At 38.7% G+C, this 132,510-nt stretch overlaps 9 protein-coding genes, 1 long non-coding RNA gene, 2 other non-coding genes and 5 pseudogenes across 14 annotated transcripts; 6 read left to right on the top strand and 11 right to left on the bottom strand.

Moving 5' to 3' along the window:
• Positions 1–12,283: 12,283 nt before the first annotated feature.
• Positions 12,284–16,424, top strand: LOC147931019 (uncharacterized; annotated as a pseudogene).
• LOC147931020 (small nucleolar RNA R71) lies at positions 12,650–12,756 on the bottom strand. The gene has a single exon (XR_015576706.1). It is a non-coding gene; the product is annotated as a small nucleolar RNA R71 (small nucleolar RNA).
• A 7,659-nt stretch (positions 16,425–24,083) lies between the features above and the next one.
• LOC104732561 (uncharacterized) lies at positions 24,084–25,851 on the bottom strand. 3 transcript variants are annotated; one of them, XR_015573855.1, is made up of 2 exons: positions 25,169–25,851; positions 24,084–24,360 (listed from the first exon to the last, which is right to left on the bottom strand). It is a non-coding gene; the product is annotated as an uncharacterized LOC104732561 (long non-coding RNA). The 3 variants fall into 3 exon arrangements; XR_758881.3 differs by having other exon boundaries at positions 24,084–25,047; positions 25,169–25,839; XR_015573856.1 differs by having other exon boundaries at positions 24,084–24,355; positions 25,169–25,800.
• A 2,430-nt stretch (positions 25,852–28,281) lies between these two features.
• LOC109127987 (uncharacterized) lies at positions 28,282–29,472 on the top strand. Its single transcript, XM_019233641.2, has 2 exons — positions 28,282–29,146; positions 29,438–29,472. The coding sequence occupies exons 1-2, from the start codon at positions 28,282–28,284 to the stop codon at positions 29,470–29,472; spliced, it is 900 nt and encodes a 299-aa protein (XP_019089186.2).
• A 4,759-nt stretch (positions 29,473–34,231) lies between these two features.
• Positions 34,232–41,006, top strand: LOC104733804 (jacalin-related lectin 41-like). Its single transcript, XM_010453352.3, has 5 exons — positions 34,232–34,333; positions 39,061–39,184; positions 39,410–39,838; positions 39,968–40,441; positions 40,578–41,006. Exons 1-5 carry the CDS (start codon positions 34,245–34,247, stop codon positions 40,827–40,829), a joined length of 1,368 nt encoding a protein of 455 aa, XP_010451654.2. The 5' UTR covers positions 34,232–34,244; the 3' UTR covers positions 40,830–41,006.
• A 375-nt stretch (positions 41,007–41,381) lies between these two features.
• On the top strand, positions 41,382–41,812 carry LOC147931021 (uncharacterized). The gene is made up of 2 exons (XM_087477140.1): positions 41,382–41,393; positions 41,441–41,812. The coding sequence occupies exons 1-2, from the start codon at positions 41,382–41,384 to the stop codon at positions 41,810–41,812; spliced, it is 384 nt and encodes a 127-aa protein (XP_087333266.1).
• A 275-nt stretch (positions 41,813–42,087) lies between these two features.
• LOC104732562 (receptor-like cytosolic serine/threonine-protein kinase RBK2) lies at positions 42,088–45,070 on the bottom strand. Its single transcript, XM_019233427.2, has 7 exons — positions 44,051–45,070; positions 43,596–43,847; positions 43,350–43,504; positions 43,179–43,258; positions 42,951–43,086; positions 42,632–42,781; positions 42,088–42,555 (listed from the first exon to the last, which is right to left on the bottom strand). Exons 1-7 carry the CDS (start codon positions 44,385–44,387, stop codon positions 42,448–42,450), a joined length of 1,218 nt encoding a protein of 405 aa, XP_019088972.2. The 5' UTR covers positions 44,388–45,070; the 3' UTR covers positions 42,088–42,447.
• Positions 45,071–49,234: 4,164 nt separating this feature from the next.
• Positions 49,235–51,383, bottom strand: LOC147931022 (uncharacterized). The gene is made up of 7 exons (XM_087477141.1): positions 51,308–51,383; positions 50,749–50,829; positions 50,601–50,657; positions 50,437–50,496; positions 49,850–50,106; positions 49,459–49,752; positions 49,235–49,384 (listed from the first exon to the last, which is right to left on the bottom strand). The coding sequence occupies exons 1-7, from the start codon at positions 51,381–51,383 to the stop codon at positions 49,235–49,237; spliced, it is 975 nt and encodes a 324-aa protein (XP_087333267.1).
• A 1,849-nt stretch (positions 51,384–53,232) lies between these two features.
• On the bottom strand, positions 53,233–53,339 carry LOC147931023 (small nucleolar RNA R71). The gene has a single exon (XR_015576925.1). It is a non-coding gene; the product is annotated as a small nucleolar RNA R71 (small nucleolar RNA).
• Positions 53,340–61,095: 7,756 nt separating this feature from the next.
• On the bottom strand, positions 61,096–63,676 carry LOC104733805 (serine acetyltransferase 3, mitochondrial pseudogene; annotated as a pseudogene).
• Positions 63,648–65,068, bottom strand: LOC104733806 (polyubiquitin 4-like). The gene has a single exon (XM_087476697.1). It carries the CDS (start codon positions 65,063–65,065, stop codon positions 63,686–63,688), a length of 1,380 nt encoding a protein of 459 aa, XP_087332823.1. The 5' UTR covers positions 65,066–65,068; the 3' UTR covers positions 63,648–63,685.
• A 769-nt stretch (positions 65,069–65,837) lies between these two features.
• Positions 65,838–70,534, bottom strand: LOC104732564 (DNA polymerase alpha-associated DNA helicase A-like). Its single transcript, XM_010452128.3, has 7 exons — positions 69,410–70,534; positions 69,001–69,309; positions 68,590–68,873; positions 67,393–68,424; positions 66,979–67,147; positions 66,662–66,819; positions 65,838–66,365 (listed from the first exon to the last, which is right to left on the bottom strand). The coding sequence occupies exons 1-7, from the start codon at positions 70,164–70,166 to the stop codon at positions 66,123–66,125; spliced, it is 2,952 nt and encodes a 983-aa protein (XP_010450430.2). The 5' UTR covers positions 70,167–70,534; the 3' UTR covers positions 65,838–66,122.
• A 9,010-nt stretch (positions 70,535–79,544) lies between these two features.
• On the top strand, positions 79,545–82,467 carry LOC147931024 (uncharacterized; annotated as a pseudogene).
• A 417-nt stretch (positions 82,468–82,884) lies between these two features.
• Positions 82,885–84,709, bottom strand: LOC147931025 (uncharacterized). The gene is made up of 7 exons (XM_087477143.1): positions 84,675–84,709; positions 84,067–84,238; positions 83,717–83,981; positions 83,430–83,523; positions 83,206–83,348; positions 83,042–83,126; positions 82,885–82,954 (listed from the first exon to the last, which is right to left on the bottom strand). Exons 1-7 carry the CDS (start codon positions 84,707–84,709, stop codon positions 82,885–82,887), a joined length of 864 nt encoding a protein of 287 aa, XP_087333269.1.
• A 15,941-nt stretch (positions 84,710–100,650) lies between these two features.
• Positions 100,651–105,452, bottom strand: LOC109126442 (uncharacterized; annotated as a pseudogene).
• Positions 105,453–108,509: 3,057 nt separating this feature from the next.
• LOC147931026 (small nucleolar RNA R71) lies at positions 108,510–108,610 on the top strand (annotated as a pseudogene).
• A 6,501-nt stretch (positions 108,611–115,111) lies between these two features.
• LOC147931027 (uncharacterized) lies at positions 115,112–115,602 on the bottom strand. Its single transcript, XM_087477144.1, has 2 exons — positions 115,468–115,602; positions 115,112–115,381 (listed from the first exon to the last, which is right to left on the bottom strand). Exons 1-2 carry the CDS (start codon positions 115,600–115,602, stop codon positions 115,112–115,114), a joined length of 405 nt encoding a protein of 134 aa, XP_087333270.1.
• Between the last annotated feature and the right edge of the window lie 16,908 nt (positions 115,603–132,510).

Here is a 132,510-nt window from a genome sequence, read left to right on the forward strand (position 1 = left end):
CCTAACAACAATCAATAACCGCGGATAACCAAATAAAACAATTCCATTAATCCAATAAAATTCCAACATAAATAATCCAATAACCAATAACACCATAATCCAAACAAGGAAATAACCAAAAGCTAACATCCTACAATGTTCCAATGACTTAATCTAGCAACCTAACAACAACTAGACCACAATCAATCAAGCCTCTAGAACATCCCTTCATCATCGCCTTGATTCCACGATCACACTTTGCCTTTACCTGCACATCACAAACAACAATTGAGATGCGTAAGTATTATCATAAATACTTAGTGAGGCCGTCCTCCCATCTACTGGGTTATACACACAAGCATATGAGACTCCCAAGTCAACAAACAACAATAACACAATCAATACATCAAACCAGGAAAATAAGACTCGGCAGGTACTAGTGTCGACCGATGCTCAATCGGTGTCGACCGATGCTACAGAAACTGATGCCGACCGATGCTGGAATGGTGCCGATCGATGCTACTCGAGACGGTGCCGATCGATGTTCCACAAAAGTGGTAACGATCGATGCCTCTTCTGCAGACACGATCTGCGCGAAACTCAGCGACGAACTCTGATTCCAGTCAACACAGAATCGACTCCAAACACGTCTAACCATCTCGGAATTCACTAGAAATCACAAATACAATGTACCCAAGCAAGCAAACACCACAAATAACAAGGAATCACACAAAAACAAAGGAGATCTCATGCTTGGATCAACCATGGTCAAGCACTCACCTCAAGAACAGGAAGATTGAATTGAGAAACGTGGAAAACAACAACCCCAGAAGCTCCCCCTTCGTTTCCAGCAACAGCTAACACTTCTACTACCTCAGATCTCTCCAAAATCTCCAAGAACAAGCCCAGAAAATCTCAAGAACGTTTCTCTCTCTTTTCTCTCTTTCTATCACTAAGCGGCGACCAAATAACTTCCCAAAAACCCTTAAACTCGTCCTTAGACGCTTATAACACGATTTAGGGATTTAATTGAACCAAACCGAACCAATTCGGCAATTTATCAAACCGGCCGAACCCAGAAATTAGTTGTGTCGATCGATGCCACTAGGGTGTCGATCGACACTCCTTTCAAAACCACAAAATCCAGTTCACGGATGTTACAATTCTCCCCCACCAATATGGATTCGTCCCCGAATCCCGCAATACCGTCCAACTGCCAAGGACCTCCGTGCCACCGTCAGCACGGCCCGCACGTCCCCAGACCGGACTAAACACCATCAGCCAAGGTTTCCCGTGCCACTGTCGCAACAGCCCGCACACCTCCGACTGACCCTCGAGGTCTCCCTCTAGCCAATATACTCGCATCATAAACACTATTTGCTCACAACTCAGTGCTTCCCCCGTCCGTGGTCGCAACCAACGAATCATGCTGGCTCGCTATCAGGCCAACCGCCTTAAGCTACAACATCCAGGAAGTCACTCACACAGACTCCCCCCGCTCTCGGGTCGCAACCCTCGAGACATACCGGCTCACTGCCGAGCCTCGGCTCACAGCTACGGTATCTTCCGGCTAGATCTACCTCAACATTTCCACAAAACTTTCCCTTTTTAGAAACTTTCTATTTATGGAAACCTTCCTTTTGTGGAAACTTTCTATTTATGGAACTTTCCAAAAATAGAAACCCGAGCTATTTCTCTTTTCCCATGACAACAACAGTCAAACATAAAGAAAAATACTCATCTTATTAATCTCAAAAATGTCATAATCGTTACAATCTCAACGAAATTACATCAGAAAAAGCAAAAATACAACAACCAGAGCCATCATCCTCAAACCACGGACCACAACTCGGACCCGGCTAGACAAGCTCAAGTCGCGGTCTGCTTCTCAAACCACTTCTTAAACCTTGCCTTCATCCTCGCCTCGGGCTCCCAAGTCTGCTCCTCTACTCCGTCACAGTCCCACAGGACTCTCATCAAAGGAATCTTCTTCTTCCGAAGTTCCTTGACTCTCCTCTCGAGCACCCTCACTGGTCTCGCCTCTAAAGTCATGTTAGGCTAAAGATCCTCAGGAATCTTAGCCAACAACTGATCACCCTCGTGAAGACACTTCCTCAGCATCGACACATGAAATACCTTGTGGAACGCACGCATAACCTCAGGCAACTCCAACCGGTATGCCACTGGTCCCACCCGCTCAACCACTCTGAACGGACCCATGTACCTCGGACTCAACTTAGTCTCTGTCAATGACCTGTTCGGACCCCGCAACATGGCCATCTTGAGGTACACTCTATCACCAACCTGAAACTCAAGATCCTTTCTCCTCTTATCAGCATAGCTCTTCTGCCGATCCTGAGCCTCCTTCATGTTCAGCCTCAAAACCCGAATCTTCTCCGAGGTCTCCTGAACAAAATCTACACCAAATATGCTCCTCTCCCCCACCTGAGTCCAACATAATGGTGTACGACACGGCCTCCCATACAGGGCCTCATAAGGAGCCATCCCAATACTAGCCTGGTAGCTGTTGTTATAAGCAAACTCCACCAAGCTCAAGTGATCTGCCCAATGACCACCCCAATCCAGCACACACATCCTCAATAAATCCTCCAAAATCTGGATCGTCCTCTCTGACTGACCGTTAGTCTGAGGATGATAGGCTGTACTCATATGCACCTTCGTGCCCATCTCCGCCTGAAATGCCTTCCAGAACACCAAGGTGAACTTGGAATCTCTATCAGACACAATACTAGCAGGCACACCGTGCAATCTGACTATCTCCCTCACGTACTTCTTGGCCAAAACTGCTGCTCCATCAGTTTTCTTGATGGCCAGAAAATGCGCAGACTTAGTCAAACGGTCCACAATGACCCAAAATAGCATCAAACGTCCTCGACATAGGCAACCCTACCACGAAGTCCATCGTGATCAAATCCCACTTCCACTCCGGAATGGGTAAACTCTGTAATAAACCACCAGGAACCTGATGCTCCGCCTTCACCAGCTGGCAAGTATCACACTTCGCCACCCAGTCAGCTACGTCCTTCTTCATCCCGACCCGGTGATAATACCGCTTGAGGTCACGGTACATCTTGGTCGCTCCTGGATGAATAGAGAACTTGCTCGAATGAGCCTCTCTCAGTATCTCCTGCCTCAAATCCTCACCCTTGGGCACACAGATCCGACCATGCACAAGGATAGTACCATTAGCAGAAACCTGATACTCTGCACCCGCAGCCTTAGAGGCATTCACCAGCCCCTCATCGCTCTCCTGAGCTAACCTCACTCTGCTCAACAAATCTGCTCTATCAACTGCCTCCAAACCCAAAGGTTCCTGTGAGATAGCACACAAACTCAAAGCACTAATCTCACCTACCAACACCTCCATATCCTGCTCCTGAGCCGAAGCCACCCGCTTCCGACTCAAGGCATCTGCAACCAGATTAGCTTTACCAGAATGGTAAGCTATGTCCAAATCATAATCCGCTACTAACTCCATCCAACACCTCTGCCTCAAATTCAGCTCAGGCTGAGTAAAAATGTACTTCAGACTCTTGTGATCTGTAAATACCTGTACCTTCCCACCATACAGATAGGATCTCCAAATCTTAAGAGCAAAGATCACTGCTGCCATCTCCAAATCATGGGTAGGATAATTAGCTTCATGCTTCCCCAACTGCCGCGAAGCATAGGCTATAACCTTCCCCTGCTGCATAAGTACACAACCCAACCCCACTCTAGAAGCATCTGTATACACAGCATAAGGCTCATCCTGCTCAGGCAGTGCTAACACCGGCGTGGTAGTCAACATCTGCTTGAGACTTGCAAAACTTGCCTAACACTCTTGTGACCACACAAACGGGACATCCTTCCCTGTAAGCTTAGTCATCGGCTGAGCCATACTCGCAAAACCCCGAACAAACCTCCTGTAGTAACCTGCTAACCCCAGGAAACTCCGAATCTCAGTGGCACTCTGCGGCCTCGGCCACTCCCTGATAGACTGAATCTTCTCTGCATCCACTGAAAATCCCTCAGCTGAAATAATATGACCCAAGAACCCCATCTCACGCTGCCAGAAACTGCAGTTACTCAGCTTAGCAAACAACTTCTGCTCCCGCAGCTTCTCCAACACTGCTCTCAAATGTACTGCATGCTCCTCAAGACTCTTAGAATATACCAGGATGTCGTCGATGAAAATTATGACTGACACGTCCAGAAACTCCTGAACACGCTGTTCATCAATCTCATAAACGCAGCTGGCGCATTTGTCAACCCAAACGGCATCACCACAAACTCGTAGTGCCCATATCTCGTCCTAAAGGCCGTCTTCCTCACATCTGCCTCATGTATAGGAATCTGATGATATCCTGATGCCAAGTCGATCTTGGAGAACCAAGTAGCACCCCTCAACTGATCCAACAACTCATCAATCCTCGGGAGAGGGTACTTGTTCTTCACAGTAACTCGGTTCAAACCCCGATAGTCAATACACAACCGAAAACTCCCATCCTTCTTCTTAACAAACAGCACCGGAGCTCCCCACAGTGAACAACTAGGACGGATAAAACCCTTGCCCAACAAATCCTCCAGCTGTTTCTTCAGCTCTGCCATCTCTGCTGGAGCCATCCTGTAAGGAGCCTTGGATAACGGCATTGTCCCCGGTTCCAGCTCAATAGTAAAAGGATCCGACCGAGATGGTGGTAATCCCTACAATGACTGGAACACATCCTCAAAGTCTTCCACAACCGGAATACCGCTAATCGTAGACTTCCCCACTGACTCTGGCATAGATATAGTAACCAGATAGGCCTCACGGCCCTTCTCGACCATCTTCCCTGCCTGAACGGCTGAGATCACGAGAGTCCCCGAAGTCGGTCTAATACCCTGAAAAACCAACTTCCCTCCTGGACGCTCAAACTCCACTCTACCCCGATAGCAATCCAAATGCACCTTATACCGATGCAACCAATCCATACCAAGAATAACATCATACAACTCCACTGGACTGATAAGCAAATCCGCTGGCCACGACTCTCCTGCGATCTGAATATCAACTCCTCCAGCTCGTCCAATAACCCTCAGGAACTTGCCTCCCGCAACTCTGACAACTCCTGAACGCTCTCCGGAATCCCCTCTGATCCCCGCACTCTCGGCACACTCCGGAGTAATGAAGCTATGAGAAGCTCCATAATCAAACATAACATGGGACTTAAACCCGCCCACCAACAAGGTCCCTACACAAACCTCATGTGTTGAGAACCTAACACTTGACCACAAACAAAAACAAATATAATCTGAACTATTGAATTGACTAAGTTCGAATCTCATAAGTTATACCTGTGATCGCTCCTGCACTAGTGCCACCGGGCTCCTGAATTGAGTACACCTGTGACGTCGGCTCGATCCAACCCACCGGCTGCACACCGTGCTGCACACCCTGCTGCACCCCTGGCGGAGCTCCAGCCTGCAACACTGCTACTGCCCTCTGCTGCAACTTGGGACAACGAGGCTTGATGTGCCCCGTCTCTCTGCATTAGTAACACACTCGAGTATCTATCCGCTGCTCCGTCACCGCCCGCTGCTCTGTCACTGCCCGCTGCTCACCCCTCTTTGGACAGCTAGTCACCTTGTGGTCCCTGCTACCACACCCAAAGCATTTCGCACCCCCGTGCCTCGATCTCTGCATAACATCAAACTTCCTCTTCTGCCCCTGCGCAGGCTTGCCGCTCTTGCTAGGAACAGAAAGCGGCTGAGACTGCTGTGGCTGCACCGAAGAACTGACCACAACCACCTGTGACCTCAAGTCATCCTCTATCCCAGCTGCAACCTCAACCAACTCTGCTCTCGTAGCATAGCTCCTCACTCTGCACCGAGTCCTCAAATCATCCCGCAGAGCCAACAAAAACCTCCGCACCTGAGCCGACTCTGGCTCCCATGCCCTGCCTTCATACCCCACTAGCCGACTGAACTCTGCATCCAGCTCCCGCACTGTACGGTCCCCCTGAGTCAAACCCAAGAACCGTGCCTCCATACGATCAAGAGCCTCCTGAGGAAAATACTTGGAGTTAAACTCCCCCACAAAATCTCCCCAAGACATACCCCGCTGCACTCTCCGTGCTGTCACCGACCTCCACCACACACGAGCATCTCCTGACAAGTAAAACACTGCCAGATCCACCCTGTACCGGTCGGGACACCTAAGCGAAAGGAAAATATCCTCCATCCGCTCTCTCCACTCATCCGCTACACTCGGATCGGTACTTCCTGAGAAATACCCTGCTCTCACATGCCGCAGCTGCTCCATCATCCGCACATACTGAGCATCCACTACCTCGGCCCCCGGCTGCACACCTGCCTGCAAACCCGCCACAGGCTGCACCGCTGGACCCTGCCCACCACCCACTGGCGGCACTACCGGATCCTGCCCACCAACCACTGGCGGCACTACTGGATCCTGCCCACCAACCACTGGCGGCACAACTGCTGGAAGTCGCTGCAAAACCTGAGCTAGCAAGTCCATCAAGACATCCTCCCTGCCTGGAGCACCTCCCGCTGCAATCCCCACACCCGAGGCAACACCGTGTCCGACACCGGGCCCATCCGCCCTGCCGTCACCCAAACCAGCCTGGTCTCCAGACACACTAGGATGAACCTGGGACTCCACCACCTCCTCACTGGCCATGCTCTGGGTCACACTCACACTGGCCTCAGGAACCTATTGCATCGACCGATGCACCTATTGCATCGACCGATGCACCCCTAAACCGGGAATTCGGTTTGCGGATGTTACAATATATTTAATATATTAGAAAATGAAACAACCCTTCCCGTTTTTTTTTTTATACCTTAAATTACTAGTGGTCCCATACCCACTAACATCCTAACAACAATCAATAACAGCGGATAACCAAATAAAACAATTCCATTAATCCAATAAAATTCCAACATAAATAATCCAATAACCAATAACACCATAATCCGAACAAGGAAATAACCAAAAGCTAACATCCTACAATGTTCCAATGACTTAATCTAGCAACCTAACAACAGCTAGACCACAATCAATCAAGCCTCTAGAACATCCCTTCATCATCGCCTTGATTCCACGATCACACTTTGCCTTTACCTGCACATCATAAACAACAATTGAGATGCGTAAGTATTATCATAAATACTTAGTGAGGCCGTCCTCCCATCTACTGGGTTATACACACAAGCATATGAGACTCCCAAGTCAACAAACAACAATAACACAATCAATACATCAAACCAGGAAAATAAGACTCGGCAGGTACTAGTGTCGACCGATGCTCAATCGGTGTCGACCGATGCTACAGAAACTGATGCCGACCGATGCTGGAATGGTGCCGATCGATGCTACTCGAGACGGTGCCGATCGATGCTCCACAAAAGTGGTATCGATCGATGCCTCTTCTGCAGACACGATCTGCGCGAAACTCAGCGACGAACTCTGATTCCAATCAACACAGAATCGACTCCAAACACGTCTAACCATCTCGGAATTCACTAGAAATCACAAATACAATGTACCCAAGCAAGCAAACACCACAAATAACAAGGAATCACACAAAAACAAAGGAGATCTCATGCTTAGATCAACCATGGTCAAGCACTCACCTCAAGAACAGGAAGATTGAATTGAGAAACATGGAAAACAACACCCCCAGAAGCTCCCCCTTCGTTTCCAGCAACAGCTAACAATTCTACTGCCTCAGATCTCTCCAAAATCTCCAAGAACAAGCCCAGAAAATCTCAAGAACGTTTCTCTCTCTTTTCTCTCTTTCTTTCACTAAGCGGCGACCAAATAACTTCCCAAAAACCCTTAAACTCGTCCTTAGACGCTTATAACACGATTTAGGGATTTAATTGAACCAAACCGAACCAATTCGGCAATTAATCAAACCGGCCGAACCCAGAAATTAGTGGTGTCGATCGATGCCACTAGGGTGTCGATCGACACTCCTTTCAAAATCACAAAATCCGGTTCGCGGATGTTACAGAAAAAAAAATTATTGAAATGCATGTGTAACCCACGCGGATCTCACGAATTCAAGCACGATGGATGCAAAGACATTTTGCGACTCAAAATATTTAAACCCGTTGCAGGATGTCTTAACGGACGGGTTTGACTGGGTTAGCAATTTTATTTAAATTATCCGATTCATGAAATTTTAGTTTTTTGTGATTTTTATCTGATTTGATAGTTCAAGGTTTTGATAAAATTTAACGATCCTAATTCGGTTCACTAACTATCCAAATTCGTCATCATGTCAATCTAAAATTTATGGTGATACGATTACTATTTTAAATTTTCATTAACTTGATGAATTCAAACCAATATAAATTTGTATTATAAATATTATACTAAATAAATAGATTTATAAATATAATATCTCAAATAAAAAGTTCACTCTGTACAACAGCACGGGTTATTACCTAGTAATAATTAATACCAAATTGGTTTGTTAGATGCAACGAAGCTGATATCTTGTGTTTTTGTTGAGTTTTAAGCTTTGTTCTTACATGGTTTTGTTGCATAATCTTGTCATTCTAGGTTGTTTTAGGAGCATTTGCATTTAGTTTGTTATCTTTCAGGTTCTTGGAGTGATCTCTACACATTTGGAGCATTTGGGCTCATTTTAATGCAAAGAAGAGTGGAGATGGAAAGGTGAAGGTGCGAAGACACGCGCGGCCATCCCACTCGGTCAAGGGCTCCCTGATAAAAGCCACGCGACTTCCCCACCCGGCCAAAGTTCAACCGATGGAGTTCGAGTGTGCTAAGGTGCGAAGACACACGCGGCCACCACACGCGGCCAAACCTAGACCGATCGAAGACACGCGGCCAAGCCATGGCCGATGGAGTTCAGATGACCAAGGCGCGAAGACACACTCGGCCAGGCGACGCGGCCAAACCTAGACCGATTGAAGACACGCGGCCACACCACTCGGCCAAGCCATGGCCGATGGAGTTCACACCAAGCTTGTTTTATTTTTTGACCCGGGTTTGACCCAGTTTTTTTTGGGTTGACCTAGATTCTCTTCTACTCTCCTATAAATACTCTAAACCTATTAAGGAGAGGGATCCTATCTTATCTTATCTATTGTTTTAGCAGCCACTTAGGGTTCTTAAGCTTGTTTACTCTAGGTCTATTGAATCTTTGGTTGATTTCCCAGTTTTTAATAGCATTTTCTCTTTCAAATCTCTTCATCTACAAGCTTTTATTATGATTTCACAAAGACAAACCTCTTTCCTTTGTGTGATCATGGTGATTAGTGAGTAGATCTTTTAAGAACTTTGGGCTTGGTAGATTAGGGAGATAGATGGTTGATCTTTGATGTCTAGGGTTTATCTTCTGCATTTGCTATCTTGATTAGTGATAATATTGCTAGATAGCCTTGATCAAGCTTAAATCTAGACTTTAGGATTTCCATGCCCATAAGGTGTTTGATGAAATTCTTGAACCAAACTTTTTAAGAGCTTTGCATTCCTAGCCAATGGAAATTGATGATTAGGGTGCTTAGTGGTATTTGAACTTGTTCTTAATGCATGCTTGTCTTGTGATTACCTTTGGAAATTGTTGATTATCACTTGATTAGCTTAGGATCTCTATCATGGAAATGAATTGATTTGCATAAGTGTTCTAGCCATAGGATTGTTCTTGATTGTTACTTAGACATCTAGGATTGATTAGCTATCTCCCAAGTCAATTACCTTGCCCAAGGTTCTCTTGTTAATTCTTGATTGTCAGTATATTTGCTATTTGAGTTTGTTGCCTTGAGTTTGCATTGTCTTGTTTTCTTTATTTGAGTGATTTTGATTAGTTAAGTAGTGTCCTAAGAACCTTTTACTTGATTAAGAATAGATTAAGCATTTTGTGTATTCTTGGTGTGTTGGTTGATTGCAAATTGTGGATTGATAAATAATTGATACTGAAAGTTACTACATCAATTTGGCGCCGTTTCCGTTTGCATTCTTATTGACCATTAGGATTTCATCTTTGCTTGAGACTATTCATTTACTTTATATTATTTATTGCTTGGGTTGCATTGGTGGTTTGTCTTTGATTTTCAGGGTGTATGAACTTGAGGAGCCACGGCCTAGCCAACTTGTTTCCGCCTGTGGACGACATTCACTTACTTGAACGAGAGAACCGCCGTTTAGCCCGCGTCTCCTGGCCGCGTGTGCGTTCGCACCAAAAATCAACAATTCGTGTTGATTCTCACTCGGCTTTATTTTGACCGCGTGTCATGGCTGCTCGTCCTCACGCGGGGATGTTTTGCCCGCGTCTCCAGGCCGCGTGTACGTTCGCACCAAAAATCAACAATTCGTGTTGATTCTCTCTTGGCTTCATTTTGACCGTGTGTCGTGGCCGCTCGTCCTCACGCGGGGATGTTTTGCCCGCGTCTCCAGGCCGCGTGTACCTTCGCACTTTAAACCAGTTGGCTAACGCGGGCACAGCTGAGCCGATGGCTATGGCCGATGATCCTCACGCGGTGATGGTTTGGCCATGTCTTATGACCGGTTGTAGTATAGTGGTAACTATTCCTGCCTGTCACGCGGGTGACCCGGGTTCGATCCCCGGCAACGGCGCCAAATTGATGTAGTAACTTTCAGTATCAATTATTTATCAATCCACAATCCACAAATTGATGTAGTAACTTTCAGTATCAATTATTTATCAATCCACAATTGATACTGAAAGTTACTACATCAATTTGGCGCCGTTGCCGGGGATCGAACCCGGGTCACCCGCGTGACAGGCGGGAATAGTTACCACTATACTACAACCGGTCATAAGACACGGCCAAACCATCACCGTGTGAGGATCATCGGCCATAGCCATCGGCTCAGCTGTGCCCGCGTTAGCCAACTGGTTTAAAGTGCGAAGGTACACGCGGCCTAGAGACGCGGGCAAAACATCCCCGCGTGAGGACGAGCGGCCACGACACACGGTCAAAATGAAGCCGAGAGAGAATCAACACGAATTGTTGATTTTTGGTGCGAACGTACACGCGGCCTGGAGACGCGGGCAAAACATCCCCGCGTAAGGACGAGCAGCCATGACACGCGGTCAAAATAAAGCCGACTGAGAATCAACACGAATTGTTGATTTTTGGTGCGAACGCACACGCGGCCAGGAGACGCGGGCTAAACGGCGGTTCTCTCGTTCAAGTAAGTGAATGTCGTCCACAGGCGGAAACAAGTTGGCTAGGCCGTGGCTCCTCAAGTTCATACACCCTGAAAATCAAAGACAAACCACCAATGCAACCCAAGCAATAAATAATATAAAGTAAATGAATAGTCTCAAGCAAAGATGAAATCCTAATGGTCAATAAGAATGCAAACGGAAACGGCGCCAAATTGATGTAGTAACTTTCAGTATCAATTATTTATCAATCCACAATTTGCAATCAACCAACACACCAAGAATACACAAAATGCTTAATCTATTCTTAATCAAGTAAAAGGTTCTTATGACACTACTTAACTAATCAAAATCACTCAAATAAAGAAAACAAGACAATGCAAACTCAAGGCAACAAACTCAAATAGCAAATATACTGACAATCAAGAATTAACAAGAGAACCTTGGGCAAGGTAATTGACTTGGGAGATAGCTAATCAATCCTAGATGTCTAAGTAACAATCAAGAACAATCCTATGGCTAGAACACTTATGCAAATCAATTCATTTCCATGATAGAGATCCTAAGCTAATCAAGTGATAATCAACAATTTCCAAAGGTAATCACAAGACAAGCATGCATTAAGAACAAGTTCAAATACCACTAAGCACCCTAATCATCAATTTCCATTGGCTAGGAATGCAAAGCTCTTAAAAAGTTTGGTTCAGGAATTTCATCAAACACCTTATGGGCATGGAAATCCTAAAGTCTAGATTTAAGCTTGATCAAGGCTATCTAGCAATATTATCACTAATCAAGATAGGAAATGCATAAGATAAACCCTAGACATCAAAGATGCCCGTTTGCATTCTTATTGACCATTAGGATTTCATCTTTGCTTGAGACTATTCATTTACTTTACATTTTTTGTTGCTTGGGTTGCATTGGTGGTTTGTCTTTGATTTTCAGGGTGTATGAACTTGAGGAGCCACGGCCTAGCCAACTTGTTTCCGCCTGTGGACGACATTCACTTACTTGAACGAGAGAACCGCCGTTTAGCCTGCCAACCCATGGACAACGACCCTCCTCCAGCCGCTGCTCATAATGGAAATGAGCAGCCCAACCAAAACCAAGCTCCTATCCATCCTCCAAGACAACCTCGAGTCATTGGAGCCTTTGATCAGCCGAACATTCATGGGAACCGCCAAGGAATCAGAGCACTCGCTGTTGAGAACAACAACTACGAAATCAACTCTAGCCTTATCAACATGGTGCCAAGCTCAAAGTTCCATGGTCTGCCAATGGAGGACCCTCTTGATCACTTGGATCAGTTTGATATGATGTGTGGGACAGTTAAAATCAATGGTATCTCAGACGATGCATTCAAACTCCGCCTCTTTCCGTTTTCTCTTGGAGATAGAGCTAGGACATGGGAGAAGAACCTACCAGTGTGATCCATTACTTCGTGGGATCAATGCAAGAGAGCCTTCCTCTCCAAGTTCTTCTCCACTACAAGAACAGCAAGGTTGAGAAATGAGATATCAAGCTTTGCACAAAAGGGAAATGAGAGTTTTTGTGAAGCATGGGAGAGATTCAAGGGCTATACTATGCAATGTCCTCATCATGGTTTCTCCAAGGAGTCTCTTCTTAGCACATTGTACAGAGGAGTGCTACCAAAGATAAGAATGTTGCTTGACACAGCAAGTAATGGAAACTTCCTTGGTCAAGATGTTGATGTTGGTATGACTTTGGTGGAGAATCTTGCTCAAAGTGATGGTAACTATGGGGAGGATTATGATAGAACTCCAAGAGACCACTCTGACATGAATGAGCATCACCGCAAGGAGATCAAAGCATTGAATGAGAAGATGGATAAGATGATTCTTGCCACTCAAAAGCCAGTCCATTTTGTAACCGAAAGTGATGTGTATCAAGGATATCAAGAGGGAATGGAAGCTTGTGTTGAGGGACAAGAAGAGGTCAACTATGTGGGTGGACAAGGGTATAACAAGTTCAATCCCAATTACCGCAACCATCCTAACCTCTCTTACCGCAGCACCAATGTGGAGAACCCACAAGATCAGTCTTATCCACCACAAAAACCACCTGGTTTTCCTTCTCAACCCAATTATCAACAAAAGCCTCAAGGGAATTACCAAGCAAAGCCTCAAAGCTATTCCCAACCTCAACAACAAATGCATGCACCACAGCCTCAAGGTCAAGTAGATGACACAAATGCTCTACTTAGACAACTCCTAGAAGGACAAGGGAGATGAGCCATTGAACTTGCTACACAAATGAAGGCCATACACCACAAGGTTGACAATGTATATGGTGAGTTGAATGCTAAGTTTGAAAGGTTGCAAAATCAAGTCCAAGGACAAGCTTCCTCATCCTCTACTAGACAAATGGGTTCCTTACCGGGAAAACCAGAACCAAACCCAAAGGAGGTTGTCAACGCCATAATGTTGAGGAGTGGCAAGCAACTACCAACAAATGAGCTCAATAGGGACATTGAGCCTAAAGGAGGGGAGGTAGTGGTTGAGATTGATGATGAAGATGAGCTGATATTGAAGGATTTGGGTAAAGATAAAGAAGCTGAAGGAGTTGTGGTTGACAAAGGGAAGAGTAAAGTGGTTGAGGAGCCTAAGCAAGACAAGACCATTGATGAAATTTCCAAGAAAAGTAAAGGTGTTGCCAAAGAAACTCTGTTTGTGCCTCCACCCTATGAACCAAGGCTGCCATTTCCTGGAAGGTTCAAGAAGCAACAAGTGGACAAGTATAGAGACATGTTTGATGCACAAATGAAGGATGTTGCTATCACAATGCCTATCATTGACGCATTCTTGTTGAACCCCTCTTACAGCAAGTTCCTCAAGGATGCAGTTTTGAAGAAGAAGAAAGCTCTGCAAGGAATGGTTATCTTGACTCATGAGTGCAGTGCTATTATTCAAAACAAGGTAGTAGCAAAGAAGCTTGAAGATCCTGGTAGCTTCACTCTCCCTTGCACATTTGGACCTCTATCTTTTAGCCATTGTTTATGTGATATGGGGTCTAGTGTGAGCTTGATGCCTCTGTCAGTTGCAAAAAGATTGAGTTTCAGTCATTACAAGCAGTGTATGATCACCCTAGTTCTTGCTGATAGATCAATTAGAATCCCTGTTGGAGTGCTTGAAGATCTACCAGTGATGATTGGACATTTTGAGATCCCAACTGACTTTGTTGTTCTTGAAATGGATGAAGAACCAAAGGATCCACTCATCTTGGGGAGACCATTCCTAAGGACTGCTGGAACAATGATTGATGTGAAAGGTGGGAAGATACAGTTGAATTTGGGAAAGGAAGCTTTGACTTTTGACATCAACCAGGTGATGAGGAAGCCTACAATTGGTGGACAAGTGTTCTACATTGAGAAGATGGAAGCTTTGGCTGATGAGCTTTTGGAGGAATTGGCTATAGAAGATGAGCTCCAAAGCACCTTGACAGTTAAACAAGGAGAGTTTGGGTTACTAAAGGAGAATAGTGAAGGATATGAAAAGATTCTTGACTCTCACAAGCCTTCTAAAGATGGTGGTAGCTTCCTTGAGTTGAAAGAGCAAGTGGTGTGTTCAGTTGAGGTAAATTCAAATGAGGATTGGAGTGAGCTTAAGGCACCCAAGATTGAACTCAAACCACTCCCTAAGGGGCTAAGGTATGCTTTCCTAGGTAAAAACTCTACTTACCCTGTCATTATCAATGAGAAGCTTAGTGAACATGAAACTGTTACTCTTCTAGGTGAATTGAAAAAGTTTAGGAGAGCTATTGGTTATTCACTTGATGACATAAAAGGGATTTCTGAAACTCTCTGCATGCATAGGATTCATTTAGATGATGAATCAATGACTTCCATTGAACCACAAAGAAGGTTAAACCCTAACTTAAGAGATATGGTGAGGAAAGAGATTCTTAAACTCCTTGATGCTGGTATCATATATCCCATATCGGATAGTACATGGGTTTCTCCTGTACATGTGGTACCAAAGAAAGGAGGAGTTACAGTTGTTAAGAATGATAAAGATGAGTTGATTCCTACAAGAACTATAACTGGTCATAGAATGTGTATAGATTATAGGAGACTCAATGCTGCATCTAGGAAAGATCATTTTGCTTTACCATTCATTGATCAAATGCTAGAGAGGCTTGCTAGTCATACTCATTATTGTTTTCTTGATGGTTATTCTGGTTTCTTTCAAATCCCCATACATCCAAATGATCAAGAAAAAACTACTTTCACATGTCCTTATGGCACTTTTGCTTATAGAAGGATGCCATTTGGATTGTGTAATGCTCCAGCTACATTCCAAAGATGCATGATGTCAATTTTCTCTGATCTAATTGAGGATGTTGTGGAGGTTTTCATGGATGACTTCTCCGTCTATGGAGATTCTTTTTCTGGTTGTCTTTCTAATTTGTGCAGGGTCTTAAGAAGGTGTGAGGAAACAAATTTGGTCTTGAATTGGGAGAAATGTCACTTCATGGTGAAGGAATGAATTGTTTTGGGTCATAAGATCTCTGAGAAAGGCATTGAGGTTGATAGAGCTAAGATTGATATGATGACCAATCTAGCACCTCCAAATTCGGTCAAGGGAATAAGAAGTTTTTTAGGCCATGCTGGGTTCTATAGGAGGTTCATTAAAGACTTCTCAAAGATTGCTAGGCCTCTTACAAGGATGTTGTGTAAGGAAGTTGAGTTTAAGTTCAATGAGGAGTGTCTTCAAGCTTTCAAGAAGATAAAGGAAGAGTTGATTAGTGCTCCAATAGTTCAAGCCCCAGATTGGAATTTGCCATTTGAAATCATGTGTGATGCTAGTGACTATGCAGTTGGAGCTGTGCTTGGTCAAAGAAAAGATAAGAAGCTTCATGTTATATACTATGCAAGTAGAACCTTGGATGAAGCTCAAGTCAAGTATGCTACAACAGAAAAAGAGCTCCTAGCTATTGTCTTTGCATTTGAGAAGTTTAGGCAATACTTGGTGGGTTCAAAAGTGGTTGTTCACACTGATCATGCAGCATTGAAATATCTCTTAGCAAAGAAGGATGCTAAACCAAGGCTGTTGAGATGGATATTGCTACTTCAAGAGTTTGATTTGGAGATTAAAGACAAGAAGGGCATTGAGAATGGAGTAGCTGATCATCTATCAAGATTAAGGATTGACAATGAGATTCCAATCAATGATGCACTTCCTGAAGAGCAGATCATGGCAATTCAACTCCTTGACAAGACTAATGAGACCTGGAAAAAGCTTGGAGAAGTCATGAAGTTGGAAGAGAATGGTCCTTGGTATGCTGATTATGTTAACTACCTTGCTTGTGGGATTGAGCCACCAAATTTGGTTGGTTATGATAGAAAAAAGTTCTTCAAAGACATCAAAAACTACTATTGGGATGCACCATACCTCTACACTCTTTGTAAAGACAATATTTATAGGAGATGTGTTGCCAAGGAGGAGATAGAAGGGTTAGTAGAACTATGTCATGGAGCAGCCTATGGAGGTCACTTTGCTACATTCAAGACAATCACAAAGATTCTTCAAGCTGGTTTGTGGTGGCCTACTATGTTCAAAGACACACAAGAGATCATTTCCAAGTGTGATTCATGTCAAAGAAGAGGCAATATCAGCAGGAGAAATGAAATGCCACAAACTCCTATTTTAGAGGTGGAAGTGTTTGATGTATGGGGAATTGACTTCATGGGACCATTTCCTTCTTCCTATGGTAACAATTACATACTTGTGGCTGTTGATTATGTGTCTAAATGGGTGGAAGCCATAGCTAGTCCTACCAATGATGCAAAGGTCGTGTTGAAGTTGTTCAAGACAATCATTTTTCCAAGGTTTGGTATTCCAAGAGTGGTCATTAGTGATGGAGGGAAACACTTTATCAACAAGGTCTTTGAGAGTCTTCTCAAGAGGCATGGAGTGAAGCATAAGGTTGCTACACCTTATCATCCCCAAACTAGTGGTCCGGTTGAGATTTCAAACAGAGAAATCAAGTCTATTCTTGAGAAAACAGTTGGTATCACAAGGAAGGATTGGGCAAAGAAGCTGGATGATGCTCTTTGGGCATATAGAACTGCCTACAAGACACCAATTGGAACAACTCCATTCAACATTCTATATGGAAAGTCTTGTCATCTGCCAGTTGAGTTAGAATATAAGGCAATGTGGGCAGTCAAGCTTCTTAACTTTGATATCAAGAGTGCTTATGAGAAACGCTTGGTACAATTGAATGAGTTAGAGAAAATCCGCCTTGATGCCTATGAGAGTTCAAAGATCTACAAGGAGAGCACAAAAGCATTCCATGACAAGAGAATTCTTCCAAGGGTTTTCAAGGAAGGAGATTTGGTGTTGCTGTTCAATTCCCGCTTGAAGCTATTCCCGGGAAAGCTAAAGTCCCGCTGGTCTGGACCATTCAAGATCAAGGAAGTTAGACCTTATGGAGCCTTTGTGCTGCTGAACAAGGCTGGAAAAGAGTTTGTGGTTAATGGACAGAGGTTGAAGCACTACTTGGCAAATGATTTTATTGAGGAGGGAACAACTGTCTCTCTCTCAGAACCTCAAGACGCCTAAGCGGTGCGGTAACGTCAAGCTAAGAGACGTAAAACAAGCGCACTTGGGAGGCATTCCTATGGTATCCTTTTGTACATATCTTTTACATTTCTTTTAGTTTGTGTGTTTAAAGTTTTGTGTTTTTGAGTATTGAGCATTGGAAAGTTTGGGAGACTTGTGTGAACTTGGTGTTGAACAGATAGAGTAAGCGGCCAATTTCAACCGGTCAGGAGACGCGGGTAAAGCGACCCCGCGTGAGAATCATCGGCTAAGGCCATCGGCCCAAGGCTGACCGATTGAGCCTACCAAGGTAAGTCTTCTTTCTCCTTTTCGATTTAATTCGGTTCAATCCTAGTAAACCGATTTGATCCTGGCCGGTTTGATCCTTCTTTCAACCTCCTAAAACCCGAATTCTTCTTCTCTCTTCTCACTTTGTCGATTTCAAACTGCTAAAAACCTTTAGAACACTAAAATCTTTGTATCCCTATCATCTCTCAATCGTTTTCAAAGATTTTTGGTGTGTTAGTTTCGGGTTTTAAAGCTCTTTTAATTGTTTCTGACCTCAACTCCTAGTTCTGCTTCACTACTCATCGGTTGCAAGGTAAAGCACTCTATTTCTCCTTTTCCCTCATTCAAGTTTAAATCCAATATGTGCTAGAATCGACCAGCCTGTTATTTATGCCTTGATTTAGGGTTGTTTAACTTGATATTGATGTTAGCAGGTTCCAATTTCGTTTGAATTCCTATGTGTGGTGTTTAATTTTGAAAATCTTGATATATGAGCATTTAGGGTTCTTGAGAAATTGTTAGAATAAAATTTTTTGGGGAAATTTAAGTTTTATTGTTTCTTTACCTTGTCTATTGCTCAATTAATCTTTCTGGAAGAGACTAGTATTTTTGATGGTCATTTGACAATTTTTAGGTGATTTTATCGCAATTTAAAATTTTTGAAGAGGTAATTTTTGAGTTTGTTTGTGAAGTTTTTGTCAAAGTTAGTTCACTTTTGCACCTTGGTTTAAGTATTGTTGATTTGTCTCTTATATACTAAGCACTTGTTAGCTGTGGATTCAAATTGTGGCTCCTAGTGAGCCTTACTAATATTTTTCAAGTGTTTTTGTATATTTGCTAGAAAAAATGGCTAGAACCAACTTGAACCCTGGAGACAAACAAACTAAGACAAAGGAGCCAGTAGAAAGGGTTGTTGAGAAGAAAAAGAAAAAGGCAGCTCCATCTAAATCTTCACTTGTTACTCAAAAAGCTTCAGCAAGCAAGAAGAAAAATAAGGAGCCTGTGATTGAGGATAATGATTCAGAGGAAAGGGGTATGAGTGAGACAGACTCTGACCTTCCACTACCTCCAGCTGTTAAGGAAAAGCAGAGCAAGAAACTTGAGAAGAAGCCCACCTACTCCCAACTGATGCAGCGCCTTAAGCAAATTAAGTTTGCTCCAACTAGATACCCAGATCATGAGTTCCTTCACAATGCTGGCCTCCTTGAAGACATGCAGACTATCTTCACAACTTTGGGATTAGGACAGTTCTTCAATATGGCCTTTCCCACCTATGTTGAGCCAACAAGAGAGTTCCTTGCATCCTTGTCAGTGACTTATTATGAGGATGAGATGGTGGGAGAAGCTAATGATCTTGGGCATTTTGAGTTTAAGGTTCAAGGGAAGCACTACAAGATGACTTTTGGAGAGTTAGGGGCTATTTATGGGTTTCCACCAGGGACAAGGTTGGAATACAACATCAACCCAAGGGAGTTCCGTTCTTTTTGGCAAGATATTGGAGTGGGAAAGTACAAACATGGTCAGCTCAAGAACTCAAGCATCCAGCATCCTACAGTGAGATATGCTCACAAGGTTCTCTCTCACACTCTTTTTGCAAGAAGAGAGGCTGGAGGTGTTCAGGCAAATGAACTTGGTTGTCTTCTAGCAGGGCTACAACCTTTCATAAGGACCTATGAAGGAGGGAACCAGCCATTTTCCAATGCCGAAAACACATGTGTTGCTGCTGTCTTCCTCCATCAAATGCTCCATTACCAAAGTTGGATTTGGACAACAAGTGATAAGACACCAACTCTAAGTATGGGTGGTCTTGTCACCCCCATCTTACAAGCAAAGGGGGTTAAGTTAGGAGAATTTGACCATGATATTGCAAGGCTTGATCCAGTCTACCTCAAGAAGACAACTTATTTGGATGGCCAAACAGAGAAGGGGTTCTATGTCTACTATGGGTACATTTTCTCAAGCTTTAGGAAGAAGAGGCTCATGCTCCCTCAAAAGGATGTCACATCTCTCTATGCCATGTTTGGAATATGCTGCCAAATACAAGATGACTTCCTCTACTCCTTTAAAGATGATGGGCCAGTGATTCCAACAACAACTTCAAACAGGGAGAGAAGTCAAGCTGAGGATGATCAACAAGAAGCTCCTCCTAGTCCAGTCTATGGTAGTGCTAGGTATGCCTTCCAACCATTTGAAGATGCCACTACAAGCAGGTCTCTTAGAGCAGCACACAGCCACATCCATCTTTTCCAGCGTTTGGCTACCTGGCAAGGAAAAAACATCAAGAAGTTGGTGAAGGGAATGAAGAGTATTCACAAAAGATTGAAGAATGTGGAAGCAAAACTAGCCATTGCAAGTCCCTCCAATCCAAACCCTGAGGTTGTTGTGGACTCAAGAGAAGAACAAGAAGATGAAGTTGAGGATGAAATGGAGAGACACTCATTCCATGGTGAACCTAGTAATGCCATTAGTTTCTATGACCCACCAAGAGCTTCAGCTTATGAGAGGAGACAAAGAAGGAAAAGAAGAGCAGAGAAATCTCCAACACCATGCACTAGCAACTCCTCTTACTCTCTTGACTTCTCCATGAACTAGAGGTACACTCCAAGTCCTTGTACATAGAGTCCTTTACTTATTTTCAATTTTTATTTTTGTCTTGTTAGTCTCTTTCTCAGCTTTCCTCACACAGAGACTGTGTGATTTAAGTTTGGGGGAGAGACTAACCATCTAACATTGTGTTTTATTTTGATTTTCATTCTTCTTAGTGTCATGCATTTGTTAATAGCTATGTTTTGAGAAAAATCAAAAAAAAATTTAAAAATTTAAAAAAAAAAGAAACAAAAAAAAAAAATGCATTTAGCTTTGCATACTCATTGTTATGTTTAGGATTGAGTCTAGAAGCATTTAGTATGCATTTGCATTGGGGATGATGATGGAATTGCCTTGTAAAAGTTGAGTCTTAGGATTGAACCCAAAGCCCTCATTTATAGTTCATTGGTGCTTGTTTAATCATTGGGAAAAAATGAAGAATCTAGGCTTAGAAGCATTGTGTCACTTGAAAGCATTTTCATCTAGTGTAAAGCTTGCTTGATAATTGTTACATCTCTATATTATTTGGACTTTAATTTGATCTTAAAATCATCTTGCATATGGACTATGAATGCTTGTTCATGGAACTTTCATTTGGGTTAACTATCTCTTTTTGCCACCCTATTTCATTTAACCCAATCTCTTGCCACACCTTTGAACCCCAGCCTTTTCTTTCAAGCCTTGTATTGATTTGTTGAGTGAGGCCTCTTCTTGATAATGCTATAGGATGTGAAATCTTGAGAGTATTGAGAATGACAAAGAACTGGCTCCTTTTTTAGCTAGGCTTGGAATCTTTGTAGCTAGCTAATAGGACTGGTTTTGAAAGAAATAGGTGGTTACAATGTTGATTTGGGTTCAAGTTTGGGAACAAGAGAGAATAAGAAAGGAAATAAAGGTTTACTTGGTCTAAGAAAGAAAAATCTCTAAGGTTAAGTTAATTATAAGCTTTAAGTCTCAAAGAAAAGGGATAGAAAGTATTGTTATAGTCTCCTAGAATCAAAATGAAAAGAGTAAAAGAAAATCAAACAAGATTGGGAGTATGGCAAAGAATGAATAAGAAAGAAAAGGAGCTTGTGTTTAAAGCAGGAACAGCCTTAGAGATACAATAAAAATAAACGAATAAGACCATAAGTAAAGAAGAAAAAGGGGTTAAGTTGAATAAGGTTGAGTTTTTGGGTTTGAAAAGAAGATAAGAAAGATGAGAAAAGGAGTAGAAAAGCTTTTAGGTGGGTAGAACATCAAGAGCTAAGCTTTGTATGCCCAAATTATTCTCAGTCTTAGATAGATTTCATAACTGTCTAGCATTCCTCTTTGTTTGAGAGTTAACCACCTAAAAACACCATTTCCAACCACTTTATAAACAGCCTTTCCCTTAAACCAATTGAGCTTGATTTATTTTCCATTTGCAAGATCACACCAAACACTTTAATGAATGTGAAAGAGATGTTCAATAAGATTGCAAGTCTTTGCCAATAGATAGAAGATGAACTATAGTGGTGCATTGTGTTGAGCATAGAAAAATATTTGTCAGGACTTTGATTGATCTTAGCACCATTGAACTGCATCTAAGGACTTTGGTTTGAATCCTTTATCTCATGCCTTTAGGTACTGAATCCCATTTTTAAACTTCTCTCTCTTACTTATTGTTTGGTTCTTGCTTGAGGACCAGCAAGAGATAAGTTTGGGGGAGTTGATATCTTGTGTTTTTGTTGAGTTTTAAGCTTTGTTCTTACATGGTTTTGTTGCATAATCTTGTCATTCTAGGTTGTTTTAGGAGCATTTTCATTTAGTTTGTTATCTTTCAGGTTCTTGGAGTGATCTCTACACATTTGGAGCATTTGGGCTCGTTTTAATGCAAAGAAGAGTGGAGATGGAAAGGTGAAGGTGCAAAGACACACGCGGCCATCCCACTCGGTCAAGGGCTCCTCGATCAAAGCCACGCGACTTCCCCACCCGGCCAAAGTTCAACCGATGGAGTTCGAGTGTGCTAAGGTGCGAAGACACACGCGGCCACCACACGCGGCCAAACCTAGACCGATCGAAGACACGCGGCTACCACACGCGGCCAAGCCATGGCCGATGGAGTTCAGATGACCAAGGCGCGAAGACACACTCGGCCAGGCAACGCGGCCAAACCTAGACCGATCGAAGACACGCGGCCACACCACTCGGCCAAGCCATGGCCGATGGAGTTCACACCAAGCTTGTTTTATTTTTTGACCTGGGTTTGACCCAGTTTGTTTTGGGTTGACCTAGATTCTCTTCTACTCTCCTATAAATTCTCTAAGCTTATTAAGGAGAGGGATCCTATCTTATCTTATCTATTGTTTTAGCAGCCACTTAGGGTTCTTAAGCTTGTTTACTCTAGGTCTATTGAATCTTTGGTTGGTTTCCCAGTTTTTAATAGCATTTTATCTTTCAAATCTCTTAATCTACAAGCTTTATTATGATTTCACAAAGACAAACCTCTTTCCTTTGTGTGATCATGGTGATTAGTGAGTAGATCTTTTAAGAACTTTGTGCTTGGTAGATTAGGGAGATAGATGGTTGATCTTTGATGTCTAGGGTTTATCTTATGCATTTGCTATCTTGATTAGTGATAATATTGCTAGATAGCCTTGATCAAGCTTAAATCTAGACTTTAGGATTTCCATGCCCATAAGGTGTTTGATGAAATTCCTGAACCAAACTTTTTAAGAGCTTTGCATTCCTAGCCAATGGAAATTGATGATTAGGGTGCTTAGTGGTATTTTAACTTGTTCTTAATGCATGCTTGTCTTGTGATTACCTTTGGAAATTGTTGATTATCACTTGATTAGCTTAGGATCTCTATCATGGAAATGAATTGATTTGCATAAGTGTTCTAGCCATAGGATTGTTCTTGATTGTTACTTAGCCATCTAGGATTGATTAGCTATCTCCCAAGTCAATTACCTTGCCCAAGGTTCTCTTGTTAATTCTTGATTTTCAGTATATTTGCTATTTGAGTTTGTTGCCTTGAGTTTGCATTGTCTTGTTTTCTTTATTTGAGTGATTTTGATTAGTTAAGTAGTGTCATAAGAACCTTTTACTTGATTAAGAATAGATTAAGCATTTTGTGTATTCTTGGTGTGTTGGTTGATTGCAAATTGTGGATTGATAAATAATTGATACTGAAAGTTACTACATCAGAAGCAACTCTTTAAAATTTGTTCAAAAAGATCTATAGTTTTAAATTTGGGGCAATTGTCTAATTGGGCCTTTGTCCCACAAAAAATTTGACATTGAGCATTTTTGTCCATGCTTCTAGATTTAGGCTTTTCTTTGACAAAAAATGACTGTTGTATCCTTGGTGTAGATGCACGGGATTTTGCTTTGAAAATCGTTCATTGTGTCGACCATTTTGGTTGGTCACTGTTTTTAATTTATGCTAATTGAAGATGTGGCTTATGGTTCAAATTTGGAATCTTTTCAAACAGGACACGGTCTAGTGAGTTGTAATTAGATGGCTGCCATGTTAAGCAAAGAGCAATATGTGTGTTTTGCATTGATAAGACGATAAAACGAGTGTTTACAACAACCAAAATTCTCGACAATTTATCCCAAATATCAATGACAGACACAACAAAATAAAACACACATAGCTCTACTTCATTCCCAAAACCAAAACTTTCTCTCAACCTTTTCCATTCCCAAGATCAGCCAGAACTCCGACAATATCAAAAGCTTCTTGCAGATCAGTTGCAGAGTTTATTTCGTCGAGCAACAATATCAATTCCTTGGAGAAACCTACCCTTTCATTTCAAACACACAGGAATTAATAAAATAATTATACCTTAAGGATTGTAACTAAGGGAACCCAAGGACCAAATGAAACACATGTATTAAAGAAAAAATTATACCCTAAGGATTGTGACTAGGGAACCCAAGGACCAAATGAAACACATGTATTAAGGAAAAAACTAGACCTTAAGGATTATAACTAGGGAACCCAAGGACCAAATGAAACACATGTATTAAGAAAAAAACTATACCCTAAGGACAATTACCAAAGGAACCCAAGAAATAAATGAAACTCGCTCTAAATAGAACACTAAACCCTAAGGTTATACAACTGAAAGAACCCAAACACCAAATGAAACAATAAAATAGACTTGAAGGACTACATGTATATGTGAGCCTAAACACAAATTACACAATCGAATGAACAACATATGCAGCATATAGACGACAAAAATCTTCCAGAACAAGCAAATAAGTAAACCCTATGGTCAAGAAGCATATGAAACCATAACGTATCCTATAGGGCAGGTGAAGCAATAGTAAACGGTAATAACAAGATAAGAGATAAAGCCAAGTAAAGTTAACATAACCTTCAGCAAGAACAACAAATGGAACCCGATCAGAACTATCACAGATCCAATGAGGCAATGACAGCATAAGAGAGGAATCCATGGACAATAAGCATAAATTTGAGTTGTCTATTTAACAAACAGATGACAACTAGTAAGGAGACATATCAAAATCAAAAGGACAAATAATACGCATCTGGCTAAGAGAGAGTAAATTAGAAGAATTAGAGATCTAGTTGAAGGCTTATACCTGATGACAGTGAAGTACTATGTTGGATCTAAGATCCCTCCGAACGACACCACGAACCAACCCTACCGGTTCGAATCTGTTATAACCGTGGTTGAGCACGGTCGTGACGAGCTGAAATCATGGCGTGTCTTCGTCAAATTTATCCTTCGTCGGATTTGAAATCGGCTATTCAGACTGCGGGTGATGTCACTCAGATGCAAGCTCGTGTTGAGTCGTTGGGACTCAGTTTGGAGTTGCGCCAACTACTGAAGTCCAACCTACCTATGCCGGAAACGGCTCGAAAATCCTTGAGTTGCAAGTGAAACTATTTGAAGACTTGGAATAGCAGACCCGATTGAAGTTCTGGTATGATGATATTGGTAGATTCTAGAGATTGTGGACTTCAAATCTACCGATTTAGACAACCAAGCAGATGAGATACATCACTGAATCAGAAAGCGGATATGAGGAAGTTAGAAAGAGGTTACAATTTTATTTTCTGCTAATTTCATATAAGAAGCGTCATCAATGTCGGAAGGAGGAAGCAAAGAGAAAAAGAAAAAAAAAAACTAAAACAATTATAATTGGGCTGCAATTTTAGAGGATTAATTATGTAATTTAGCAACATAAAAAATGCTAATTCCATGAGCACAGACAGAAAAGCCGAATCAGACAATACTCTTGGGATTAAATGTTTATCTCGTAAATTTCTCTTTAATTTTCTACGTGTAGATATTTTTTCTTTTTCCCAATTTATCCTTCATAATATTTATTATTTTAAAATAACGTCACTTGTGTAAATTTTAAGAAAGCAAAGTTACAATTATCATTTTACTATTCTTTTCAATATGTGTGAAAACCCTAGAAAATAAACTAAGTAACATAAAGAATAGGAAATAGGTGTTTGTTAATGCAAACAAGAATATGGATGTAAAAGACCAAAAAATCAAATGCAAAGAAATAAATAAACCATACATTGCACATTAGGAAATTTTTAAGAGGTTCATGGATTTTTTTAATTGAAATATTAAAATTCTTACATATATTTTTTCTTGATTCGAAATATATTTTTTTGTAATAAAACTTAAAATATTAATTAATAAAATATTTAATTGGGATTGGACTGTTTTCTATGTGATTAGTTGTCAAAGATAAAAAAAAATACTATACTGCAAATTGTGCTAAAACGACTATTTATCCTTATTTATTACTTACTGTTATAAATTTATAATCAATGCATGCCTATAACGTTTTTTTCTAAGACAAACTATTGTAATTTCCAGATCTACTCTTTTTTGTTTGACTTACAAATGAAAGACTACTGTTCCTATATATTTATTCTTTTACTAGATTTGTTTTTCCAACTAAATTTTACTATTTAATAATGGATATTTTTAGATTAAAAAAGAGTTTTGTAGTATCCAACATGGCCGAGGATAATGGATTCTTTAAATTCATCATATATATATATATATATTTTTTTGTCAAAGATTCATCATATATATATGACATGTACGTATGTACATTTTTCATCTATAATCGTTCTGTCATCCTTTTATATATTCGCATTATACTGTTAATTTTTTTTTTTGGACAAATATATTGTTAATTAAGTAGTACTAGACTACTAGCTTTATGTTCTACAGTTGATTTTTTTTCATGAACATACTAAACCTTATAATCCGATATATAAATCCTCGACAATTGGAAATAAACCCTCTATACCAGTGTTTCACTGCTTATCACGTTTATAAACCATCTTCTATTACTACACCGGTTTGCAACGATACGTCTTTTGTTTATCGCAAAACCCATAAACTACTTATAAGTTATAAGACTCGCTGAACTCTTCTTCTATAACCAGCCCTATCATTAATTACTCATTAGATCATAAAAAATTGTTCATTCACTATCAAAAATAATTATTAGAATTTAAAGTAGCCATTTTTTGTTTATTATTGTCATGTTTATAGCAGATTTGTGAGTAAGTATAGAAAGATATTTATAGGTGGAGCACTGTATTTTTTTCAAGGGATTTTGCGACGATTATTTATGTTCAAATGGCTATAATAAAGATCATACAAATAATTTCTTTTTTTACAAAATATTGAATTACTTTATTTTTGTCGGAAAATAATTTGAAATTTCTGATTTCAACAAACATATTAATCATTGGAAATTTCCAACTAATTTAGTAGAATAGTATTTTTGGAAATTTGTTAGAAATTCATTGGACAGTTAACATTTTTGATACGTCTGACTGAAATTTAAATGCTTTACAAGATCGTTGCAAGAGGGGAAACATTAATTATCTAAAAAGTATTAAAACTGCGAATAAAAATGCTCTTTCAGCGCTTGCACGTTTTCATATAACTCGTAATAAAAGAGTTTTGATGTATTCGAAATTAAAATGGCATTATATCTACTACGTACGGTAGATGATCTACCACGAAGAAAAATAAAAAGAATAACTTAGGATAATTGATTATCAAAAAAAAAAACATAGGATAATTACAAGAGGGAGTAATTTATTGAGAGGGTTTAGGACTGAAATGTAATTAGTATATTCTTATGTATTATTTGGGTAATTAATATCTTTGTATTAGGGCATACCAGTATTGTGTATATAAGGCTATGCCTTACAATTTAATAAGACAGAAAACCTTTATACAACTCTAGGTTTTGTCATGGTATCAGAGCATAACCTATATTTTTAGGTCTACGATTCTTGCCTCTGTTTTCTTATAGCCATACTCTGTTTTTCCTTCTGTTCTTCTTCTCTTCCTTGACCTTAGTATTATCGATCATTCTGTCGTAATACTCTCTATATCTCTCTCTAAGCTATGTCTGACGAAGATTCTGCTGTAAAGAAATCTGGTTCTCTCATCACTTCAGGTTCAAACACACGAACTGAGATGACACGTCGAAGGATTGATCCGTATGATCTATCTTCCGGTGATAATCCAGGGTCGGTGATCTCGCAACCCCAGTTGCGTGGACCTAACTATGATGAATGGGCGATGAATCTTCGACTTGCGTTGAGAGCTAGGAAGAAATTCGGTTTTGCGGACGGTACTATCCCAAAACCTGATGAAGGTTCTGATGATCTTGAGGATTGGTGGGCTAATAACGCCATGGTAGTGTCTTGGATTCGGCTTATTGTCGCTCCAGATTTGAGTAGCTCACTTTCTCATCATGAAGTTGCTTGTGACTTGTGGACGCACATACAAAAGCGTTTCTCAGTCAAGAATGGCCAACATGTCCAACGACTTAAGACGGAGCTGGCGAATTGTCAGCAAAAAGGATTTGCTGTAGAGGCTTACTATGGGAAACTTACAAAGTTATGGACTACTCTGGCTGATTTTCAACGCGCAAAGACGGTGGAAGAGATTGCACGTGAACGAGAAGAAGACAAACTACACCAGTTTTTAATGGGGCTTGATGAAGCGGTATTTGGGGCAGTCAAGTCCTCTCTATTGTCACGTGATCCTCTCCCTTCTCTTGATGAAGCTTACCAAGTTGTTACTCAAGACGAAGAGTCCAAGCGGGCGAGTCGTCTACTGGAGGAACGTAACGAAGGTGTTAGTTTTGCTGTTCAAGCTTCTTCTCGGTCTAAACCATCACCACAGTTGCGAGATCCGTCCGCTATATGCACTGTTTGTGGTCGAACAGGTCACTTAGCTGCAAACTGTTTTCGTAAACTTGGTTATCCATATTGGTGGGGTGATCGACCACGTTCTAAGCTTCTGAACACTCTGATGGGTTCTTCAAGTGGATCCACAAGTGATCGTCGCCAACCGTCTGCTCCGTCTTCTCAACCGAATCATGGTGCGACTGCACAAGCTAACCAGATGGTTACCACGACACCAGTTTTTACTGCAAACTCGGTGGTTACGGATGCTGATCGGATTGGTATTAGCGGACTGAGCGAGTTGGAGTGGACCAGTTTGAAGCGTATGCTCAATGAACGAAACACCGGTGTTAGTGATCGTCTTTCCGGTACGTTTTTTTCTTGAATCTTGGGTTATTGATACAGGAGCTTCAAATCATATGACTGGTAGTATTGAGTTTCTTCAAGATGTTTGTGACATGGCTCCCGTGTTTATCAAGTTACTGGATGGTCGGTTTACGATGGCAAATAAACAAGGGAAAGTTTATCTTTGTTCACATATTCAGTTGCAAACTGTGTTCTTTGTGGATGGTTTACATTGTCATCTTATATCAGTTTCTCAGTTGACTAGAGATAGGGGATGTATCTTCCAGTTGTCTGATAAGCTTTGTGTTGTTTAGGACCGCATCACTCAGACGCTGATTGGGACCGGTGAACTGTTGAATGGACTCTATTTCTTTCGTGGATTGGCAACAGCGGTGATGGCTCAAGCATTGGACAAGCACTCTCTGGATGTTTGGCATTGTCGTTTGGGACACCCCTCTTCGAAAGCTATGGAGATGCTGAAATTCAAGGATTCTGTTCGTAGTAGTAGTTTTGATTCCAAGTTGTGTGACGTTTATATTCGTTCCAAGCAAACACGAGATCATTTTCCTCTAAGCATTAATAAAACTTCAGCAGTTTTTGAGTTAGTCCATTGTGATTTGTGGGGTCCTTATCGTACAACTTCGATTTGTGGTTCTCGATTATTCTTAACGATTGTTGATGATTTCTCTCGGGCTGTGTGGATTTATTTGCTGCCAAATAAATCGCAAACTGCTATTACACTTTGCAATTTTATTTATTTGGTTGAAAGACAATTTGAAAGCAAAGTAAAGACAATTCGAAGTGATAATGGTTCTGAATTTTTAAGCCTTGGAGTTTTCTTCCGGGAAAAAGGTATCATTCATGAGACCTCCTGTGTTGGTACTCCGCAACAGAATGGGCGTGTCGAACGGAAACATCGACATATTCTTAACGTTGCTCGTGCACTGCGTTTTCAAGCTAGCTTGCCCGTTGAATTTTGGAGTTTTTGTGCTCTAACCGCAGGTTACTTGATTAATCGGACTCCTACTACGATTCTTGGTGGCAAGACACCATTTGAGGTTCTCTATAATCGACCTCCTCCTTTGAATCATTTGAGGATATTTGGTTGTTTGTGCTATGTACATAATCAACGTCGTGATGGGGATAAATTTGCTTCCCGCAGTAATCGATCGGTTTTTCTTGGTTATCCATATGGTAAGAAGGGTTGGAGAGTTTATGATATCGAGAGTGGTGTTGTTTCTACCTCTCGAGATGTTGTGTTCGTGGAAACAGAATTTCCTCTCACCAAGGAAATCACGAGTGAGGTTCCTTCATCTCCGGACTCTGTTTTTGCTCTGATATGTTCTCATGATGATGATGATGAGTTCATTCTTCCACCACAACTTACTACTGCTCCGATTGTTGATCCGTCCCCTCCGGTATCTTCTCAACAACTGGTTGAGATTACACCTACTCTTCAGCAAACTTCATCAGCTTCTACCGTTCCCTTACCATCACTCCCTACTGTTCCGGGTGTGCTTTCTGGTTCGTCTCCTGCTCTTGTGTCTGGCTCATCGGATGATGAGTCCGCATCGGATTCTAATGATAATGGTGATAATGAGCCTGATAGTCCACAGGGCAAGGGATGTCGACAAAAGTTCCGGTCCACGAGACTTACCGACTATGTTACCAACACTACTCATGTTGAGTCCGATGGTGATTTTGTTGAATCTTCTTGGTTTTGAAGGTTATGTTGATTGTTCTCGCTTCTCGGATCATCACCGAGCTTTTCTCGCTGCTATCACTGCGGGTAAGATCCCTTGTACATATGATGAGGCTGTTCTTGATGAGAAATGGCGAGGTGCTGTTGGTGGAGAGATTGATGCTCTTGAGGAAGCTGGAACTTGGACTACTGGTCCTTTGCCAAAAGGTAAGAAAGCTCTTGGTTGTAAATGGGTATTTACTTTGAAATACCGGTCCAATGGTTCCTTGGAACGTTATAAGGCAAGGCTTGTGGTTCTTGGGAATAAACAAACTGAAGGACTTGATTACAAGGAGACATTTGCTCCGGTGTGTAAAATGGTCACTGTCCGGTCTTTCTTACAAGTTTCTGTGTCACGAGACTGGGAAGTGCATCAAATGGATGTTCATAATGCTTTCCTTCATGGAGATCTAGAGGAAGAAGTTTACATGCAGTTGCCACCCGGGTTTCGAACAGCTGATAAGAATCCTGTTTGTCGCTTGCATAAGTCATTGTACGGTTTAAAACAAGCCCCGCGATGTTGGTTCGCCAAGCTGAATACTGCTCTCCATGACTATGGTTTTACTCAGTCTCGCTCGGATTATTCTTTGTTTACTCTCACGGATACTAATGGTGATCTTCGTCTTCATGTTCTAGTTTATGTCGATGATCTTATTATCTCCAGGAATACGCTAGCTCTTATTCAAGAATTTAAAGACTATTTGAGTTCTTGTTTTTGCATGAAGGACCTTGGCATATTGAAATATTTTTTGGGTATCGAAGTGGCTCGTAGTCCGTCTGGCATGTATTTTTGTCAACGGAAATATGTCCTGGATATTATTTCCGAAACGGGTCTTCTTGGTGCTAAGCCGGTCTCTCATCTGCTTGAACAGAATCATCGTTTGGGTTTGGCTACGGGTGAGTTTCTCTCAAATCCTTCTCAATATCGGCGTTTGGTTGGTCGTCTCATTTATCTCGGAGTTACACGCCCTGAACCCTCCTATGCTATTCATATTCTATCTCAATTTATGCATGCTCCTCGGACGGATCATTGGGATGCTGCTGTTAGGGTTGTTCATTATCTCAAAGGCAATCCTAGTCAGGGTATACTTCTTCGCGCCAACACTGCATTGACTCTTACTGCGTGGTGTGATGCTGATTATGATGGATGTCCTCTTTCGCGTCGTTCTCTTACCGCTTGGTTCATCCAGCTTGGAGGTTCTCCTCTTTCTTGGAAAACACGCAAACAGGATGTGGTGTCTCGTTCCTCGACTGAGTCTGAATATCGGGCTATGGCTGATACGGTGAGTGAACTCTTGTGGTTGCGCGGGTTACTTACGACTCTTGGTGTTGATTGTTCAGCTGCTATTCCTCTTCATTGTGACAACCAATCGGCGATATACATCAGTACCAATCCAGTCTTCCACGAACGGACTAAACATATTGAAACAGATTGTCATTTCATTCGGGATGAGATAGTTCGTGGTGTCATTGTTCCTGTTCATGTTTCTACGGGTTTGCAACTTGCGGATATTTTCACGAAGGCTCTTGGCCAGAAAGAGTTTGAAGTTTTCATTCGTAATCTGGGTATTTGTGATCTCCATACTCCAGACTAAGGGGGGTATTGAGAGGGTTTAGGATATGTAATTAGTATATCCTTATGTATTATTTGGGTAATTAATATCTTTGTATTAGGGCATACCAGTATTGTGTATATAAGGCTATGCCTTACAATCTTAATAAGACAGAAAACCTTTATACAACTCTAGGTTTTGTCATAATTATTAAAATTTATTCATAACTATAATTAATATAAATTAATGCTTATAAAATCTTTACAAGAGGGAGTAAATTAATTAATAAAAGAAGTATTAAAAATGCGAATAAAAATGCCCTTTCACCGCCTGCACGTTATCGTGAGATCATTAAAAAGTCGATGTATCCCCCTTTTAATAAAAGGGAAGTACACAACTTAAGTTTTGTAGACTTTATAAAAAATATAAATGGTTACAAATGCATACTAATAGGTTATATATAAGATATACATTAACCATATACTCTTCATAAGATAACTCTTTATATATAGATAATAAATAATAAATCCATAAATCATGGAGTATATAGATAATAAATAATAAATCCATAAATCGTGGAGCAAATATATCATGAAGATCACAACATAGTTATTTCAAATGATCTTCTTTTTAATAAAAGAAAAATACATAACATAGTTTATATTATTTATATTATAATATAAAATAAAGAGAAGTACACAATATAGTTTATATTATAGTGATTAAATTATATTATTTAATTTAAAATTATAATCGCGGAGTTATTTCAAATGATCTCCTTTTTAATAAAAAGAAGTACAGAATATAGTTTTTGTAGACTTTATATTTTTAATTAATTATAAATGATTACAAATATGTTATAGATAGGTTATAGATTAATTCATATATTAATGGTTACACCTAAATATTGGGTGCAACCTTAATTGGAGATATTCCAAATTGATAATTGATATATTAATGGTAATAAATAAAATCATGGATCTTTCAAACTGTATTTTCAGAAGATTTTAGTCATATATCAAGTTGTTTCCAAAGATCGTTAAACACAATATTAGAAATTTACTTTCCACAGATTTTATTGATAAACCATAACGTTCAATAAAAATTAGGACCATGAGTTTTGTTTTTATATTATAATTTTAAGACTTACAAACTCAAGCACGAGTTAAATTTTTATATACTCTAGCACGGAAGCTGCTGGACACACTCTAACACGGATTAATAATTTTATATACTCTAACACGGGTTAAAATTAACAATATAAGACTTACATAATACATTTACATTTCATGAATAATATTTACAATAAAAATTATTTGCATAAGTTGCATCCAAATATAATATACAATTACATATATAATATTTTTAAAATAATAAAATGTATTTCAATCGGTGCTGTAGCACGGGTCCAAATCTAGTTTCAAATTATTATGGCATTGGCTACTACGAGGAAACAAGAAAATACTAATAATTTATGGCATCGTGTACCACGAGGAAACAAGAAAATGACTCACCAGATCGTAATTAGTAGGATAACTCCTCGTTTGTAGCTTCTCGTTTGTAATTAAAATAAATATAAAACTGTGTATAAAAGGGGCACCTTCACTATCATCATCACTCCACAAAGCCACATTGGTTCATCGTAACCGCATCATAAGAGGTAATAGTTATAACTTATACATACATAGTATTAGTACTAGTAGTTAAAATTGTTTAATTTAAACCTAAGTACGAGATGCTTATATACTTTGTTTCTAAAAATGCGTAATGATTTAAATTAATTATTGATTATAAGAAAAAATATCTCTAGATTTGAATTGCAACGCGATGGCCCTATTGGTGAAAGCTAAAGGTGGAAATGGAGGGAATGAATGGGATGATGGATTTGATTATGAGGGTGTAACGAAGATACTATTGTAAGCAAAGTAGTTTAAGAACACAAGAATTAAAAGAATCACTCTCTTTTATTGATCTTTAGGAAACTCTTTCAAAACCTAAAGCTTATTTTTGTTCTCTCTAAAACTTATAAGTTATGCCACACATTGGCATCTCCTTATATAGAGAACTTAAACACCAAATCCTATTCCTTTTAGTATATATCTAGATAACTCCTAAATATAACTTGTCATTATCCTAATCCTTTAGAAACCACAACTTGGTAGGATTAGGATTCCTTATGACTCAAGCTTTCTTCAAGCTTAAGTCAACAATCTCCCCTCTAAGCTTGAAGTCAATCTCCTCTAAGTCTTGAACTCCAATTAGCTCCCTCATTTCTTTGAATTTAATTCTCCCCAATGCCTTAGTCAGAATATCAGCCTTCTGTTCTTGTCCAGGGACATGTTCCACCTCTATTTGACCATTTTCAACACACTCTCTTATAAAGTGATACCTTGTGTGAATATGTTTGCTCCTACCGTGAAAAACAGGGTTCTTTGTTAAGGCAATTGCAGACTTGTTGTCCACTCTGATCGTGACCTTCTCTCTTGATATACCAGTGACTTCTTCGAGTAAGTCTTGAAGCCATATGGCCTGCCGAGCTGCCTCTGTTCCGACCATGAATTCGGCCTCACAAAATGACAGCGCCACAGTATCTTGCTTCTGCGAACACCACGAGATTGGGCTTCCTCCAAGATAGAAGATGTGACCAGTGGTGCTTCTTCTGTCGTCTGGATCCACATTGTGGCTACTGTCACTGTAGCCTATCAACCTTGGCACCGTTGTAGCAGACCGTTTGAAAACAAGACCAAAGTTTATAGTACCCTGCAGATATCGTAACACCTGTTTCATCGCAGCACCATGAGAGACTTTGGGATTCTGCATATACCTGCTAAGCACTCCTACACAATATGTTAAGTCTGGTCGTGTGTGGAGCAGGTAGCGAAGACATCCGACATTCTTTCTAAAGCTTGTGGCATCGATATCCTCTTCCTCCTCTGCTTTTGCTAACTTCAAGCCAGGTTCCATAGGCGTAAGAGTTCGGTTGCATTCTTGCATTCCTGCTTGCTCTAAGATCTTCTTAGCATACCGTTGTTGTGTTAATACGATTCCACCCTCAAATTGTCGAACTTCAATTCCCAAGTAGTATGTTAACCTTCCCAGATCGCTCATATCAAACTTGGTTGCCATTTCTTGCTTGAACTCAATGATAACACGAACACTTGTTCCTGAGACAAACAGATCGTCTACATATACTGCAACAATGAGTAGGTTCCCTTTTACTTCCTTGCGATAGACTGATGGCTCTTTAGAACATTTCTTGAACTGCATCTCTACAAGAATTTGGTTTAACTTGTTGTTCCACGCCCTCGGAGCCTGCCTTAATCCATACAAAGCCTTATTTAGTTTATAAACCTTGTCTTCACTTCCCTAACCTCAAAACCTTCTGGCTGTGTGACATAAACGGTTTCTTTCAGCTCACCATGTATGAACGCAGTCTTAACATCTAGGTGATGAATCTCCCAACCGTTAGTTGCTGCAAGATTAAGTAACAACCGTATGGTCTCAATCCTAGCTACTGGAGCAAAGACCTCGTCAAAGTCGACCCCGTACTGTTGAACATAACCTTTGGCCACCAACCGTGCTTTGTATTTGTTGATAGTCCCATCCGAGTTTCGCTTGAGTTTAAATATCCATTTCACACCTATAGGTTTAACTCCAGCTGGTAGGTTTACAAGATTCCACACTTGATTTTTCTTGATTGACAGAAGCTCATCTTCACACGCACATATCCATTCCTTAACATCCTTTGCTTCGAAGTAATTTCTAGGCTCGTTATTTAAACACATGAGTAGAAATTCTCCTTCTTCTTCAGCCAACAGAACATAATCCTGCAGGTACTTCGGTTTTATTGTCTCTCTTGATGATCGTCTTAGTGCAGGTTGTTCTTGACTCGTAGCTTCTTGATCAGCATCAAGGGAACTTTCAGAGAGTCTATCATCGTTTTCTTCATTGATCTCTTGAACACGATCTTCAGTACGACCTGCATCAGATTCTTCTTCATCTTCTTGTTGAATCCCTCGATTCCCAAAAACTCCAAACACGACACTAAAGCTTCCACTCTGTTCTGTAGCTTGACTGTTAGTGTTCCAATTCCACCCCTTTGTTTCATCAAACACTACATCCCTGCTCACAATTATTCTTCGAGTCTGTGGTTCTAGCAGTCTATAGGCCTTAGAACCAGGTTCTGTCCCGAGATGAACTGTAGTCCGAGACCTATCATCTAGTTTGCGGAGATGAGGTTTGTCTACCTTAGCGTATCCGATGCAGCCAAATACTCGGAGGTGGTCAATGTTTGGTTTCTTGTTTCGTAAAGCCTCGTATGGTGTCTTATTATCTAGAGATCTTGTTCCTATCCGATTCAACAAGTAGGTTGAATGTCTGATGGCCTCATCCCATAAATAGTTTGGAACCTGCATGTGCTTCATGATGCTTCTCGTCATCTCTAGTAATGTCCTATTCCTTCTTTCCACAACCCCGTTCTGTTGTGGAGTGTATGGTGCGGTAAGGTGCCTTTTGATCCCGAAGTCTTCACAGAACAGATTGAACTCCTGCGACACAAACTCTCCCCCTCTGTCTGTCCTGAAAGTCTGTATCTTTACCCCTGTTTCTTGTTCTACAACTTGCTTAAATCTCTTAAATTTTTCAAACGCTTCACCCTTTTCTTTGAGTAGAATTGTCCACATATATCTCGAGTGATCATCTATGAGGACAAATATGTATTTGTTTCCAGCAGCGGTGTTAGGCGAGATAGGTCCGCATAAATCACTGTGAATGAGTTCCAACACTGTGTCTGCTCTGTATGAAGTGGCTTTTGGGAACACCCTGCGTGTTTGTTTACCAAGCAGACATGATGAGCATACTTTAGAGTTAACTGTGAACCGTGGTAATCCCTGAGTGAGTTTGTTCTGCATCATTGTCTTCAGTGCTTCAGAGTGTAAGTGTCCCAACCTAGCATGCCACCTACTGAAATCACTTATGGTTTTGGAGACCAAACATGTAGTGTTTTTGATTCCCATGATTACCTTGTACAGCCTGTTGTTGGACCTTACAGACTTGACAAGTAATTTTCCTTGTCGGTCATGCATTGTTAAAGTTCTCCTCGCAGTCTAATATCACACCCTGCTTCTGCTGCTTGACCGAGACTGATGATGTTACTTTTAAGGTCTGGAATAAAGTACACATCTAACATCCGTCTTGGTTCTCCATTGATGTCAATGAACGATATTGCTCCTTTCCCTTTGATGTCGATTCTGGAATCATCACCGAAACGTACCTTTCCTGTGATGGTCTCATCAATTGAATCGAAGTATCTCTTATCACCCGTCATGTGGTTACTAGCACCATTGTCAAGATACCACACATTCTCTCCACTTGTTTTAGTTTCGAATTTGCTTGGTTTACAGTGTTTCTCATTCAAGTACACAACTTCGTGTAACATAAGGGCGTCAGCATCTTGAGTATCGGTGTTATTATCCGGTTCTTGTACTTCCTGCAGTTTCAACAGACGATCAGGGCAGCTTGAGGCGTAATGACCGATCTTGTCACAGCGAAAACACATAATCTTCGAGAGATCTCTTCCTCCATTAGATCTTCCACGACCTCTTCCTCTAAAACCGAAACGTCCTCCTCGTCCTCTGTTCCTAGAATCTCCACTGTAGTCACGGTTTTGGTAAGCTTCCATGTTTGAGTACAGTAACTTGCTTGGATCCTCTTGTTCTGTTTCCTCCTCAAAGATTCTCTCTTCGTATGCCTTCATTCGACCGATAATGTCCTCAAAGCTGGTCTTGTTAAGATCAAGGACTTGTTCTAATGATGCTACGATATGAATATACTTTGACCGAGGAAGACACTTGAGAAATTTTTTCACGATATTGGATTCCTCAATACTTTCTCCAAGTGCTGCAGCTTTTGAAGATATCTCAGATAATTTTCCGGCGAGATCATCAACTTTATCTGTCTCCTTCATCCTAAGTCGGTCAAATTCAGACATTAAGGTCTGCAACCTAGCTTCCTTGACTCGCTCAGCTCCAACGTGCCTTGCCTGAATTGCGTCCCACACCTTTTTTGCAGTGTCTAGTTCCCCAACTTGCAGGATGAGTGCTTCCGGAATTGATTGAAACAACAGAGCTGTCGCCATGTTATTCATATCAGCATCATCCCCTGGAGCCTCGATGATTGGCCAGACTTTGTGTATTTTAAGAAGGATCCGCATCTTCATGGACCAGACCGTGTAGTTTGTGGAATTCAACATTGGACACTTGAGAGAGGAAGAGGATCCTCCTCCATCAACAGGTTTCGAAGTCTCAACGATCTCTCCCATAGGTTTGATATCTCCCATCGCTCTAATACCAATTATTGTAAGCAAAGTAGTTTAAGAACACAAGAATTAAAAGAATCACTCTCTTTTATTGATTTTTAGGAAACTCTCTCGAAACCTAAAGCTTATTCTTGTTCTCTCTAAAACTTATAAGTTATGCCACACATTGGCATCTCCTTATATAGAGAACTTAAACACCAAATCCTATTCCTTTTAGTATATATCTAGATAACTCCTAAATATAACTTGTCATTATCCTAATCCTTTAGAAACCACAACTTGGTAGGATTAGGATTCCTTATGACTCAAGCTTTCTTCAAGCTTAAGTCAACAGATACATGTACGAGCTGGTTCTGATGGCATTCAGTACATCAAGTTTGACTATGTCAAGGCCGGAAAAACAATTTCTGGACCAATCCATGGTGTCTCTGGTCTTGGTATGACACAAACGGTATGTATTGTGTCTGAACTTAATTTATATATCTTAACTAAGAATGTGGTAGTCTAGTGGTTAGCACTTGGAGTTGGTTCCACTATGTCCTAGTTTGATTTTACTTTGGGAGGAGCCGAGGAGGGGTATTTCGAAAAAGAGATCAATTAAGGTCTAGGTCCAAACTTGGAGGTTAAACAGAAAAAACTTTATAAATCATAATTTTTGGTGTTTTTTCTTTGGCAGCTTGAGATTAACCATTTGCAAAAGGAATATCTGGTATCCGTTGAGGGTTACTACGACAAAACTACGGGAGTGATTCAATCAATCCAATTCAAAACTAACGAGCAAACTTCTGATTTGATGGGGTTCAACAAGGGTACTAAGTTTTCACCAGGTTCCATGAGGAGAAAAATCATTGGGTTCCATGGCTTTTCTGACAAGAATGTGCACTCTCTTGGAGCATATTTCATCAGGATTCCTGCAACCAAATCGGCTATGCAAGGTGGTCAAACCACGGGGAGAAGTTATGATCATGGTGGTGACTATGATGGCATAAGAAAAGTGTACGTTACACATGATGGCACTTCAATAAGGAATATGAGGGTGGACTATGACAAAGGCGGTCAAGTGGAATGCTATGAGTACGGTGACAAGATCGGATTAGGAGATGAGGTTATTCTAATTTCCAAAGCTCTAATTATATATTGGTTTACTATTGATATGTTAATTTGTTTAAACATGCACAAATCTCTTATTATATCAAGATTTCCTGAACCTTTTTAATTGTTGTTATTATTACAGTATCTCCGAATGAAATTATCCACGATTACGGTGAATTATCCATACGAATGTATCTTATCCGTAGAAGGAAGCTACGCAAACACCCAACCTTACGGATGTATTGTCCTTAGGTCTTTCAAAACATCAAATGGGAGAACCTTAGTAGTGGGAACAGTGGCTGGTACCAAGTTCTCCCTGCAGAGCGAAGGCAATGCTATTGTTGGATTCCATGGACGGGTAGGTTCTTGTGTTGATAGTATCGGGGCATATTACGCTCCCTTTACTCCCTCTCCTCCTCCTACAGAGAAACTAGAGGGACAAGGTGGTGCTGGAGGAGAGTCTTGGGACGATGGTGCTTTCCAAAATGTGAGGAAGGTATACATAGGACAAGGCGAGTATGGTATCGTCTCTGTTAAGTTCGAGTACGAGAACGACACTGGTGAGGTGGTTGTTGGAGGTGAACATGGAAAGACGACTTTGCTTGGATACGAAGAGGTGATGATTACTCCTTAATTAATTTACTTGTTTTTGTTTAAAATTATACTATATATATAGATAAAGTTCTTGAGTTATATATATTTCTCCTAATCTCAAAAACAATTAAGTTTAATTAATATTTTACACTTCATAGTTTGAGCTGGATTATCCAAGTGAATACATCACGTCAGTAGAGGCTTGCCACGACAAGGTTATGGGAGCTGAAACAGGAGTTATAACGATGGTTAGGTTCAAGACAAACAAACGCACCTCTCCACCCTTTGGACTTGAAGCTGGTGTCAACTTTGTCCTCAAGAAGGAAGGTCACAAGATCAATGGGTTCCATGGAAAATCTAGTACTATACTTCATCAGATTGGGGTTCATGTCGTTCCCATCACTGAGTGACCATCCACAGCTACCTTCATTATCGATTGAACAATCCTCTGTCAAAGTTTGGTTTTTGTTGCTTTTATATATAAATCTGTATTAATTATTCTCCTCGTCTGCTTGTTGTTTGTGTTCCATATTATGCATCGTTAACCTATTTCACTTTTCAGATAATAATAAGACAATCATGTCATCCATGTCGTTGTTGAAAATTTTATAATTAATATTACTATAATTCATATACTGTCCTACAAAAAAACATAATGAAATCCCTATTATATTTTCGACACAAATCTTGGTAGAAAAAAATTTCTACTTTGAAAAATAGAGATGGTAAAAAAATCTAGAAATTTTTCCATACAAAGTCAGTAGAAATTTGAAAAGAGTTCGGTTGGGAAAAAAAAAAAAAGGAAAAAACCAATTAGTACGTTAGGAATTCTGTAGGGAAAAAACCAATTAGTACGTTAGGGAATTCTGTAATAAAAAAACTTCGAAAACGAGTTTGTAAAATGAAAGCCATGAACCACTTTTAAGAGCTCATAAAATAAATCTTCAACGGTTGGGTTTACCATGGATTGTTTGGTCAATCTGGAAAGACAGAAATAAAAAAAGTTTTTCAAGGTTTTCAGGCAGAGCCTATTGAGGTTTTTAATCAGGCGGCTTTTGAAAAATTGTTATGGGAGGAGGCTAAATCTTATCATGCGGTTCCCTTAGATCCTCTACCTCTGGAGACTCGGGTTTCAGTCTCCCGATGTCAGGTTGATGGATCTTGGAAGATTTCAGATCCTTTGGAAGGCTTAGGATGGTGGTTTGGTAGCAGTGAAGATACTACGTTGTTACTAGGAGCACGTAGTCAGCGACGTGGCCCCTCACCTTTACATTCGGAGTTACAGGCGCTGATTTGGGCGATGAAATCCCTTTTGGAGTCAGGTGTTGATTGTCAGATTTTTGAGTCGGATTATGCTGAGTTGGTGGCGATGGTGCATTGTCCTGATGAATGATCAGCTTTCTCCAATTTGTTGGATAGGTTCAGTTTGCTTCGTTCATCCTTCCCGTCTTTCACGCTCTCGAAGATCCCGCGCACATCCAATGTATGGGCAGATTGTCTCGCCGTTGTTCAAGATTTTTATTTACTGCAACTTCTTTTGTAAACTCTTATCCTCCAGTTTGGGCTACCAACTTTGAAGTTATTTTTTAATTTAATGTTTGGTTGATAAAAAAAAAAAAAAATCTTCAACAATAAAAAAAAAAAAAATTATTAGTCCCACTAATGTGATTTAAACATTATAAATACATCATTTTATTGAATGCTCTGTTTGTCTGTCCTCCCCTCCTAGGGAGACTTGTACTTTTTAACTGGGATATGGCCTTTGCTTTTGAATACATGTAATGTATAGATCTCTAATAAATTACACAAAATTCACAACGAATACTAATTATACGCGATACCACAGCCATTAACATCTTACTGTTGACGAGAGATCCATGATACTTATTTATCACCAACAAAAGTGATAAGAGGCTTAGTGATCTCTTTCCTCTAGTTTCTTTCCCCTTTGTTGTGCTTGAAGATATCTATTTTTTTTCTTTATAGCAAAAAATACTTTACACGTGGGAGAGCTTCGTAGATTTTTTACTAAACTCTCTTGCCAGTTTCATCTCTGAAAGCTTTCCTATAAAAGGGAACTTTGCATTTCATGATGCACTTGAGATCGTTCAAGTTTCCTTTGAGGATCTCAACAACCTAATGAAGACAAAATATATCATAACCAATGTGGTTTCTTACTTGTTCAACAAGAAAATTGGGCCAGGTTAGATACCTGACTCATCCCTGGCCTCTCTATTGATGATTGTTGGATTGATAATGCAGCAGCCAAAAGTACAAGTTTTATCTGCCTCCACTCGTACTCACCCGCCAGTGATGGATCTATTAGCTCTCTAATTTTGTTCTTCTTCATCAATGGTTTTGCCTAAGAAACAAAAAGGGAAGGAACTAAGAACAAATGTGCAATTTCAACCCGGCCATGGTGGCACAGTTTGCTTTAACCATGCTAGCTTGCGTGAAACTATTTCTCAAGGGTTTGCTCATCCCGACATTAGTCAGGTGCTTTTGTCTGAAAAATAAAAGGAAGAACTTACCCATAGAACAAGACTTTGCTTGGAGTAATCAAGAGCTCGTCGTCCAGTAACTAGTTCCAGTAAAAGTACACCCAAGGCGAATACATCAGTCTTTTCATCTACTATCCCGTGTGTTAAGTACTCCGGAGCAAGATATCTGAAACAAAGGACACAAAATCTATCTCTAAGACCTCCTTGCTAAAAACCAATATCCAAGAAAGAAAGAATATGCTTAAAGCCTAGACTCACCCGAATGTACCCTCAAACTTTGAAACAATATGGTGTGTCCAGTGTTCAGGTAGCCACTTCGCAAGGCCAAAGTCACATATCTATAACCCCAAGACATTTTCATTACAAGGAAATAATTAAAAGTGTATGTTTTTACTGTCAGAACATCATTTAGGGTAATAGGTATCATACCTGAGGTGAAAAATCATGTGTGAGAAGAATGTTTGCCGCTTTAATATCTCTATGTATAATTCTCCTGTGGCATCCTTTATGAAGATACACTAGTCCCTCTGCAATTCCCAATGCTATCTTGTACCTAATGCTCCATTTCATCTTCTCCTTGGAACCTATAATATCATTAAACAATTGATAAATACAATAACAATTAAGAATGTAAGTAATTAGAGAGAAAGAAGGTAATTAAAAAAGAGGACATACTATAAAGCATTGAAGCTAAGCTGCCATGAGGTGATAACTCAAGAACAAGATGCATTCCTCCTTCGACCCCATAGCCTAAAAGCTTAGCTATATTTGGATGGTTAACATGTGCCATTATACCCATCTCCGTTAGAAAATCCACAACGATCTCTTCGCTATTTCCTCGCATCAGCCGTTTTATCGCTACCATTTGTCCATTTGGTAACGTCCCCTTGTAAACTTCAGCATAACCCCCTTTCCCAATTAGATTTTCTGCTCACAAAATATTTCAACAAAATTAAATGAAAAATTTTCCACCTATCCTTAACAACACATTCATGACCCAAATTTACTTCAAAACAAACAAAATTCACCTAAAATGGATTGCTAATGTTTACAGTCCAAAATTGGATTCAGAATACGAACTGCAACAAAAACATTCAAACCTATGGAGACAAATGAGATTTGGTACGAACCTAAAGCGAAATTGTTTGTAGCAGACTTGAGGTCAGAGAAGGTGAAGATTCTTCTAGGAGAGTGTAGAAGAAAGTGAGAATCATTGGAGCCAAATCTGAAACTCTCCCTCATGCTATTGCATCTTCTCAAAGAGCTCTGGATAACGCCATTGTTGTGAAACGGAATCTTGAGATTTTCAAGAGACTTCTTGGATCTGCTTCTGAGAAGCTGAACCATCTTGCGGAAACGAGAAGAAGAAGAAGGGTTCTTTACCGTCTCCGAGGAGCTACCAAACTCTTCCGTTCTGAAGAACTCTTCGAGAACTCCGCTCGGTGAAGAAGAATCTGGAACTTTCATTGCAATGCTCTGAAGAAGAAGAAAGACAAAACTGGTTTGAATTTGGACAGACACATTTTAGCATCTAATTTTGAACTTGAAGCGGCGCATTTTTTTTTAATTTTCCGCGAAAAAAGGTAAAATTATTAATTCTTCCTTTTCCCCTTTCTAATTAAAAAATTCTTTTTTTGTTGTTGTTGTTGTTGTAAAAGACATAGAAATTTTGCAAGCAAAGTTAAGCAAAAAACATCAAAGGAGAGAGAAGAATGTCCGAAGCGATAGTGAATGTTTAAGGCAACAACCGTAGCTAGTGCACCGACAAATGTTTATTCGTTTATGAAACTATTTTCTATAAACCATTTTTGGTAAGGAAGTGACACAAGTACACATTGTGCATGAGAAATTAAACAACATATCTCTTGTTTATTATATTCAAAAAAAATGATGGACAATATCTAAGAAACACATATTTTAGAGAAAGGAAAATGTCCGAACATTAACCAATTCAAAAATGTTTTTTACTCATATCAAACCAATTTTATTTCGATCATTGAATTAATATCAAATGTAGCCAAGAACTGATGAAGAGTAACCAAGAAATAAATTATTAAGAAAATAAAAAATTCAATTCGACATAAAAAGAAGATGATGAGGAAGAAAATAAGAAAAGCAGAAAAAACATCTTAAATTAGAAAATATACCATGAAAGAAGAGAAACTAAGTATGTCTGAAACTCAATATATTCTGCTGGATGAAGTGAGCTAGAGAGAGTTAATTGTGGAGAGTGGAGACTATCACTTCAGGTGTGATAAACCATCGCTTTCTTAATTACCAAAATATATAGGACAGTCAAATTAATGTCTGTCCTCTTTCAATGATCACGATGAAAGAAATAGGAAGAAATAGAACTTGAAATAGGCAAGAAAATAAATAAATTACGATATGTGAATTAGATATATATTTTACAGGAGACCTGAAAATTAAACTTAAAGAAAAAAAAATCTTCTGTGTTAGAAGGATTTGCACTTGCAAAAACAAGAAAAAAATAATTTAGTTTTTATAACACTTTTTATATTGACGTTTTTTCCTTCTAATGTGCAATGCACTTAGAAAAACTATTTTAGTGGTATTTTAGTAATATTAAATTATGATATTTTTAGAATAAAAACTTATTTTAGTGGTATTTATGATAATTGCCCCTTAGAAAATCCTTATATAATATTGACGAAATTATAAAACGTTTGAAACACTTTAAACCAATCCTCCTAATAGAGTCAAAATGAGAAATTTTTTTTATGGGTACACTTTGGTAAATATGAAAAAGCCATGAATGATAAATTATATCTTTGAATTAGAGTGTTCTCCTCAAGACACGTTAGTAATTTACCCAAGAGAATGTTAAGGTTTGTATCTAATTCCATGAAAGAATTGACAAAATTTTATGATGGTTAACCAAAAGAGTGCAAATGCTATTTCCAATCAATAATTTATCAATCGGGTAGATAAAATCTTAGAAAGGTGGTGATTGAACTAGATGTTTGGGCTGAATTTCACAAAACTTCAAGTTGGTGCAAATAATCTATTAGAACTCCAAAAGAATCGGTTAGATATCTCGTCACTCCATATTGGACTAGACACTATATGCTTTTACTTTATAGACAATGCATTGTCGTATTAGACACGTACATGTATGGATATAGATAATGATGAGGCTATCGTAGATCCACCAATCTCCTAATAAGTAGTATAAATTACTTATAACGTATCTACCAAACTGCATTCATTTTAGAGTAATTAATGGATTTTTCTTCCAGGAGAAGTTACATTAATATAAGACTAAACAATCATTTGATTGTCATTAGTTGTTGTTACGTCTTACGTGGTACAAATAATACCGAAGCATACTTTACGAGCAAATCAAGGCATAATTATTATGACCATCACTTGTTAATCGTTTTTTTTTTTTGTTTGCTTTCTTGTTTCTTTTCAGTACGATCGACTTACATTTTCAATAATTTACTAAGCTATTGGTTACGAAATCTTGAAATTTATGTGGAGATTCAAATCAAACCAAGACATTGTAGTTAGCTTAAAATACTAGTATATTTTTTTTCTTTCTTTATAGTTTCTATATCAACTTAGAAATACGATAATTTTCACCAAGTTTGGATGGTTAACGACTTAACGTGAACTTTTAATTTATATACTAGGTGTCGTTTTATAGGGTCACGAACTCAGTTCTAATAAGTTATTTCCTCTCATTTGGTTTTTGTTTTTTCTCGTACAAGCTTGTTTTCCTCTAATACATATTTTTGCATATCAAATTGATAAATATATAAAAATACTGGATATAATTTCAACAGTGTTACCACTTACCAATGGCCCCCTCTGGTCAGTGATTCATCAATATGTCTTCCTACTGCAAAGTTTTATTTTGTGAATTAAACTTTGAACTTTTTTTTTTTTAACAAAGATTTGATTTCATTTTTTCATAAAGCCTAGCATAGAGAAAATGATTCATAGATCCAAAGTTTTAAAGTACAACATAAACACTACAACACAAATGCGTATTGATAGCACCACAAAACGCTATTATATGCATAAGATAGTGTTTCCCTAAACGCGTGTCGCTGCTATCTTAGACCCCCATCTAATATAGCGTTAATTTCCGTGCTATCTTTAAACCAGTAAATGATAGCACTAATATAAGATGCTATAATATTATTTATGGTAGCGTCTATTATGTGTCATGTTATGGATTATTATTGCAATGCTTTTGTGCAATTATAAATTGGATGATAACTATTTTTTACCGCTATTTTATAGTTTATATTAGCGTGAGTATTGCGCTATAATAATGTTAGTAGTACGCTTTTATAATTTAATTATATAATATTATTACTAATTAATATTTATATTCTATAGCAAATTGTAGAAATAATTCATACATAATACTTAAAATATTTTAACAAACACAAGTTCAAACTCTTAGATAAACTTAAAAACCATGATATTCATAATTAAGTCAATAGGGAGAGAAGGAGAGTAAAAACTAGGAAAGTTTCAGATGACTTCAATCATGTGAGCACATAACAACTCTGTTCTCCGGCCATGCAATAGAAGTACCCAGCGCCTCTTCCATTGTCTCGATTTCAGATATTGTTCTCCACACTACTGCATTGTTGATCTTCACAACATCTACCCAAACTCGAACTGCATTTGGATCCAAGGGTACGAAGTGGACAGTGTGGTATGGATCATTTGAAGCCCATCGTCCTTCAGCAACAACCCTGTTACTTCCGCTAATATCCATAAGCTTGCATTTCTCATTATCTTTTGACGACATTCCGCTGCGGAGTAGAGAAATAACCAACCAATACAACTTAACATTTCAGAGTTTCAACATTGGAATATAGATAACCAAGGAATATCAAACAACAGTTCAATGAAATATTGATAGAGTTCAAGGAAATTACCTTTGATTTTCAGAGAGGAGATTGTGGAGGTTGTTTAGTTTCCTTTACAGGAGCTTTTCGAGTTGGTTGAGATGTTTGAGTAGCAATTGGTCCAACTGTAGAAGTCTTTGGAGTTTCTGGATATTTCTCAAGAGAAGGCGATGGACCTGATGACGACTTATTCATGGAAGTACTCTTGGCAGGAGACTTTCAACCTTGTGGAAATTTATGAGTAGATGCTTTTGTGTGTGTTTCATTCACCACTCTGTTGGCAGGCCAAGCTACGAAAGCATGTAACGTCTTCTCCATGTTTGTCATGTCCGGTGTAGACCTCCATAGAAATGCATGAGTTGATAGTACCACATCCACATAAATTTTCACAGCAACTGGTCCGATGGGAATACCATTAACCATAGCTTGAGGGTCTCTCGACTGCCAACGGCCTTCAGCAACAGGATTGTCACCTGTAACCCAATCCATCAGAGTGCATCTGTTCTTCGAACTTACATATGGGCTATGTGAAACACAAAAACATTAACAACCCAGTCTCAAAGGCAAAAAAAACCATTATCAATAAACTAATACCATTCTCATTACCATCAAAAATTCAAAGATAAGTCAAAATAATGAAATAGTTAAGAAACCATTACCTTTGGCACAGCCTTGTCGTCACTGACCTTTTCATCTCCATCAACACAACTATCTGCCTCCCACGCAATAATATGACCAACAGCCTCCTCCATAATTTTTATGTTTGTTGTAGGTCTCCAAAGAAATGCATCTGGGATGATGGCAGATTCCATTAACACTTTCACAGTGTTAGGTCCTAATGGAATTTCATTCACATACTCCTCAGTATCAGTCGAAAGAAGACGGCCCTCAGTGACAGTTTCCTCAGTTCCAGTCCAATCAACCAAGAGACACTTAGGTGGTACTGATTTGTTAACACTCTACGAAATGGAAATAGTACTTATTCATTTGATTGAGTATTTAAAGGGAACAAAGAAGAGATATTAGTGACTTACTCTTGGAGCTGAGGTTTCACCTTGCTCATCTTCTCCCTATTACAAAATGGTAGTGTAAATGTTAAATAAATATTTTATCTTACTCAAATCAGAAGTTAATCATAATAAGATATTTGTGATAAATGCTTACCGGGTTATTCATTCTCAGTATAATTTCCTCTAACTCTTGAACCTTCTTTTGTAAGTGAGCTTGGTTGTCTTGCATTTGATTCATATATTCAGACTTGTCTTGCATTAACCGACTTGGATTATCAGGTCCTAATATTTGAGTGAGTGTATCGTTCTTACCTAGAGTTGATGTTGATGCGGAAGGAGCGCCACTATCAACATCCTTTGCTGTTCTCTGAACAACAATAATATAAATTCGTAAATGTAATCTTAACCGACTTTATATAACTGAAAGAAATTGAAAGCAAACTTCTACACTTACTATCTTTTCAGCAGCCTGGTTATTAACCGGAGTCCCATCTTTTTTTGTTTGTGACTTGACCCACACTTTCAGCCTTGTTACTTGATTGGGTTCAAATGAGCTCTTTTTCTATAAAAAAAAATAGAATCAACCATATACCATTCATTTATAAATCACAATAGAATAAAAAGAATTATACTTACCATTTCTTCAATCAGTCGAACCATTCCGTTACGGCTAACAGTGTGAGGAATCTGTTTCTGCCGTCTCTCCTTGTATGAATCACTCAGAGCCTTAAAAGCTGAGCTAGTTTTATGGTTGACAAATTTACGCCACTCTTCTGGGTGAATGTTCTTCGGTTTCAGCTGCATCATATCCTTCATGGTCTTGGCCTTCCTAATCTGTGTTACTACACGTGATTTGGAAGCTCTCCAAAGACATCCCATTTGCCTGAACACAACAGTCTTTTGATACTCCTCATCTAATTCAAATATTGCCTGCATTTAGTAACCATATAAAAAACCATTGTTAGAATCTTTAGATAAAAACTTAGAATATTTAGCAAACGCAAACACATTTTGAAGAAACATTAACCTGAATAGATTTCCAGAGGACTGTTTTGATGTTTTCGCCAACCTTTCTCCAATCATCGATTATTATAGCAACATGTTCCCTTACCAATGGACCCAGGTATGATGACAGCTTCACTGAACCTGGTCCACATGGTTCACCAAATTCAGTGAAATCAACTGGTTCTCGTCTAGCTGGATCCCTGGCTATATGTTTCATCCTAGTAGGTCCACACCTTCTCTTAGATGGAGGCTGCACCTCTCTCATATGCAGGATCAGCTCTATATTTGAAGTAGTATGAAAGCAAACTAACATAAACACATCTTATATAATCCAAGAGCACCCAGTTAAACACAACCTACATATTGATACTCCATACCTTCGAAGATGAACCCATGCCTTGTCCAACATTTTATGTTTAAACCTTATGAAAAGGTTTAACATGTTTATTAAACTCACAGCCAAAAGCAATCAAACAAGCACACAAGAAGAACATCTTAATCGCATAGACATAACAATCGTAACAAACAGAAGAATAACAACTTAAACTCAAAGCCACAAGCAGTTAAACAAACACACAAGAACAAATGCCTCAACGAGATGATTCTTACCTCTACAAACAAATGCCTCAACGAGATGATTCTCTTTGTTATAGATCCTCTTCGTTATCCCTTTATTGAAAACATATACAAATTTAGTAAGTAAAAATGAGACCAACTCAAGGAGATGGAAAATCTAATCGAGGTATATATTGGTGAAATCTGTACCTTCTGACTTGCTGCACAGTGAACCCTAATCTGAACGGCGGAGCAGATAACTGAAGCCTTCGAACCTTGAAATCAGATACAAATTAAGTAAGTACAAAAGAAAATAACAGAAGCTGAATGAAAAGCTAATCGATTTATCGAAGACTGAACCCTAACTTGAACGGCGGAGATGACGAGTGAAGCCGTCGAAGGTCGAGGTTATCGCCGGCGACAAGTTCGTGACGAAATGAATTGGATCTGTCGGAGAAATCGAAGAGACAGAGAGATGAGAGATGTCAGAGACAACAAAGAGTGTCGTGTTTTTTTTTTTTCAGATCTGATTTTTCTTTCTAGCAAAAAAAAAAAAAAAACTATCTTTTATCACTAACTAAGGCACTCAAATCTGCCAAATATTACTAAGTATTGGCGCCTATAGTGGCATAGCAGAATTTTGGGCTCCAAAACTTAATTTTGGTTTCCCGCATAGTGAAAATACGGTTTAGCACTAACTTAATGATGTAATATAGTATCCCAACAAAGCTAACCATCTATAATAACAGTATCCTAAATCTTGCTATCCTCCTGTGCTATCAATACGCATTTGTGTTGTAGTGAAAGAAAGGGCATTCACCAATGCCAAAAAAATAGATAAAAGTGATCGACATAGAGACCAAGAGAGCTTTAAGGCAAAGGCTAAGAAGCGGTTTGACATATGTGAGATCAAGGTTTGTCGAACAGTCTTCCATGAGTAGATCACTGGTAGACAAGTTGGTCATTGTCACAAGACTAAATGACATTGATAATGTAGTCATGGCCGTGAGTCTCGCCGGCACGAGAAGAGCTACTTGAAGTAGAGCATAGGCCAAACCATGGGAGATTATTGTTTTATAATCTGGTGGAGCATGTTTTGTAACACTAACTAAAGAATCTGAACCTTCCTTAAGGCAAGCTAATGCTTATGGGATCCAGATCGTAGAAGTGATGGCAACAAGGTGCAAGATATATAGCAGCCTTACTATCACAGTAGAGATCAACAAGTGCCAAATGATTTATATGGAGACTAAGAAGAAGACCTTGAGCCACAAATTCCCAAACCGTGTATTGCATAAGATGATATTCTACTTCGCTTTTTCCAGTTTTTTTTGTTTTCCAAGAAATGGAAGACTGACCAAGTTGAATGAAATAGCTTGTGAGAGGACAATGATTCCAGTCAGAGTCGCACCATGCTGTCAACATTAGAGGAGAATTAACCTGGAGTAAAATCCCTTGACCAGGATTACCTTTTAGCAATCGGACTACCCGAAGTGTCGCGTTCCAATGATATATCTATGGTTGCTTTATAAACCGTGTAAAGATATGAATAATATCTGAGATATCAGGTCGTGTAACTACAAGAAAACTTAACCTTCCAACTAATCGGCGAAAACAAGCTGGTTCTGGAAAATCAGCAATTTTGGAAAGACAAAGCGGATGATTTTGATCTAGAGGGAACACTAGTGGCCTTGCTCCAAGAAGACCAACTTCAAAGATAACGTCAAGTGCATACTTTCATTTCTTTGACACATGTAAATCTTAAACGGACTGTAGGCAACCTCAATACCTAAGAAGTACTTGCAAACACCAAATCTTTCATAAAAAAGAAAGAACTGAAGTAATTCTTAAATGTTTGTATTAACTCTGGCAAACTCCAAGTAATCACTAGATCGTCAACATATACCAGAACAGTGTAAGTTGAGTTTTATCTCAATGCAAAATAAAAAAGTGAGTAGTCAGAGATGCATCGAGTGAAGCCGTAGTCAATCAAAGCATATGTTGACTATGGCTTTTGTCTGTTTTATCTTAAATGTCTGTTTTACTCACACGCATTTGTTTCTTTTCTCTTGTGTGTTTCAGGTACATGCCTAAGCCTAACACCAGGAAAAATCCTACTGGTCCAGTTGTTAAGCTTATAAACCAAGAGTTAGGACAACTAGAGCGTGATAACACAAAAGCAGCCAAATCAGCAAAGATGGTCAACCCAATCATATTGAGACCAGATGCGGCTGGAGTTTGAGGGATCAAGAGGGTCATGTGCGCAACGAACTAGGCCAAAAACTTGATGCTGAAGGACATGTTATTCAAGAAGAACTCGTTGTGGCCGATGGGAATGCAGGTTGTGTCAATCGACGCAATGCTGGCATCGATCGACACAACCAAGATGGCATCGACCGACGCAACGTTGGCGTCGATCGATGCAATGCCAGAGCCGATGCAGAGAACCTTCAGCCTAGACGGGACAACAATGGAGAGCTTGTCAAGACTCTTGCAGACTTCAACAGGCCAGATTTGTTCTATGAGAACCGATCCGCGATTGTCCCTCCTCCATTTCCAAGGAATGATTTTGAGCTGAAGCCTGCCTATTTTGCTCTTGTTGGATAAAGACCATTCTAGAACTTGCCACATGAGAAGCCTCTAGACCACATTGAACACTTTGAGGACATAGTCACAAGCATCAAGGCTAATGGAGTCACAGAGGACTATCTCTACTGCAAGCTTTTCCCCTACTCTCTTGTTGGGGAAGCTTCTCATTGGCTAAGGCAGCTCAAATCAGGATCTCTGAATACCTGGAATGATATCAAGGTGGCATTCCTCAATTACTTCTATGATGATGCAATGTCTGATGAGCTGAGGATTAAGCTCTCCACCTTTAGACAAGGACCAGCTGAATCTTACAAAGCTGCTTGGGTAAGGTTCAAGGCATACCAGAGAGACTGTCCGCATCATGGGTCTCAGAGGTGCAGTTGATTAGTATCTTCTTTAGCGTAATTGACTGGAGGTATCAGATGGCTTTGGATGCTGTTAGTAATGGGGATTTCAAGACAAGGTATCCAGATGATGCTGAAAAGTTGATAGAAAGGCTAGCATCTAGCAACAGTAATAAGAATGCAGACCTAGAGAGGAAGAGAGCACATGAAGGCCATGATTCAAATCAGTTTGCTACAGTGAATGCTAAGTTGGATACAGTGCATAATCTTCTTGTTGGAAAGAAGTCAGTCCATTTTGCTGAAGATGTTGAGATTTTTGAGCCAAAGACAGAGACTACAGAAGAAGATGTCAACTATGTGTATGGAGCTGGGTATCAAAATCAGAGATTTGGTCAGAAGAATTCCTTCACAGGAAATCCAAACAACAACTTCACTAGGAACTATGGTTCTTCTTCTTACCAACCCCTCCCTCCACCCAATTCAGAAAGCAAGATGGAATCAATGCTTGGATAGATTTTGGAAGGTCAACAGAAGTTAACTGTAGACTTCAATGGGAAGATTGATTATGTATACACTGAGCTGACTGGGAAGTTTGATGCATTAAACACTCATGTCAAGAAGCTGGAGAATCAAGTGATTCAGACTGATGGGTCTGTTAAAAGACAAGAGGAATTTCTTTCTAGAAGAACAGAGTCGAACCCTGCTTGTAATGCGATTTTGGTGAAGGAAGGAGACAAAGATATGTTAGTTGATCCAACATCGATCGACACTACACAAGAGCATCGATAGATGCAAACTCAATCAAGCGTCGATCGATACAATGTCAGCATCGATCGACACCTCCCACAGACAGCTACGGTTTCTTTTCCAGTTCCACCATCTGATTCAGAAAAAGCATATAAGCCTAAGGTTCCTTTTCCTAAGCCTAGGAGGTCTAAGCAGGAGCTTGAGGAAGCTAGATGCAAGGCTATGATGGACAAGGTGATGATAGAGATGCCTTTGATTGATGCTGTCAAGTTTTCTCCTGGGATTAAGCGGTATGTCAAGAGAATGGTCACCAATGGTTTGAGTCCTGAGGAAGGAGCACTGCTTACAAAGGATGTCAGCTCAATTCTGTTGAAGCAGCCTCCACAGAGGAAGAAGGATAAGAAGCAGGAGGTGGTTGTCTCTAAGGAAGTAAGTGCAGTGATTCAGAGTAGGATTGTAGAGAAGTTACCAGATCCAGGAAGTTTTGTGTTAGATTGCTCTATCTCCACATGAAGGTTTCTTCACTCTCTTTGCGATTTTGGCTCTAGTATCAATTTGATGCCACATTCTGTTGCTGTGAGACTTGGAATGACAGATTTCAAGCCAGCTAAGATCTCTCTTTTCTTAGCTGATCGATCCAGAAGGATTCCTGAAGGTGTCTTAGAAGATGTTCGGATTAAGATTGGAGAATGCATGATTCCCACTGACTTTGTGGTGCTGGAATATGACAAAGAGCCTAGTGATCCTCTCATCTTAGGACGCTCTTTCTTGGCTACAGCTGGTGCCATCATTGATGTTAAGAAGGGACACATAGCTAGGGATGTTAAATGTGGGTTAAAACCCATTGGGTACCCGAAACCCATATTTATTATAGGGTTTTCGGACCCATTTTTAACTCAAAAAATAAAGTGGGTTTATAATGGGCAGGTACCCGAAATAATGGAGTCTTATCGGGTTTACCCTATTAAGATTATGGGTACCCATCAGGTTTTTTTTTCTTCCTCAATTAATGTCCTACTAAACCGACGCCGTTCCTTCCTTCACAACTCTTCATCAAAAAAACTATCCTAGTTCAGCGAAGAGATGAATTCTTCCCCCGTGATTTCAACATCAAATCTATAGAATCAAAAAGATTGATGCTTTCATAACTGATGAGTTGGGTGATTCTGGTTTAGGAGAAAGAAGAGGAAGAGAGAGCGAGAGATTTGATTTGGGTTTGTGAATTGTTTCCTTTATTGACCCATGATTTTGGTTTGGTTTGGATTTCTGGTTTGTGAAACCTGAACATCTGGTTCAATATCAAACTTGAATCAATTATTCTATTGTATCGTAACCTACAGTTTTGTAATTGATCTTTTTGCTATTGATTTCTCTGCAAATCGAAATAATTAAACTTGACCTGAAATTTTGGTACAGCAAATTCAGGTACCCATGGGTAGTTCTGATACAGTCGGGTTTTTTCTGGGTTTACCCATGATATTAAAAACCCATTCGGGTTTTATGAATTCGGGTTTTTTGTGGGCAGGTTTTTTTCGGGTTCGGGTCGGGTCGGGTTTTTTTACCCACCACAACATCCCTACACATAGCTCTGAATATAGATGATTTGATTATGAACTTTGAGAAGGACAAGCTGAGAAGGGTTCTCACTATTGATGGTCAGACATTTTCTGTGAAAATTGCTTCTGATGATGATCTGCTCATAAAACTTCATGGAGACATTTTTTGTTGGGTATGTCAAAGAGTTGGAGACTGCTGAGAAAGTGAGCAAGCAAGCTGTTAAGCTTGAAGATTGGAGTGGAGATCATCTAATCAGTACTAGAGACCATGATGAGGTTCTCATGCATGACAAGTTGCTGGTAGATGATGTTTTTGTAATGGAAACACGGATTTCAGAGGAAAGCTGCAGAATCGTTGAAGAAACACGAGTTGCAGGCCAAGCAACGATCGATGCAGCTGTTGCATCGATCGACACACCTTCCAGAATCAGTTCGGACTTGTCCAGAACCACGGATTCTCGAGTTGGTTCCTTAGCTGCAAGTCCTAGACCAGTTGTCAAGCTGAAATCTCACCATTCCACAGTCCAGAACCCACAGGTAAGGCCAAGGTATGCATCTCCTTCTCCGAAACCTTCTCCTATCATCAATAAGAATTTCAAAGGTACAAAAACTGTTTTGCAGTTAACCAAGCCACAAGATTATCGTAAAGCGCATGTTTCTTCTGTTGATGATTTTGCAGGACTTAAAAGAAAGCCAACCATACCTCAGTCCCGCCCTGGTCCTGTTCCTCACATCCTTGGCAGATCTCATGCACATACTGCCTACACACCCCCTTGGATGAAGAGGACATTCTCTCGAAGCATTCACTGCAATGTTTCGATCCACCGGATGCCTGAGATCCGACACAGTCAAGCTAATGACTGAAAATAAGCGCTTAGTGGGAGGCAACCCACTGTTAGGTTTCTTTTCTTTTTCCTTTTTCTTTTGAATTATTTTTATTTCATTTTTATTTTATTCACCAATCTCTTACCTGATAACACTGGGGACAGTGTTGTTTAAGTCTGGGGGAGGCAGTTACTAACTACGTTTTTGTTTTTGAGAGTCAGTCAAAAAAAAAATGGTTTTATTGAGTCAGAATTTTGTTGGGAACTATGATTTTTCTTTTTAGTGTACTGCCTTGGTTGATTAATGCTGCAGATTGAATCTACAAATCCGACTAATGAAAAATCCAAAGGCTGACCAGTGAACCAGAGACATCCAAATTTCCAACAAAATCCACAAAAGCCTGAGGTAATTTATGCGCTTTTCTTTTTACCTCATCAAGGAGATAAATGTTCATAGGGCTTGACTCCTCGTTCATACCTGACAAGTAAGATTTCAGAAAAAAAAAATTGGTACTCCTCTCCCTTATCCAAGTTTCAAAGATTTTTCTTGAGAGCTTTGTTTTAGAAAAAAAAAAAGATAGAATAAAAGATGAGATGATTTTGATCAGTTTAGAGGGATAGGTAAATTACCTGTGACCCCATTATTCTACTCTTGAGTCAAATGATCACACAAAGCTTGGAAGCGAGGGGTAGGTAAATTACCGATGACCCTATTATTCGCCTACACCTTTGATAAAAAGAAAAAAATAATAAGAAGAAAAATAAAGCAAAGCTCAAAGGAAGATTAAATAGAATAAGTCTGGGGGAGAGAAAGAGTACCACATGTGTTAAAGATATTGTCTTGCTTGTTATGGTATTGTACGGGAATGAGTCTAGAAGGTTCTTGACATTGATCAAATTGATGAGTCCCATCGATGAAGGCTTAATGGAGGATGTTGTGGAATTTGGGATGAAACAAATGCCAACGGAGAAGTACATGGTGCTTGTTATGGTTTGAATGATCATGGCATTACTTTAAAAAGAAAAGGAGTTTCTGCATTTTCAAACCTTTTCCACAGATGAAGTTCTTGATTTGCTTGAGGGCAAGCAAAAGCTAAGTCTGGGGGAATTGATATATCATGGTTTTTAGCCATGATATAAGTCTTATCTATATAGTCTTTTTGGTATTTTTAGAGTCTTTTGAGTCTTTATAGGATAATGGAGCTAAATAGGAAGATTTGGAGCTTAATCAAGCATTGAGGCTGAGTTACGAAATTGGGAGGCGAATTCATAGGATGCATCGATCGACACAACATCAGCATCGGTCGATGTAGAGTCCACAAGACAAATTGGAAGTTTTTCTCACAAGTTTTGAAGAATTACAAAGCTGCCCTAAAGTTTTCCATATTTGCATCATTAGTCTCTGGACGTGTTTTAGGAATATAAATAGGATTTTTATGGTCATTGTTTAGACCTAAACTTTATTTTTCGCTGCAACTTTTGAAAGAGTGGCTCTAGGGTAAATTTGAGCATATCAGCAAGTTTCGCATATCAATAATGAGGTGACTATCGAGAATCATATAATGATTTGTGAAGACGACATACCTTGTTTCATCGTAATCTTCACCCTTAATCTGTTTATTCCCAGGAGTCTTCAAAAGTTCATATTGTAAATCATTATGGGGATAATAAAATTGAAATTCATCAACTCATCTTCAGATGGTTTTATAACGTCTACTATATATAACTGGTATTGATAAATGAAATTTCATATATATCATTTACTTAGACATTGAATTCTTTTTAACGGTCAATTAAGTATTCTATAAGAAACAAATGTAACGACAATCTAACAATGAATTATTGTGTATATATATATATAGACCTTAGTTTTGGATTAGCTCTCAGATATGGTATATTTTAGTTTGTATGAAACATTTCATAATTTTTAATGTTTCTAAGATGGTTAGTTGAGTTTTAATTACATGTTTTTCTTTGTTCTCAATGTAATTGAGGAATTTTAGCATTTTCTCTAGATTTCTCCAAAGACAATTTTTAAAGATAGAACGGGATTTCTCGCAATATGGCAGTGAAGACATTATTGAATGAGTATGAAGAAATGAGTGGACTATGTTAAGTAAAGTGAAATGTAAATTGGATCAAAGAAATTTCTTATTATCTGATGCAGCGAGGAAAGTAAGGTTTATAAAGTTCAAATTGTGGCAAAATTGAGGTAACTCTTTTGGATTACCTCAAAGATATAGTGTTGATATGATGATATGTGTGATGAAATGGGTTAACTTCATAAATTACTTGTCTTTCCAAATGAAATGTTTCAATTTAATTTTAAATAAATTTTGTTAATAAAAATTAAAATTAAAATTATATATATAGCCACTATTTATATTCCTTTACATTTTGAAACGAGAATTATTGTTCGTATTTAAAAATAATTTCTAATATTTTTCGGAATATATTCTCTTTACTACAAATTTTTTGATATTTTTGTTTACTACAATTTTACTATACTATAATCGTACATTCGCAATGGTATTGACAAAAACTCTAAAGATCTTTTCGTACATATGTAAAAACATGATTCTTTTCTCAAATACAAAATTTCAAAGAAAGGTGAATAAAGTTGTTTTAAAAAAAATTACAAAATTTTACAATATCATAAGTTTTTTTTCAAGTGCTTTATCTTGAAGCTACTATATAACGTTATGATTAGGTTTTGATCAGGAGGTTATTGCTACAAAATGAAGTTAATTTCATCGCTTTAAAACTATTAGCTGAAACTCATGCTTATATCTCGTGTGATGAGGTTTTGAGAGATTTGTACATTTGCAAAAGTGTTATCTATGAAAATTTGGGATCTATTTTGTATATTTATATTGGATCCAACTGATAATACAAAGCGTTATGAGTAATTAATTATACTAAATAAAAGTATGAGCTATAAGCTTCTAAAGCTGTCCACCTAGGATTTTAAACATCTAATAGGGATTAACCACTTCATTATTTAATATATTTATAATTTACAAAACTTTCTATATTATTAACATCCAATAGGGATTAGCCACTTCATTATTTAATATTTTTATAATTTACAAAACTTTCTATATTGTTAACATCCAATAGGGATTAGCCACTTCATTATTTAATATTTTCAGAATTTTGTATATTCAGATTTTTTAAACGACTAATCGGGATCAGACATGTCAATATTTAACATTTTTGAAATTATTAAAAAAAATTATATTAAAATATTAATAAGTATATGTACAACGTCCCACATCGGCTAAAAATTTTTAGACAATAGCTGAGAACAATTATATATAAGATAAATATGCTTCTAACTACGAATGAGCAGGAAGCTTGATTTATCAGGCGTCCAAATTTAAAAATTTTATTTGGGTTAATTTGGTTTATTATTTGAGCAAATTAAATTTTTTTAAAGTTTATCTATATATATTTATAATTAATATAGATTTTAGCAAATTAAAACTTCTAAAAATCATTATCATAAATTAATACGTAACGATAATATTTATACAGAAGCACAACAGAAAACAAAGTTTAAAAAGTTTTAAAAAGTGTAAAAGTATTAACAATATTGAAACTTTAGATGTAGTTTAAAAGTTTAAAATATTATAATTATTAAAAATTTTAAAAGGTTCAAATATTATAAATATCTAAACTTAATAAAATGTTTAAAAATATTATAAATACCTCCATATAAATTTTAAAATATTATAAATACTTAAACTTTTATCATTAATATTTAACTCTACAAAATTGAAAATGTTAAAAATATTTAAATTACATCTAAAGTTTAAAAAATTATATTATTAAATATTATATATAGGATTTTCAAATATCTTAAAAATATCTTATTTATATACGTTTGTGCTTTTTATTTCTTCTGAGATGTAAAACATATTTTTGTTTATGATTTTATAGATGAGTTGATATTCTTTCAGTAAATTTTTTATTTTTGGGTCTAAGGAAAAATGATTGACATCACAAGACCTTGATTTGATATTTGAGTCAAGTTTTAGGGTTTAAAGCAGAAAGATGGACGATAAGCACACATGTTTTATTAGCTATAGATTTGTTCTTATTACTTTATTTCTAAGTAATTTCGAATTTTGTAGGATTAACGATTTTGGTTTGAGAAGTTTCAATACGTGTGAATCTAAAACCAAGTAAGTATACCGTGAAAGTATCAATAATTGAGTGAATATGTGACTATGTTGGTTTTCATGAATTGCACAAATTTTACGAGAAAATAGGCAATGATTTTGGTCGTGGAGTTTGATTGGCTAACAAATTGTGTGGAAATCTAAAAAAAGAGGTTTTGAATGATTATTCAGCGGAAGAATGTGAAGAAGCTCACGAAGAAGAAGAAGAAGAAAAAGGTATAACGTTTAAGTATAAATTCATGATTTTTTTATCAGATTTGAATTTTTAACACAACTAATTTTCTATTTTTTAAATTGTGTAGTTGAAATAGTTTTTTTTTTCTTAATAGTAATTTAAAGTTTTTTTATAAGATTATATTTCATAACTGTAATCTGTCATGTATATTTTTGACCAAAATATATTAAATAGACCCACGCATAGCGTGGATTCAAAATCTAGTGGTATATAAAAAATATAAACAATGCATAATTAGAAGCGGTTAAACATATCCATATAAAATAACTCCAATTAATTCTAACATACATATTATATACATTATTTCTTATTAAATGTAAGAATTTGAATATTAAAAAAATGAGAAATTTTCTTATTAAGATTTAAAATTTTATCATTATGATAAAATAACTTGTGAAGTCAATCATATAGATCTGTTTTGCCATTATTCAATCAATCTGACCATCGTACCCGGCGGCACCTCCTTCAACACAACCGATCAAGCACCAATCCAGCTCCTTCTCCAATCGTGATATTACCCAAAATACAAGTCCCAGCTCCATCAGAACCCCATCTCCAATATTGGGGTGTCTATCTCCACACTGTTTCCCAGTTCCTCCAAGCATAACGTGGTGGAGAATCGAAACGTTGTTCCCAACAACCACTGTCTCTCCGATCACGATGGCCGTAGAACGGTCAAGCAAAATTCCATTATCGATTTTAGCCCCAGGGTGTAAAATCAACAGCGAAGGCTTCAGAGACTCTGTTCTGAATCAACAAAGCAAGGATTTTGCGGTCATGGGTCCAAAGCTCATGAGCAATACGATGCGCTTGACAAACGAGGAAGCCCTTAAAGTGGAGGAAACAATGAACATAGCTAATACAAGCTGGGTCTCTTTCCTTTAACAACCAATAGATCTTGCTTCACAGATTCAACAATCTCGGAACTCTCATGAAGAACACCGGAGAACAAATCGAAAAGCGTGTTGCTGGGGAGATTCAAATTGCAGAGCTTAACAGATAAAGTATTAGCCAACGCGGCTTCCAAGGATCGCTGAGAGACAATGGAAGCGTGATAATAGCCAGAAACAATAGGTTCTCTCGAGATTTCAGATTTAGCTTCATCACGAATCTTGGCCCAAACATCGTCGATCTCAGCGTCTCGATCGAGGTCTTCAACCAAAGGACGGGTGTGGAGGGTTTTGGTGTGGCTTCTATTTAAAGAAGCTCGATCGGGGTACCCCAAATCAATTAGAAATTTTTTTAAAAAAATTCCCCAAATCAATTGAACAAAGAAACACGACTCGAGAAAGAAGGAGAAAGAAAAGAAAAATAAGAAAAGAGGAAGAAGGAACAAACGACGTCGTTTTAGCTAAAAGGAGATTTTTTTTTTGTTTCTCAAAACGACGTCGTTTCATACGTGGCGTCCATGTAAGCAGTCGTTAACGGTTTCTTAACACCGTCACGGCTTATTTATGAAATAACACTAATTTTCAAGTTGGAACAGTGAATTTGAATTTTATTTAATTTAATGTATGAATTTGCACAGTTTGAAACATGGTATAGGAATTGAACATACCTCTTTAACGGAAATATAAAATTACCGATTTTCCTGTGTTTGTGTTTTGTTTTGTTCTTTCTTCTTTATGCTCAGTAGATATGCAACATATTCATCTACATACTAAAAATACATGAAAGAAAAAACATAAAAACTCGGTAATACTCTTACTAAGAAGTCTTTGAATTTCGATTTTTCCTTTTTATTATAAAAAATAGATTTATCGAGTTTTGCTGTTTTAGATTTAAAAAAATTGTAGATAAAGTTCACATTATGTAGGGAATATTCTTATCTAGAAAATTACAAACAAAAAGGTAAAGTTCATCCCATTTGAATTCTACACAATAGCGGTTAAATAAATAGTTTAAATTGTCTCCCAATAATATGGCTTTTTCGAATGTTGTTGTGATAATCGGTGTACCCAGAAAGGAAGATTTTACCCTTAATTTCTGTTATTTTTTTAGAAATTTAAATTATGAAAATTGTAAAAAAATTTGACTTTACGCATTTGCTAATGTTTGAGCTTCAAGTTGTATTTCAATATTTTGAGTACACTTCCGTAGATATTTGACAATCGTCCCGTGTATTTTAAAATTAAAAGAAAGGCTAAGGATATTGTATTTTTGTCGTAAATATGGTTCTGTCATATAAAATGATGCTTTCAAATCTTTTTGTATTATAAAAACCCTTGAAAATTTTTTAAAAATATTTAATCACAACAAGCGATCGAGCAAACATAAATTATTTGGAGATTGCCGCAAGAACAAGATGATGGCAAACTTTGACAAAAAAAAAAAAAAAAACAGAACTTATGACTCAATTTTAGGAAAAAAAAAAGAAGAAAAAGAAGATATGCATTAAAACTTTGTGCAAATATATTTTTAAGATTTAAAATTTTAGCTTTTTAGCTTTTTACCTTTTTCTATTAGAAAATATACTAAATTCAACTGCTAAACAGTGTTTTAATAATGTTTTCAAAGATGTCGGGCATGTATATTTTTCAAATTAGCGAAAATCTTAAATTAATATCACCATTCATCTTTCTGTGCATAATGAGTAATGACATACTATTTATAAGTAATAGATTTATGCACATGCAAAAACCAAAGAGAGCACTAAAATTAATATAGAAAAACAAATCATTATGAAGCTTTTAAGATAAGCCCAATTACGACCCCATTAAAAAATAGAACTTGAAAAAAGTATATGAAAAACTGAATCACTAGACTAAAATTAAAGACTTAAGTGGTTAACGCTCGAGCAACCATTGACCGCCATAGTTCTTGTTCAGAAGCTTCCACCACGGAGACGGAGAACAAGGTGAAGAGTTGGCTCTTTCTGAATATTGTAATCCGCTAAAGTGCGACCATCTTCGAGTTGTTTTCCGGCAAAGATTAGTCTCTGCTGGTCCGGTGGGATCCCTTCTTTGTCTTGAATCTTGGCCTTCACATTGTCAATCGTATCAGAGCTCTCGACCTCTAGAGTGATGGTCTTGCCCGTCAAAGTCTTGACAAAAATCTGCATCCCACCACGGAGACGCAGCACAAGGTGAAGTGTAGACTCCTTCTGGATGTTGTAATCCGCAAGGGTCCGACCATCCTCAAGTTGCTTGCCCGCAAAGATAAGTCTCTGCTGGTCCGGAGGGATCCCTTCCTTGTCTTGGATCTTGGCCTTGACATTGTCAATGGTGTCTGAACTTTCAACCTCCAATGTTATGGTTTTTCCGGTAAGGGTCTTGACAAATATCTGCATGCCACCTCTCAGACGAAGAACCAAATGCAGAGTTGACTCTTTCTGGATGTTATAATCTGCTAAGGTTCGACCATCCTCAAGTTGCTTGCCAGCGAAGATAAGTCTCTGTTGGTCAGGAGGTATCCCTTCCTTGTCTTGAATCTTCGCCTTGACATTGTCAATGGTGTCAGAGCTTTCAACTTCTAGAGTAATGGTTTTTCCGGTGAGGGTTTTCACAAATATTTGCATGCCACCTCTCAACCTAAGAACCAAGTGGAGTGTTGACTCCTTTTGGATATTGTAATCGGCAAGCGTACGACCATCCTCAAGCTGTTTACCGGCAAAGATAAGTCTCTGCTGGTCCGGAGGGATGCCTTCCTTATCTTGGATCTTGGCCTTGACATTGTCGATCGTGTCGGAGCTTTCAACCTCAAGGGTTATGGTCTTGCCAGTAAGAGTCTTTACAAAGATCTGCATACCACCTCTCAACCTAAGAACCAAGTGGAGTGTTGACTCCTTCTGGATATTGTAGTCCGCAAGCGTACGACCATCCTCAAGTTGCTTGCCAGCGAAGATAAGTCTCTGCTGGTCTGGAGGGATACCTTCCTTGTCCTGGATTTTGGCCTTGACGTTATCGATGGTGTCGGAGCTTTCAACCTCAAGGGTTATGGTCTTACCAGTAAGAGTCTTAACAAAGATTTGCATACCTCCTCTCAACCTAAGAGCCAAGTGGAGAATAGACTCTTTCTGGATATTGTAATCAGCCAAAGTAAGGCCATCGTCTAGCAGTTTACCGGAAAAAATAAGTCTTTGCTGGTCTAGGGGAATCCCTTCTCTGTCCTGAATCTGTGCCTTGACATTATTGATGGTGTCGGAACTTTTGACGTCAAGGGTTATGGTTTTCTCTGTAAGAGTCTTTGCGTGGATTTGCATCATCGTATTCATCTGGAAATTGAACACGCAAAAACGAGAAACCCTAATTTATATTCTCAGTTTATAGTAAACAAGTGAATAGAACCAAAAGATCGAACAGAAGAGCTGAAGAGACCAGGGAAACGTAAACCTTGAGAGAGGTATTAAGGAAACTTTTTGCAGAGCGATCTAGGGTTTGCGATTGCGAGAGAGGAATAAGAATGATTATACAATGAGAGGAGGGTAAGGTCTGTTTATATAGAAAACTCACACCACCTTTGGTTAAACTTAAAAGGAAAATAAACAAAAATCTAGTAGTATTCTAATTGGAAATATCAGCTTAAAAAAAAAAAAAAAGGAAAATCTGGTGTCAAAATAAAGGAAAACTTTGTATTTGTTATTATCTTAAGACGTATGTAAATAAAGCATGTACAGTAATGTAAATTTCTTAAAATTGTATAATTTACAAAGTTTATTGATAAGTTTGCGGCACAATACCCACAGATGTACATAGTTTTGTTATTATTTTGTGGTCAGTGCACCAATTCAATATCTATAGACCTCTACCTAACTTTGTATAACCAAAGAAAACATGGTACAACAACGTTCATAGTAGTGTGAATCGTTGATGTGTTGAGTCATGAGTGTTAACTATTCGAATTCGTACTTGGTAATATACAATACATGTTGAAAGAAACAAAAAATTGTTTTGTCCTTGTACAATGAAGTATATGAGGTGTAACAAAATAATAGTTGGTGAAGAAGTTACCATGAAATTTTGTGAGCTGTTGTTGAATTTTAGAGAAAACTTCTTTTTACCATTTAGTAACAACAACAACGTTAATAAGACTATAATTTTTGGACAATCAACCAATTGTAAAAATATACATGAATTATCTTTTGTCATCATATACAGAGACTATTTTCTGTGGTAACAATTGAAACAGATCTTTTCTGTACAACACAACTCACCATGGAAACATTTTTATACCCACAGAGAGATAGAGAGGGAGAGGAGTAAGGCGAAGAATCTTTTTTTTTTTTTTCTTTTCTTTTTTTTCGTAGTACTTACGGGTGATTTTTAGCCGAGGTAAGGTAGCATTGGGTCCAAGCCTAGTCCTGACCCACCCAAGCTACCTGGGTCAGCATGCTTTACCCTCCCAAAATAGCGTATGTGACGCAACAGTCTTGCAAGGAACGTGTTGTGGCAGATTGTGGAGCTATCGCATACCACTGCCACGTGCTTTCGGGCTCTTGTTATGGCTACGTTCATCCGTCTGCTATCCCCTAGGAATCCTACTGCACCTAGGTTGTTCGACCGTACCTGTAATGGGGTTCACAACACAGCAAGTACATGAGTCTTATTTGCAATATGAGTTCTTTGATGAAAAGCATACCAACAATTCAACTAACATATAAATGGATTCATAATCTTATCTCTGTTTCTTTACTATCCGCTAGAATTTTCATTCATAACATATCTTCTCCAAAACCATTTGACAGACGCTAATTCTAAACCCAGGTTTCTTATATAGTTAAGGGATCCAGTAGTCAAGTTATGAGCAGAAGAAGATAAGGTATTCATGCCATAGAAGGGAGCAAGAGCAGAATAATGTGTACCATTGAGATGATCACTGCATCAGCCTCCCGCCCTTGAAAGCTGTCAATGGTTGCGACCTCAACTCCGTCAGCCACTGGAAAATCATCCAGCCTTTCCCTGAGAAGTTGAACCTGAGCAACATATGGGGACTGAACAGCTATAGCCATTGGACTAACACCTACAATCATGTCCAACGAGTTGTTTTATTAGGATATCGAGCTTATATTCAGGAACACAATTAATATGCGTGACTCTTTGATTCTTCAAACTCTGGCAGGTTATTAAGATACAACAACTTGAATATCATAGTCACTGAACTTGAAAATAGATCGCTCACCTGCGTATATCAACGAAATGACGTGATTAACCACAATATCTGCTTCTCCTTCATTGTATAATGACCCTGTACCAGCTGGATCAAGACGCTCCTCGCACCCCACTGATAAACTTCCATATGGCATTCTTGTGTCAAGCAGAAGCAGTGGGCATTGTGTTATCCAAGTATGCTGCAGTTAGTTAAAAAAAGGATGATGTTACATATAAGAGTCATGGGGTTACCAAAATGCTGTAAACATTTGATATTACAGCCACAAGCAAAAATATTATCATTAAAGACAAACCAACAGAGTTGCTAAAGAAACCTATAATGCTTTACTGGAAGTTTTCTGAAGAATAGAAGCTTAAAAGGTAAACAGATGTGTGATTGCATTCCAAGTTACCGTCAAACAGCAGAAACAGTAAAAATATATACCTTCACAAAAGGAGAATGGATAAGCAGATGAGAGGCCACACTTGGAGCAGATTTCAGCCATCCACCATACATCTCCTTTGAAGCCCAACCAGCGATTACATCATTCATACGATATTGAGTTGTTAATTTTGTCGCAAGAGCTCCATCATGCAAAGATGCAGCTCTTTCCAGTAAGGATACACCAAGTCCACCTTCTAAAGCTTTACGAGATAGAACAACCGGTGCTAATTGGCATGGATCACCGGAAAGAATACAACGTTTCCCTTGCAATATTGGGATCCAGCATGAAGGCTCAATAGACTGACCAGCTTCATCTATAACAACCAAATCAAATGTTTCTAGCCTCCTAATCAAAGGATCAGCAGCTCCAATGTTAGTGGCAAAAACAACCTGTGCATTTGATAGTATTTCCTTAACGGTCTCCTTTTCCTTCTTCTTCAACGTCTTTCCAAGCTGTTTCAAGAGCTGTCGAATGCCAGCTGCAAGATCATCATCCCTCAGGCATTGCCGAAGGTCTTTTCTTAAATCTGACTTCTTCCTCTCCATTTCTGCTCGGAAGCTTGCAAGCTTAGAGTTCACAATTTCCCCCAAAGACTTTGAAGCAACAGCGGATGATATTCGTGCAGGATTCCCTACTCGGACAATGTTTAGTCCGAGATGCAAGAGCTTCTCAACCATATTATCAACAGCTGCATTAGTAAGTGCTGTTACAAGTACTCTTTCGCCCTGCTGAACAGCAAGGGTAATGACCTCCTTAAGCATTCCAGTCTTACCCGTGCCAGGAGGTCCTTGAACTATCATAACAGGCCTTTTTTTGTTCACTCCAAGAGCTATGGCTCTCCTTTGGGAATCATCAAATAACTTACCCACTGGCTCATCACTCAACTCTGCTTCACTCCAGTCTACGTAATCATTCTGCTCCAGCCATTCTATATCTTCCCCATCCCCAAATAAAGTTGCCACTACAGAAATTGATGGATTTTTCTTCTGCAGACCATTCTTCTGAAGAAGCATTAAGGCTTCGCAGTTACGCTGTAAAAGAAGATTACAATAAGCGAGTAGCAGAAAAAAAATAGTAATGCAAACAATCAATATTTGAGAAAACACTTGCAATAATGGGACATGGCAAGCATATTAAAGATGGAAGATACTGGGATAAAACAATGCATTTTCAACCAATATGGAACAAAGATTTACCTCGTACGTTAGGGCATCGGCCAACCCATGAATACGATCAATTCTCACACTTTTCCCAAAGAGCTTGGAGAAAGTAGGATCTCCATGACGAGATTCTAGAGCCACACCAATGCTACACCCATCTTCTCCAAGGTTGTGAACAAACCCCTGCGTACAGGCAGTTGCTCCAGCACCTCTACTGTCACAAATTCTTATGCAAACCATGTCACCAGGGGAAAGTGTAGTAGGAGGAAGACGGTGGTTTCCCCCAACCTTAAACAACACCAAGTGCATACCTCCGAGCCCTGCATATTGGTTGCAAATTACAACAAATTTCATCGAAAACTGAAAGAGAAAAAAATTTACAACAGAATGCATATGAATTATTGACAAACAAATGAAAAAGAGTGTCGCTATGTGGCTAAGTCTAACCTGTGGAGGTACTAACTGCATACAAATTGCAAATCGTATCACAAAGTTCCTGTGGAGCGTCACCGTGCCTAACCAAGAACTCAATCGGTTTTGAGGAATCAGAGCTCTCATCTGGAGTAGGGATGACATCTAGTTCTTCCTGCGTAACTTCCAGTTCTGTATCTCGTTCCACTTGAAGTAACTGCGACATCTGGCTGGTGAACTCATCAATCCTTCCCTGTATAGCCTTCACCTTCTCTGAGTCTAACCCAAAAACTCCTTGAACAGGCTTCGGCTGAGCAGCTTTGCGAGCAACCTCCCGATGCTGAGCTGTACAACACCATATAAGCCAAAACTTCAACTTCACCCAAACCATAAACCAACAAGTACAAAGAAAAAAATCCATCAACTAGCATATTCATATTAAAACCTGAATTAGCTATCTCCTTAAGCAGCTTCCAAGACTCAGTCTCCTTCCAATTCTCCATTATGTTCTTCCGCTCCAGGTCTTGAAGAACATCACGCAACTCTCTCTGGAAATGATCAAACAAGGTCGGATAATGTGTACAAGCTTTCAAACAGACGACTTCAGAACCTAATGGCATGGGAACTGCATTGAGATACGGCTGAGCCTGAATCACAAACGTCAAACCAGATCCCACCGTCTGCCTTAGCTCCAAAAACTCCCCCTGAACCTCCGCAGTAGCGAAATCAGAAGCCATGGCCTTCATAGCCTGACTAATCCACTTCACTACGTTCCTCCCTAAATCTCTCCGACCCAGCGGATCACCATTTTGATTCAAAGCACGAAGACTCATCTCTTTATCGTTCTTCTTCCACGGTTTCTCATCCTCCTCCCTAACCTCCTCAACAACAGTTTCACTACTTAAACTCACAGATTCAGCACTATCGTTCCTCTTCTCAATTTTCCTAGACCTAATTTTATCGGAAACAGTACTTTTCCTCCGAGGCTTCTTCTTAGTAGCAGCAGTGGAACTAGAACCACCACTAACACCGCTGCAATAGACCTTCCGCGTCGGGACAACACGAACTCCGCCACCGTTACCGTCACTCTTAACCACACAAACGTAATTCACCGGCGGTCGAGTAAACGTGAAAGCCGCCGTCGCCGTCGTAGTCGACGGAATCCTAATACTTCTACACAAGAAACTTGACGCTGCTTCCATCAGATTTTTTCCAGCAGTTCAACACAAAGAAAAGAAAAGGAAAAAAAAAACTTGATGAGATTCCCAAGAAAATCTGCAAAAACTAGAAGGCAGAATCTATTGACATTTTCTGGGAATCGAAAGGAAAATAAAAAAATACAGAGAATACAAAATCTAATGGAGCTTATTTATACAGATTGTTTTTTTTCAGATATTTGAGACGACGAATTTAAATCTAAGCCGTAAGATGAAACTTGAGGCTCTCAGAAATATTATTTATTTATTATTTTATTTTTTTGGGTTCAGTTTGAAGAAAAGAAAAAAAAAACTGTTATTCAAATTTGTTTTTGAGACCTGAGAAGAAGAGAGTCGTGATGAGAGATCGTAGTGGAGAGATGTGATTGGTTAATATTGATTCTTTGTGAGTTGGTGACGTGTTTAATTACTGTCCTATTCTTATATTCTTGTTTGTTCACTTATAACCCCTTTATTTTCTGATTTGTTCTTTCGAGAACCCAAAGTTTTAGATTCTACAAATGATTCCAGTTTTGCTTTGTAGCTGAGTTCTAACTTCCAACACATGGTTTGGTGGAATATGTGAAAATCTCACAGTGAGATATTAGTTATACAATTAATTTTTGAAATTTTTTTTAATCAATTAAAAAAGTTATCAAAATTTCTATGGTTGTATATAATTTTTTTTTGTCAACCAAACATTAAATTAGAAAATAACTTTAAAGTTGGTATCCCAAACCGGAGGATAAGAATTTACAAAAGAAATTGCAGAAATTAAAAATCAAAGAGCGGGCAAGACATTCAATGAAGCACATATATAAATATAAAGTTATAGAAACTATATTAATTTATATGTTATGTTATCACATTTTGAGAAATTTAACACTTAAAAGAAAACATACAACAAAATTTAGACTTAATATATATGCTATATCAAAGATGAAGTAGTTATAACAATGATCATACATTTGAGTTTTGATTGAAATCTTATTCTCCTCTTTCAAAAGGAATTCCACAACTTGACAAATATTCATAGTTAGTGAAAAGTCTGTCTTCATTAAGTTATTACAAAAAGAAAAATTCTTTAGTTTCACTCCTAATGGTAAACTTCTCTTATTCACTTTCTCATAACTATCCAATCAAATTTGCCATATCAAAATATATATATTTTTTTTTAAATTAAAATTAAAATCAGAACAAAAAAATCCAACAAATTAAGGAAATAAAATCTTAAACATCGGTTTGAATTTATAAATAAGATTTTGGGTTTGATTTTCCAATTAAACAAAGTTATATGTCGGTTTCGGTTTATAAAATAGGAGTTATGATTTAGATTTTACAATTAAACGAAGTTCTATATCGTTTTGAATTTATAAAAGAGAACTAGAGTTTAGATTTTATAATTAAACAAAATTATATATCACTTTGGATTTATAAAAGATGAGTTAAAGTTTAGAATTTACAATTTAACAAAATTATATGTCAGATAGAGTTTATAAAATAAAATTAGAGTTTGGATTTAATAATTAAATGATGTTATATGTCCGTTTGACTTAACAAAAAACAAGTAGAGTTTAGTTTTTACAATTAAATTAAACGAGATTACATGTTAGTTTAAGCTTATAAAAGAATATTATTGTTTAGATTTTATAATACACTAGGCTATATGTTGGTTTGGATTTATAAAATAAAATTAGAGTTTAGACTTTACAATTAATTAAACTAATATTTTTTAATGATTTTTTAATTTATTTTTTAATTTATTTATTAATTTATTTACTATTTTCATTTAAAAATCGTATGACATAGTATACTTTTTTTTTTTTTTGAGAAAGGTATGACATAGTATACTTGGTGAACTCAAGTATCGCTCTTACAAAAATATATGGGTGCGAATGGAAACTAAAACTTGGGAAGGTTCAAAAGAAGTATTAATATATTTTCAACGGAATATATCAATATAGTTATATAAAGAGTATTTGTCATACGTAGAATAATGTGGTGTAGCAGCATGTGGCAGAGAAGACGCTTGAGCAGGACAAGTAAGCATCTCTAGAGGAAAGACCCTACTTGTTCATTTTTCCATCACTAAAAGAAGTCTTGATAATATGTGGAGAAAGAAAAAAAGAAGTGCTAGAACTGCTTTTCATGAATTGTCAAAGGGTTTGTTTGTGTCATGCAAATTGTCAAAACTGAGTCCACCTTTACAAAATTTACGCAATGATTAGAGGTGGTGAATCAAAGTATTTTGGTAGGTTTATATAGATTTGAATTTTTTGAAACTCGATTAATCAATGTAAACTTTTTTAAGATATCTTATATAAGATAGTACTTTTAAACGTTGTCAAAAAAAAAAAGATAGTATTTTTAAATATTTCTTAAAAAATCTGCCAAGGATAGTATTTCTCAAAATTATTTTCCAGTTTCTTACATTTTGAAGGTGAATATATATACTTCTACGTTGGTTTTTTATTTTCATCTTTGAATGTTTGAAGGTATAGTATTTATTTACATCTCAATAAACAAACAAAGATCTTCTTTTTAATTTACAAAACGATCTTTCACATTTAAACATATTTTAATATTTTATGCCTAAACAGATCATGTGTTCTTTTATACAACATATTTTAAAATTTTATGTTTTTGATTTATCCAGTTAATTTTAAAATTAAAAATGAAACTGTAAATCTAATAAAAAATGATAAGTAAAAAATACTAAAAATACGAAAAGGTAAGATATCAAATTTTAAAAATTTATAAAATATTAAAATTATATTTATATCAAATTAAAAAAAATTCAAAAAAATATTTTGGTGTAGTGCAAGCTTGAACCTAGTTATTTTTAAAAAAGGATTTAAAAACATGAAAATATATTTTTTTTATAACTCAGAATAAATCTCGATATCTATAGAGGGGTCCGAAATTAAGATTAATCTCTCGAGAGACAGAGTATCATTAGTTCATACTTCTGGTTTATCAAATTTTTGTGTGTTTTGTGCGTCTGTTACATTTATTGCTTAAAAAACTTTAAAATAGTTAAATTAAGGTTTAACATGGAGTTCATTATCTCCTTGGTTAAGCAATCAAGTTCATATGTTAAGACCAAAAACAAGTTGATTAACTTTTTTTTGGGATCTTTATATACATTAGAAAGAAAAAAAAACATATGCAATCATTATATCCACAATAATAATAATATTATGTGACTCAGTATGCTCTTACGACACAAATATCTCTTTTCTAGTCTATATGTACACATAGCTCAACTTGCACATACTAAATAACATTCATCATTGCACATCAACTAAATAACATTTTACTTAATTTTGTTTTTTGTAGTTAGTGATTCTAACTTATATCTTTCTATCAGTTTAGTACTATGATAGAGACATAATAAGATAAATCTCCATTGCGTTTAACAAATGAGACATTATGAAATTCGCAACCAATTTAAACGAAAATGTGTATCGTCCGTTTGCGTTAATAGAACTAAAAGTCCATCAATACATTTGATATTAAATTATTTATATATTTGAGAAAAATACGAATTTCATATTTATAAGTCTTAAATTTTATTGATTTAATCATAACAATTTTTTTTGTCAACAATTATAATTGAATAGCTCAAATGAGCCAAGACAAAATATATAAAAGTTAATGGTTGCTCTGATCCTATCCGTGCATTTGGGATTTTTTTTTATCAATTTTGAATATCCATTTAATAAATGGCTTAAATATACTTGGTGTATTAGTCTCTTAAAAAAAATTGTTTTTTGAACATAAAATATATTGCAAAAAATGAATAGTACAAAATATTTGGTAAAAGTCATTTTTCTTCTAGTCGAGTCACTTTTCCCTTCAATATCTAAAATGAGACTAATATGATTACATGAAGAGAGAGTTACTATAATATTGCATAAAAGCTTCTTTATTACAAAAGTAACACACAATTGTTTGTAATTACTATAATAAATTTTGTACATATACTACTCCTGAAACTAGTGTTGAGAAAAAACGTAATTACGGCTAATGTCATTAGTGCAAAAAAAAAATATTGGGAACTGGGATAAAGTTTACCGATTCTTTGGTGGTATATTTATATAGGTGGACTGATTAAAGGTGTACGTCAGATATTTTTGGTAAACTTAGTTGTAGTGTTGGTACACTTATCGGTCGACGTAGATGGTACACTTAGTTGTAGTGTTGGTACACTTATCGGTCGACGTAGATGAAATCGATTCGTTAGATTAAGTTGGTAGAGGAATTGCCCTTTTATGATAGACTTATGTTTTTAGCGGGTGTAGCGGCAAACGTAAAAGGGTGGGAAGATATTTATGGTAGACTAATGGCCTGTTGCGACAGATTTATGTGACAGCCTTCTCGCATTATAGATATTTTTGGTATACTTTGTTTGTTTTTTGAAATAGTTTTCGTAGTGTATTGGTAGGCTTCTGTCCGTGGTAGATTTAGTAAGCATTTTTGACAGCTGTAAAGTCTTACCAGAATAATACGAATTTGTTTGAGCTGGCAAAGACAGTCTAGCGTTGCGATAGACTTATTGGAGGAAGATCTAAACATGTTTGCTGTTCTTCCGATTAATGGTGTTCATGTAATAAAGTTCGTAGCAGATTCATCAATCGTGCTCTGTTTGTCGGCCGGAGTAAACGTCTTTTTCCTACTCAGTTTCAGAAATCTTTCCTCTGGGTTCATCCATGGAAGAGCAAGATATCGTTTTGGCGTGTGGGAGGTGGAGGGTAGACAGAAAGCGATGGTTGTTTGATGTTGATACTAGCAAAGGGTGCAGGATTATAGTTGCCGATAAAAAAACGAAGTTTGAAGACTTTACTGCTATGGTGTTCGATGACTTTGGTTTCTGTGAAGGAACTTCCGCCTTAAAGTTGAGCTATATGTTAGATAGATATAAAAAAGCGGATGTTATATGCCACCGGTGATTGTTTCGAATGGTCGGCAGTTTCAAAACTTTCTCAAACAGTGCAGGGGTGAACTCATCCGGCTATGCGTTGAGATTGAAGATAAATCTGGTGAAACCTTGTTCGAGGAAGTTAAACCGAAAACCCCAGAACCAACATCCAAGACCCCTGAAGTCGTTGTAGATGATTTCGTAGGCGTGGCAGAGGAAATGGGACAGAAAGATGAAGAGTACGAGAGTCAGAAGGTAGACCGTGAAGATAATGTAGGAAAGGATGTAAATGAAGATGAAGCAGATGACGAGGAGAACAGTAGATTTGATTACTGTGACGACAGCGATGGTGCAAGTTCAGGGGATGAAGACTATCTGCTTTACTCCAACTTTTCCCCGGATGGAGCAGAGGAATCATTGGACGACGGACGTGGGGGTGGGTCTTGTATAGAGGAAAAGGTGTGTAACAAAGAATCAAATATCCGTTCCCGCAAGACTAACTATGCAGCTGATACAATTGAGAAGGAGGTTTGCAAAATAGAAAACGGAGGTGGTGACATTGCTGTGGGGGATAAGTTTGATAGCAAAGAAACGTTTGTGGCAAGGTTGAGGGTGATGAGTGTATTAGATAAATATGATTACAATGTTCGATATTCAACGCCCAGTTTGTTAATCGTTGAGTGTTGGGTAAATTGTTGTAAATGGAGAATATGGGCTTCAACCATGGGTGATTTGGCGGTGTTTCATATTTGCAAATATTGTCGTGAACATACTTGCTCTATTACGGAACGATTTGGCCGTAGCCGTAATGCTAAACCACCAATCCTAGCTCAATTATACAAGGATTATGTTGGTGGTGTGGGAGGTTCTGTTGTGCCAAATCTTGTTGGGGAAGGGCTCAACCTACAATATGGTGTACAGGTGGGCTACTGAAATACTCTAAATCTATTTTTTTAATATGTTTGTTTTTTGGTTGGCTTTGTGTATGTGATGGTATATAGGGTGTACACGGAGAAATTTCTTATGTTGCTAGGGGGCTTTGTGTACGTGAAGACGTAGCGGAAACAATAACAAACAAATCGTAGCTTTAGTTTGTTGGTTTTCTCAGAAATTAGTTGATTCTATGGCCTGCACTGCACATATATATAATTCGATCTAGTTGATATTGTTGAGTGCTGATGTCTTTTACTGACCATTTTCATATAATAGCTTGGCTACTGGAAGGCACATCGTACACTTATAAAGGCGCGGGAGTATGTTAGGGATACACCTGAAAGTGGATACGCTGAATTACCTGCATATTTATACAGGCTGAGGTCCTCTAATCCGGGGACCCTTATGAGACTGGTCGTTGATGCAGAAGACAGATTCAAGTATGTTTTCATTGCGATTGCTGGATGCATTAAGGGTTTCGGGTATATGCGGAAAGTTGTAGTTGTAGATGGAACATTTTTAAAAGGTGAATTCAAAGGTACTCTTCTGATAGCGACAACACAAGATGAGAATTTTAATATTTTCCCTCTGACGTATGCGGTTGTTGATACAGAGAACGACGTGTCGTAGGAATGGTTCTTTACGCAATTAAGTAGTGTAATTCCTGATGATGAAGAGCTTGCACTGATATCTGACCGGCATAAATCTATTAGTAAAGCTATCGCTAAATTGTACCCCTGGCAAGTCGTGGAATCTGCACTTATCATCTTCACAAGAATATTATCCTGAGATTTAGTGGGAGCGAAACATTCCGGCTGGTAAAAAAAGCAGCTGCAGCGTACCGTGTAGTTGATTTCGAAGAAATCTTCCAGCAAATTCAAGAATCGAATCCGCAACTGTATGCTTACTTGGTGCGTGCAGATGTATCCAAGTGGAACAAGGCTCACTTTCCTGGTGATAGGTACAACTTCACCACGAGCAACATTGCAGAATCGCTAAACAAAGTACTGAATCCTGCGAGAGCCTATCCCATTGTAGAGTTATTAGAAGCGGTTCGGAATATGTTGACACGTTGGTTTGCTACAAGGAGAAAACAAGCGGCCGCAATGCCAACTTTACTCACCAAAGGAGTGGAGAACCTGTTACAGGTATGAGATTCATTAACATATCCATCAATATATATGTTAACGAAATGAGTGGAAAATGTTAGTGGATATGTTGTGTTTCGTAGGTTATATGAACTTACACTTTCATTTACTCATAGGAACGTATTGAACATTCAAGGCGTCTAAGGGTTCAAGAAATTGATGAAGATCGATTTCATGTAAGTTGTGGTACCTCAACGCATGTTGTAAATCTGAGGTATAGGAGGTGTTCATGTAGGCGTTTTGATCTAGAGAGGATGCCATGCATACATGCTATCGCAGCTGCATATACGGCCAACCTATCAGTTATTAAACAGTTCCATCGATACTTCCGTAGAGACAACCTCTGCAGTGGTTATGCGGAGTCGATAATGCCGATAGATACATCCTGCATCATTCCTACTGATGTTACTCCGTCCAGATGTAAACCGCCTTTCGTTAGGAATCCTCAGGAAGGCGAAAGATCTCGAGGATGAAGTGTCGAGGTTGCGTTGGAGACGAAGCGGCCCCACAAACAGCATGCTTGTTCTCAGTGTCAACAGGTTGGCCACAACCGTACAACACGTCCAGCTAATACGTAGTGCAGGGGCGACAATAGACGTCTTATCTTTTCATGTCGTGTGAGGATAATACTCTTTTTTCCTAAGTGCCACCATAGCTTTTTGTAACATGTTTATGATGGACCTTTTTAATTTGTAAGCCCACCTTTTTGTTTAACTATAATTGTTGTAGAAATTGGTCCCGGCTGCCCTAGTTGGGCCTATTACTCGTGTGGGCTTTTTAGAAATGTCAAGCAAACGGTTTACTGATTGAATAAGATACTTACAAAAGCGAAATATATCACAAAGTCTCAAGTTGCTCTTACTGTTTTGCGGCTCGACAAAGAAGATTATATATATATATATATTAGATAGACACTTGAGGCTCCATTTTTTCATTTGGTCTGGATCGAACTCATATAAACTTCTTGTTTTTACTCTCAATTTCATTGCACCATTCTAGTATTTCCATTAATTTTTATTGACTTGAGCACAGTGCCGGCCACTGATACAAGCAAAGCAAGCACTTGCTTGCGGCCGGTAATTTAATAAAAAAAATTTCGGCCTGAAATTTATGTAAAGTATAGGTAGTCTAGTGGTTGTGTTTAGGTAACTCTCTCCTTGACTTCCTAGGTTCGATTCCCCAAACTCTTAACTGTCCAACTTTTTTTTTTTCCGTTTCTATGCAAAAAAATCTTTTTTTTTTTTTTTGTCATCTAGGTTTATATTATCATTAACAGATTACATCTGTTGAAAACAAAAAGGTGAAAAACATAGAAATCATCTAAGACTAATCCCAAACAAGGGAAGCACTAAGCCCAAACAAGGGAAGCTAAAGCCAGCGGTTAACAACATAACCCCGGAAACTAAAGCCAGCGGATAAAGGACCATCCTTGGAAGCTTAAGCCGGCAGGTAACACACCTCCAGAAACTAGGACTTAAGAACAGAAAAACAAAAGCCAAAACCTAAAGTAAAAGTTTACAGAGGGAATGAGAGAAGGATCAAAGCTCTAAAACTGCCCAACTGAAATTGAGTGAATTCCACTAAACTTTCCCATAGAACCTGTTAGCGCCGGAGAGTACACGGAAGACCGGAAGCACTAAGATAGCACTCCGTTGAAAAGCTATCATCAAACCGGCAGGAACGAAAGTAGAATTCATACCATAACAGTGAAACAGAAACCACAACCACCACACCAAACCAGAACCCCATGGAGGGCGGCCCAAACTAGGAGCAAAGAAAAACCTTGCGAATCGACCTGAGACAAGACAAAGAAGACCAGCAGCTCTTACACGCGGACCCTCGTCAAACCCAGCTTCAGACATCTACAGACCCAAAACTGGTAACCTCCTCGCAAGAGAAGAGCTGAAGGACTAATCCACTGCTATTGTCTAGAACTCAGACTCCAAGACTCCAAAAAGTCACATAGGAGAGCTAGTAGATGATTAGCAACAAAAAAACATCCGAATGACCAACACAAGGAACGAAACCTAGCTCGCAACGCCAACTAACAACCAGCAGCCTTAAACTAGCAGAAGAACTAAGAACCAAATCAAACCCTTAACCAGAGAAAGCAGATTTGCGAGGAAAACACAAACCGCCTCTCAAAGCAAACTAAAACCCTCGGATGAAACCAAAACGACCCTAAAACCAACACAGCCTTGATGAAAAACCCGCTATCCAAAGAAAAGAGAGACGAGAGATAAACAATACCAGACCATGAAACGATACGAGATCGTCTCCTTCAAGCCACCAACCACGAGAGCACCACCCAATCTGAGCCACTACCTAGACTAGCCTGTTAACAAACGGATCTGTCTCTACCACAACCAAAACTCACTGCCGATGGCTTCTCCTCCTTCAATCGAACTTCGCTTCAAACGGGAGTCTGATAACAAGACTGCTTCAACACCGAAACAAGACAAAGATAACAAAGGCATGGAGCCCGGCAGCCGGAGAGGGCAAATCGAAAAACTCAAATTTTTTCCCGGCGGCTAGAGTTGAGAGAGAAAAAATTAGGGCGACGACTTGTATTGCAAAAAAATCTTATATTTTCCGTTTTATATAAAAATATATATATCATATAAATTATTAGTGTTTAGAAAACAAAATAGGAAAAAAAATCAATTAACCCTACTACCCTAGACAATTTGTCGATCATAGGTTCTCTTCTTCCTTCTTCCTTCTTCCTTCTTCCTCTACCCTCTCTACTGAACATCTTTTCTCTCCTTGTTAAATATTATCTATTTCTTTCTCTGGTTTTGAATTTACCAATCCTTATTGTTCTTAAATAATCAATTTTGCCTCTGGATCCTATACCTATTTAAGAATTCATCTTATAAATTTGGATTTTATTAGGTAATCTTTTTCTTTTTTTTATTGTGATTATCTATGACATAGTTTTAACGTTTTGTGACCAGTGCGGCATTGCCCCATATTCAATTATATAAATATTGTTGTGTGGTGTGCATCTTAGTTACATTCTTCTTCATATATCTTTATTTGTGCTAACTTTTAATATATTTTTTTCAGTAAGATGTCTTCTAAAGGAATAAGAAGTGAGAAAGGTGGTGCTCAAAAAATAAGAGAAAAGAAGAGACAAGAAACACTAACAAAGTCTCAAGAAAATTCGATGTTAAGGTATGTTAAACGAACTAAAACTTCTAAAACTGATGAGAATTCAGAGGAGATCAACAAAAACAACAGTGATGAGGATGTTGTGCCTGAAAATGTCCACGATAGAAATATTGGTGAACATGTAGTCAGAGATGAGCATCACTGTGAAGAGAATATGAATGATAGTGAGAATAGGAAAGAGAATGAGAATGAAGATGAGAAAGCTGATGATTTTACGGAATATCAAATCTCTGGGAATGTTAGTGATCCTGGAAATTAGGAAAAAGTTGATAATAAGCTGAGAGATTTTTTGGTTGAAAAAGGTCCAGTGACAAGACTTCCAACTGATTATCATTTTCCAAGAGATCGTATTGGAAGATGTTTCTCTCATTCATATTATACAAGAGAAATAATGAATGGAGAGAAGCAAGATAGGCGATGGTTAGTTTACTCAAAAATAAAAGATAAGATCTTTTGTTTTTGTTGAAGTTATTTACACATGACAAAAATGCTAATCAGTTAGCAAATGTTGGATATAGTGATTGGAGAAATATTTCACAAATGTTCAAGGAACATGAAAAAAGTCATAAACATATCATATGTATGTCTAATTGGATGGAGTTAGAAGTACGACTAAAGAGGGATAAGACTATTGATAAGTATATGCAGGATGCGATCAACAAAGAGAAAGCACATTGGAGAGATGTGTTGTTGAGGATAATTGCAATGATAAAAGGTCTTGCTAAAAATAATTTAGCATTTCGTGGAAGAAATGACAAAGTTTGGGTGGGATGTAATGGAAATTTTTTGGGCATGATTGAGTCGGTTGCAGATTTTGATCTTGTGATGAAAGAGCATATTAGACGAGTTGTAGACCATGAAATTTGTAATCATTATATGAGTCACCAAATTCAGAATGAGTTGATAGAGATGCTTGGGGATGAAATCAGGCAAATGATCATAAAGAAGATTCATTATGCAAATTATTTTTCTGTTATTCTTGATACTACTCCATATATAAGTAACAGAGACCAGATGTCGCTAATTATCCGATGTGTGGATATTTCTGAGCCTTCTCCAAAGATTGAAGAATTTTTTTGACATTTATAGAAGTTAAAGACAAAACCGGAGAAGGACTTTTTGAGACTCTACAAATGGTATTACTTGATCTTGGGTTGAATATTGATGATGTTAGAGGACAAGGTTACGATAATGGGTCAAACATGAAAGGGAAACATAAAGGAGTATAGAAGAGATTGCTTGAAATCAATCCAAGAGCTAATTACACGCCATGTGGTTGCCACAGTTTAAATCTTGCACTTTCAGATATAGCTTCTTCTTCTAAAATGGCGGTATCACTTTTTGGAATTATTCAGCGAATTTATTGTTTGTTTGCCTCTTCAACAAATAATTGTGAAGTTTTTAGAGAAATTGGGAATGGTACTACGGTTAAACCATTATCACAAACTCGCTGTGAGAATCGTGTTATAAGCGTTAAAGCAGTTAGATTTCAAGCTCCACAGATTCGAGATGCTTTGTTTCACTTGGCCGAAAATAGTGATAATCCGAAAACAAGAAGCGAGGCAGAGTCTCTTGCAATGAGCGAAACCCATGGAATTGGGAGTTTTGAGTTTTTGTTTGGGATGATTATTTGGTATGAACTCTTGTTTGTTGTTAACAAGGTAAGCAAGCTCCTCCCGTCAGAAGATATGGATATTGATATTGCTATTGCTCAGCTGAAAGGTCTTATTTGTTTTTTAGAAACTATAGAGATACAGGGTTTCAAGCAGCAAAAATAGAAGCTGAACGGATTGCCATAGATATGAATATTGATCCTGTATTTTTGGTGAAGGTAAAGCGTTTGAGCAAAAAGAAAAGGTATCATGATGAAGAGCCTGAAAAAGTTGGGGAAAATGTGATATTGACACCAGAAGAAGATTTCAGAATCAATTACTTCATCAAAATCGTTGATCAAGGTTTGGTTTCTTTTGAAACAAGGTTTGATCAGCTTCAAAGTTATGAAAAGACTTTTGGATTTTTATTTGACTTAAAGAAGCTGAAGTTAGCGGATGATGATAAGTTGAAGGCTTCTTGTGCTAACCTTGAAGTTTTCTTGAAGCATGACACTCATTATGATATACTGATTGAATAAGATACTTACAAAAGCGAAATATATCTGTTTGTGTATTTTATGTGGTCCATTAGAGAGGACATAATGCGATGGAAGGATAGTGTTACAAATGTGTTAACCACATTCACTGTACCCATGGGAACAGACCAAAGAAGTATGTTCCTTCATCCGTTTTTTTGATGTACGGTTGACATGTACACTTATCGTAGATAACTATTGTTGTGTACGTACATATATTACAGAGTAGTAAATTTTAGAATTTGTTGACAAAATATAACCATATATTATCCAGAATCAGCGTAACATTCGGTTCATTCAAAAGTACAAACACACACACCGGAAAAAAAAATAGTTTATAAATTGCATAGTTCTGTGATGGTTCTTTCAATATTCTAAACTCCCTGAGCTCTCCCTTTCGCCAATCTAGTTCCTTTCTTCTTAAGGTCCTGCATTCTCCCCAGCGTGCTCCATTATATGTTCTATATAGTAACGTCCAGCGAATTTAGATCTGCGGTAAATATAGAAAGTGTATTAACGTATTTGACAGTAACAACATATACAATTATATATTATAATAGGAAAACAAACAGCTTACATCGCCTTGTGATGTTCCATTCCTACGAAATCTGGTTTTATATAGATTTGCGAAGAGGCAGCTGTGTTGACGAGACATGGAGCACCTACAGAACATTTACAAAATTAGATGTATATGATTTCACAAGGCTAGTTTCCTTATCTGATCTATCAAATCGAACGTACCTTCGTAGCTTCCAACCTTCCAGAACCGCAAAATACAAAAGATGGGTTCAGATGTAAAAGTAAGATGACACCCGTTTGCTTCCCAAGCATTTATGAAGCGAGCAGCATAGTCATTTAGGGCACGACACTTGATGGTTTCATTCCTACGATTTTCTCATGTTAATATAGAACAGGAATAGGAAAAAACTTTAATGTATTCAAAAGGTAGCACAAATCTCCTTTACCTCCCATTCAGTAGGGTGAGGACAACTTCATTGGCCGCATTTGCCCCCTCGAGCAATCTTTTGTCTTCCACTCCAGCTACACACTCACAAACATCTGATTCAGGGTAGACACATACTTTAAACGTTACAACCTATGTATTTTGATATGAAATTGTCTACTAATCTAATTATTTAGTATCAGACCTAAAAACTAGTAATGTGCACAAATATATCATTTAGTTAAAGCAAACAATTTGTGTAACGTTGTTCCAACAATTTGTGTAATGAAAAATTGAAGATAAGCGTACCGAATGATATGGGATGGATAATTCTCCCTCGAGATATATCACCCAAATCCTCGAAATGGAAGTAGAGTTTTTGATTCACTGGTTCGAGCAGACCCATCGTCGAATCATCAGTAAATTTGATTTGGAAATGATGATGTGTATTCCTCTCCCTCAGTGTTGGCTGGATGACCTTGAAAGTCCTAATTTCATACCAATCACCATCATAGATATACTTCCTCATATTCTTGTAGGTCCCTGGTAAAAACACCACCTCGATTGTGTCACCCTATAAATTACATATCAATCGTGTATAAGCCCACTGGTTGATTAACAACTTCGTGCAAATATTTTACACAGTAAAGTGGACTAACCCGTGTATCAACAAGGAGCAGAACCCGCTTTTGAAAGAACTGAGTAACATACCACGAATTCAAGACCTTCGCTTGGATAATCCAATTTGTTCTTCCTGGTCTAAGATCAGCGATGGCATCAACTCTAAATTCCATGGGTTTCTCTGATAATTTCCTGTTATTCGTTTCTACCCTGAGTTTGGAAAGGAGACAGGGAGATGCTTTTAAAATAAAACAAAGCGTCGCCACTGGTAGTTGCGTCTTTCTACCCACTCCCTCTCTTTCCTTCTCTAATAAGCGCGACTCTTCGCTTTCTTTGTTTTTCTTTGGGTGTATATTTCAAATTTTCTTAACTACGGGTCGATCGATAAGGTTACATATGTTATATTCCATCAATAACGTTATGTACTTACTTGTAACATGGTATTGGAGACGTTATTATATTGTAAATGCAATATAACACTCGTCGTAAATATTCTGGCAATGACCACCTTGTTGGGCATAATTTTTTGTTTTTGTAATTGTATTCCTATTTCCTCTTGTAATTCTTTTTCTTGTATCGTTTATACCCAACTTGTGTTAGAAGGTATGTCTCCGTTATGTACTGTTTACTGTATAGGTACACGTACACTGACAAGTAACGATCTTGTGTACGTTCAGTCATACTTTAACTCGTAGTGTACGTACAGACAACTAATTTACGTTGTGTACGTGGTATTATTTTATTATCTTTATGATGTATGCCTTTTCCCCCTTCTACTTTCTTAACTACGTTATGGCGCCCAACCACTTCGACAAAATTGATTCAATGGTTGAAAATAGACTTATCTTAGTCACAATTTGGTTGAAACAACCTAATCACAAACGACTACATGTAACCGAATGCACCCATGTACCCAAAACACTTTGTTGTACATACACAATAGGCAGATTTATTAATTGTGTATAGTTGTTTTGCAAGCTAGAACAAAAAAAAAGAAAGGATACAACATTAGGGGGTACATGATTCAAAATAACTAGAAGAGAAAACCATGGAAACAAAAGGCCGGATTCAGTGTGCGTACACCCAATGACAAAGATATAAGTACGGCATTGATAACAGAAGACCTTTAGATGGAACGTTTAGGGCGCAACAGCTAAGGAGATAATATAACTAAAGAATCTCAGATATAGATTTCGCCAACCACCAAAGGCCGCAATTTGTGCACACCATGTCATAGTCTCGATAGTTGAGAGAGTACAAACCATGCTCCAATAAACACAATTTAGCACATTGCGGAGAAGGGATCAAAGGAGCAATAGGATAGACGAATGAATTCCTGTACGTGTTTTGTCGCGCCGTCTGATATCTACCCAGCAGCATGAACAACTCCCTGCCCAAAATCCTTGTTTGAGTTGTATTCAGTTGGTAGTGGTATGCATAAAACAGGTAAAGAAAATGACCCGCCATGTCGAGGTTCCCATGTAACATAGAAAAATACCCACATGCTAGTGTGGCATCATCTTCTGTGGGAACGTTACGAGTTAGAAGTGCAATACCTCCCTCAATGTCGCTTTCCTTGACAACAACCCGGAGACCTTCGTAATAGATTGCCTTTTTGTTCCCAGCGTCAAGGCATCTTTCGAAGATACGCCGGTGCATCCCTTCCTCTTTGATTCTACGATTTCGGTGATGTGATTTTTGGAACCAAGAAGGATGGCAAGTAATGTTGAAGATGTTAGCATCCTTGAGAACTTGAGGCGTAAGCACTGTTTTCACTCTTCGAGGTCCTGCCTTGACTACTGGAGCAAGGTAGTTCAAACCATCAACTGCGAGAAACCTGAAGATGATAACCAACATTTCATCTGGTAGATGAGGCATTTTTTGAGACGCAGACGCCATCTTGATGTGATTTTTCAGTAGGAACAACTACTTGTACAGAAGGGTGTTTGAAGAACTCAAAGTTCCGGTTGTACTCAGTGGGACTGGTACATATAATTTATAGAACGCTAACGAGATACTTAATTTAACTAACACCCTACCCGTTTATTGTTGTAATGTGACGAGACATACGTCACTTACTACTGTTTAATTAAAACTCGCTGAGATATAAATCACATCTACGTTTATGTTAACACGACTTTTGGGGGTAGGAGTTGTCACTTCGTCCAACCTACTGCCGTCATGTCTACCCTACCTAGAGCCTAGCGGAATTTAAGCGATATAATTGTCTAAGTAGTGTATAACGCATTTGACATCCGTTATTATGGTGTCGCCACATATATAATAATACGAAATAGAAGAATCTGCGTAAGAACTTATTTATATGCAACTTGCATAAAAACGATAATGACGGAACTCTTGTTTACCATTGTACGTACACTCAATTTACAAACTCTAATACGTACAATGCCTTAAATTATAAACTATTGTACGTACACTAAACGTACATACTCTTGAACGTACACTGAAATTATAAACGTTTTTATTACACTAACATATTTCAGGTTGTGTACGTCTTAGTATTATATTTAAGTGGTCTTGCAAGGGAAGACGATCTATATGGTTTTATATTCATAATTCATCTCCGATGCCTTGGTCACGTTTAGGCACCCAACCACTTACCATTCGTAAACAACATATTAAGTAGCGATAGATACCGCGTTCTTATAAAGGATACAACATTAGGTGTTACATGAACCAAATTTACTACAACAGGAGACATTCTAAACTAAAGGCCGGATTTATTGTAATTACATGGATTCTAGAATATATAAGAGTTCAGCGTTGATAACAGAAGACCATTAGATAGAACGTTTAGGGCGAAACATCTTATGAGAAAATATAACTAAAGGGTCTCGGATATAGCTTCCGCCAACCACCAAAGGCTGCAATTTGTGCAGACAATGTCATAATCTTGATAGTTGAGAGAGTAGAAATCATGCTCCAATAAACACAATCGAGCACATTCCGGAAAAGGGATCAAGGGAGCAATAGGATAGACGAATGTGTCCCTGTATCTGTTTAGTCGCGCCGTCTGATATTTACCCAGCAACCGGAACAACCCCTTGGCCATAAACCTTGCTCGTTCCGATTTAAGTGGGTAGTGATGTGCATCAAGCAGGTCAAGAAAATGAATAGCCATCTTGCAGTTCCCGTCTAACATAGAAAAAAACCCACAAGGTAGTGTCGATATAGGTTATGCGGGAACGTTACGAGTTAGAAGTGCGATATCTTGCTTAATTTCTTCCACCTCGGCAACAACCCGGAAACCTTCGAAAAAATTGCCATTTTGTTGCCAGCATCTAGGCATTTTTCAAAGATACGCCTATGGATCCCTTCATTTTGGACTCTACCATTTGGGTTCCGTGGTGTTTGGAACATCGTCGGATGCCAGCATAAGTTGAAGATGTTAGCATCCTTTAAAACTTCGGGGGTAAGCGCCGTTTTTACACCTCGATGACCTGCCTTCAATATTGGAGCGAGGTACTCCAAACCATCGACTGCGAGAAAGCCGAGGATTTTAATCAATATTTCATCTAGTATATCAGGCATTTTTTGAGTTGAAGGCGGCATTTTCACTTGATTTTTCTAAAACAATGTTTCGTATGTGTTGCAACTTGTGGAGGGTGTTCAACACCTACATACAAAAATAAAGGGAGAGTTTTAGGTGGGAGTTACAGGTTTTTTAATTATTATATATAGAGTGCTAACGAGAAACATATTTTGTTAACACTGTGGTCGTTTAGTACAATTGTGACCAGATTTCGTAACTTATTAATGATTACAAACACATCATATTAAACTTACTCATCAAGCCACATCGATGAGATATTAGTCACATCCCTCTACTTAATTGTAAACAACTCTTCTACGTCTTTGTATATACGACTTTTGCGGGTATCAGTTGTCACATCGCAGTTGGCAGTGTCATGTCTGCCACTACGTTAAGCTGAGCGGGAATTGAATAATTGAGATTGACATAGTAGATTATAAAAGATTTCAAATCCGTAATGTGGTTATGACATGTGTATACTAATAGGAAATGGGGGATTTATGAGTGAGGAATTTTTGTTGAACTCGCCGAGTGGATCTAATATGGTCAGCACCATCTCAGGTTTGTTGTTGAACTCGCCGAGTGGATCTAATATCTCCACTCTCCAAAATACCATGTTAATAACCAGTCTAACCCACTGCGCATTTATCCACTTCATCGGGATGTATAGTATGCCCACTTTCTTAAAGAAGTCTGTTTTTATTTCTCCACCAGATCTTCCCCAAGTAAAATTACCTAGGTGAAAGTATTTATCGAATCTGAAAATATATCGTTTAACTTCTTAAAGTTTTACTGTTCTTGCCACGTTGCACCAACCTAATGGCCGCAAGTACGCCGTTTAATATGTAAACATGGCAATGGTTTATGATGTAAACAGGCCTACAATATTAACGGCCAATTATGATGCCCAAAAGGACATTCCATCTCTATGTTAGTGGATGTCGAAAAATATAATAATTAGTGGTTTGATGTCACCTCGCCATCTTGTCACGCAGTTATATCAAGTATCATTTATATCCAACCAAATAATTCCCCAACCATATCAAGAAGTGAGTATTATTTAAGTTTGCATTCCTATGTGCACATAATACTTTCATTACAAAGATGACCAACCCAGATCTTCCTGACGATCTGTTGGCGCGAATAGCTAAACTAATGGCAGTCAAACACTGGTGGTACCTGCAGTCACTCCTACGTGCCGAAAATAGAGGCAAAACTATATTTTACCGTCCCGACGTCTTGAAAGAGGCAAACATCTTCAACTTGTTCAGTGACCCCGATGATATTATTTTTGGTGGTCGACACAGGAAGTTTTTTGAAAGGTGCCTTGAGGCGGAAAATCCAACGGCCATATATTATGAAGGCCTTCGTCTTGCAACAAAAGTTGGGGACATTGAAGGGGCCCTAAAGTTACTCCAGCGTAACGTACCAACATATGCCGACACTACTCTTGCGTCTGTCATGTTGTGCATCTGTAAAGTGTCCGGAGTCCAGGCGGGTCATTTGCTTCGACTGTTTTCTATAAACACTACCCACTTGACTCTGAAGAGGATGGAGAGATGTGTGAAGAACTCATCACTGAGCTTATTCACTATGGAACATCACACAATACAACTTATGGTATGTTTTTTGACTACCCTGATGATGGGGAAATAACAACTCCTTCGTGCGCAATAAAATGCGCGCTCTCAATGACGGAGGAAGACGTGGACACTATGGAGGGCCCTTACAAGCATCCTTTCAAGAAATGCACACTCTGGTGGTGCGCTCGCCGAATTAGTCAAATGCTTTGGTAGTTATAACGAAACATGTTTGAGTTTACCGTAACTGTGTTTATTTGCATTTCCTCATTTCCGTGTACACCTTATCTCCTATCCTTTCTAATCTTCATATTAAACGAAGTATTTTGTCAGCGATGCACCTTTGCAGAGTAAGGCAAGATAATAAAGCTAACCACGAACTTTGTCAGATGTGAGAACTGGACAATTGATATAATTTTCGTACACATCTATATTTAACGTCCCATGACAACACATGCAAAGCATAGGAGTGAAGCAATATGCTAAATTTTTTAATACACTTTAGGTTGCTCTCTGATTCCCCACAAGCTGAACGTAGTAAAATGTTTAGGTTGATGCAAACTAATATTTCCCATTATTTTATCCTGTACGATACATATCTAACTGTACCCTTACCTATTTGATGAGGAAAAATGGCTAAGACCTACAGCAACAACGACATGCCCGTGTAGCTTGTATGGAATTGTACCCTTTTATACTTAAAATTGAAACCAATATATTTAATATATAATATAGGAAAATTCCATGTGTTTGTATCTATTAGTAGTCGTATTTAATGCAATGACATGTTTCAAATTTAATGCAATGGCCAACTGATTTGACATCCAGGTAAGTCAATTTAAATCGATATGACTTGCAGGGTTGTAGATGTCAAATATCAGTTATGTAATTTTACTTATATACGTACACGACTACCAAAGAACCAACAGAGCTTGTTGAGTAGTTTTAGTGTGGCTAAACAGACTTAAGTCATTACATTTTAAATAAATCTACTCCCCTACAATCATTACATTTTACTACCAATACCAGCGAATTAATTACCTGTTATAGTTTAAAAAAATTTACCACTGTTCTCTCTATATATAGGTGTTACGTAAGAAGATGTCTTCGTCCCTACACATAGCAAATACCATCCACAGCCCTTATCGACTCAAAAAAGATAAACCATGAACACCCTTCCAAACGAGATTTTCCTGGCCATCAAGCTGCCAAACCCTACAAGCCTCCTTGTCAATTTAATCCCCATGTCTGTCACCCCAATCCCCGCCTTGGTCGAAGCGCTGAACACTGTCGACATCCAAACTGTTCAACTTCGTCCGTTTGTGTCATGGCCACAGTTCATCCATATGGAGTCTAAGTTCAGGTCCTACTTTGAACTTCTCCTCCAGATGGGCCACATCGTAGCGAATTACCTTGAGGGCGTCAGGGTTGCTTCAAACTCTCCGACAGTTGCTGAAGGTATGGCATTGCTACGCTTTCTTGCACCAACTGATCCGTAAGCGAACTTTGCTTATGTGTTGTTCGCAACGTGTACCGGCCAAGTGATGGAGGCCGAGGCGTTTGGCAATATGTTCTGGTGCATGGTCCCTCACATGAACACCGCCGTTGAAGCCTCTGGCTTGGTGATGTTCCATGTTGTGAACCTCCTTCTTCGTGGTCCCCCGTTTGAAGTGAGATCGTCGGCTTCTGTCCTCCACCACCGTAGGTGTACTTGCAGTAGCTACCTTACTGGGTGTAAGTCCTGTTTTTTCTACTGGTATGCACAGGAGTTGTGCTCGTCCTTTGAAGATCCTCTTTTCATGTTTTTTGCGGCTTAACCTTAGTGACTCCCGTCCCCAACTAGGTTAATGTTACAATATTATGTACTTTATGGTTGTTTTTTTCTTTTTGGAACCTCGAAGTGTTATCCGGTGTATGCTGGAGTTTATTTTATAATCAACGAATGTATTCTATTTAGTATTATCCGCCATCGTACACAGACATATGGCATCAACCACCTTCCCACAACGATACATTTTTGTACGTACACCGAAACAGGGCATCGTACATAAATACATAGTTGTACACGGTGCCAAACTAGTTGTATTTTGTGGGACGTGTATGTACACATGGACTAGTCTCGTACATATCATTTTGTTTTACTTAATTACAATACACGCTGCATAGTCGGAAAGAATGTGCGACGGTTTGTGCTGACGATGTCAAATTAATTTAAATTATCTGTTATCGAACGGGAATTAAATAAATGACAACCATAATATGAGATAACCATGACCTTCTCCGTCGTTCGTATTACTTATACATACATCATACTAACATTTCCACAAAATTATCGATGTACGTACCACCGCTCATATAAGTTCACATGTATGTACCCAGACGTATACAACCGTACATTACAACAAAAAACTAAAAACTTTAAAGTCATAGAGGAGATTATATAACTAAAGGATTTCACATATAGATTTCGCCAACCACCAAAGTCCGCAATTAGTACACAAGATGTCGTAATCTCGAAAGTTTAAAGAGAAGAACCCGGATTGGATACAACATATGGCGGCACAGTCCAGGTTAGGGATCAGGTGAGTAGATGGATAGACTAGTTTATCTATGAATGTGTTTTGTAGTGCCACCTGGTATGTAAACAACCGTCGAAACACAGCCTTGCCGATAAATCTGACCCCATGCGATTTGAGAGGAAAGTGATGTGCATCAAACAAGTGAAGAAAATGGACCGCCATCTGTTCGTTTCCATATAACATAGAAAAAATACCACATGTAAGTGTTGCATCGGCGTCTGCGGGAACGTTACGAGATAAAATAGAAATGTCTCTCTCCTCCGCAACAATCCGGAGGCCCTCGTAGTAGATAGCAACTTCGTTTCCAGCTTTGAAGCATTTTTTGAACATACGCCTATGAATCCCTTTATTCTGTGGGCCACCATTTGGGTCGTGTGACCTTTGGAACAATAACGGATGCCAACAGATGTTGTAGATGTTTGCATCCTTTAGAACATAGGGGTCGAGCACCGTCTTCAGTCCTCGCCGACCCGACTTTAAAATTGGAGCAAGGTGCGACAGCCCATCTACTGCGAGAAGCCTAACGACTTCGAGGAAAATATCATCAGGGAGATATGGGAGCTTATTGTGTGTTTTCGCCATTTTTTTGGGAGATATTTTGTCCTCATAGTTATTAATAATTAGGGAAATCAAATGGAATCGTTCGGACTGTCATATATATGCTTGAACTACACATGAGTTAGGTGGTGAAATTTGTATATATTGTTCAATATAATGCGTTAAATATATTACTCTACGTGTCCTTTTAGCCCAATGCATAATCAAGTATAAGTAACAACGACTAGTTGGGAATGCATAATCAAGTATAAGTTACACTGTACTAGTTGGGAAAAGGAGGTCGTAATGCTTACGTAACAGAATATTGGTTCACAAGATAAAGGTTGATATCTCGTCGTCTCGGTAACCAAAAATATATTTCGTTCAGGAAAAAAGTATACTGTACTCGTTGGGAAAAGGTTATGATTATTACTTGCTTAAAAAGTGTTCAGTAAACACAATGATGAGATAAGAATCATTTCAAATTTTAAGTAACAACGACTTTCACCATATACGCGCTGTCAAATCCCTACAAGTACTTGTCGCATTTATTACCATAGCCTTGGTTGTTCCGGACGTGATAAGTGGAAAATTTGTCTAGTTCGTATATAATTCATTTCAAATCCGGTAGACGAGCAAGACACATTTCCGCACTAGCATATTTTACAAATAAATTTCCACGAGTAAGGCCTTGAATGGAGAAAGCATAATAAATCAAATATTTGGCTGGTCAAGTGCAGATCAAGTGTGAAAAGCATCAAGACCTCTTATCACTTTATAAGTTACCATTCAAGATATTTTTTTAACTATATTTTTTTGTCTTCTTGTGGTAAATGAATGAGAAATACATGCATATCTTGTCTACATTTTTTTTATGCTGTTCACCCTTAATCTGCACATGAACAGCTAAATATTTGATATACTTTTATTCTGCTAAATCTGCTTGAACGAATTGATCTGCTTTGCTTGATATGCTTTCTCCATTCTAGGTGATATGCTTTCAAGTTGAAACCGTATAAAAAAACACTATATTACAACATTTAATGCTTAAACTTTGGTGTAGGACTGGTTTACTTGAATTGTAAATCCGAAACCGGTACTAACCCAATCTTATTTAAAACAAACCCGATTAAACCATCTATTGAAGTGTAAATCAAAATTATGGTTCAGTGTTTCGATTTGAGGGAAACAAAATTATGGTCTAGAGATGCTTGTTAATATTTAGGAGTTTAATGGTTAAGGTTTCGGCTTATCGATATGCTTTTACCTTTTGGTCGCGATCTTGTTCTTAATTTATGATTCCCGGTTATTTGTTACCGTTGTAAAAGGTCAAAGCTTTAACCTTCTTTTACAAGCTAAATATACAAACTATACATATGTACGTATACTACATTGGGAACGTACATTTGGGTTCTTAATAAACAAACACCATGGAAAGTCGAAAGGCCGCGTTTTTTTGAGTTGTGACTCTCCGTAAATATTTAAATTGCTCTCAACCTTCGTCTTTCCTAAAACGGTTTAAAGTAAGAAAGATCCAAAAACTGAGAGCACCATGAGCTTCAGACCCGATCGTATTGCTGAATTGGATCGCGAGAGAAGGAATTGGTGTTGGTGTATCCACGCCAAGGTCTTGAACGCTTGGTCGATTCGCGAATGCTTAGTAAAACGGGTTCTCCTACTTGTGGATGAAGAGCTCAGTTAAACAAGTCTTTATTATTTCGCTAAATCCAACAGTTTTTGATGTATAACAATTTATCTGTTATGAAGGGTTCCACAATCGAAGTGGCGTTTGTACAGGGTGACTTCGCAAATATCCCGCTAAACCCTGAAATCGGTGCCTGGTACGAAATTCGGGAGTTTATATTAATCAATCCAACTCTCAAGGAGAGGAATACACATCATCCGTACCAAATTAAGTTTATGCATGAGTCAACCATAGAATTGATCCAACCTTTGAATCACAAAAACTACTTCCGCTTCGAGGATATCGATGATATAAATCGTGGCAGAGTTACTCATCCCGTAACTTTCGGTATGTTTTATCTATAATTTCTTTAATATGTATATATTAATGTCCGTGAAATTTTGTTGTGTGATGGTTGCTGAGACTAATTTAGTGGTCGTTTGGTAAGTTTAGAACTTCGATTTTAAGTGCATCATTAAGAAAAGTACAAAATAAATGTTTAATCTTGCATTTTTTCCCCCTGGGCTAGATGTTTGTGGGTGCATCGTTCAAGTGGACGTCATAAGAAGACGTGAAGATGGCAGGTGTAGCGAAGTTGTCTTCACTCTGCTGAATGGCAGGTTAAGGACCTATTATGCTATAAACATAGTCATATATATTTATATATATGAACTTCATAAATTTTACTTTGATAGCAACTGTGCGTTAATGCAGGTGTGAAAGTATAAAATGTCGTCTCACAGACTACTATGCCTATCGATTCCTCTCTGGTTGGGAATCAAACAGGTGTGATGTTGTCCACAAAACCGAACCGGTGTTTTGTGTCTTATGGTTCTGTAAGGTTGGGAGTTACGAAGGTATGTCAGAGTAAATAGATATGTTAGAAGCAAGTACATGTTAATTGTCAAGGCACTCAATTTGGTAAATGTGTGTAGGTGTACCCTGTCTTGTACACACCGAAGCCTCTTCTAGAATCTTCATAGAAGAAGATTTCGATGGACTTGAACATCACCAGCATCTGTAAGTTGATATTTTTTAATAATTGGTATGAAAGCGTATGTGTTCATATTGTTCAAATGCTCACATGTACATTTTTTTTTTACTTATAGATGTGAGTTTGCGGCACGTTACCACATTAAACATGTGATGGGACACGATGGGGAGAGGATAGGGACACAAAATCTAACAATTACCCAGGAAGGAGAAAGCTCTAGAACTCAAACAGAGAGAGTGCAGAATGATGGTGACTGTTCAGGGGCTGAACAAAAAAAAAAGTCCAAATATAGTAACCAAATGTGGTTTTCTATTTCATATGTATTTACCGAATGATCTTAATGTTTGTGCATGTCCATCGGTCACCCTTCAAAATTTAGATACTATATTATTTTTATTAATATTATAATATAATGACAATTATCTAATTTAATTAATTATTTTGTTTTTAGATTGAGCAATCAAATGTTGACAGATAGGCAAAAGAGGATCTGTGAGTGTCTTATTTTGTCTACTACAAGACACGAGATCTGTCTCTCTCCTCACTTTTTAATTTTTTGTAGTATTTTATTAGAAGAGACTCATCAAAGTATTACCAATGCATTTGCTCTAATATGTCTGAATAATTAGGATCCTTAGAGTTATATTTTATCAGAAGGATAATTAATTCTCAAACAATTTCCTTGATGTACGTTGAAAAGTCATGATTTGTTGTGTCTACGTACACATGCTTAAATAACCGTACATTCAAAAAAAGCGAATAACAACGCAGAGCATACTTTGTGCGGTTTATATGAGTAAATAACCGTACATAACAGTAGATTCAGAACATGACGTTCCCGTTTGCCACTAAAGAATTTCACATATAGATTTCTCTAAATACCAAAGTCCGCAATTTGTACATGAAACGTCGTAATCTCGAAAGATCCACGACAAGAATCTCGATTGGATACAACAAATCGGAGCACACTCCGGACTAGGGATTAGGTGAGTAGATGGATAAACTAGTTGATCAATGAATGTGTTTTGAAGCGCCGTACGGTATGCAAACAACCGTCGGAACACAGCCTTGCCGATGAGCACTAGTGAATAGTGATGTGCATCGAACAAGTGAAGAAAATGAATTGCCATCTGCTCGTTCCCACTTAACATAGAAAAAATACCACATGCTAGTGTTGCATCAGCAACTGCGGGAACAGTACGAGATAGGATAGAAATACCTCGCTTGATGTCTCTCTCCTCTGCAACAATCCGGAGGCCCTCGTAGTAGATTGCAATTTCGTTACCAGCTTCGAAGCATTCTTGAAACATTCTTCTATGAATCCCTTCTTCTTAGGGTTCACCATTTGGGTCTTATGATGTTTGGTACAAAAACGGATGCCAACAGATGTTGTAGATGTTAGCAACCTTAAGAACTTCGGAGGCTAGCACCGTCTTCTTACCTCGCCGACCAGACTTTAAGATTGGTGCAAGGTACGCCAACCCATCAACTGCGAGAAGCCTGACGATCTTAATTAAAATATCATCAGGTATATCGGGGAGCTTATTATTCGGAATCGCCATTCTTCTTTGTTTGGTTATTTAACTGTTTACTAATAATTTAAGATGTTGTCAATATGATGCGTATATAAATTAGACAGCACCGTTAGAAGTGACCTATATATGCCTGATAAGTTAATTAGTTAGTTGGGGATATTTGTTATATGTTCTAGAAGGGTAGAATATATAACTGCCCAAAATATTGTTTTAAACAAAATTTTAACACCATGTGTAAGTTATATTGTACTAGTTGGGAAGAGGTGATGATAATTACGTTACTGAGTACACATTAAATAAACATAATGATGAGAAAACAATCATATCTAATCAAAAGTAACTACGACTTTCACCCAGTACGAGTTGTCAAATCGAAGAACCTACTAGTGTCATTTCTTAGGTCAGGGTTAGCTTATGCGTGTGTTATAGCTACTATTTAGCTAATTCGTATATAGTGCATTTGAAATCCGAAAACATGAGATTGACACGTATTTCGCACTACTCAACTGTTTAAATAATTTCAAAACCAGAAGGAGTGGGTCTGAGTACATATACGTAAATCATGTACTCTGTAATGGCAATTTAATAAACGACTTAGTCATAAGGGTAGTGTAATGTTATATATACAAAAGGGCTCCTGATATGCTCAAATTAACCCTAGAGCTACTCTCTCAAATTAAGAGATCACTGCAATACTTAGGGGTCGAATTCCACAAGAACTCAAGACTACACAATAAATTATAGAGTTTTATAATTATGCTAAACAGATTAATTTGAATTAAAATAAAAGCAATGCAAAATATAAAAGTTGTTGTAAATTCAGAAAATCAAAAAGCTAGGCCTAGGGAATTTCTCAGGAAATTATGAATTATAAATCAATCAATAAATTAGGATTCAAACAATTAAGAACAAATCTAGAACTCTAAACACTTTTGTAAATTAAATCAGTTCTCACTGCAAATAATATCTAAATTTAAAACCAGAAAATCCAAATCTCTTTGTAAAATTCTAGGTTAAAAATCAGCAATAAAATCAGGTTTAGATTGTTCACAAAATTATTAAATCAAATCTCTTTGCAAGAAATAATTTTGCTCATCAAAAGGTTTTATCAGGAAAACAATTATATTCTCATATCAATTTATTTTCCTAAAGTATTAATTCTAGATGGCCAATCAAGGATTAATATGAAGAACAACCTAAGATGAAGATCTAGATAGATAATGAATCCTAAATAATCAGATCTAATAATTCATAAAATCCCTATGAAAAACCCTGAACCTAACAAGCAAACTACTCAGACATAATCAATGAAGAACAAGACATGATTCTGAATAATAAGCAATAGAGATTAAAAGAGTAAGAAATGAGTTTAAGAATTTTTCTCTACAAAGCAGATCTGATCTTTCTCTCTTCAAAAGCTCTCAAAAATCTCTCAGGGTTGCAAGAAAAATAAAACTTGCTAGAATACAACTTTTTTGGGTTTGCAAAAACCTAAAAACTATATATATGTCCTAAAACACGTCAGGGACTAATCTTGCAAATATGGAAAACTTTGGGCAACTTTGTAAAACTTCCAAATTTGGCTCTCTCGTCGGTTTGGACTGGGTGTCGATCGATGCTAAGGCAGTGTCGATTGACACCATCTCCTCTGATCGATTCCAAGTTGATTTCTTGCGGATTATTGCTCCAAACTGATCCAAATTGCTCCACTTTGCTCCTTCCATGCTAAAAACCTGTAAAGACTCAAAAAAAATCTAGAAACAAATGAAAAGACACTAAAAGACTCCTTATATCATGGTTAAAAACCATAAAAACCATGATATATCAACTCCCCCAGACTTAGCCTTTGCTTGCCCTCAAGCAAAACATAAGCTTAGACATGTGAAAGAGGTTTGAAAACAGGGAACTCACTCAATTGCATGATGATTCTTATTCACACTCTTCATTTTCCTGACTCAAGAACTTACTTCTTATACTCAACCATGATAAGCATCAACATTCCTTACTCAAATCCCACAATCCCTTGGAATCTCTGAAATCTCTATTGTCATCTCATTAGTCTATAATAAAGCACAAATAAGGTGGATTCTTACCTTGGGTGTATTGATCAGTGGCATGTGGACTCTCTTCAGGCCAAGACATTCTTCTTACATCTCCTTTCCTCTCCCTTTTCTCACTTCCATTCTTTTTTTTTTCTTTTTTTTTTCAAAGGTGTAAGCGAATACCGGGGTCATCGGTAATTTACCTACCCCTTGCTTCCAAGCTTTGTGTGATCATTTGACTCAAGAGTAGAATAATGAGGTCACTGGTAATTTACCTACCTCTCTAAACTGATCAAAATCATCTCATCTTTTATTCTCTTTTTCTGATTTTTCTCTTTTTTTTTTTAAAGCACTGAAGGGAAGAGAGAGGGGAGACATACTTTGAAAAATTGCATTGTCTTGTATGGCCTGAAGAAGAAGTCTAGTCCACTGATTTCCAACCCCAAAGTAAGAGATTAAGTCCGGTTAAAATCCTGATAAAAGTTGAGACAACGTTAGATCAATCAGATATCCATTGAATAAGGGCTTTCAGGATTGTTGATAAGGCTCATAGTCTTTCTAAGCTTTAGTTCTGAGATCAAGCATAAACAAGTAATCATTAGAGTGTTAGCCAAATAAGATAAATCATTAGTCAAGATCATAATTCTCAAAGATGAAAAGAAAAATTTTGAAAAATTTGACTCAAACTTTATGGTTTTGACTGACACAACTGAAACTCAAAAACAGAAAACATAGTTAGTAGATAACCTCCCCTAGACTTAAACAACACTGTCCCCAGTGTTATCAAGTAAGAGGGAAGCAAAAATAAAAATAAAAAATAAAATAAAAAGAAAAGCCTACCAGTGGGTTGCCTCCCACTAAGCGCTTGTTTTCAGTCATTAGCTTGACTGTATTGGAGCTCAGGCATCCGAAGGAGCAGAACATGGCATTGAAGTCCTTTTCATCCAAGGTGGTGTATAAGCTTTAGGTGCATGAGGCTTGCCAAGGATGTAAGGAACAGGACCAGGGCGGGGTTTAGGGATATGTTTGCTTCTCTTATGTCCTGCAAAATCATCAACAGAAGAAACAAGCACTCTACGGTAATCTCTTGGCTTGGTTAACTGCAAAACAGTTTTTCTCTCTTTCAAATTCTTGTTAATGATAGGAGTAGGATTAGGTGCAGAAAGAGGTGTACCTTTGCCTTACCTGAGGACTCTGGAGGGTGGAATGGGAGACTTTCTGTTTGGGAACAGGTTTATGTCTTGGAGCTTCAACTTTGGACAAGCTTTGTCTTGGATGTGGAGGGGTGTTGATCGATGCCTCCTTGTTGGTGTCGATCGACACTGAGCCTGATGCCCGTGTTGTAGAAACTTTTTCAACAGAAAAAGTCTGTCCATCAATAGTAGGAGCTCTCCTCAGCTTATCCATCTCAAAGTTCATACTCAAACCATCCACATTCAGTTCTATGTATCCCTTCTGCATATCAATGACTGCACCAGCTGTAGTCAAGAAAGATCTTCCTAAGATGAGAGGATCTTTAGGCTCTGTATCATACTTCCGCACCATAAAGTGATAGACTCCTGGAGAGGAATCTGCTCCCAAGAACACACTTGCAAGGCTTTGAAGGAGATGGATCGGACTGATGAAGATCAAGAGACCGAAGATGCAATAGATCGGAAAAATGGAAGGTGAAGGGGGTTGATTATGCAGCGGATTGAAAGAGATGGAATGGTGAAATGATGCAGCGGATAGAAAAGGGGATTGAAGTGAACTTCCAAGAGAGATGAAAATCTCTTAGACTTCAGGCTCGAATTCAACTTAGATATGACACACTAAGAAGAAGACAAGTTGAAAAGATATTACACACTTCTCAGATCAAACAAGTAAAAGAAAGGTTTTTGATTAAAATGTTTGATGAGAAAGAAAAGAGAGATACAAGGTCTTTAAATAGAAGAAGGGGAACGAAGGAGAAGGATCTAGAAGAGAAGAGGTCGAGCTCATGCAATAGTCCACACTCATGCAAGCTCATGCACAAAGTCTTGGAAATTACAAAGCAATAAATGCAAAGAGATAGAAAGAAAATGGGCCAAGGCCTTTGTGGGGAACCTTGGACCACGAATTGGGCTGGTAAAGGGGGCTTGAAAATGTTACTTAGGCCTCATTAAAAACCTTGTCAAGAAAACCCAATGGGACAAAACTTGACCAAGGGAAAAAGAGCACCAAAGCAACATTTTACCCTTTACCGAGCACCTTGAGCTGTGAGCAGCGTCATAGTGGTTTGAGCCATGTCTTCTTGGTTCTTGTCCAGCTCCTTGATTAGTCCACTGATAGCTTGGTTGAACCTCTTAGACCGTGACCTTGTTATAGGACCCGCCGGAATGATTAGTGCATCCTCCGCTGCTTCTGCTGGTACAAGCTGCTCCTCCGGTGCTTCCTCTGGTTCAAGCTGCTCCTCCGGTGCTTCCTCTGGTTCAAGTTGCTCCTCATGTTCGTGTGGTTGAGTGGAGCTGTCCATGGTATCATCATCCTCTCCCACTTGAAAAGGATTTGACCTCAAATCCGAATTATCTGCACAATAAGGAAGAAGATCAGAAACGTTGAAACTGCCACTAACTTTGTACTTACCTTGGAGGTCGAGTTGGTAGGCATTGTTGTTGATTCTTTTGAGCACTGTGAATGGTCCATCCATCCTCGGCATTAGCTTGGATGCTCGCTCCTCCGGGAAACGCTCCTTCCGAAGATGAACCCACACTTGATCACCCTCATTGAAGATGACCTCTCTACGCCCTTTGTTTGCATATTTCTCATACAGCTTCGTCCGGGCCTCCAAATTCTCCTTAGCTTTTTTGTGAACCTGTTTAACTAAATCGGCCTTTTTCTTGCCATCAAGACTTGTTCTCACACTCAAAGGTAAAGGCATTAGATCCAAAGGAGAAGTGGGGTTGAACCCATAAACAATTTCAAATGGAGAAAACTTAGTCGCAGAATGTATAGAATGATTATAAGCAAATTCTACATGCGGCAAGCAATCCTCCCAAGTCTTAAGGTTCTTCTTGATAAGCACACGCAACAATGTGGACAAGGTTCGATTCACAACCTCAGTTTGCCCATCTGTTTGCGGATGACATGTAGTAGAGAAAAGCAATCTAGTTCCTAACTTAGACCACAAAGTTTTCCAAAAATAACTAAGGAACTTAGTATCACGGTCAGAAACTATAGTCTTAGGTATGCCATGCAAACGAACAACTTCCTTAAAGAACAAGCTAGCAACATGAGATGCATCATCAGTTTTATGACAAGGAATGAAATGCGCCATTTTAGAAAAGCTATCAACCACCACAAAAATAGAATCCTTACCAGCCCTAGTCCTAGGCAATCCAACCACAAAATCCATAGATATATCAGTCCAAGGATGCAAAGGAATAGGTAAAGGGGTATACAAACCATGGGATTGAACCTTAGCCTTAGCTTGTTTACAAGTCGCACACCGTTCGCAAAGTCGTTCAACATCTCGTTTCATGTGCGGCCAGTGGAAATGTTCTTGCATCACCTTATAAGTCTTAGCAACTCCAAAGTGACCCATTAGACCACCTCCATGTGCTTCCCTTAAAAATAATTCTCTCAAAGAAGAGTGAGGCACACAAAGTTTATTTTCAAAGAACAAGTAACCCTCATGGCGATAATATTTCCCAAAAGCAAACTTCTCACAAGATTGAAATATTTTGCTAAAATCAGAATTATCAGCATACAAGTCCTTTATTTGCTCAAAACCAAGCAATCTTGCATCCAAAGAAGTAAGCAAAACATACCTGCGAGATAATGCGTTGGCAACAACATTATCCTTACCTTTTTTGTACTTGATAACATACGGAAATGTTTCAATGAATTCGACCCATCGCGCATGACGTTTGTTGAGCTTTTGTTGACCCTTGAGGTGCTTAAGAGACTCGCGGTCAGTATGAATGACAAACTCCTTCGGCCAGAGATAGTGTTGCCACGTTTGTAGGGCTCGGACCAAAGCGTAAAGCTCTTTGTCGTAGGTCGGATAATTGAGTGTAGCTCCTCCAAGTTTCTCACTGAAGAAAGCTATGGGCTTATGATCCTGCATCAAAACAGCTCCAATACCTATGCCCGAGGCATCACACTCAATCTCAAAAGTTTTCATAAAATTTGGAAGAATTAAAACAGGGGAGTTAGTAAGCTTCTCTTTCAAGGCCTGGAAGGCATTTTCCTGTGCAGCTTCCCATTTGAAACCAACGTCCTTTTTAATCACTTCCGTGAGTGGGGCGGCAATAGTGCTGAAGTCCTTGACAAACCGTCAGTAGAACCCTGCTAAGCCGTGAAAACTTCTCACCTCGCTCACATTTGTGGGACTTGGCCAATCTTTGATTGCCTTGACTTTCTCCTCATCAACCTTGATTCCATCTGCACTCACAACAAAGCCTAGGAAAACAAGATTATCTGTGCAAAAGGTGCACTTCTTATAGTTCGCATAAAACTTTTCCTTGCGAAGCAAATCCAAAACAAGTCTAAGATGCATGACATGATCTTCTAAGTTCTTGCTATAAACCAAAATGTCATCAAAATAGACTACAAATACACCAATATGCTTCCTAAGGACATGATTCATCAATCTCATGAAGGTGCTAGGCGCATTAGTTAACCCAAACGGCATGACTAACCATTCATATAACCCTTGTTTGGTTTTAAAAGTCGTTTTCCACTCATCACCTTCTTTCATACGGATTTGATGATATCCACTTTTGAGATCAATCTTAGAAAAGATGCTAGAGCCATGCAATTCATCAAGCATATCATCTAATCTAGGGATAGGATGGCGATACTTAACCGTTATATTGTTGATTGCTCGGCAGTCCACGCACATTCGCCAACTCCCATCTTTCTTTGGTACTAGCAACACTGGAACGGCACATGGACTCATGCTTTCTCGAATATGTCCTTTGTCCATCAGCTCGTTCACTTGTCTTTCAAGCTCCTTTGTTTCGGTTGGGTTGGTGCGATAGGCTGGTCGGTTCGGTAGAGCGGCTCCCGGCACAAAGTCGATTTGATGTTCGATCCCTCGGATTGGTGGCAGACCAATGGGATTATCCTCTGGAAACACATCACTATATTCTTGCAAAACCAACTCAACTTTACTCGGTAGCACCAGTTCGGGGTTAGTAGAACAAGCAAGAGTTTCTTTATAAACAAATAGCAAACTATTATGACTTACCTTGCTCTTACCCTTGTTATCGGTTGGTTTAGTTTGTTTGGCGGTTCGTTGTTTCATGCTAAGCTGATCTAGATAGACCTCATGCGGCGTCATGGGAATGAGAGTCGTCTTGCGGCCATTGTGTTCAAAGGTGTGTCGGTTGGTGAAGCCATCATGGTGAACTTGTCGGTCTGATTGCCATGGACGTCCAAGAAGAATGTGGCTAGCGTCCATCGGAATTATGTCACACATGATTTCGTCCTGATACTTACCAATTGAAAGCAGCACCTTGACTTGCTCCTTGACGGACATCTCACCTTTTTCGTTGAGCCATTGAAGCGCATATGGTTTTGGATGTTTGAGAATTTCTAAGCCAAGCGTTTCCACCATAGTCCTGCTTGCAACATTAGTACAACTTCCACCATCAATAATCAAACTACATACCTTGTCTTTGACAATACATCGCGTGTGGAACAAGTTTTCTCTTTGCGCTTGCTCCTTTGACTTGGTTAGAACAATCAACGATCTCCTAGCAACAAGCAGCTCTCCTTTAGCTGGGGCTTCCAAACCCTCTTCCACAGAGTCGTTTTCCGAACGCTCTTCTTCAGACTCCACCTCGCCATTATCCTTAAGAACCATGATCCTTTTGTTGACACATTTGCTTGCGTAATGTCCAAGTCCTTGACACTTAAAGCAACGAATATCCCTTGTCCTTGTGATCACTTCCTTACCCTTACCTTTCGGGTCTGACTCAAATGGCTTTGGCTTGACGAATGGCTTGTAGTCCTTCCGGTAGCCGGGCTTGTCCTCCTTTTGATAACTTGACTTACCTGAGCTGTAGCTGGTCTTAGCGGTACTGTAGCTGGATCGAGAGTTCTTCCTCTTGATTTGCTGTTCGAACATGACTGCTTTGTGAAGCATCTCCTCAATTTCCACATAATGCTGGGTTTCTAGACGGTCTTGGATTTCGCGGTTGAGACCTCCCATGAATCGCGACATCATAGTTTCTCCATCTTCATGAACATCAGCTCTTAGCAATAGGGTTTCCATTTCCTTGAAGTACTCTTCGACAGTCTTGCTTCCTTGAACTAAGTTCCTCAATCGTTGATGAAGATCGCGATGATAATAACTCGGCACAAATCTCCTTTGCATGACGGTTTTCAGCTGGTTCCATGTATCGATCGGCATGTCTCCGGTACGTCTGCGGCTGGTAACAAGCTGATCCCACCAACTTAGAGCATAGTCGTAGAACTCGGTTGCGGCCAGTTTAACTTTGTTGACCTCGGTGACCTCTTGACAAACAAACACTAATTCGATTTTCTGTTCCCACTCCAAGTAGGTATCCGGGTTGCTGGTTCCGTGAAAGGCTGGGATCTTGCACTTAAGACCTCCTAACGGATCTCTTGGTACTAGACGTTCACGTCGACGCCTCCGCTGACTGCTGTGTGAAGAACCGTGGCTATAGTACTGCCTGGTTTTGTCGTCTTGCCTTGGTCCCTCCTGGTTCTGCCTTTGACGCTGATTTGCTTCCGGGTTTGGTTGATTCAAGTGTAGAGTGCCAAGTCTAGCATCAAGCATGGTTGTCATAGCTGCGGTGACTGACTTAAGGATCTTCCTTTCAAGACTAGATGTAGATGACTCTTCCTCTTCTGATGTCACCATGGTACCTGAAAAGAAAAACAAAGATCCACCAGTAAATAGTTCTAAAAACACGTAAATGAAAACAGATCTGGGAAAAATATGAAAACGAATCCAAAAATTCTCAAATCAATTTTTAAAAATACTAGACTCGTTCCTGGTTCTAAAACAGTTGAGTTTATAATTTTTGAACGAGTAAAACATTTTATACAATTCTCGCAAGATAAATGACAGATCTGAAAATAAGAGAGAAGTGACGATTGGAATTCAAAACCTGGTTGCAGAGTGGTTGCTCTGATACCACATGATAGACTCCTGGAGAGGAATCTGCTCCCAAGAACACACTTGCAAGGCTTTGAAGGAGATGGATCGGACTGATGAAGATCAAGAGACCGAAGATGCAATAGATCGGACAAATGGAAGGTGAAGGGGGTTGATTATGCAGCGGATTGAAAGAGATGGAATGGTGAAATGATGCAGCGGATAGAAAAAGGGATTGAAGTGAACTTCCAAGAGAGAAGAAAATCTCTTAGACTTCAGGCTCGAATTCAACTTAGATATGACACACTAAGAAGAAGACAAGTTGAGAAGATATTACACACTTCTCAGATCAAACAAGTAAAAGAAAGGTTTTTTATTAAAATGTTTGATGAGAAAGAAAAGAGAGATACAAGGTCTTTAAATAGAAGAAGGGGAACGAAGGAGAAGGATCTAGAAGAGAAGAGGTCGAGCTCATGCAAGAGTCCACACTCATGCAAGCTCATGCACAAAGTCTTGGAAATTACAAAGCAATAAATGCAAAGAGATAGAAAGAAAATGGGCCAAGGCCTTTGTGGGGAACCTTGGACCACGAATTGGGCTGGTAAAGGGGGCTTGAAAATGTTACTTAGGCCTCATTAAAAACCTTGTCAAGAAAACCCAATGGGACAAAACTTAACCAAGGGAAAAAGAGCACCAAAGCAACATTTTACCCTTTACCGAGCACCTTGAGCTGTGAGCAACATCATAGTGGTTTGAGCCATGTCTTCTTGGTTCTTGTCCAGCTCCTTGAGTAGTCCACTGATAGCTTGGTTGAACCTCTTGGACCGTGACCTTGTTATAGGACCCGCCGGAACGATTAGTGCATCCTCCGCTGCTTCTGCTCGTACAAGCTGCTCCTCCGGTGCTTCCTCTGGTTCAAGCTGCTCCTCCGGTGCTTCCTCTGGTTCAAGCTGCTCCTCATGTTCGTGTGGTTGAGTGGAGCTGTCCATGGTCTCATCATAAAGTCAGTGGGAATCATGAAGTTGCCAACCTTAATTGGAATATCCTCTAAAACACCTTCACAAATTCTTCGGGAGCGATCAGCCAAGATAAGAGAAATCTGAGTTGGCTTGAATTCTGTCATCCCAAGTCTCACAGCAACAGAATGTGGCATCAAGTTGATGCTAGAGCCAAGGTCACAAAGTGAGTGAGAAAACCTTCCTGCGGAGATTGAACAATCAAAACAAAGCTTCCAGGATCTGGTAACTTCTCCGCAGTCTTACATTGAATGATTGCACTCACTTCCTTAGAGACAACCACCTCCTGCTTTCTCTCCTTCTTCCTCTGAACAGGCTGGTTCAATAGAATTGCACTGACATCCTTAGTAAGCAGTGCTCCTTCCTCAGGGCTCAAACCATTTGATACCATTCTCTTGACATAGCGCCTATGTGGTGGTGAAAGCTTTACTGCATCAATTAAAGGCATCTCAATCATCACCTTGTCCATCATTGCTTTGCATCTAGCTTCCTCCATCTCTTGCTTAGACTTTCTTGGCTTGGGAAAAGGAACCTTAGGCTTGTAGACCCTTTCAGCAGCTGGAACCTGAGATTTTGCAGTTTCTGGATTCGTCTGAGAGGAGTGTCGACCGACACCCAGGTGGTGTTGATCGACACCATCATCTGAAACCGAGAGATTGGTCGATTTCTCTTCTTTTTCTGCAGAAGCAATTTCACCATCATCTTCATCTCTCACTGATATGGCATTGCAAGCATGTCTGGGGTTTGAATCAGTTCTTGCTGGAAGAACACTCTCTTGTCGTTTAACAGACCCAACAGTCTGTGCAACTTGAATCTCCAGCTTCTTAACATGAACATTCAATGCATCAATCTTCCCATTCAGCTCAGTGTAGACATTGTCAATCTCCCCATTGAATGTCACTGTCAATTGCTCCTGTCCTTGCAAAAGCTGCTCAAGCATGGCTTCCATTCTACTCTCTGAAGAATTCTTAGGAGGTGGAGACTGATAAGATGAGTTCCCATATGTCCTTGTATAGCCATTGTTCTGTTGTTGCTGCTGGTCACCAATGTAAGGCCTGTTGCCTTGCTGATTTACAAACCGCTGTCCCTGATTCCCATACACATAGTTCACATCTTCCTCTTGGTGTCCTTGATCAGGTTCTGGCTCATATGTCTCAACCTCAGCAGCAAAATGAACAAATTTCTTACCCATAAGGAGATTATGCACTGAATCCAGCTTAGCATTAACAAAAGCTAACTGGTTTGAATCAAATCCTCCATGCAATCTCTTCCTTTCAGCATCTGCTCCCTTAGTGCTATTGCTAGAAGCCAAATTCTCAATCAAAACTTTAGCATCTTCTGGAAATCTTGTTTTGAAATTCCCATGACTTGCAGCATCCAAAGCTAACTGATACTTCCAATCACACCTGTGAGAACTGAGAATGAGCTTCTCCTTCCGAAGTGATTTAAATTGTGGAGGAGCTTATCGCCGTAAAACAGTTCCGAACTGAATTGAGAGAATTTGAGAATTTGAACTTGTATTGCTATTGCTGGAAAAAATATTCGATCCCTGACAACTGACCCCCCCCCCTTACATATTTATACCGACCAATTTATTACTAAATTAATGCGCCATTAATAGGACGCGATTTGCGCGGACTAATTAATCCTCTTGAATGCGGGAATCTTTGACCTGGACCGAGCTGCGAACTGACCAGCACGAAACATCTCCGCGCTTTCTTCCTTTCTCCGGGCCTGATGGGCCGATCACTAATTCGCTCTTGGCCCAGTAGACTAGCCCGGCCTAGGCCCTCTTGCCTATTGCCCGAGATGGCAGATCGTGGGTACAACAACACCCTCTGAAAAAGATACTCAACAGTTGTACCCTTGAAAAACCATGATGTGGACAGTCCCTCTGATAAGCTTTGAATCTCACCCAAGCTGCCTTGAAAGCTTCATCTGGTCTTTGCTTGAAAGTGGATAGCTTGACTCTCAACTCATCTGACATTGCATCATCATAGAAATGGTTGAGGAAGGCTACCTTGACATCACGCCAGCTTGTCAATGATCCAGCAGGCAGCTGTTTCAACCATTGAGATGCCTCTCCTGCAAGTGAGTAAGGGAAGAGTTTGCAGAAGATGTAGTCCTCAGTTACCCCATTAGCCTTGATGCTAGTCACCAGATCCTCAAAATGCTCAATGTGATCCAAGGGCTTCTCATTGGGCAAAGCAGAGAAAGGTATCTGCCCAACTAGTTGAAAGTATGCAGGTTTCAACTCAAAATCATTCCTCTGAAAAGGGGGAGGAACAATAGCAGACCGGTTCTCATACACCAGATCAGCCCGATTGTAGTCAGCAATAGTCCTGATCAGATCCCGGTTGTTCTCCTGTCGTCGAACTGGGTTCTGTACGTGGTTGGCAGCTCCACGCACGTCTGCAGGTGGGTGTCGATCGATGCCACCTGGTTGGTGTCGATCGACACCAAGATCCGGATCATCAACGACACCAGCTTGCTGGTTCACGACAGCCTGCTCATTGACAACAGGTTCAGGAATCACATTTCCTTCTGCATCAAGCTTTTGGCCCTGCTCATTGCGCAAATGGCCCTCTTGATCCCTCAAAACACCAGCCTCATCACGCATAAAAATAATCGTATTAACCATCTTCAGAGATTTGGCTGCTTTTCTGTTCTCACGCTCAAGTTTTCCCAACTCTTGGTTTGAAAGCTTCAGAATTGGACCAGTCTTGTTGCTCCTTGTGTTAGGCTTCTTAGGCAGACACCTGAAACACACAAGAGAGAAGAAAACAAAAGCGTGTTAGTTTGAAAATAAAAAAGAAAAATTTAGACAAAATCTAAAACTCAAATCTAATGGTAGATCAAAAAGTCCTCGGCAACGGCGCCAAAATTTGATATGCTCAAATTAACCCTAGAGCTACTCTCTCAAATTAAGAGATCACTGCAGTACTTAGGGGTCGAATTCCACAAGGACTCAAGACTACACAATAAATTATAAAGTTTTATAATTATGCTAAACAGATTAATTTGAATTAAAATAAAAGCAATGCAAAATATAAAAGTTGTTGTAAATTCAGAAAATCAAAAAGCTAGGCCTAGGGAATTTTTCAGGAAATTATGAATTATAAATCAATCAATAAATTAGGATTCAAACAATTAAGAACAGATCTAGAAATCTAAACACTTTTGTAAATTAAATCAGTTCTCACTGCAAATAATATCTAAATTTAAAACCAGAAAATCCAAATCTCTTTGTAAAATTCTAGGTTAAAAATTAGCAATAAAATCAGGTTTAGATTGTTCACAAAATTATTAAATCAAATCTCTTTGCAAGAAATAATTTTGCTCATCAAAAGGTTTTATCAGGAAAACAATTATATTCTCATATCAATTTATTTTCCTAAAGTATTAATTCTAGATGGCCAATCAAGGATTAATATGAAGAACAACCTAAGATGAAGATCTAGATAGATAATGAATCCTAAATAATCAGATCTAATAATTCATAAAATCCCTGTGAAAAACCCTGAACCTAACAAGCAAACTACTCAGACATAATTAATGAAGAACAAGACATGATTTTGAATAATAAGCAATAGAGATTAAAAGAGTAAGAAAGGAGTTTAAGAATTCTTCTCTACAAAGCAGATCTGATCTCTCTCTCTCTCCAAAAGCTCTCAAAAATCTCTCAGGGTTGCAAGAAAAATAAAACTTGCTAGAATACAACTTTTTTGGGTTTGCAAAAACCTAAAAACTATATATATGTCCTAAAACACGTTAGGGACTAATCTTGCAAATATGGAAAACTTTGGGCAACTTTGTAAAACTTCCAAATTTGGCTCTCTCGTCGGTTTGGACTGGGTGTCGATCGATGCTAAGGCAGTGTCGATCGACACCATCTCCTCTGATCGATTCCAAGTTGATTTCTTGCGGATTATTGCTCCAAACTGATCCAAATTGCTCCACTTTGCTCTTTCCATGCTAAAAACCTGTAAAGACTCAAAAACAATCTAGAAAAAATGAAAAGACACTAAAAGACTCCTTATATCATGGTTAAAAACCATAAAAACCATGATATATCAGCTCCCATAACGCAAACGCAAACGTAGAGAATTCAAGATCCAATAACATATTTCCTGGACTGGATAGAGTCAATGGTGTTGGTACATATGCGTACATGTTAATTATATGTGTACAGGTGACCGACGAAATTGTAGTTTACGATATGGTATTTTAACATACATAAAGTGAATGAGCCGTACACCAATGTTAAATCATAACGACTGGCAGGGGGAACATAATTCAAGTAACAAAAGCGTAAACAATATCTTCCCCACACATATCAGACCTAACATACTCCGTCCAGAAGTCGTAGTCGTAGTCCTCCTCATCAGGCACCTCCTCGCCCACAAACAACTGTAAGTCTGATACAAGGACTCCGTTGGGATGACGATGTATTGCAACCCTTTCTTCTGTTATGAGCTCTCCATATGCACCACCATCACCGTAAGGCCCAATTGTAGAAACAACTCTATAATTTTGGCCTGAACAAGTAACATATACATTAATGGCCTTGTCCCCATTATGAGGACGACAGAAAATACGGTACTCAGCGTCGGTTGTGATAGGCAGTGGAAAGGGAGACTCGCAAGTATCTGTGTCGACCTGTTGTCCCACCCAGTAAGAAATAGTGAAGGCAACATGAGTGTGTGAAAACAGTATGCAGCATCCACAAAACAACGGAGATCCTCAACCCCATCCGTAATATTGGACTGTACTGCCCTACCGCCGCGATCGACGTTGACTTTGAATTCCCACCCTAGTTTATCATTTTGAGTCCATCTTCCGGGTATCACGGTTATAATGGCGCCTTCACTACCAGACATCCAGTATATCAGCCAAAAGAGTATAACTCTTACCATAGATCGGGCAACTATAACGTGAGATGCGGTGGTATAAATGAGAAAATATATCGGTAGAAGCAAACTATTGTAATGGGTACACATCGTAGTAACAGTATATACTGTGTAAACCTAGAAGATAGTCGTAAGACTACGTCGTATTAACGTGTTTCTATTCAGAGGTTACAACTCCATATATGGAATCGGGGGTGAGTATGTAAATTGTCAACATGATTAAGTATGGCGAAATATTTATCGTTTTAATGTAATAAATTTTTAAACAAAGACGCAACATAAAACAACGTCATATAGAAACTAAAGTAAATTACCATAATTTTCGCTCAACTCCCCAACTACCTTCTACAGCGGGTGTTTTAATAGTGGGCAGGCAGTAGTTTCTGTTTATTTGTTTCTCCACTTTTTGATATTTCTTTAGTTAACTATAAGAAAATGGCGTCTTTGAGGCGAAACATTCCTGATCTGCCAGACGAGATCTTGATAAAAATAGCCCGGCGTCTCTCAGTTGATGGGTTGTCGTACCTTTCTCCATTATTAAAGGCTGGTCGTCGAGGAGTGCAAACGGTGCTCGCCCCCGAAGTTCTGAAGGATGCCAACATCTACCACATCTGTTGGCATCCTTCTTCATTCCAAACGCCACAAAAGCCAAATGGTAAACGCCAAGAAGAAGGGATTCACAGGCGTATTTTCGAAAATTGTTTAGACGCAGGGAACGGAATAGCAATCTACAACAAGGGGCTACGGGTCGTTGCCGAGGACCAAGACATTCAGCGAGGTATCGCACTACTAGAAAAAAACGTTCCCGAAGAAGCCGAGGCCACACAAGCATGTGGGATTTTCTCTATGTTATATGGGGACGAGCAGATGGCGGTTCATTTTCTTCACCAATTTGATGCACATCACTATCCACTCCAATCAGAGGGAGTACGGTTTATCGGGGAAGATCTGTTCCAACGGTTGTGCACATTTAAGACGGCGCGTAAAAACACGTACACAGATTCACTAGTATATCCCTCCAGTTTGTTGCTCCGTTTCCCGGACTGTGCCATGCGTAGTTGTTTGAGATGGGGCAGATTATCAACCAACACACGTCATTATGACATTGTCTGTGTAAATTGCAGAGTGTGGTGGGTGGCCAAATCTATATGTGAAATCCTTTAGGTGTATTGTCGGTTCCCTTATGTGTTGCGATTTAATTCCACGTATGGAACATTTTTAATGAAATTACTATGTAAACATGTTTATCAACTCTGGTTTAGTAAACCTTTCTCGATTTACTAAATATCCATAATTACAAACTCGTTAAGGGAACTAATCACCCTAGCAAAACCTGTTGGAAATAAGGTTTACATTATGCGTAACGTGTTATACTTCATCATAACGAGTTATTGTCAAAATCCCGGGTGGAAGCTGTGTTTGAAGACTACACATTAGTAAACTCGTTTAGATTTGAAAGAAAAAAAAATCACCACGTACTGTGACATACGTTACTTTGGTTAGATTACTTTGTGTTTTGTGTCAAAACCCCTCCGTGAGGTTTTTTCGACAATATAACCAACCATGGTAATACATAAAAGTGGTCTACCCAACAAACGAGAAAGTCCCACACAATATAGTATATCCCCGTATAGATGATGTGTATTTTGTTTCACCGGTTTAAACACATATAACTATCAAACAAACGACGCCGTTTGTTTCTCTTCGAAAACGGCACCAGCTGTGAATTTTCTTGTTGTTTTACACTACAAAAACGACACAAAACCCAATGTTCTATAAACCAAACCGAATAAAATCGATATCTAAAAAAAAATCAAAATTAGGGTTCATTAAATCGATTTGGGGGAGACAGAGAGAGCCGCTGCCATAGATGCTGGACTAGATTGAGGAGTTGGAATATCTGTTAATAGTTGAACTTTCCTTTTTTCAATTTTCTCTCCTTAATTTATGTTCTCTGTTTCCTTCTTAATGTCTGCTTTGACAAACACGAGTCCAGTTGAGTATGACGATGCGGAGTATGGGATCCCGGCTGTTTGTTACTGTGGTGAAAGGCCAAAGCTACAACCTTCTTTTACGAGGACAAACCCAGGGAGGCTCTACTACACATGTCGAAATAGAGAGGTAAGTGACGTCCAAATTTGGTTTAAATGTTTAGACTGGATCACTTACAGTGACCCCGAGGTTGCATAAACATCAAATTTATTTTCATTTCTGGAGGTTTTTGTTAAAAAAAATAATTTGCAGGATGGGGACTATCACATTTTTAAATGGTGGGATGAAGCTATGATGGAGGAACTGAAAACAGTGAAGGAAAATATTCTAAAGTTAACTAGTTTGAATCAAATGCGTGAAGCATTTCAGGAATAAAAAGAGGAGATTGCTAACATCTTAAATATGCACAAGGAAAATCAGAGGGAGTTGGGAAGGCTGAAGGCGTTGATTGCGTACAAGAGTGATGGATTAACTATGGAGTTAAAACTGACGAATGTGTTTGTTGCGACTTTGGTTATACTAGCAATAATGACCTACTCTTACAAGTACATTGGAAGTTTCATTATAGTAGTACTTTGGGTTGTGGTTTTATTGTTTAACATCAAGTTGCTCAATTATATTTGGATTAGTCACATTTTTTTATCGCCTTAAAAATAATGACTGGTTGAAACGTTGTCGTGTTATTATTATCGACCAAACCCTTGAAATTAAACATAAACATTTGTACACAAATGTACACATACGTTTAACATTAAAGGTTGGCAGTATTAGGAAGATTCTTACCAAATAAAAATAAAAATAAATAATTAACCATGCGTAATACACACAACATTTTACATCAAATTAATCCTATCCACGTAAGATAGATTGTTGGTATGTAGGTAATGTAGATAATATAAAGAGTTCAGTGACGTGGTTTAAAAATTTGGAATGTAAGCAACATTCACAAATGGAAACATAAGCTACTATTTATCGTAAGTCCGCGCGCGCTGGTCAAAGTATTCCAACCGGAGTTTGAAATCTTTAACCTCAGGGAAGGGTGGTTCAAATATCACTTTAGAGACACCCGGTTGACTAACCACTTCCATCCCTCCTGCGGTGCGAAAAAATAAGGAAAAAGGGTAACCAAAATTAGTTTTCTGTAGAACTATTATAGTTAAAAGGTGTTTGAATTGTTTTAAATACGTTTGCGTAATACGTACCTCCATCCTTAAACTTGGCCCTCCAAAACCGCAAGACTACACATTGCAAGTGATGACCCCTACGCACATTTCATCATAACTTACACATTGCAAGTGATGACCCCTACGCACAGAGACACCTACGTTAATAGCCCGTTATTTCTTTAAAGTGTGTGAAAGGTAATAATCGCGAAAACGACTCACTCAAGATTCGTCAATGAAAACCGTATCAACCGGGTTTTCTCGGCAAACCGTGGAGCAGTTGGATCGTCAACGTATATTCTTGGTTCGACATGAGTAACTTCCCCCATCGTGTCTACGATGTCATGTCATTAGAATTATGGTACTGGCTATGATATTAGAAAACGGAACAACAGAATGCAACATTACCTAAGCAGCAGTTCTAGGTGAAAGGAGACCATCGTTCGTAAATTTGGTCGAGGCGACGTAGTCGATGTAGTGATTGGTCGACAAGCAACGAATGTTGTCCACAACCGTGTCAGCAGTGAACTTGATCCGGAAGTTGGAAGCCACGACCTTCACAGCGGATGTGTCGTTAGTGACGACGAAATTTGAGATGGTTTTCCACGAACCCTCCTCAATCCCCGTACAGAACTGGGGCAACAGGTCCTCGTTGATGGTTGCCTGCATCTTATCCCCCTACGGTATGGGAAAAACTTCAACTATGATGTATGAATCATTTGATATTAAGTGCATATAATATGATGATGAGACGAGTCACTTACGAAAACATCCAAAACAACCATTTCAAAGGTGGCAATGTTCGGTTCTCTCTTTCTCCACTTGCGGATGATCTTAACAGAAATCTTCCAATCAGAACGCCACGTTTGGAGATCGGATAGCCTGTCAAAATGCACCATAACTGTTGTTGCACTTATGTTTTGTGGGTGATATTTGGTTTTGAGAGACAAATACATACTTCACCGGGTGTGTATTTGTCTTCTTATATAAGCAGCGAACAAACACAAATGGATTATCCATATTGTGGCTTTTCAAAACGTCGTGACTGCACTCCATACAGATACCTCGTATTTAGATAATTAACACGTGTACCTGCCGGTTTAGCAAAGAAGATACATCGCATGTACTACTTAATTATGACCCTATAGTCGACATTATATATCCGCAAAAAATAGATTGGTAATTTTAACAAACCATTTCAATGTAAAACTTTATAAAACATCAAGGAATAGTGAGTGATGGTTTAACCTCACAAATAAAGGCTGATATAGAATGTAAATGAACCAATAACGTTGAAGAACTGTATAATCTGAATAAAAATATTAAATAAAATCACAACTGTTGCACTGTTTCAAAAAAATATTTAAAAATGGTTAAGTAGTAAAGCTAAATCTTTGTTCTTGGTAGGAGACGGAAAAACTGAGGCCTCAGTTGTGACGGCGCATTTGGATGTCCGATAGGGTTGTTTCGATCCCGAGTATTTGAATTAAGGTGTTTAGATCTGGGATAAGTTCTACAAGAGGAGCGAGAATAGAAGTCCGCGACGGAACATTTAAAGAAGAAGAGATTACGAAGGTCGGGTGAAATCAGAAAAAGGCGACTAGTTTCGATCCCTCTTCCATCACCGGTGTTGATTCAGAAGGTAAGTGTTTCTCAATACTTCCCCTTTTAATTGGAAGAGAGATTGTTCCCCCAAATTCTATATTTGGTTGAAAGAGTATCTAGCAAATACATTTAAGAATCGATTTGATTAGCCCAGGTCATGAATTCCATGAATAGTTGTGTATTTGTGGCAGGCAAAGGATAAATAACCCTAATCGTGAAGAGAATTGAACTTTGGTAGACATTGGAATTTGAGTTATTGGCTTAGTGTACGTACATACTAATAAGTACGTTAATTGTTGGTGGTAAGATGGATCCCGAAGAAGTAGAGATCGTTCCTCCATTGAGTTTGGATCTACCGAGGAGGTTATTTGCTCTTGACCATTACCCTCTCCAAACCAAGATCAATGCGTATTCAAAACCAGAATATCTTTCTAAAATACGAAGGTGCTGAGTGGAACAACAGAAATGACAAACTTGTCAAAGTCTCCATTTGGGCAGCTTTTTTGTATCCCTGCGAACAAGACCTCGTTCTCCGGGAAACTAGTTCATGGATTTGTTTGCCGTCAATTGGTGACCAAAAAGCGGCATGAGATGTGGATTGTGTTTGGTGGCAATCCAATAAAGTTTGGATTACAGGAATTTGCAGAGTTGACAGGTCTCGAGTGTGGAAATTATCCAACAAGGAGAGATGTTAAAGCAGCTACAAAAACGCAAAAGGGATGTAAGACTGTTTGAGATGCACTATTCGGGGAAAACAAAGAACCTACGATCTCTGAGTTGGTACAAAAGTTGGAGACTGAGGAGATGGAAACGTGGAAGAAATTAGCTTTAGCGCTGATAGTAATAGTTGATGGAGTTCTAACATGCGTTACGCAACCAGTAAAACCAGATCCGAAGACAGTGGAGATGACCAAGAATACAGATTTTTATTTCAAATACCCATGGGGAAGGTTGTCATTTGAACGGACGTCGGAGACTATTACATGCTTTAATTGTCCAGCAGACATTGACAGTTTAGTGAATATTTTCAAGCAACAATCATTTTCTGTTCATGGATTTCCTCTAGCACTCCAGCTGCTGGCTTTTCACTATGTCTCAGCACTTGCAAGATTAGTACCGTCTGACGTACAAGATCAGGCTTTTACTCAAAGATCGATCCATAATCTAGCTAAACTACGCCCAATCTGGACAGCAGACATCTTCGCTTGTGAGACTGCTAGAGAGGTATATACTTGGTTGATATAATACGTAAACGACTTGAAAGTATAAGTTTTGTAATATGTTTATATTTTTCTAATACATGTATCATCTTTTAGGTGGTTATTAGGCGGATGGTGGGTAATGGGGAGCATCGTGATAGTGGAGAATTCTCGTGGCGTGATGAAGAGGAAGACCAACAAGTTGACAACATTCAAAATCTGATTAAAGCTCGCCACAAATGGGATGAGGGAATATGGTTGGGAGGTGATGATGAGTGTCCAAAACAGATACGACCTGAAGAGAAAGGTTTGTTGACATTTATACATAACAAAATGGCTTCATTATAAATACATTTTTATTTTATTAATGGCTTATTAATGATACAGTTGCAGTTGACTCTCGAAAGAGAAAAAGAGAAGACACCGCAACAATTGAAAATAAGAAAGAGAAGACCACAAAGAGACCTAATGTGCGACTGGGGGTACGCCCATTGTTGAAGAACGTTTGGAAGATGACCTATTTGAAAGGTATGCGGCGGAACTAAGCCGGTTCTACAGGAAACAAGAAGCACTGATAAAGGAAAATCATGAAAACATGAAGATATTCGTCCGTAAAGAGATCCGCACGGAGATAAGAGCTGCACTATTGGAGGTTAAAAGAAACGACTGTGGGAAACCTTCTTATGCTTCGAAGACAGTTTCAGAGAAGCAGTATTCAAAAAAAAAAAAAGAGGGAAAACTAAAAAGTTTCGAAGAATGAGTTCAATAATGGTGAGGAAAAAAAGGGGAGAGAAGGTCAGAAACAGGAGATGCGGTGACACTGCTAAGGTTGATATAACAAATAGCTTAAGGGTTGTAATTTTTTCACTACTTACATATATTAAATTATGTTGCTATCGTGGTGTGCACAGGATGATCGAAATACTGATGGTTCGAAGGATGCCATAGATGGTGAACACTCTGTCAGTGGTGATTCGTCAGTTGGAGGCCAGGTAATGGACAACATGTCATTTAGAATGCGGGTCAATCAAATTAATGTGAGTGTTTTCTGTTTATGCACCTATCATTTACGCTTTATATATTTGACTGTAGGGTACAACCCGTAGTCATATTAATGGGTGGGTAACCGAAAATTACGACTGTGGCATGAACGAACCATCCCCGGACAATGGAGTTAATGAGTGTCGCCAAGATTATGACGCGGGAGAAATTGCTGTGGAGCTCTCACCAACTAAAACCGTATCCAATGTAAGTATTTGACACGAATTGGAGATTACAACACTATATTCGTATTAAAGCATTGTCCACCTTTAATTGAACAGATATTACTGCAGCTGAATACTAAAATGGAACCTGATCTGCATTGTAACAAAATGGCAGGTCAGGAAGTAACCATAAAGGGGATCACCATTTGTGGGTTTCATATATATTCGGTTATTTGTTTATCTCCTCCGATCTAAACGTGTAAAAATGTATTTTGTGCCAAGTTCCTCCTACAAACATGCGGTTCAAAAGTTTCATTATTTTGAATAGGTGGATGGGGAAGAACTGCATGAAGAAGGCGGAAAAGTCGAGTGGTTTAACAGTAACGAAGGGGACATAATACGTAGGGAAGGCGAGTAAGATGAGGGTTGTAACAAAACTGGAAAAACTGTAGAAAATGAAACTACAGTTGATGGTCAACAAGAGGCAAGTGCCTAACTTTTTTGATTTCGATTAATTGTGACATTAGTGTACGTACATCTTATTAGGCCGAAGTCCAAGCACTACAAAAGGAGAGCGATGTCGAGGAGGGCTGTAGCAAAACTGATGGACATGTACAAATAGAAACTACAGCTGACGTTCAACCACTGGCAAGTGTCAAACTTTTTTTTTCTCGACTATTTGTAATATATATAGTGTCTACTTATATGAAGTGTACGTCACAATTAATCTATGTACGTACATCTTATTAGGCCGGAGACCAAGCAATACACAAGGAGAGCGATGTCGAAGAGGGCTGTAAAGAAACTAGAGGTGAACCAGATAAAAGTCCAGGGGAGGAATTTATTCCCGGTGACTCAGATAATTTAGTGCCGCAGTCGGTTATTATTGTGGATGAAACAGGACGGGCAAAAGTAGTGCTAATGGAGATACGTGAGAATCAACCATCCGAAGCCATAGTGATCAAAGCAGGGTCGGTTTCATACGACCCGATGGAAGATGTTGATGATGAGAAATTCGCTAAATTCACCGAGTTGATAAAACGTGATAATGTGTAAGTGTAGTATATATTACTCAGATGACATAATTGGTATGCTCAACCATTAATATAGGATATTCGTAACAATATTGCGCAGGATACACAACATTTTCGGATTCCGCAAGGCAGATAGCCTATTCTTCTCTACTCTTATATCACCCCAACAATGGGTCCAAAGTCAGGTACATATTTTAAACTTTACGTACACGATGTTAGGTGTGTTCAAGGTTTCTTGTTGGATTTATACTTGAGTTGGTTTGCTTTTAACTGCATCTGCAGCACACAGAGATGATTGCCCTAACGCTGTGGCACAAAAACGGAGAAGACATGATAAAACGAAAGAGCGTAATTTTGGACTTCGTTCTCTTTTACGAGTTGACAAGAAGGTTCCAAGCATTCAACAAGTCGAAACAGAATTTCCAGTGGGACAAAGTACTCATTGACATCGTCAATGGGGAATGAATGCACAACGAAACAAGGTTGAAGTGATTTACAGATGTCGACGTTATATATGCTCCAATGAACTGGAAATCTACGCATTGGGTAGGAGTGGGCATAAATCTTAAAACGAGAAATGTTTCCATTTACGATCCTTTGATGACCTCCGCCAGAGAACCTCTTGTGAGGTCCCAGATCGAGCTGGTGATTAAAATGATACCGTACCTACTTCAGAGGGTTATCGATGTCAATTACCCTATCGATCCATTTACCGCTGAAAGGGTCAGCCCTCTAGGACAAAACTTTAGGACGGGAGATTGTGGACCTTTTGCTATGAGGTTTTTAGAACTGTTGAGCATGGGTAAACCGATGGCTGATTGCTTGAAGATCACCGGCAATAATATTGACAATTTCCGAAAGAAGTTCGCGATGGACGTCTACGAAGCTGGTATCGACCCGATAAATTAAGTAGCGAATAAACATTCTTACTGGTTGTACTTATTACTTTCACGCAGGTGGTCCATCTGATGCGTAACCGTTTATTAGAATGATTTTAGTTCGATGGCTTGTAATACAATTTAATTGCCTCGCTCATCATATCATACCTCTACCTACATGTTGCCAATGTACGTAAGATTGCCAGTAGGGACAACTTAGTGTGCTCAAAATTGAGAGAAACTAAGCACCAATCATGCACCTAAAAATAACGTCTATAACGTTAGAGAATCGATTGTACGTACACAGATGAATATACGTACGTGTGTACACAGACCATAATAAGGCCGTTACTTAGTTGATGATACGTACACATCTGATAAAGGCCTAACATATACTAATACTGGTTAGAAAGACGTCATAATGATACATATCTAGACCCTGCAATATACAAAAAACACTACACCTAAAGAGGGTTTAAACCGATTGGAGCTATGTGAGTGACCAGACGTCGGATAATCTAAGAACGACATCCTCAAATCCCACATGTTACAAAAAAAATGACCAAACAAGCATCTTCTATTAGCAACACGCGTAAAACCAATCTTCAATTTAGCAAAATCATATTGCTCCGATAATGTACATGGAACCTAACTTCTTCAACTTTTTGATCCCGGGTTGAACTCAGCTTCCGGATAATCTAATGTCTCCAACGTAGCATCTAGTTGCAGAAAGCAGTCTCGGTCTGGGACCTCATCAAACACTTCTGCAGCAAGTTTCATCCTAATCGAAGGCATGGCCGCATCACATAGGCCTGTGTAATTTAGTCCAAGAGCTATACACTCTAAGCACTTCAACGTGTACACACCACAGTCACCTTGTTGATAGTTCTGTGGGAGTGTTTTCACCCGGTGAAACACATTCTTTCTGTGGTGGTGAAATGATGATGAATGATGTATGATGTGATGACGAACAAATGGAGTGCAGGGTGTTTCAATTCCCCTTATGTTGTTGTAGTATAAGAGGTGTCAATCCTAAATGAGTGTATGCAAGCAATCAGTATATGAATATTTGTCTAAGTCAAGTCAAATATGTAGGATGTTTGTCACTAACAACCTCATGATGAATGTAAAATGCAGTAAGTAAAAGCAGCTAGAACAGGATACTAAATTCAAAGAGAATAAACTAATCAAAGCTATGATGAATCTAGACCAGAAATGGAAACTATAGTAATGCAAGTAATTAACTAATGCAAGGCAAGTAATGAACAGGATACTAAGTGAATGCAACAGAAATGCAACTAGAATGAAACAAGAAACGAGACAGGACTTACACAAATCGTAAACAAGAGTTCTGGGAATGAACTGGAGCAAGCACTCGATCGAGTGTAGATCGAGTGCAGGGTCGAGCTGGACAAAAGCATAAAACAGAGCAATGCAAACAAAACAGAGCAATACGAAAGCGAATCAAACAACAATCAAACAACAGGATTTAAGCTAAGAAATCAATAAACAAAGAAGGTCTTAGGGATGGATTCATGGGCTGGACTTTAGATTGTGGTTATCTAACTTGATCAACAAACCTCAGTCAATATGAGCTAATCTCTAGACAATGATCTCCGAGAACATGTTAATCCACTCTCATGGCAAAAACAATCAAGCTCATATATTTCTAGACTTGTTCTCACAAAGCAAAGAACCTATACAAGCAAGCATTAAGCAATATGTCAAGAATCAAACAAGACTTCTAATCTCTTAGCAAGCCTAATGATAATCTCTAGATCTAGCCTTATCTTTGCACCTTAGACATTGGTGTGATGCTAAGAAGCTTGAGATCAAACCCTACCCTCTCGGTTATAGGATCAGCATTAAGAATATCTAGCCTAGAAGAGATCTACAACAATCAAGCTTGACCAAATCAAATAAACACAACATCCATCCAGCCTAAACCATCTCTAAGAGCTAAGGAAACTACTCACAATCACACATGATGAACAACAAAGTCATAAACCCAGAAAATAACGAAACTTGCATCATTAGAAAGATAAAGCAAAGATCTACAATATTGAAGAAGGAATCAAACTCGAATTCTTAATATTTTGAAAGTTATGAAACCAAGAAATATGAAGAATCTCTTGTTTTTCTCCTTCAAAAGAAGGTACAAGATCTAAGAAAATAAAAATGCAAAAAGTAAAAATTCTCAAAAGGGTAAATACTAGGTTTGAGAATATATAAAAAGCTGGACTACTGGTGGCTGCTGGGTACAAGGTCTTTAAATAGGAAAAGGAGTGGAAGCCCTAAAAATGCTAAAAGACAAAATAGCTAGGCGGCTCGGCCAACTCAACCCGGTGCTCGGTCGAGTGACCGGTCGAGTTGGCTTTTCTTCTGTTCCTTCCACTTGGTCGAGTCCCTCTCCGCACACGGTCGAGTGTCTGGTCGAGTGGGCAGTCGAGTGGGACTCCGGACCTTGGTTCTTCAGCCCTAACTCCCTTGCTTTTTCCTCTTGATTGCTTCACTTCTCCTCAGCATTGCTTCCATGCTCCTTAGGCTCCAAAATCACCTGTTTATGCAAGAAAAGATGCAAATGCAATGCAACTATACTCTAATGCAAGAACAGTCCTAAAGCTATGCAATAATGGTTAAAATGGATGGCAAAAGATGCACTGATAAAGGAAAATCATGAAAACATGAAGATATTCGTCCGTAAAGAGATCCGCACGGAGATAAGAGCTGCACTATTGGAGGTTAAAAGAAACGACTGTGGGAAACCTTCTTATGCTTCGAAGACAGTTTCAGAGAAGCAGTATTCAAAAAAAAAAGAAGAGGGAAAACTAAAAAGTTTCGAAGAATGAGTTCAATAATGGTGAGGAAAAAAAGGGGAGAGAAGGTCAGAAACAGGAGATGCGGTGACACTGCTAAGGTTGATATAACAAATAGCTTAAGGGTTGTAATTTTTTCACTACTTACATATATTAAATTATGTTGCTATCGTGGTGTGCACAGGATGATCGAAATACTGATGGTTCGAAGGATGCCATAGATGGTGAACACTCTGTCAGTGGTGATTCGTCAGTTGGAGGCCAGGTAATGGACAACATGTCATTTAGAATGCGGGTCAATCAAATTAATGTGAGTGTTTTCTGTTTATGCACCTATCATTTACGCTTTATATATTTGACTGTAGGGTACAACCCGTAGTCATATTAATGGGTGGGTAACCGAAAATTACGACTGTGGCATGAACGAACCATCCCCGGACAATGGAGTTAATGAGTGTCGCCAAGATTATGACGCGGGAGAAATTGCTGTGGAGCTCTCACCAACTAAAACCGTATCCAATGTAAGTATTTGACACGAATTGGAGATTACAACACTATATTCGTATTAAAGCATTGTCCACCTTTAATTGAACAGATATTACTGCAGCTGAATACTAAAATGGAACCTGATCTGCATTGTAACAAAATGGCAGGTCAGGAAGTAACCATAAAGGGGATCACCATCTGTGGGTTTCATATATATTCGGTTATTTGTTTATCTCCTCCGATCTAAACGTGTAAAAATGTATTTTGTGCCAAGTTCCTCCTACAAACACGCGGTTCAAAAGTTTCATTATTTTGAATAGGTGGATGGGGAAGAACTGCATCAAGAAGGCGGAAAAGTCGAGTGGTTTAACAGTAACGAAGGGGACATAATACGTAGGGAAGGCGAGTAAGATGAGGGTTGTAACAAAACTGGAAAAACTGTAGAAAATGAAACTACAGTTGATGGTCAACAAGAGGCAAGTGCCTAACTTTTTTGATTTCGATTAATTGTGACATTAGTGTACGTACATCTTATTAGGCCGAAGTCCAAGCACTACAAAAGGAGAGCGATGTCGAGGAGGGCTGTAGCAAAACTGATGGACATGTACAAATAGAAACTACAGCTGACGTTCAACCACTGGCAAGTGTCAAACTTTTTTTTTCTCGACTATTTGTAATATATATAGTGTCTACTTATATGAAGTGTACGTCACAATTAATCTATGTACGTACATCTTATTAGGCCGGAGACCAAGCAATACATAAGGAGAGCGATGTCGAAGAGGGCTGTAAAGAAACTAGAGGTGAACCAGATAAAAGTCCAGGGGAGGAATTTATTCCCGGTGACTCAGATAATTTAGTGCCGCAGTCGGTTATTATTGTGGATGAAACAGGACGGGCAAAAGAAGTGCTAATGGAGATACGTGAGAATCAACCATCCGAAGCCATAGTGATCAAAGCAGGGTCGGTTTCATACGACCCGATGGAAGATGTTGATGATGAGAAATTCGCTAAATTCACCGAGTTGATGAAACGCGATAATGTGTAAGTGTAGTATATATTACTCAGATGACATAATTGGTATGCTCAACCATTAATATAGGATATTCGTAACAATATTGCGCAGGATACACAACATTTTCGGATTCCGCAAGGCAGATAGCCTATTCTTCTCTACTCTTATATCGCCCCAACAATGGGTCCATAGTCAGGTACATATTTTAAACTTTACGTACACGATGTTAGGTGTGTTCATGGTTTCTTGTTGGATTTATATTTGAGTTGGTTTGCTTTTAACTGCATGTGCAGCACATGGAGATGATTGCCCTAACGCTGTGGCACAAAAACGGAGAAGACATGATAAAACGAAAGAGCGTAATTTTGGACTTTGTTCTCTTTTACGAGTTGACAAGAAGGTTCCAAGCATTCAACAAGTCGAAACAGAATTTCCAGTGGGACAAAGTACTCATTGACATCGTCAATGGGGAATGAATGCACCACGAACCAAGGTTGAAGTGATTTACAGATGTCGACGTTATATATGCTCCAATGAACTGGAAATCTACGCATTGGGTAGGAGTGGGCATAAATCTTAAAACGAGAAATGTTTCCATTTACGATCCTTTGATGACCTCCGCCAGAGAACCTCTTGTGAGGTCCCAGATCGAGCTGGTGATTAAGATGATACCGTACCTACTTCAGAGGGTTATCGATGTCAATTACCCTATCGATCCATTTACCGCTGAAACGGTCAGCCCTCTAGGACAAAACTTTAGGACGGGAGATTGTGGACCTTTTGCTATGAGGTTTTTAGAACTGTTGAGCATGGGTAAACCGATGGCTGATTGCTTGAAGATCACCGGCAACAATATTGACAATTTCCGAAAGAAGTTCGCGATGGACGTCTACGAAGCTGGTATCGACCCGATAAATTAAGTAGCGAATACACATTCTTACTGGTTGTACTTATTACTTTCACGCAGGTGGTCCATCTGATGCGTAACCGTTTATTAGAATGATTTTAGTTCGATGGCTTGTAATACAATTTAATTGCCTCGCTCATCATATCATACCTCTACCTACATGTTGCCAATGTACGTAAGATTGCCAGTAGGGACAACTTAGTGTGCTCAAAATTGAGAGAAACTAAGCACCAATCATGCACCTAAAAATAACGTCTATAACGTTTGAGAATCGATTGTACGTACACAGATGAATATACGTACGTGTGTACACAGACCATAATAAGGCCGTTACTTAGTTGATGATACGTACACATCTGATAAAGGCCTAACATATACTAATACTGGTTAGAAAGACGTCATAATGATACATATCTAGACCCTGCAATATACAAAAAACACTACACCTAAAGAGGGTTTAAACCGATCGGAGCTATGTGAGTGACCAGACGTCGGATAATCTAAGAACGACATCCTCAAATCCCACATGTTACAAAAAAAATGACCAAACACGCATCTTCTATTAGCAACACGCGTAAAACCAATCTTCAATTTAGCAAAATCATATTGCTCCGATAATGTACATGGAACCTCACTTCTTCAACTTTTTGATCCCGGGTTGAACTCAGCTTCCGGATAATCTAATGTCTCCAACGTAGCATCTAGTTGCAGAAAGCAGTCTCGGTCTGGGACCTCATCAAACACTTCTGCAGCAAGTTTCATCATAATCGAAGGCATGGCCGCATCACATAGGCCTGTGTAATTTAGTCCAAGAGCTATACACTCTAAGCACTTCAACGTGTACACACCACAGTCACCTTGTTGATAGTTCTGTGGGAGTGTTTTCACCCGGTGAAACACATTCTTTCTGTGGTGGTGAAATGATGATGAATGATGTATGATGTGATGACGAACAAATGGAGTGCAGGGTGTTTCAATTCCCCTTATGCTGTTGTAGTATAAGAGGTGTCAATCCTAAATGAGTGTATGCAAGCAATCAGTATATGAATATTTGTCTAAGTCAAGCCAAATATGTAGGATGTTTGTCACTAACAACCTCATGATGAATGTAAAATGCAGTAAGTAAAAGCAGCTAGAACAGGATACTAAATTCAAAGAGAATAAACTAATCAAAGCTATGATGAATCTAGAACAGAAATGGAAACTATAGTAATGCAAGTAATTAACTAATGCAAGGCAAGTAATGAACAGGATACTAAGTGAATGCAACAGAAATGCAACTAGAATGAAACAAGAAACGAGACAGGACAAACACAAATCATAAACAAGAGTTCTGGGAATGAACTGGAGCAAGCACTCGATCGAGTGTAGATCGAGTGCAGGGTCGAGCTGGACAAAAGCATAAAACAGAGCAATGCAAACAAAACAGAGCAATACGAAAGCGAATCAAACAACGATCAAACAACAGGATTTAAGCTAAGAAATCAATAAACAAAGAATGTCTTAGGGATGGATTCATGGGCTGGACTTTAGATTGTGGTTATCTAACTTGATCAACAAACCTCAATCAATATGAGCTAATCTCTAGACAATGATCTCCGAGAACATGTTAATCCACTCTCATGGCAAAAACAATCAAGCTCATATATTTCTAGACTTGTTCTCACAAAGCAAAGAACCTATACAAGCAAGCATTAAGCAATATGTCAAGAATCAAACAAGACTTCTAATCTCTTAGCAAGCCTAATGATAATCTCTAGATCTAGCCTTATCTTTGCACCTTAGACATTGGTGTGATGCTAAGAAGCTTGAGATCAAACCCTACCCTCTCGGTTATAGGATCAGCATTAAGAATATCTAGCCTAGAAGAGATCTACAACAATCAAGCTTGACCAAATCAAATAAATACAACATCCATCCAGCCTAAACCATCTCTAAGAGCTAAGGAAACTACTCACAATCACACATGATGAACAACAAAGTCATAAACCCAGAAAATAACGAAACTTGCATCATTAGAAAGATAAAGCAAAGATCTACAATATTGAAGAAGGAATCAAACTCGAATTCTTAATATTTTGAAAGTTATGAAACCAAGAAATATGAAGAATCTCTTGTTTTTCTCCTTCAAAAGAAGGTACAAGATCTAAGAAAATAAAAATGCAAAAAGTAAAAATTCTCAAAAGGGTAAATACTAGGTTTGAGAATATATAAAAAGCTGGACTACTGGTGGCTGCTGGGTACAAGGTCTTTAAATAGGAAAAGGAGTGGAAGCCCTAAAAATGCTAAAAAACAAAATAGCTAGGCGGCTCGGCCAACTCAACCCGGTGCTCGGTCGAGTGACCGGTCGAGTTGGCTTTTCTTCTGTTCCTTCCACTTGGTCGAGTCCCTCTCCGCACACGGTCGAGTGTCTGGTCGAGTGGGCAGTCGAGTGGGACTCCGGGCCTTGGTTCTTCAGCCCTAACTCCCTTGCTTTTTCCTCTTGATTGCTTCACTTCTCCTCAGCATTGCTTCCATGCTCCTTAGGCTCCAAAATCACCTGTTTATGCAAGAAAAGATGCAAATGCAATGCAACTATACTCTAATGCAAGAACAGTCCTAAAGCTATGCAATAATGGTTAAAATGGATGGCAAAAGATGCAAAAGATGCGAATAAACTAAGGGAAAACAAGGTAAAATATATGAACATCAACACCCCCAAACTTAGTCTTTGCTTGCCCTCAAGCAAATAAACAAGACATAAGAAGGTATGTGAGGTTTGAAAGTGGGATCTCAGCTCCTAAATCTTGCCAATAGACCAGCTAGAATCAATGTCCAAGTTACTAGTACTATGATGCAAGTTGAATGAGCTGTACTTAAAGATTTTAGATAAGCCTATCACAAACTTTACTGATTTGAGCCTTAGATGTCCACATGCATTCAAATCAACCATTTCCTTTAACATTCATTAAACAAGAACATGAATCAATTCTATGCAATGATTTAAACTCATTTGGCTTGGTAGTAAAAAGGTTTGAGACAATGATGGTCTCTCTTTAGAGTGGGGCTTATCAATATCAAGGTTCTCTCATAAAAAATGGATTGAGCTTTAGAAGAAGGCTAAAGGTAAGAACACTTAAACACATACAAGAATAAAACCTTGTCTACCCAAAGGCACCCAAAGTATTCATCCTATCAATCTAAACCCAAATGATCCTAGTTCTACCCTTTTACTTCTTCACTTCTCTTTCACCCTTTTCTCTTTTGATTTTAAGGTCTTAGGAGAGGTTTCTTATTTGATCTTTCTAGTGGAATGGGGATTCTTTCTTATTTGCTATGGTTCTCTTTTCTTCTTATTCTTAAGACATAAAAGCATTTTGCTAAACTCTTCTTTTCTTTCTTTCTTTTCTTTGATTAGAACCAACTTTAAACAATCTTATACTTCCCATTCTTTCACTAGACTTTGACTTTCCTTAAACACATTTCCCTCCCTAAGACGCCAACCTTTTCTTTCTCTTTTTCCTCTTTTCTTTTCAAAACAACCAAGTCCCAAACCCAACAAGTAAACCACCTAGTCCTATCTAATTTGAAAAATGCAAACTAGAACTACACAAGGTCTTACTCTTGTCAGTTCAAACCTAACACTTTCTACCAAGCTCAATCCCAAAATAGGCCTCACCCACATAAGAATAAACAAGGCTTGAAAGAAGGATATGTTAAGGGGTAGGGGAAACTGATTCTTAATGGTTTTAATCAGCTACTTGGATCAACAAGAGTGGTGAAAGGAGAAAGATGATCCAAATATGTATATGGTATTCATGAGTTTAAAGCAATACACAAATTGATAATTGAAAGTCAATATTAGGTTCTTATAAGTAGGAAATGGTATCAAATCACAACATGCTTCAATTTAGACCAAATGCAATGCAGGAATTCAAGGTTTGATTCAATCTTATGCTTCTAACTACTCAACTAGCATCAAAGTACTATTAACTTGGGCATTGATCCTAGTTTAGTGAATTAAGCAAGCTAAAGAGGCAAAACTCATCATAGATCCCTAATGCAAATATTATACAGTCCTACATGAAACATGCTAAACAAGATCCTAATATGTAATGCAAACTACATGAACACTCTTTTCTTATAAATATTTTTGCAAAAAATTTTCAAAATTTTAGGGTTTTTCTATGCCTTAGATGCTATGCAAATACTATCATGATGATGCTAAAAATTCAAAATAAGATCACAAAACACAACATCAAATACTATCTCAAACCCTCCCCAAACTTAAATAACACAGTCCTCTGTGTGAAAGAAATTTGATAGAGGATTCAAGACCAAAAACAAAACACAATACGAAATGCAATGGTATTTACAAGGAAGGTGATAGTGGTACCTCATGGATCGTGGAAGAAGCTCTCCACATCCTTGTTCATGCTCTCCAAAGTGTAGTTGGGGGCTTGTTGTTGACTTGGAGGAGGAGATTGGGGCAACTCGACTATAGCCATCGACTGGTACTCGGTCGAGTGCGCGGTCGAGTGGGGGGGTCGAGTTGGACTGCGAGTCTCCTTTTCTTCTTCTATTTAGACTCCCTTGCTTCCCTGAGCATGAAAACACCAAAACAAAAATCAAAATACCAAAAATCCTAAGCAATATAAACAGAGATACCTTAGGGACTTCCTCCCTAGTGAGCTTGTTTAAAGTCACTAAGCTTGACTTCTTCTAGCTTTTCAAACTTGGTTTGGAGACCAAGGAGGTGATGAAATCCCCCCTGGTTCTACTTGATAACTTTGGTGTTCCTTCTTGATCACTACTTCCTTAACACTTGAACCATGTTTCTTCTTAAACTTGAGTCTTGGTCTTGCCTTCTTCAAAGACCTCTTATTGAGCTGAACTTGAAGATCCTTCACTAAACCAGCTAACACTTGAACTAAAACCTTTAGCTCTTGGACAGTCTTGTCTTGGGCTGAACCTTTAATCCTAGGGTCCTCTCCATCCTCAAAAACTTCACAACTAGCTCTTTCCTCTACCACAAAGTGCTGACCTTCAATAGTAGGGTGATGTGTTGAATTCTTGATGTCAAACTTCATAGTGAAGTCTTTATCAAGGTGGAGCATGATGGTTCCCATCTTAACATCAATTACAGCCCCAGCTGTGGCTAAGAATGGTCTCCCCAAGATGAGAGGATCTTCTGGCTCTTAGTCCATGTTCATGATCACAAAATCAGTTGGGATTCTAGCCTTCCCTATCTTGACTGGAAAATCTTCAATTACTCCAAGCACATCCCTCTTGGATCCATCTGCTAGGCCAATATAGAGATTGCAAGGCTTAAAATGTTCATATCCCAACTTCTCAGCCACTGAGTATGGCATTAAGCTCACTGAAGCTCCTAGGTCACATAGACATTTGTTGAAGTGCATGTAGCTGATGGAGCAAGGTAGGTTGAATGACCCTGGATCCTGAAGCTTTGTTGGGATAACAGCTTTCCCAATCTCTTTCAAATCCTTCATGTCTTGAGCTTTTTGCTTGGATAATTCAAGAAGCATGTCCTTGAGGAAAGGATGTTGAACATATTTTTCCAAGGGAGGTCCTCTCTCTTCCTCTTTCTTCTCAATGACAACCTTTTGTTGTATGGCCATCACTTCTCTCTTCTCAATGACAACCTCTTCCTTCAAAGCCATCACTTCCTCTTGTTGCAAAGCCTTCTCTTCCCTTTTCTTAATTATCTCCCTGAGTTCTTTCAGCTTTTGTGCCTTGAAACGCCCTGGGAATGGTAGAGGCGGTTTGTAAGCAGGAGGGATGTATCTAGAAGGCTTAACAGCTTCAGTTTCTTCAACTCGATCTGTCACTCGATCATGCACTCGGTCGTGCAGGCTCGAGCACATGGTCGAGTGCATTCTCGGGTTCAGCCTGCTTTGCACAATCTTCACTCTGGGCTTCAAGAAATGACCAATCCTCCCAAGCTTGAACTCCACTGTCCTCAGTGACAGCTTCTTCATAGAGATTAATAGCTTTAGCTATAAACTCCCATGGGTTTTGAATAGCATTTTCAAGAAGTTGGTTTGGCTTAGGAGCTGAAGTATAAGCAATGGAGCTCTCCATGTACGTGACCTTTGAGTTCAGGTCAGTAGAATAAGAATTCAACGTTTGGTTCCGCTCAGAAAACTGCTTTGCTACCTCTATCTGCCTAGTTGCTTGCCCAAATAAAAATTGTTGCATCATAGCTTCTAAGTCAGGTTCTTGGGCTTGTGAGGTCTGAAACACTAGAGGGTGACACAATTGAGCCTGGAATCGGGGTTGATGTTGCAATGGTACAGAAGGGAACATACTGCTGTGAAACATGATGACTGACTCGGACAGGCACTCGGTCGAGCACAGGCTCGAGTGGATGGTCGAGTCGATTGGGAAGAGAGTTCTATTTGTATCCGGCTTCGGACTCGATCACGCACTCGGTCGAGTGGTGGTCGAGTTAAGGGTTGAGTTGGTACCTGAAACTCAATACAACCAAGCAGAAGAAGAATCAAGATTAGTAGCGAACAAGTGGATAAACAAACTTAATCTTAGACTAATAAAGATCCTAAATGTCACAAAACATACTCAAATGGGCAACGGCGCCAAATTGAAACACATTCTTTCTGTGGTGGTGAAATGATGATGAATGAAGTATGATGTGATGACGAACA

Source organism: Camelina sativa, chromosome 12 (genome assembly GCF_030686135.1).
Source record: "Camelina sativa cultivar CO46 ecotype springtype chromosome 12, ASM3068613v1".
Lineage (NCBI taxonomy): Eukaryota > Viridiplantae > Streptophyta > Magnoliopsida > Brassicales > Brassicaceae > Camelina > Camelina sativa.

What these genes read in the sequence shown, in the direction of transcription:
- LOC147931027 (XM_087477144.1), bottom strand. Translation starts at nt 115,602, where the DNA reads ATGGTGCATTTTGACAGGCTATCCGATCTCCAAACGTGGCGTTCTGAT. An exon ending in TGGTTGTTTTGGATGTTTTC is followed by an intron (nt 115,382 to 115,467) that starts GTAAGTGACTCG and finishes CCCATACCGTAG; the next exon opens with GGGGATAAGATGCAGGCAAC.
- LOC104733806 (XM_087476697.1), bottom strand. Translation starts at nt 65,065, where the DNA reads ATGATGCAAATCCACGCAAAGACTCTTACAGAGAAAACCATAACCCTT.
- LOC147931022 (XM_087477141.1), bottom strand. Translation starts at nt 51,383, where the DNA reads ATGACTACATTATCAATGTCATTTAGTCTTGTGACAATGACCAACTTG. An exon ending in TAGGGTTCACTGTGCAGCAA is followed by an intron (nt 50,497 to 50,600) that starts GTCAGAAGGTAC and finishes TTTTCAATAAAG; the next exon opens with GGATAACGAAGAGGATCTAT. An exon ending in TGAGGCATTTGTTTGTAGAG is followed by an intron (nt 50,107 to 50,436) that starts GTAAGAATCATC and finishes CTTCAAATATAG; the next exon opens with AGCTGATCCTGCATATGAGA.
- LOC104732562 (XM_019233427.2), bottom strand. Translation starts at nt 44,387, where the DNA reads ATGAAAGTTCCAGATTCTTCTTCACCGAGCGGAGTTCTCGAAGAGTTC. An exon ending in TACAAACAATTTCGCTTTAG is followed by an intron (nt 43,848 to 44,050) that starts GTTCGTACCAAA and finishes TTTTGTGAGCAG; the next exon opens with AAAATCTAATTGGGAAAGGG. An exon ending in AGCAAAGTCTTGTTCTATGG is followed by an intron (nt 42,782 to 42,950) that starts GTAAGTTCTTCC and finishes TTTGTTTCTTAG; the next exon opens with GCAAAACCATTGATGAAGAA.
- LOC104733804 (XM_010453352.3), top strand. Translation starts at nt 34,245, where the DNA reads ATGGCCCTATTGGTGAAAGCTAAAGGTGGAAATGGAGGGAATGAATGG. An exon ending in GGTGTAACGAAGATACTATT is followed by an intron (nt 34,334 to 39,060) that starts GTAAGCAAAGTA and finishes TTCAAGCTTAAG; the next exon opens with TCAACAGATACATGTACGAG. An exon ending in AGATCGGATTAGGAGATGAG is followed by an intron (nt 39,839 to 39,967) that starts GTTATTCTAATT and finishes TTATTATTACAG; the next exon opens with TATCTCCGAATGAAATTATC.
- LOC104732564 (XM_010452128.3), bottom strand. Translation starts at nt 70,166, where the DNA reads ATGGAAGCAGCGTCAAGTTTCTTGTGTAGAAGTATTAGGATTCCGTCG. An exon ending in TGCAGTTAGTACCTCCACAG is followed by an intron (nt 68,874 to 69,000) that starts GTTAGACTTAGC and finishes ACCAATATGCAG; the next exon opens with GGCTCGGAGGTATGCACTTG. An exon ending in CCGATGCCCTAACGTACGAG is followed by an intron (nt 68,425 to 68,589) that starts GTAAATCTTTGT and finishes CTTCTTTTACAG; the next exon opens with CGTAACTGCGAAGCCTTAAT.
- LOC147931025 (XM_087477143.1), bottom strand. Translation starts at nt 84,709, where the DNA reads ATGACTGAACGTACACAAGATCGTTACTTGTCAGT. An exon ending in CAAGATCGTTACTTGTCAGT is followed by an intron (nt 84,239 to 84,674) that starts GTACGTGTACCT and finishes TTCCAAACTCAG; the next exon opens with GGTAGAAACGAATAACAGGA. An exon ending in TATCCATCCCATATCATTCG is followed by an intron (nt 83,524 to 83,716) that starts GTACGCTTATCT and finishes ACCCTGAATCAG; the next exon opens with ATGTTTGTGAGTGTGTAGCT.
- LOC109127987 (XM_019233641.2), top strand. Translation starts at nt 28,282, where the DNA reads ATGGTAGTGTCTTGGATTCGGCTTATTGTCGCTCCAGATTTGAGTAGC. An exon ending in TGTTAGTGATCGTCTTTCCG is followed by an intron (nt 29,147 to 29,437) that starts GTACGTTTTTTT and finishes TGTGTTGTTTAG; the next exon opens with GACCGCATCACTCAGACGCT.